The sequence below is a fragment of the Malaclemys terrapin genome, chromosome 12 (genome assembly GCF_027887155.1).
Source record: "Malaclemys terrapin pileata isolate rMalTer1 chromosome 12, rMalTer1.hap1, whole genome shotgun sequence".
Taxonomy (NCBI): domain Eukaryota; kingdom Metazoa; phylum Chordata; order Testudines; family Emydidae; genus Malaclemys; species Malaclemys terrapin.
This window is the reverse complement of record NC_071516.1, coordinates 20,793,447-20,936,268: the sequence shown is the minus strand read 5'-3', so window position 1 is coordinate 20,936,268 and position 142,822 is coordinate 20,793,447. Positions and strand designations below refer to the sequence as shown.

General features: G+C 48.4%; 3 protein-coding genes across 7 annotated transcripts in view; 2 read left to right on the top strand and 1 right to left on the bottom strand.

The window, feature by feature from the left end:
• Nucleotides 1–17,986, top strand: part of SDC4 (syndecan 4) — a 24,265-nt gene extending 6,279 nt beyond the window's left edge. Inside the window, exons 2-5 of the mRNA XM_054045425.1 lie at nt 12,685–12,835; nt 14,102–14,145; nt 14,412–14,601; nt 15,044–17,986. Of these exons, the coding sequence (XP_053901400.1) occupies nt 12,685–12,835; nt 14,102–14,145; nt 14,412–14,601; nt 15,044–15,195 (537 nt within the window). The 3' untranslated portion in view covers nt 15,196–17,986. The remainder of the gene's footprint in view (nt 1–12,684; nt 12,836–14,101; nt 14,146–14,411; nt 14,602–15,043) is intronic.
• A 45,809-nt stretch (nt 17,987–63,795) lies between these two features.
• On the bottom strand, nt 63,796–132,432 carry RBPJL (recombination signal binding protein for immunoglobulin kappa J region like). 5 transcript variants are annotated; one of them, XM_054046081.1, is made up of 12 exons: nt 100,533–100,792; nt 91,700–91,814; nt 80,735–80,860; nt 78,131–78,201; nt 74,448–74,563; nt 71,011–71,185; nt 69,563–69,700; nt 67,982–68,091; nt 66,855–66,995; nt 66,011–66,166; nt 65,213–65,316; nt 63,796–64,337 (listed from the first exon to the last, which is right to left on the bottom strand). In XM_054046081.1, the coding sequence occupies exons 1-12, from the start codon at nt 100,552–100,554 to the stop codon at nt 64,064–64,066; spliced, it is 1,548 nt and encodes a 515-aa protein (XP_053902056.1). In that variant the 5' UTR covers nt 100,555–100,792; the 3' UTR covers nt 63,796–64,063. The 5 variants fall into 5 exon arrangements, with proteins under 5 accessions (XP_053902056.1, XP_053902058.1, XP_053902060.1 ...); XM_054046083.1 differs by lacking the exons at nt 91,700–91,814; nt 100,533–100,792 and adding an exon at nt 132,079–132,432; XM_054046085.1 differs by lacking the exons at nt 91,700–91,814; nt 100,533–100,792 and adding an exon at nt 132,097–132,432.
• MATN4 (matrilin 4) lies at nt 91,428–122,036 on the top strand. The gene is made up of 11 exons (XM_054046080.1): nt 91,428–91,782; nt 105,635–105,752; nt 109,192–109,761; nt 112,574–112,696; nt 113,544–113,666; nt 114,349–114,471; nt 115,109–115,231; nt 116,585–116,998; nt 117,538–117,690; nt 119,066–119,170; nt 119,927–122,036. Exons 2-11 carry the CDS (start codon nt 105,677–105,679, stop codon nt 119,983–119,985), a joined length of 1,869 nt encoding a protein of 622 aa, XP_053902055.1. The 5' UTR covers nt 91,428–91,782; nt 105,635–105,676; the 3' UTR covers nt 119,986–122,036.
• Nucleotides 132,433–142,822: the final 10,390 nt, after the last annotated feature.

The window sequence follows — 142,822 nt, the reverse complement described above, 5'->3', positions numbered from 1 at the left end:
TGCTGCTAGAATCCACTTGGCTGACTCTGAATCCTCACTTGGTTTGATTCTCTCCTGCTTTTTAAAAAATAAAAATAAAAAGTCCTAAAGTGGGAGAATCTTGTTGCTCTATACATGGTGCTCGCTAAATGCCTGGTGTGATTTGGGCTGGAACTGCATCTCTGGGAATAGTGTGGTATAGTGGGTGCTAGTATCGGTAAAATAAGTAACCTCTGTTGTCAAAGTAGCCCCTGTTTCACACTGAGATGAGTAGAATTAAATTTGTGTAGTGATTGACAGCTGGGCAATTCTCTGGTGCATAACCCTGCATATAATGGACTCCCTCAAACTGGAAAATATCTTCACAGCAGTGTAGAGGTGTGTGACTTCATGTTAGCTTTATCCTGTCCCTACAGGAGGCTTGCTCTCCTGGCTGATCTGAAAAGGGGTTTTATTCCTTTTGGGTGCCACTTTAACCATGTTGGTTTAGCAATGGATTGTAGTTAGGGAAGTAGAATCCCCTATGTTGACACAGTTATACCTGTATACAGGTGCTGACAGAAATAAGCTACATGGTAGACCTTTTTTCTGTCATCACCCTTCTACTGCTATAACTGTCAAACGACAGAGAGTTAGGGAAGTGTACAACCACAATATAGTTAAAGCAGTCAAAAATTGTGTAGACCAGCTGTGAGTATATCTGACCTCTAAACTGTTTCTATCAGTGAGCAAGTGGATGCTTGCTGAAACCTGGTAGAATGCAGACCCTTTAGATTAAGGCATGAAATGATTTGCACTAGAATGGAGCTGTTGTGGTAAGGCAGGGCTGAGTTCATTACTAGGGAATGGGATGGGGGCAGTGTGTTAAATATTTCACACTTTAGATGTGGTAAGTTACTGCATTGCTGGGCCATAAAAGATCCTACTTGAATGTGGCCGCCTTGGCTTTTTATTGGATTAAATACTTCAGACTCCCATTTCCAGTTAGGACTGAGTGGGTGAGAATTTTCACTTAGTGTTGGATACATAGCTTAAGTTACATATTTAGAACCTAATGCCTCTTCGTCATACAGATGAGTTGCTGAAGCATTAAAGCCACAGCTGCCTCTGTTCAGAACTTCTCCAAGAACTTCTTATTAATAATAATAGAGAGATTACATTCTGATTTGGACTTGTGGAAGTCACACTTCTAAAACAGAAGCTTGTTGGAGTCTGAAAATTACTTTTTTTAAGGCAGAAGTTTGCTGTGGTTCTGTAAACCTCTTGTCAGCACTTGAGTAATAGTTTTTTCTCTTCTGAGAATCAGTGACTCAAACTTTCCTTGATGTTGCAGTTCTGGAGTGTGAGGCGGGGTTGAATTTTCTGGAGGGTAGCAATTCTTTAATTAACAAAACCACCCCCACCCTCTTTTTTGGTGCAGTGAAGACACCCTGTATCTGAGGCTATTCCAGCTGGACAGATGTATTATGAGGTTTTTTTTTTTTTTTTTTCAGTCTATCACATCAGGTTCTGGCTACTTCTGATGACCAGAGACTGAATTATTGGACCAATGGCCTGATGTAGTGTGGTGGGAGGAAGTTGTACCTAGAATGATGGACCATTGTTCAAATTTGATAAGGCTAAACTGCAACTCCTAAATGGGATTTCTTCTCCCTGTCTGGCATTATGAAATTAGGAATTTGGTCAGTACAGCAAGCCCTCCTGGCACTGTGATTAGAGTCACCTGTTCTAACGAGACTGGGATCTTTTCTTAAAGTGGTAAGGATTCCAATTTTATTTCTGAGTCCATTTAAAAAGACTGCTTCTACTTGTGAGGGTAGGTGGGGGAGACTTCATTTACTAGAATTCATTTATATGAGGATTTTTCCCAAGAAAATAAATATTTATTACAAATTGAAATGCATACTGGATACAGAATATTCTCTCTCATGCTCTGAAGCCTCTTATATAGGAGGCTGTTTATACATTCTGTCTTGGCACTAATTCTAACTAAAGGTCAAGCATCAGAAAAACTGTCCTATAAACATGAACAGTAATAATGTGCCTTGTCATTGCATGCTGGTAACTAAATGCCTTGTTAGTGCTGTGAGGTCCATGGATTCCAGAAGCCAAAGAAGGGGTGAACAACAAAATGTTCTGGTCTTCTAGATTACTAGCATGCATTTAGAAAGATTTCCTCTCTCTCCTCCCCCCTCCCCCCCGCCCAAACACGCAAATGATTGGAAGTCAAGGAGGGAGAGTGTATGTGTGTAAAGCTGAAATATTCCTTTGTCGGAGGGGGGGGGGGAAACCAAGCCCTAGAATGCTGGGGTGCTGTAAGCATGTTTAACTTTAGTATGTGACTTGCATGATTCTGGGAAAGTGTGAGTACCTGGAAATAGTAAAGACGTGGGCATTAGCTTTCTGGGCCTGGACAAGACCTTAGTGGCGCCTTTCTTAGCTACGCTTAAAGGCTTTTCTGGTTTAACTACACTCTTAATTAAAAATAAATAAAGTCACATCTATGCCAGCAAAACCTTCCTAAACTAACATAGCTAAGTGTAAATCAAATCTAAATCTCTAGTCTCTTGATATGATTAAACTTAAATAGATTGTGGGGGAATTGAAACACTTTCAAGGTGCAGTATCAAGATCTCAACTGTACAAACAAGCCTAGATTAGTGGCATGTCAGGCCATTTTAGCTCTGTATTGGGCCAGCTAGGAAAGGCACCAAACTTCTGCTGTGTGCCTTATTTTCTTTGAAGTCTGATCTTGCTAACACTGTTATAAAGGTGCAAGACACATGAGCTAGTAATGTAATACACACGTAAAAGTTTTTAAAAAAACAACCCCAAAACATAACAGCCCTGCAAAATAACTTGTGGGATTGAGTTATGCTCTAGGAAGGTTCTCCAGATGTTTCCCTCAGGTGAGGGAAGGAGAAGACTAAACTTTGGAAAACAGGTAAATTACATTGCATTCTTTGACTCTGGCCTTTTATATACCAAACTTTGATGTTTGAATGAAAATCCCCTGATAAGAGGATCATCTCCCTGGGAGAACAGGCAGAATGGACTCTTCCCACCCATACCCTGAATTTGGACACTGTGGCTGTCAGTGGCTGGCTTTATTTATCCTGCCTTGAGCTGCTTATCTGAATCTCTCTTTAAAACATGAGTAGATCCCTGTGGTGAAGATGCTGAAATTAGACTTGGTAACCAATAGATACTTAAGATTCCAAACACCTATAGCTGGTTCATCAGAAAAGGTTATGATGCTACTTAATGAGTCCCCTTGCTTTTAAATAGATCCCTGCATGTGCCCATCTGTCATGGGAACTGTACAACCTCTTTTATGGCTCTGTTTGCTAATTATCAGACTATTAAAACAAGAAATCCCTCCCAGTCAATTATTTCTCCTCCTCTTTGCATCTTCTGGAGGGTGTGTGGTTTTTTTTTTTTTTTTTTTTTTTTTAAGTAACACGGACACCTAGTCTTAAATAAGTGTGGGCTCTGTTAGGCAAACGCACATGGGTCAAAAGATAACAGAGCCCAGAGAGCATGAAACTCAGAATACAATGTTACCAAGAGCTTGCTCTGGATTACATATTGGAACTCGCTCTCCTTGGGTTCTGGCTACAGTAAAGCCCTCTTGCTGAATTGGTGATGGCAAATTGACTTCTCTGCTTAGTACATTATAATCTATTGCTACGGGATTATCCTTTCAATGCAGGGTTGGCTGATGGCGGGGGTAGGGGTAAGCCCCTCATTGCCACAGTATTTAAAACATCACAATAGGAATGTATAGGAAGAATAACAAGTGATTCTATTCTTACTGCTATCCACCGGCTAAGGTTCTTGGTAGGGAACCTGAGGTGGAAATGCAGAAGGACTGCACTGTAATTGAAAGTGAGTCTCCCAGTCTCCGACAGCTAGAATATGCCTGCCTACGAACTTGTTCTTGCTCCAGTCTCATTGCCACCCAGACAGCTGGACGGTAACTGTCTGCAGAAGTCCTGGCCTGCCGTTCTGTCTCTTGCCACTTCCTACTCAGCACACGCTTCAGGATCTAACCTAAAGGTCTGGGTTTATTTTGGCAGTTTGTTGACCTGAGGACACCCTAGCCAAGAAGTTATGTGATAGTTTGGGTGTAAAGGTAGTTTTTGCCTAGTGAGAGCTGCTGCTGCTTTAAGTATATTGGAGGAAATGCACACTGGCACTTTCTGTCTCCGAAAGCTCCTTGAACAATTGGCTCAGCAGGCTCCAGCCTATTTAAGTGCATGCACGTGCAGGGAAACCTTGATTAAACTCTTCCTTGGCACTAAAGCCAGAAGGGGCCATCTATCCTGTGAATAATGTGGAGCAAGCTGACTAGCAAACAGTCACCAAAGATGATCAGAGGGCACAGTGAGCCAGCTAATGTGGATTTGTTACAGTACTTACTATGCAGAGGAACGCTGATATAAGATGTGACCTGGATTGAAATAAGGTTATTTGCTGTGCTCCCAGGCATAGACAAGATTTCTTCAGTGTCTCTGCTAAGGAGTTTATGTATCTAAAGAGGAGGAGTTTTGGAGTGAGGAAAAGAAGCAACCCACTTTCTGCTGGTGAGATTTGGGGCTTGTCTACTCTCTGGGAACTACAGTGGCACAGCAACAATGCTGAAGTGTAGATGCTTTCTACAGTGATAGAAGTGTTTTTTTCCATCATAGTAGGTAACCCACTCCCCTGAGCAACAGTAGCTAGGTCAGCAGAAGCATTCTTCCATCAACCTACCCACATCTACACCAGGTGCTAGACTGGCATAGATACAGCACTCAGAGGTGTGAATTTTGCACACCCCCGAGCAACATAAATGTCAATCTAAAGTTTAAGGGTAGACCAGGTCTTTGTGCTCACCACATACAGAAATGCTTGTTAACATGGGAATAACTCTACTACCGCAGCATGCAGGACCCCTCAAAGTTAGAGTTCAGTCACATGTGACTTTTTCCACAGTAGCAAGCAGTCACACAAGACGGAAGTCTCTAGAAACTCTTGCTTCTGAAGCGGTGATTTCCTTCTAACAGAGCTCTTAATGGGAGAGGAGGATATTGTCTGTGCTTTAAAGGGGCAGATGGATGGTAGCATACCCCATGGCGCTACAGTGCATCTGTTGGAGAAGCTGGAAGGGAACAACAAGTAGCTCTTGTTTTGGAGGTGTTTTGAGCCTGATGTTACTCCAAAACATCTCTTTAGGAGAGAGCAGTCTGGTGGATATTGTAAAATATGCTAAAATGGTCTGAGGTTCGGTATCTGAAGATCACTGAATTCTCTGGAAGGTTCTTCTTGAGGGCTTGTTAAAGTAACTGTCTACTACTCTCCCTCCCAGCAAGAGAGAGACTAGGCAAGCCTGGGCACAGCGGTGCCATGTCGTGAGTAGGGGGCAGAGGGGAGTGCCAGTATGTAAGCATGTGAGTTAAGCTCTGTCTGCACTGCTTTGTCACTCCTGCCCCTTACAACTTCCCCTCAGGTTGCTCCCAGATCATTAGTGTAGACAATTTGCATTTTAAATTTTAACTATGGTGTCCTTTACATCTGCTCAAACTGACCAGCTCTAGCCAATGTGGTGGTTAAAATGCTCGCAACTGTCAGTTTGTGGTCTACACTAGCACTCCCACCATTGTTACCTATGGTAAGAAAGTGTAGTGGAAAAAACATGTAGTAGACAAGGCTTTCAGGGAAGAGATTAAGGAAAGGAGAGAAGGAAACTGGAGGAAAATCATGCAAATTATAATGATGCAAATCAGACCGCACATACTGTAGAAGAGTCGAAAAACTGGAATGAAGGAATAAAGGGGAAAGGTGGAGGGGGGGGGAAAGCAAGGCATTCTAGCATTAAAATACATTAAAAATAACAAGACAAGTATAATACACAAAGTTTAAAATCTTTTCCAACAGATTGGAGTAGAGAGGAGCCCCATGTAAGTAAATCGGATAGAACAAAGGGCTGTGGGTGGAAAATTCCCTCCTGTCCCAGGCTTAGCTCCTTTGTTTTTAGGAACATGGTTTTTGTTCTTTTGCCTACCTTGTCTTCACGGCTCTTTTAGCACATGCGCGCTGCAGCTTGCTGGCCTCAGCACTTCCATGACCGTATCAGATTTCCAGTGGTTTACACTTAGTTTGACAAGCTGGATCCCAGCCATGTGTCATGGTAGGACAAATCCATTTTGGCCAAGATTACTTCAACAATGGCTTAGTTTCTGGGATTTCCTGATAGAAGAATAGCAACTCTGTGGTGGCCTGGAACTAAGGGCGAAGGGGCAGAAGTGAAGTATTTAAGTGAATTCAGTGCTAATGTCAGGACAGCCATGGAGATTTCAGTCAGTCACATCACAAGCATCAGCAGTGAAGCGACAAGTATGTACTCTACCAGTGTGCCACGTGTCCCTGCCCTTGAGGGGTTACATCTGGTGCTGACACAGTTCACTTTCCATGGTCTAGGTCCTTGGCCTCTCTGCTGACACATCCAGCAAGAGGGCTAATTAGTGTCAGTTGTGATGGCTTTTGTGTAGGCATGCTTCTTTTAAACGCAGATTCTTAGAGTACCGGCTCTAGGGCTGGCTTCAGTATTGTGTAAGCCCCATTTTGAGAATCCTTTAACTTGAAATCTAGATGTGCATTTTAGTAATATGACTTCTGCTGCATGGGACATTATGGGTGTCTGGGGAGAATGGGAGTACGCTCTGGTGTCATAAGATAAACAACGCATGCCACTCCTTTCTAAAGGCTCCTATTGAAACCTCTGAAGTGAAGCCAAGAGCAAACACACTAAATGATTCAGTTTTAGGTCAGCTATGTTGTAAGGGCTCTTGTTTCTATCCTGAATTCCCAACTAATATGTTAGCCTATAATGACTCTGTTCTAGTCCCTAAATCCACAAGCTTTAGCATATTCTCGAAACCATTCCAGTCTGTCTGGGTAATTGGGGATCCAACAATCCTCCCGACAACTAAGTTGTGTGAGTAGTTTTCCTTGAGTGGTTACAGTTTAAAAGCCCTAGGCCTCACTGTGGACAGCTCAATGGAAAATTTCTGCTCAGTGTGCAGCAGAACTACAAGAAGCAAGGAATTGGCTGGAGAAGAATACTGAAAAGATTCAATACTATCCTATAAATCCATGGTATACCCTCACTTAGAGTACTGTGTTCAAACCTCAGAACACAGTGTATTCAGAGATAGCAATGGAAATGACTAGAGGAACACAGTCTTGCATTAAGAGACTGAAAAGGTCAGGACTACTGAGTTTAGTGAGAGGGACAAGATGGTTCTCACTATAAAATGGTGTATAGAGAAGGTAGATCAGGAACTTCTAACTTCCCCCATGTCTTGTAACACAAGAACAAAGAGACGTTCAATGAAACTGAAAGGTGGCAAATGGAAAACTAAGAAATATTTTCACACAATGCACCATTAGTGTGGAACTTACTGCTTGAAGATATTGAGACAAAGATCAAAGTAGAATTCAAAAGGATTAGATATCTATTGTGATCTGGCTGTACTGAGCAGGATAATTGCTTTAGAGCACAAATCAACTACTGACAAGATTAGGAAGAAACTTCCCATCTGGGCAGGCTAACCAGTATGGAACGTCTCACATCTTCCTCTGTCAGACCAGGATACTGGACCAGATGCATCCCTAGTCTGATCCTGTATGACTCGTTCTCAAATTCACTGGGTGAGGAGCAGGGGGGACTTGCAGCAGGACTTGTCTGGGTTGGAGTCACTTTCCAGTGGTCATATGAATGTATGTGAGACACACATTCTGTTGAGCAATCTGATGAAAATCAGTTCTTGATTTCCTAGGTGTTAAAATTAAGAATAGAATTCTTTTACTATCAGTAAACATGATTATCGGCAAAGGAGCCATCAGACCAACTCCCCATACCTCTGACTTTGCAGGGTGCAAATAGTTAACTAAGTGCTGATTTGCCTCTCTTGTCACTTCCCGCCCTCTCAAATTTGGCCCAGGTCCATGTTCTTTTGTCCATGTTCTTTTGACTTTCAACTCACTCCTGTTTACTCCTGGGCTTGTGTACACAGTGCTGGGAAACAGAGACCGCTGAAGCAAGTTTTAGGGCTCCATTATCTGGGTTGTTGGAAACGCTGGAAAGCGCTCCCTGCACTTCAGATGCCTGGGACTCTGCATGTGCAACCCCCATCCAGCTCACTTTCTACCAGCCTTCAAAGAAGCATGGAGTGAATTCAAACATTGGTGTGTTTGATCAGAGACAATGGCCAGCACTAAAAGTTGATCATGTGCATTTCATGCCCTTGCCCTAGAGAATGTTACTCATTTTCTGCTCCTGTGAAAGGGCACGTAAGCTATGGCAGTGGTGTGTGGGCTGGAGGAGGCAGGCTTGGTTAGAGTTTACTGTTTTTCCTTCTCAGAACTAGTCAGTGGCGGAGGAAAGTTACATGTTAGATGGGAATTTTGTGGGCGGCAGTGTGAGCAGACTTCACTGTGAGAAGCAGCTAGTGCTGATCTGGGTTTCTGAAATCAAGCCAAAGCCACTCTGAAATTGGACTCCTCATCCGGAGAGGGGATCAGGTATCACAGCCCTGCCAGCTCCTCAGCCTTGAAGCCTTAGGCTTCTTCTACATGAATGATCCATGCAGAGGTAGGGGCCTCCTGTGCATCTTGGCACGTCTAGTGTGATAATCTTTGTAGTACCTAAACATTCACTTCCCCTGCGTGGATCCTACTGAAGCAGCATGTGAAGGTAAAGGCAGAGTGCATGCATACCTGCACACGCTCTGGCTGGCAGCTAAGAAGTAAACCTCTTTTTGCTAGGCAGGGAAAGCTCCTGCCCTTTCTCCTTCCTTCTATTCCCCTCCCCCAATGATGTTTGTTAATCTTACTTGGCACTCACGTCACTGTGTGAGTAAAAGCTGCTTAACATCCAGAAGAAATCCTGGAACTGGACTTTGGCAGAAGCAACATCCTTCTGTAGTTAAAGGATTCTATTTGCTAAAGCATATTGGCAGTAAGGCTTGACTTCAGCTGCCAGAAGTAGGTGAGGCTGTGCAGTCGTTTAGTCATTCTCTCATCATAAGGGTGGCTGAACTTAGTTCCAGCGCAGTAATAGCAGGTGGCAGAACAACTGGCCACAAGCCATTTCGATCCAATGCCAGCCTCCAGCTGGTGACTGCCGCAAGTGTTAGGCCGAATGTGGCTGTGGGGGACATTCGGCAAGTGCCAGATGCTTTTGAAAAGGGGAAGTGGTTCTCAACCTGTTTACCAATGTGTTGTGTGCTGCATCCAGTACTACCCATATGGCCCTGAGGATGTACTATGGGCCGCAGGTTGAGAACCACTGGGTTATTAACTCTGTACCCCCATGGGCTGCAAATTCCCATTTGGGAGGGAGTCTGAATACCTGGAAACTGCCTCCTAGGGCAGCCTGTAGAATATATATATGGGGAAGCAGGGAGACTTTCCTCCAGCTTTAGAAATGCAATGTCCCTATTAGACAATGTTAAAAGAAACAGTAACATTGCACTAAGCCTCTCCCTGAGCCCACAAACCCCATTGGGGTCTCTCTGAACTGCTCCTGTGTGCCCTTTGCAGGTGTGTATGTGAGGAATGTCACTGTTCCAGATCCACCCTGCAAAGAGCACAGACACTTCACTGTTAACTCTTTCCATTCAGAGTCCTCTGCAAGGTGGGATTTGCACCTAGCTCCAGGGAGGTGCCTGCTTGTTGTGGGTATGTTTTGAGTTTGTGTAGGGAGAAACCTGGAATGAACTTCACCACATTTACCCACACAGGAAGGAAGTGAGATGCCCAACAGCACCCCAGGACCTCAAATAATCTCAACTCCAAGCCCCTAAGAATACTCAATTAATCTTCTATGGGTAAATGTGTAGAAGTGTAGGTCCCTCTGCTACTGCTCACCTCCCCCAGTGTAGCTGTCTGGATGTTTTCCAGGAAGTTACTGTAGATGGAGCATGAGCTTCCCACTTGCATTCTCCTGGGCCCAGGGCCAAATGAGCAACGGCATAAAACACTCCATAGAATCTTATTGACTGCTGTGAGTCAGTAACTTCGTTAGTATTGGACCTCACTCACTTGTACACACAGACAGTGTGTATTTTGATGAATAAGTTCCTGTGATATCTGAACTTGGTGCATTCCAAAGTACCCACTAATAACAAATGTCTACCATTCTTACTCATTGTTGGCTTGATCTAATAAGGCAGGTTACTCAGTTGCTTCAGACTCTCTGATCCAGCCTAGTTATCGCTTGAGCCTCCCTTGTTAGGCGTTTGCTTTCTGTCTGCCTGATGGCTCTGATTCACCAGTTGTGAGTACAGTCTGGGTGAGCTGACACAAAGATGTAACCTAGCACACTTGCCAATATTTTGCATGCTCTGCAAGGGAAAACCTCCATCTATTGCCATTGTACCTAGTTGGTAAGACAACTCCCACCTGTTCATGCTCTCTGTATGTGTGTATGTGTGTGTGTGTGTGTGTATGTATATAATATATATATATATATATATATCCTCAATATTTATTCCACTCTATATGCATCCGAAGAAGTGGGCTGTAGTCCACGAAAGCTTATGCTATAATAAATGTATTAGTCTCTAAGGTGCCACAAGTACTCCTGTTCTATTATCTGGGGGGACACCCTGACTTACTGAATAGTGGCCAATGGGAATCAAACCCTTTCTGTATCTTAATAAAACATCCGCAGTCTGGGATGAGAAGCAGCTTCATCATTCCAGCTGTGGCTTGTGCTGAAGTACCATTTTAGGGAGCCCTGGTGTCTTGGCTAGCTTCAGATGCCTCCTTTCTAACTAAGGTTGGCATAAAAGTTGTCCTATAAATGACCAGTGATGCTGGGAATGTTTGTTCCAGGCTGTATTTCTAGCAGTCTTCGTTGGGGCATAATGGGAGATGAGGAGTCTGGCAGCATCAGACTCTTCTTGGTTTTTCAGGATGCTCAGTTGAGCGTTCTGGTCCCTTTTGACTCTGAAGAGGTGGAATGAACCAGAGCTGCCTGAAAAGCTATTGCATCACTGTTCTAGCCCCTGGAATTCAGGATATGAGGAGAAGCTTCTCATACCCTGACTGCAGAGCCTGGTGGCTGGGGCAACCCCAGTATCTACAGATGTGGAAGTGGATTGTTGGTGTGAGGGGGAAAAGACCACTTGTATCTGGCACTGTAATAAAGCTTTTATGGATATACCTATACTACAGTTTTAAGCTCTGCAGCCTGTGCCCCACAAGTTGAGCAGGGCTAGCTGCAGCCATGCCCCAGGTCTCTTATTGCAGTGGGACCATGCCTGGGGCAAGGCAGCAGACAGGCTGCTTTCTGACCCCCCCTCCCCCTCCCACTCTGCCTTGAAGCACTGAGAGTACTTAACACTGATGATGAAATGGTTCCAGTAGCTACCAGATAAGGCAGCATTCCATCTGGAGGAAGGGAGGGTGAGCTGCTTTGGTGGAGAACCAACATTTTGTGTTCCCCTCCCCACCCCCCAGTCTCCACTTCCCCCCTCTCCATTTAACCCTGCATCTCCATGCTTGTAACAAGTGGCGCCCCTAGCCACACTAGTGCTCCCAGTATTTCTATCACCAGTGGAGCAGAACTGGTGATAGCAATGGGAATCATTAGCAAAATAAGGCTAGTGAAACGAGTGGTGGTGGCAGCAGCTGTCCGTTCAGTTTGCATTGTACTTCCAACTGTAAGGAAAGGGTTAAATTCCTTAACAAGCAAATGACTTAATGGCTGTGGAATTGTGAATTGCTGCTGGAATTCCACAGCAAATGCTGGATTCTGCCAGTTTGGAAGTGTGGACAGTCCATGATCTCAGTTATGGAATTCTCTCCTGGACTGGCCCTAAAGGGTCACTAGAATTATACAGAATAGTTATGGGAACTTGTATAATCTTGGTCTAAATCTTCTACCTTCACCCCCTATGCCCTGCAGACTGGCTTCAATGTGCTGCTGCTACCACGTTAATGCACATATGTCTGTTAGTCAGATCCCAGTATCATGGTTTTAGTTTCAGATGGGAACTGCTGAGCGATTTGCTTTTTGAATTGTGTGTTGTTGAGGGGACACTTTATACAAATGAGTTCCTGTTTGTAATGCCTTTGATCTTGTCGTATTGTTCCCCAGAATATACAGATGTGAGGAGCAAACAAATTTCTGTTTTAACCTTTGTATGATAAAGTATCTGAATTGTAAATGAAATAATGATGCTATTAAACATACTGGCTTTGGGGTTTTAATGCTACAGGGAGAACCCAATCTAGCTCTTGACACAGGCTTGGAAAAGATTCTCTAGGTATAGGTCCCACTACTCCTCCTCCTGCCTGTCACACTAAACTTATTCCTCCCTTCTACCTCAAGGGGTTTTGCCATGAGCTCTTGCCCAGAAAGCTGTTTTCAGTAAATTCAGACCCTGGTCACTTCATGGGAACCTTCTGAACAGTCTTTCTGGAAATCCCCACCCTGGCTGATCTTTGTTCCTGGCCTCAGAGAACTAGGGGAATTCAGCTGTTTTCAAGCTAGTAAAGGTGGTGCTTTTAGCTGGGCTGAATTGAACTTCACCAGTTAAATGGTGAAATATTACTGTGCTGGCTCAACTGATCTGGGTGCAGATGGCTGCTGGCAGCCTGAGAACTGTCTGGGTTTCTGCATAATGTCTAATGCTGGTTTTCCCTTCTCAGGTGAGAGAAACTGAGACCATGGACCCAGAGAGGTATGGAGAGGACTATTTCTCTTCTGGAGCCTTGCCAGATGATGAAGATATCAGTGACCTCAGGCCTGACTTGACCGAAGAGAGTGACTGGTTTTCTGGTTCTGGAGATGATGATGATGGTATGTAGGCAAGAAATAGTCTTTACATTGGAGTCTTCCTCTGACTATTGCATCTTCATATCTCTGACCTGGAAAAACTACATAGTCCCCTGAGTCTCACAGGCTCTCTAATCCAGTGGCTCTCAAACTTTTTTTTACTGGTGACCTCTTTCACATAGCAAGCCTGAGTGTGACGACCCCCCCCCCTTATAATTAAAAACACTTTTTTATATAGTTAACACCATTATAAATGCTGGAGGTAAAACAGGGTTTGGGGTGGAGGTTGACAGCTTGTGACCCCCCCCCATATAATTTCATGACCCCCTGAGGGGTCGTCCTCCCCTCCCTCCCCCCCCCCCTGGTTTGGGGACCCCTGCTCTAATGGGACTTCCAATGGGCTACACAGTCTGTAAAGCTAAGCTTAGCAAGTCATTGAGAGGGATCAACAGAGCAGCCTAATCAAATACCTCCCATATGGAGGCTTCCTTGGGTGCAGTACACTGATAGGAACGGCAAAAGGGCACCGTGCCATGATGTGGGACTCCTTCTGTCTTCCCTCTCTATGGGGGCATCCAAGTAAGTCACCCCTGTAATGAGATTACATGCTATCTTCAATGGGTAGACAGACAATGCATTACTTAAATCCTTTCCCCCTCTTAATATGAAGGGGCTGTAAAGTTTAAATAGTTTTGTTAAATCTCATCTTCCTCCAGCCCCAACGTTTCTGAATCTTCCCACTTTGCCCCTAAAACCAGTGTAGTAGTGAAAGCTAGTTAAGTCAGTGTTTTCAGAGAACTCTTTATGGCTTTCAAAACTCCTAGTATAAACTAGTTTAAACAGCTCTTTGTTGCCCTTTTTATGTGCACATTGTGTTCTCAAAAGGTAAAGAACAAGCTCTGAAATTAGTACCAGGCATGTTCAGGCAGATCTGATGGTTAGTACCTTAGGGATGGGTGTTCAAAAGAGTGCCCTCCTGAAGCCAGCCTAGCACACAAGAGCATATTCGCTTTCTGAGCAAATCCTGGTACCCTGCAGCAAGAGCCACTTGATGGAACTGAAGATTTCTTCTCTGAATGAGCTAATCTTGAGCTTGCATCATGTGGCTTTGTGTAATCAAAATTATATTTAACTGGTGAAAGTACTTACAGATAAGAGGGAACTTTAATCAAAGTAGAGCCCTAGTTAGACAATAGCAGCTAGTGCTGCTATATAGTGTGTGCCTGGGCTTTGGGAAAACACTCTGAAAGCAAAGGGAAACTAATTCTGTATTGTTTGCATGTTATTTAGATGCTGAAGATGACATGACTTCAACCACTGAAGAGAGTCCTATGGTAGGTGGTGGTGTTTGAGCACACTCAGAAAAACCTAGCCCAACAGCCCCTCTGTGTAGTATCTGGCCGGCCTGCCTGCCTACTCCTCCTCTTCCTCCCACACCCCCCAAAGCAGCTGGCTTCCACGTCCAGTCCACTGAAATAAGGTGCTCACAATGCACTGAACTCTTAAATGACCTCACCTGTCCTGCCCCTCCTGTCTCTCCTGTTTTGAAGTGTTTTGTAGCTGCTCATGACAGGGTGTGGTTTGTCTCTGCTTTATTCAGCTCTCGAGTGACAACTATATCCCTGAAGATACTGGTAAGGGGACAAAGGATGCGGATGAAAACTTGGTGGTAGAGAATGAACTAACTCCACGTAAAGTCTTGCCCCCTGAGGAACTGAACCCGTCCAACAAGATTTCCATGGCCAGCACAGCTAACAGCAGCCTCTTTGAGAGAACAGAAGTTCTTGCAGGTAACTTCAGTCCCCGAAGTCTATTGACTCATTAGCCACACTGTAAATTTGGGAGGAAGGGGAAATGGGGATGCCAAAAATGGGGTTTGATTGTTCCCACTACTTTAGAGGGCAAGAATGCTGACCAAAAGCACACAACCCAACTGGCTTTGTTCTAGTAAGCTGGGAGGCACTGAGTATTAGGGAAGCTTCTGTCCTGCTTTAATCAGAAGAAACTTTTTTTATTCAACTCTGTTTTTTAATTATGGATAAACTGGGTGGAAAGTGACTTCTGGTCTCTAGATGCCATTTGGACTGAATGTCACTTTCAGCAAGATGGAAGCTGCCAGTAGAAAGCTCCAAAATGCTGGAACTCTAGGATAGATTTCATGGGTTTGAGGCAGCTTCTCACAGGGTAGCAGTTTCCTCCTAAATGCTATATTCATTCCATACTCTCTTCCAGCTCTTATTGCAGGTGGGGCAGTGGGGCTGCTGTTTGCTGTCTTCCTGATCCTCCTGTTGGTTTATCGCATGAAGAAAAAGGATGAGGGGAGTTATGATCTTGGCAAAAAACCAATCTACAAGAAAGCCCCTACAAATGAATTCTACGCTTAAAGCCACCAGCACCTTGTGCCCCTCTGGGGAGAAAAACTGACTGTTAAAGCATTTGGACCTCAGCTGAGATGCTCCAAATCAATGCTCTCTTGGATCTAATTTCAAAGTGATTTTTTTAAAAAAATATTTCTGTGCGACCCTTCCATCCTGCTAAACTAACAAGGGCACAACAAAATGCAAAGCGTCTGGGGGGAAACCTTGTCATGGCTATATTGGGGGGGCAAGGGAAGGAGTGCAAAAGATTGCCAAATTCTGTATTTTTGGTTGAGTGGAGGGTGTATATAATGCAGCTTATATGGAAGCCAATTGTGTGTGTTTGCATCTGGTGTGCATCTCTCCAATTTGCCTTGTTTTGTAGAAGGTTTTTTATTCTATTTCCCCTGTAGTATTTGGCCTGCTGCAGGACCGCCACATGTAAAACATTTTCTAGAGAATATCTATGAATCCCTTACACTACACTGTACCATTGCCTTATCTGGGAGGAGCTGTGCCCTTGGGAGAAATAACTTTGTGGCCTAAATGGCTCTTAGGGAGAAGTTTCCTCTTCCTTTTTGGCCCTTGGTAGGGTCACAATCCGCAAAAATCAGGAAAGCCTCTTGGCTTGCTTGACTCTGAGACTAACCTTTCCCTGTACCAAGTCTCTTACAGGTGGAGAAATATTACCTTTTAATGTAGGATTTTATAAAAAAAATGTTGTTAGGAAAAATAGCCTAATGTTTTATGTTTTGTAGAAATGGTTCTGAAATTTAAAAAAATCTAGTGTTTAAAAAAAAAAAAAAAAAATTCCTAAATTTTTTTTTTTTTTTTTTTAATCCTTTTAGTTTCCTTTGGCTGGGCATTTCTCTAGATGTGTATATATATTGTGTTTTATACAATTCATATTCTGAACTGAAGCAGCATTGACTACAGTATGTTACAGGTTTCTCTTTCTATATAGCAGCTACTGTATGCAATTGATATTTATGGGGATTTTCCATAATTTTTGGATTTGATTTTTATAGGATTATTTATGGTTCTTCTCATGTTTTGTTTTTTATTTTTTTTTCATTTTTATATATAAAACACTAATATAATGAATCTCTTATGATTGTCAAAACTATTTAAGCTTTATTCTGTGAATTTTTTAATTATAAACTGAAGGCAATAACTTCTGCAAGAATTACTCTGTATGCAAAATTGGATTCTTAAAACATGATTAAAGTATATTGTAGGGAAAGATGGGGAATTTTTTAGCCTGTAATATATTGTAATCAGTCCTATAGAGCTATATATTTTATATATATATATTTTCCAGCAAAGTGTACAAATGTTAAGAATAAAAAGGCTAGAGATTTTTGGGCTTGTGCAGCCTTACTATGTGTAAGGGAGGGCGTATTGGTCTAGTTTATATGCTGCTCTTTGTGCAATGTCTTGTTTATGTTGAATGCAGTAATATTTTCCTTTTTTGTTCATAAACAGCTGGGGGTCAGGCTAATGGTTGCTGAACTAGCCAGGTCACTAACACTCCGCGTGCCCTGAATGCAGTGGCCATCCGATTAACTTCCATGAATTGGAAACAGTTGCTGTGTTTGAAAATGTCAGCCTTGCTCCTTCATAGCCAGGTGGTGGAGCGGAGATCCCTTGCCCCTCATTTCAAAGTGACACTTCTAATTTATGGGATGGGATGCGAACAAAAGTTGGAAGCTCACTGTGCAAAGGAAGTAACCTTTACCTTTTCTCTAGCAAAATTGCTGTTCAGTTTATAGGCTAAGCTATTTTTAAGAGTTTGAACTAGTCTCCTTTATTCCCTTTTCCCTTCAGAAGGATGGCTTTCAGTATTTAGAATATTGTTTGTTCGTGTCTCCTGCTAAGGTGGCTCTCTGGGAACACTGACTTCCTCAAGCCATTTGCAGTTAACTTTTTTTTTTTTTTTAAAGATGTTCTAGTGTATCATTTTAAGCAGATCCTACCTCTGAGTTGGTCCAGTTCCACAAAACATTTTTAGGACAGGCATGCATCTTCTACTCACTACAGGGTTTTCTGGCAGTCTTTGGCTAGTTCCAGAATTGGTGTATAAAACACCCACTTATCTTGGTCCTGTTGCATCAGTCTTATTTGCTAGATCTGAGTCGCTGCCTTTCCAGATAACAATGAAGATTACAACATAGCTGACTGTAGGGTGGCTTTTTGTGTATGTGGGGAGAGTGGGGGCAACTGCATACAACGTAGCCCATAGTGGTCTGATGTCCTCTTGCACAAGACTGCTTGAAATCCTGCTGGTTCTGAAGGCCCTGGAGAATGACCTTAGACCTGATTCTCTTTCCATTTGTAGTTCTGCACCTGTATAATTTAACTGGAATCAGTGCAGTTGCACCTGATTCTAGTGGTGTAAAGGAGAGGACAAGTGGATCTCTTCTATGTTCTATAGCTATGGGGCAAGGGGTCCTCCTCTCTGTGGACTCCCTGCTAAGGTTTGATCCTGTAGCTTGAGAACCCCTGCAACAAAGTCTCTAGCAGGAGTTGCCCCTTTTATTTTTATTTTTAAATGGGTTCCTTTCAATTCAAAGACTAGCCTGTCCCAGGGCCTAGCTCTGGAATGAATGAATATGTGGAAACTTTATTTTTTTTTCCATTCTGCTGTTATGGAAGTAACCCATTTGCAACTCTTGTCTACAGACAGCGCCACCTGTGAAGCATGAATATTTTTTTTTTTAATGTGTGAAAGAGATTCTCTCATGTAATTGTGCTTTTTTTGTTTTGTTTGGGGTTTTTCCCACTGGTACTTGATCAAATAAACTGGTACTTTCTAAAACTTTTTGTTGTGGTTTTTTTTTAACATAAACAATACCTGGCACTTAGGCCTTACCTGATTCAAATTTGTGTGTAATCTAGTTAAATCCATGCAAACTGTTGTGTGGAGATGCACATTGGTTTAAAACTGGTTATTTGGGTTTAATGCCTGCAAGTCTACTGCCCAGCTAATTGAATAGGTTTAAAACCACACTTCTAGAGCTTGTCTACATGAGGAGTCATTCCTGAATAGCTGCTCCTGATTAACTCCATGTGTGGATGCTCTTATTCCAGAACGAGCACTTTAGTCCAAATTATCTTAATCCAAATTAGTTCACTTTAAATTCACACTTTACCTTATTCCAGATTAACTAAGGGTTTATCTACACATAGAAATTAAACTGGTGCAACTCCAAGAACCTTAGAGCTACTGTTGCCTTTAGGATCCAATGCACCTAGTCAGCCTCTTAGAACCTCATTGCCTGTTCTCTAATAGTGTGAGGCTGCTTAAACACAGCCACTCCATAACCATACGGTAAGGGAAGGCTGCAAAACTGCCTGGCCTAGGGGCTACAGCAAGACTGCTCCCTAGGAGAAGTGATGCACCTTCTACAAGGTGCTATATTTAACTGGATTAGAGCCCCTGTGAAGTTTCCAGCATAGACATACCCTAAAACTCCCAAAGTGCTGCTGTGGGAACGCTCCCACGGCAGCACTTTGAAGTGTGAATGTGGTCATGCTGGAGAGAGCTCTCCCAGTGCTCCTGGTAATCCATCTCCACAAGGGGATTAGCTCTGAGCCCCAGCACTCTGAGCCTGTCTATACTGGTGCTTTAAAGTGCTCAGACTTGCTGTGCTCAGGGGGGGTGATTTTTCACCTCCCTGAGCCAGCAAGTTAGAGCGCTATAAAATGTAAGGTGTAGACAAGCCCTTATTCCCTTCTAGATGCCCCAGGTGCTTAGTGGGCAGCATTAGCAGATGTCTAGGGAAATGGGATGGGGCTCTCCCATTCAGACTCCTACGTGGTTGTAGGAGAAATGTTTATTTCATTCCTCATTGTTTGCTAATGTTTTATGTCCTGTCTACTAGGCTCTTGAGCAATCTGCTTCTTCTATAAGGCCAATATATCCGCCAACTTCTCTGAATCGTGTGTGATGTTTACTCCTCTGGGACTTGCTGTTTGCCGAGGGAACTGAGGCTGATTTATTCCTAGGTTCTCCATGTTCACATGCCTCTTGCTACAGTCATGAGGGGTGGGTGGATTTACTTTTCTGAATAAGCTCTTCTGCCCAGACTTCCTCTTTTTTGAGCTGAGGAAATGGCCTGAACTTTCCAAAGCTTCCACCACAATAGTACCACAGATGAAACAAATAATAATGCAAAAACTTTGTTGTTTTGTAAAGGGAGCGTGGTGGCTTTTGCCCACATCAGTAACCTGGGCCCTGCTCCATTTTCCCCAGTCTCTGGGGAAAGGGCTTTCTCAGACACTGGGTTGAATTTGCAACATCTTGTGGTTGGAGCAAAGTAGCAGAACTCAACTGTTCAGTTCCAGCAGTCACTGCCCTCCAGAGTTTACAGCACAGGGACTCTGTGCATAACAGACTTTAGAAAAAAGGCTGATTATACTACACCTATGACCCATGAGATGTAACTGAATCATTTCACCTGCTGGAACATGAGTGGTATAAACCTGCTGCACTTCTTAAAAATAAGTCTATAAAGTCCCACTTCACCCAGCTACTAGTAACTCCAAACCCTCCCAGATTCCAGTCCAGCCAAGTCACATGGCTTTGGGCAGCTCTTTCTTACATAAAAACAAAGCTGGCAGGACAAAGTTCAGAGGCAGGCCCCACCACTTGGAATCAACATAACAATTTTTATCCTCTTAATGAGCTCTCTGGTACTCTGAGCTAAAGGTAACCTATGTTTTAATCAAAAAGAAAAATCTGTTCATGTGCTTCCCCAGATGGCCTTAAATAAACCCCAAAGTGAAATGAATGTATATCTCATGGGGGGGGGGGGAGGGGTGTCCCACTTTCAAAAATGTTTCTATTTTGGCATCTAAAAGGGCTTGTCTACACACCAGTTGTGCCAGTGTAACTTTAGTTAAATCAGTACTCTATTTTGACTGTCATAAGTACTTATGAGCCCCCATTACCATGTGTTGTAGCAAGTTTTTATCCTTGCAATGCTGCTGGTGAATTGTGCCCCACTGCTAAAGCAGGGAAAACAGAGGGTAAGGCCCACCTTTTTTTTTTTTTTTTTAAAAAAAGGTATGTAGGCACCTAACTCCCATTGACATGGTGTTGGTGTATTGCATGCAGCAGGACTGGCTGTGCCCATGGGCCACTTCAAGGCCAAAAAAAAAAGGGGGCACCCAAAATTTGTTTAAAATCTCATTTTTATGTAATCATGATTTTGGAGGGTGGGGTGTCGGACTCATGATTTTTGATGATGCAGGGTAGGCTAGGCTCTGTGTAAGCTAATGGGGCAGTAGTGTAGCTAGGGGGGTTCAGGGGAAGCAGCCACTTCCCCTCAGTACATTTTTCAAAAGTGGTACCTGCCGGGCCACTGCTGGGGTCCTGCAGGCAAGTGGGGGGGGCAGCACGGTCAGACTCCAGAGGAGCCATTGGGGGGGGGGTGCCTCGGCCATCGCGCCCCATGTTTGGCATGGCCCCAACATCGCTGCCGCGGCCGCCTCCTGCAGTGGCTCAGGGCTTGGCATCCCAGCGCTCCATAGCTGGCGGGCAGATTCCCCCCTCTCCCCGGCAGCTTCCTGCTTCCGGGCCGAGGGAAGCAGGAAGCTGCCGAGGAGAGGGGATCTGCCCGCCAGCTGCTGAGCGCTGGGCCAGCAAGCCCTGAGCCGCCGCAGGAGTTGGCCATGCTGAGCGTGGGGCACGAGGGCTGAGGAGCCCGGCCACTTCGCTCCTCCGGCCATGCCCGCAGCCCCCGCAAATGGCTCCTCTGGAGTCTGGCCGTGCTGCCCCCCCTTGCCTGCAGGAGCCCAGTGGTGGCCTGGCAGGCTCCGCTTTTGAAAAAATTGCTGGGCTGCCCAGGTGAGGGAACTAGGAAGCTGCCGGGGAGAGGGGATCTGCCCGCCAGCTGCTGCCTGCCCCACTGCTCTGCTCCCCCCAGCTCTCGGGAGAAGTGAGCAGTGCCCGCCTGCCACTCCTTCCCCCGTGCTGAGCCCCTCCCAAAGGGGGGGGGCGCAGCATGGCCAGAGGAGCTGGGGGGGAGGGCAGAGCGGCCGGAGGAGGAGCCAAGGTGGGGTGGGGCTTTTTGATGGTTGCTCCCCCCTGCACCAAGAAGCTGGCTACGCCACTGGGTGGGATACTCACACCTGCCCCCACTGAAGCCTGATCTATGCTAGAAAATTAGGTCAGTTTAACGTCATCAGTGTGAAAAATCCACATTCCTGAGCAGTGTAGCTAACAGGACCTAAGTCCCTGTGTAGACAGCACTAGGTGGTTAGATATTGGCAGAGTTCTGAGAGACCCTATGCAGAACTGTCCTTTTGCTCCCAATTGCTGCTTCCATGAGTACAGTCACTGCACTCTGCCAGTCCCTTCTCTTGGGCTGAGCAGTTTTTCAAAAGCCAGTGTTATCGGGATGAAATCTGAAAAGGTTGGGGTGGGAAGCCAGTGCCATCCCTGGGAGACAGATGAAACTGGCTGCCATGCTACCTTAAGGGAGTGAGCCGCTCCCTCAGGGAGCTGCAGGGACATTCCACAGAGGGAGGAGACAGATTGCTTGACCAGGCCCGAAGAGTAGCTAGGAGACTTTTTGTAGCAAAGTTCAAGTGAAAACAAAAAGTCCCTACCGGTCAAAAGAAAACCTGGCAGAGAGACTCCAGGGGTGTGCTGCTGATCACAGCAGAGAGAGAATTCCTGCTCCAGGCAGATGATTTACCAGGGCCCTGCTAACAGAGTGATCTTAGTGCTCAAGAGAGGAGCAGTGAGTTTTCCCTGCCCCTGGGCCCAAAGAGAACCCAGGCTGGGCTTACCCCTCCAGAGAAGGAAGGTAGTAGCTATGTCTACACTTCGGCAGCACGTAGAGTATAGGCACTACATGTATAGCCAAACGCTGGAGGGACAGGTCAGCTGGGTCCACACTTGGATGTGTAGCTATACATTGCATCGGAAAGCTTCGGCCATGGGGAAAGGCTCCAACAGTTGCAGGGAGATGCCAGAGTGTGGTTTCCCTGCTGCCAGAGTCTTTCCCACTGCTGGAACCTTTCACTGTAGTGGGGACAGGCTCCTTGCAGTGGGGCGGGAGCGGGCCACTGTACTTCTAAAGAGAGCAGAGTAGCTGTGGGAGGCACTGCTTGGGCATGTAGAGAGCCCTGTGGAGTATATACACTCGCCTAAGCCACGCCTCACCATCTACACTGCTGTTTATGTCCATGTTAGCTGGGCATACAGTGTCTGTACATGCCGCAGTAAGTGTAGATGGACTCAGAGATGGCAAAGAGGGAGGAGGTGCTGGAGGCTAAATATGTGACCTCTGAACAGCCCCAAGGCCAGAGGGACTCTAACCTCCCAGGGCTCTAGTGTAGATGTCACCATGGCACTGGCTATGCAGCTGAAGGGCCTGTGCTGAATGCCCCTGCTGGGGATCTCTGACTGCTACCACTGCCAACACAATTCCCATGTGCTCAGCCTCAGTGCCAGCCGGGGGCTTTGCAAACCAGAGTCACACCAGCCAACCCAATACACATCCTCCTCCTCCACAGCTCAGAAACAACCCTCTGCCCTGGCTGGCTAAAGCACAGAGCTACTGATCTCTTCCTTATCTAGGCCTGTAATTCTATAGCAGGAAAGAGACCCCACACGCACCAACAGCTGTCTGGCTTTGGGGATAGAGTGTGAGGCAGGGCCAGCTCTAAGTTTTTTGCCACCCCAAGCAAACCTCCAAGAGCGCAACTGCCGAAGCAAAAAACAAAAAAAACCCTCCGAGAGCGCCCGGAATGCCACCCTTGAAATTGTGCCGCCCCAAGCACGTGCTTGGTTTGCTGGTGCCTAGAGCCAGTCCTGGTGTGAGGGGAATGGCCTCCACAGTCTCTGGACTTTTGGCTACCCTCTGGCCACAGCATCTCGGCAGGGAGAGGCACAGGGTCATGAGAGGAGCAGAGTAGGGCCTTGTGGGGGCACTGCATCCGTCCTGCAATCCCACAGTCAGCTGGAGGGAGGGAATGGTATTTTCCTGAATTGAGAAACAATGTATTTTCCTGTCAGCACTTCCCCCACAAACAGCAGAGGGACCAGCTCTGAGGCAGGAGGGGAGGCTCATGCGTAGCTTTCTAATTGCAGGCAGGCAGGCAGGGCTGGGAAGGGATAAGGGAAGCAGCAAGCAAAGGGAATCAAGAGCTCTTGGCCATACCCCGTGCGTGCTCACGCATCCTCTCCCTACCTCCACTGTCACCTAAAGGGAAGAGGGCAATATGGTAAGGCACTGGACTGGGACTCAGGATACTTGGCTCTGTCACTGGCCTGCTGGGTAACCTTGAGCAAGTCACTTGCTTCTCTCTCTGCCCGTTTCTCCTCCCACCCTTGGTCTGTCTTGCCTATTTTGATGGTAAGCTCCTTGGAACAGGGACCATCTCTCACTGTTTGTACCACACCTAGCACAATGGGTCCTTGAGCTCTTCTGGGGCCTCTCCGTGCTACCATAATACAAATGATAACCGATGTGCTGAGTTCTGGGATGGGCAGCAGCAGCCCTGCTCGGACCATGCCAGGAATCCTGCATGTAATTCTGGGCCCTCCCAGTGTAAGAGAGATGTCAACACATTCAGGGTAGATCATCAGAAGGGACAGGGCACTTGGAGAGGCACAGGGACCAGAGTGTGGGCAGCTTGGTTAACAGGAAGTGGAGCTGGAGATTAGCTGTTTATATCTGGAGCATTCACCACACAATGCTTTGGGTCAGTGGGAGCCTGCCCTAGGCCATGCAGTCCACTCCCCAGTATCACAGCAGGGCTGGCTTCATTATCCCTGTTAGCTGGTGACTAGCCTGAGCCGTGGGCATCTGTAATGATGGGGATTAGGCGAATCCTAGGGCTCTGAGGGAGGAAATCAGGCAGGTTGCCTTTGGGCATGAGACAGCCATCAATTAAAAGCCTTTGTTCTTGGTGTTCTCTGTCATCCCAGGGTGCACATGGCCCTTCTTGTCAGAACATTTTTTTCCTGGAATCCAGCCTAAAAACTTCCCTTTGCCCGTTTGGAACCCGTCCTTTTGAGTTGCGCCTCTCTAAACCGCCCTGGATACCTGCCGCCTCCTTGCAGATGGTGAATTGAATGTGAATCAACAGGAGGCTGTTGCCAGAAGGGCAAATGCTCTATTGAGCCGTATTAAGAGGAGCATCGTTTGTACACCACACCAGGTAGTTTTTCTGCTCTACTTGGCACAGGGGAGGTGTCAGTCATTGCGCTGTTGAAAATAAGCCAGAGACAAACCGGTGCATTCAAAGAAGCAGGACCAAAAGGAGAGAAGGTTTGGGACCTTTACAGACACATTGGCATTCAGAGCTATTAACTGCACCAAATATAAAACAGAGTCCAAGCCACCAAGAGAGAGAGAGAGAGTGCTGTTAGTAGAACCATAATTAACCTGCGGAACTCACTGTTGCATGATAAAATATCATATTTAAACACCTAGATTAGTAGGATTTAAAAAGGGAGCAGCTCTTATGTCTAAATCACATCTGCAGTGACTCACTGTCATAAGGGCTCTAGAGTTTCCTGCTTAGGTCAGTAGTTGATCAGCAGCGGGGGAGGAGTGTTAGTAAGAATACTCCCTTCCCCCATGCCATCTGAGTGTTGCACAAATAAGTGCATGATGGAGGTTTAAATCTCTGTACGGGTCCCTGTCTGACAGATGGATTGCTGAGTTGTTTGAAAGCAGTGATGTTTCTGTTTTTGATGGAGCTGGGCCTGAGACACAAAGTTTGGACCTGGATCCTAAAGTCTGGGATTTGGATCTGGATTTCGGGCTTGGGCCTGTCTATAGTTCCCTTATAAGAGGGGACCTAGGAGGAAAGGTGACGAGACCCAGTCAGAAAGAAAGCGAGTGGGCTCGGAAAGGCTGGGAATGTAATGAGTTTGCAAATCTGGAATGGAAAAGAGGGCAGAGGGACAAGCCATGGCTCCAGTTGCAGCACGTTAACGCTGGCGAAGTGTCAGTAAAATGTGGATGATGAATTGCTGCATGCACCTAGCTAAACGCCTGAACCAAGGATAATATTTAAAATCCCCTGTACATAAATAACACCCCATTCATTTTGTATGCACTGCCATCTGCTGGGCTAACCCGCGCCCTACGTCCCTGGGCTCTCAAGCCACCAAGTGCCCCAAGCTGCTCTGGGAACGGTTTCGTTCCATGTCCATGATGTCATGGTGAAAAGGAAATCAGCAGGGAGCTTTTTCCAGCTGTGGAACGGGTACACCCCATTGACTCTGGAGCGTGCATGATGGGCGAGATAAGCACTCGGTGTGCGGCCTACGCCTGCCGCCACATTCAGAGCGCTCACTTCTGCGTGCTTTGCAAGTTAGTGGTGCTGATTTTCCACCCTGGGTAAAATGGAAAAGGGCAGGCGGAAGGGGAGTAGTTTCCATACACCTGCAGCTCACCAGCTCAGCTCGCCTTGGCAAAGGGCCTACTCCTCTAGACCAATTCACTGGGTGGCAAGAGAATCAGCCGCTGAACGGACACTCACCTCAACCCCTCCCCAGCCACTCTGATTCCCCCCTCTCCTTCCCATCTCACTGCTTCACTTGATCCCAGCTGTTCGTGTGCTGAGGCCAGGGCACCCCCTAATTGCTTCTGCTACCATCATTTCATCAAAAGCTGCAGTTCCGTAAGGAAGCCTGGGGACTTGTCTAGGCAAACGATTTGTCCTCATTGCAGTCATCGGTGGCCATCTTTGAAACCAGGGTCTGCCAGTGCAATTGAGGGGCTTTGCCTGGCTACACGATGGGTTTACATGTGTGTAGCCATACTAATGGTGGGAGTCAGAGCAAATGCCCAGTCTCGGCAAGCTTTGTGTCTGCACAGATCATGCTCCAGGTAGGCCACATCACCTTGCCTGAACAAGGACGGGTGCTGGAGACTGTCCCAGACATGGCCGCTTAGGGGCAGGACCGAGGGCCATTCTTGGGATTAGCAGCATTATATGCCGCAGGGCATATTATTCCTTCTCGTGTATATTCTCAGTAAAGCCCGGAGTACCAGCAGCTGGTGATAATCTCATGTCATTCAATGTGGCTTCCTCTTGCATCAGCAGAGAGCAGTGGAAGTGGTGGTGTTACCAAGACTTGGTAGTCTAACTATTTTGCAGGTACATAGTGCCACTAATCAATGACCAGCTGGCAAATGGAATTTTAAAGAGCCTCAGTACTTAGATGTCACAGCACCGTGGTGCAGAGACAACCTGTAACTCTTGATGGTGTTGGTGGGGGGGGTCGCAATTTAAAGATTCAGGGGTGGTGGGGTATGTGACCGCCCCATGTGTTGCCTCTGGCCCCTTTCCCACTCCCTCTGCACCTCCCACACCTGCTCCAAGCCGGCACCACCTTGTTCCCACCCCCCTCACAGCTCCTTCCCCACTTACATCGTCTCCCTGCTGTGGGCATGCTGCGGGCCAGAGCAGGCTCCGGACACCTACTGCTGAGCAGGTAACTGCAGCTGTGGGCGAGGACGGGTCCGGACTCAGCGGGCTTCCTCATGCCCCCCTGGCAGAGCTGTACTGCTAGCCCCATGTATCTTCCCTGCCTCCGGGTGCCTCCTAGCAGGGTTTAGTAGGAGTGCTAGGTGCCGATGCCTTTCCCAGGCACGTCCCTCTCAGTAACATTCAGACTGACTCCCACCCTGGCAGAAATCGGGGGGGAGAGGCACGTGACCCTGTGTGCCCCCCCCCCCAATGCATTGCCTGTGCAGTGATGGGTGCTGATCTAGAGGCACTGGAAAGGGGCGGGGGAGAGGAGATTTGTGGTGTGGAAGTCCAGGGGGCTACCAAAATCCAAATTTTTAGCAGCCCTGGTAACCCAGATCATTTTCACAGTGAAAAGACTCCAGAGAAGATGAATAACACTCAGTAGAACCAGGAGGCTAAACTTCAGCCAGCAAAACAGGCCAATGGACAGGATGGTTGAAGAGGGAGGGGGATTTTAAGGGATTCTAGAAAGGAGGTACAAAGAACATCCCACTACAGAAAGGAATTAAAGGAGCCTGTGTGATGCCTGTGGAATGGGGAGGCATAGGATCCTCCCAGAGACAGCCTCATGTTCAGATAATGCTCAAGAATATTTCAAGATGCATGTTCTAGACTTGCTAAATCGATGCCTTCCATAGCAGTGAGTTGGAGCGAATGCTGGGCCTGTCCTGATCTGTATTTGATCCGGGAGTGGAGCAGCTCCCAAGATTTAGCCTCCAAATTCCACAGCCCAATAACCAGATTGAGCAGGGTCGAGAATCCAGGCTCGTTCTCTGACAAGCCAGAGTCGCTGTTTTATGGCTTGTTGGCTGTGATTGGTCAAAAAAGGTGGAGTTACTTCCCAGGGAGAGATTCTGCTTTGAAAAGGACAATTCCCTGCCTCCACCAACCTCTGAAAGGAGGAGGCCATCAGTAAAGCAGGGAATTCTCTCTTCTTCCTGATGCCGAAGCCTAGAGAGTGGAGGAAACTACACGTTTCCTGTCTGTGGATGCTCAGCAAGCCCTTCACAAGAGCGTAGGAAAGTAAAAAAACTGTACGCTCCCAAATTATGATCTTATGATTTTTACAGCACCCAAAAACACATTGGGCATTTCACAGGGCCGTGCCCCCAAGAGCTTACAGTCTCACGCGTGAATGAGATGATGGATAAATTGAAATGGAAAGGGCTGTTCCCTCCCAGGATGACCTTAGAGGCCAATGCCAGGGAGTTTAGGAATCATTCAACTTAAGCAGATGCCTATTGATTGAGGTGTATTTTGCTTGAATTCAAAGGTATCCTGCCCCGAGTGGAACCAAACCTTCCAATGTTGTGCTAATATCTGAGACCACAAAGGGGCATGGCTTGGTCTTTTTCCTCCTTCCAGGCTGAGTGAAAGGCAAAAAGAGGAACAAACAGCAGAAGTAGACCGAAGCCCACATTCGATTTTCAAAAATCTCTCGGTTTTAGTAACCTCTGGCGGCAGTAACTTGGGGGAGGAAACTGCATTTTAAAGCCACATCATTTGTTCTCAAATGGAGCATTCCAGCCGTTGCTATGGAACCAAATGGGGCACAATAGTTCTGTGAGGTGCCATGTGTTTGCAAAAACCATTACGGAGGTCTTATGAAGGAAGCGTCTAATTGGCTGATGCCAGTTAGACCCAGGCCTGAAAGAAGTTAAACTGTATCTGATTGAGCGACTGGGTATTAGTTGTAAAAAAAGTAATCAACATGTTATAAAAGTCACTTTGTGCATCCAGAAATCCCTCCGTGAGGATCTGCTGCTGTTGACCAGCTCTGCAAATGACAGAACATTTGAGGGTTAGCATGCTTCTGCCTCTGCACAGGGGGATGGACTGGATGACCTCTCAAAGTCCCTTCCAGCCCTACATTTCTATGATTCGATGCTTTGTGCACTGAAATATTAACTGGGAGAGTTACAGTTAAACATTAGTGACACGGAGAAATAGAGTATGGGAAGTGTTTCAAATGGGCAAAGATGACAGACTTATACCAGGAACAAGTCGGTTTTATAATATATGGTTACCAAAATCAGTGCACAAATAATGAGAAGTGGATGACCACAGACAAATGTGTCTTTTAAAAGTAAAAGTACAGGTTATGAAAAAGATTTGTTACTACTCCTATGGAAAGTCCATAGATATTAATGATCAAATAAAAAAGTTTTTAAAAACTCCCAGAAAACAATTCACTCTTTATAATAGCGTGGTACTGCAATGGGACTTTGTGCTGCACTATATTTCCCTAGACTGTGCATACATTCTCTGGTTTGTTATTGTAGGGTTACTGCTGAGCCCTGGGCGGCACACACTGGTTTGTCACTGAAGATCAATCCTGAGTACTGGGGCTGCACCCTGCTTTCTTATTATAGGGTTCCTCTCAAGCGTGGAGCCATTTGTGAGCTGTGTGCTGTGTGCATGCTCTGGCTTGTTACTGATGACAAGCACTGAGGATGTTCTTGGTGCAGTAGGAGACACAAACAAAGCTAGACCCTGCCCTGAGGATCCCACGCTCTTGGAGGCAGTTTATTGCAGGGCTGTTGCTGGGCTCAGTGGTGTGAACTGGAGAAAAATGTTTGTTTGTTAAAGAAGGCTGTTCCGCCTTGCCTTTCCCTGTGATGCTGGGAGCACCTTTCCCAGCCCTTAAGGGGAGCTCTGTGTGGCTCAAAAGCTTGTCTCTCTCACCAACAGAAGTTGGTCCAATAAAAGATGTTACCTCGCCCACCTTGTCTCTCTAATATCCTGGGACCGACATGGCTACAGCTACACTGCATACAAAGATGGCACCAGTCATGTATAAAGGACAGCCCAGATTCTGGAAGCAGGTGCCTGGGACTAGTTTGGGCCTTTTCGCCTCCACCAGGCCCTCGTAGTGCATCCAGTCTGTGGATTTCCTGCCTGTAGTGATGTGACTTTTTTAGCACCAGCCAGCTCTCCGGAAGCCTCCAGAGGGTTTACCTAGGAAACCAGAGCACTTTTCTTATACTAAGGCTAGAAAGCCCAGCCAGTCCCTGGGCTCCTTATTCAAACAAGGAGGCCATTTTCCTGCTCACTTTCACCCAGCCCAGCTTTCAGTTGAGATACCTGGTGTCCCCAGCTCAGGGATGCAGCAGCTAGTCCAGTGAATCGCACGTGTCACGAATCTGACTCCTGATCCCTGCTGGCACCATTGTTCATTGGCTCTGGAGGGTCCTGGTGTCCTCCCTCCACCCCACTGCAGGCCTTTGTCTGATCCAGAAGGACTGAGTATCCGCCTTTGGAGAGGGCATGAGAACCTCTGTTTAAATCAATGAGAGTGTCTCTCATGTCCAGTGGGACCCGGAAAGCCCCTTTCGCTCAGGAGATTGTCCCAGTCTCCATATGTGGGATGAGCTGGTGGGTCTCAGTCCAGTTCCAGGTGGACACGTCTCAAAAACAACCTGCCACCACAACCTGCGCCAAGTGGACCCGTTGCTGGGGGGTTCTGCTCGGGGAAGGATTGAATGGACCTTGCCCTTGGCAGGCAGGGCTGAGCGATCTGGCAGAGGCTGGTCTGCCACTCTCTGTGTTGTCCCTGCTCTGTGGATTAAACTGGACCTTTTAGCCTATGGGACTCTCAAGCTGCCCCTTTTCACCTTCTTCCAAATTGGGAGGGACCCGTCCCCCCACACAAATAGGACTGGTCTCTCTAACCTCCTGCCCCTTCGTCCTGCTGAGCCAGCAGGGCCCATCTCTGCCTGCTCAAGGGCAGGCGTTTGCTTTTCCCCTTCCCCTCTCTCTCAGGCCCTTCCATAGTCCCTGCAGCTGCCAGCTGGCCTGCCGCCAGCCCTCCTTGCAGAGCCGCCTTGTACACAACTTAATCAATTGGACACGGCAGGAGCACCCAGGCAGGTAAACACAGCAGCAGGGGTGTGTCAGGGCTATTAATTTTTTTCCAGTTACAATCATCTAACAATACAGAAATTTATTCTGTGAGGTTTTAAAATATGATTTAACCTGACAGTGATTTTTTTAAAAAGTCACAGGGCCAGATTTGATTTCTGTCAGCAGGAGTGACAGGATCCAGGGCTGTGTCTGGTGTGAGCCTGGGGGCAGGAGTGGGAGGGTGTTTTATGGCCAGAGCAGATTTTTTAAGAAATCCTGTTCTATCATGACTGCCTCTTTGGCCCCAGGTTCAATAGAGGGATCTCTGGGGTAAGGACACTGTATTAACACAAGACAGTCTGGTCCATTTCATTAAGTGCCCTGTGCCACCCTGGTGCTACCTAAATAATGGTGGTGACTGAGCCACCCTTGTCCTGGCAAACCCTGCCCCAAGCAGCAGCTACTCGCCTTCCCCAGTAAGAAGAGGAGCCTGAACAGAAGAATCCTGAGCCAAGTCTCTTCCTGTCCTTTCTGTAGCAGCTTTTCTGAGCCCTCAGCAGCAAAGATGCCTGGCAATGGCCCAGCCAGAGTCCTGGTCAATGGGGATGCTGAAGTTAACAAAATCCATAGCCACAGTGTGCAGCAGCAGCTCCCCTGCCCCTCTTCCGATCCTGCCTCAGCTGACGTGACATCGTCACCCCTGGTTCTAGCTCTGTGATCATGGCGAATGGTTGGGGTTAGGCCCTGAGCATTTTGGGCAAAGCTTTGATTTGACTGGACACAAGCTTCTTCTAGTTATGTTTCATGGCATACATACAAGGAAACTGGATGAAAATATAAATACACTGGCTGGGAGGTTACAATGTAACACTACTTAGAATTCAGAACACGCAAGAACCCCAAAACAGAGAGAAACAAAGCAGGCTGCTCCCTAAAACAGAGAAGCACAACTCACTCTACCTTATTGTAGGCTGGCTGGCTGCCGCTAACATACTTCCCTACTGGGACTCCTAGCCTACCAGAATACCCTCCACTGTTAAATCTTGATGGGGACCTTCAGAGAGATGCCTTGTGGCTACTCCTGGGCCGGTTGCTCCTGGTACTTCCCAAAGCTCAGTCTTACTCTTCTGGCACCTTAGAGACTAACAAATTTATTTGGGCATAAGCTTTCGTGCGCTAGAATTTGTTAGTCTCTAAGGTGCCACAAGGACTTCTTGTTGTTTTTGCTGATACAGACTAACACGGCTACCAGTCTGAAATACGGTGTCATTACAGTTGGTCAGTCCATGGAAAGGAAATAAAATTTTGCAGGTATGGCAGCACTGTGGGGAAGATTTTGATTGTAGGCCTCCCAGAACACAGTTCCCACCTCCTCCCAATGTTTCCAGTTTCCAAGGGGAGTTCCTGCCTGATAGTGAGTGGAATTCCATACTGGCTGCTCCTAGATCTCCACAGTCCTTGGGGCAGATTGGAAGAGTCTGCCCAGATCCCTGCTGTGTGTGCGCACATGCATGTCTCCCTGTCTCCCCCTTTCATCTTGCCCATGCCCTCCCTATGGCTCTGTGCCCCTCATTCGTGTTTTCACTATCTCTTCTGGCACCTCTCCCTTTCTCTCGATTCTCCTGTCACTGGTCAGGGCTCTTTGAAAGCTGCTTGAAATGTTTACCCTGCAAACCTCGCTGAGGTTTTGGGTCTAGACAGCAGAGGAGGGAACGAGTTCCTGCTCAGAAATGTGGCAGTCTCATAAATACTAGCTTGCAATGACTGCTTCGTGGTTATACTTTGACCAAGGTGCCAAAGAGCTAAGAAAGAAAGAAGAGTGTCAGGCGAGATTTGTCCATGTGCTTAGAGCCCTGCGCGGATACAAAATTTGTATCTGCATCCGATCCGCAATCTGCAAAAACTGTCCGCGGATATCTGTGGATTTGTAGGGCTCAACATGTGATGCCTCTGCACCAAAGAGATTCTGGCTCTTGTAGAGGCTTCTGGAAAGACCAGCCGTTCTCAGAAGCTGGGAAAATCCAGAAATGCAGCCTGGCAGCAGGGAAGAGCAATTGTTTTGCATGAACTGGGCTCCCAGGGCACTGAGGCCTAATCCTGCTCTGTCTTAAACTTTCCCCCAGCACTGTGTCATTTCCTCACTGAGAAGTCTTGTTGTGCTGTGTTCACAGTCTGGTGCTCCTTGTATCAGACACCACAGGAGGAGCATGGTGTGAAACCAGAGCGCCAGTGGCTAGATCTCTGGGAGGTTCCCTGCCTCAGGGATGTGTGTTTACAAAGTGCTTTGCAGAGGGACATGCTAGCTGGAGGGGCTGATTTTACTTTACAATGCATTTACACAGTGGTGATTAAAAGAACAGAAGTACTTGTGGCACCTTAGAGACTAACACATTTATTTGAGCATAAGCTTTGGTGATTGGCTCCATTTGGAGGCAAAGACCTCCTGCAGAGGCACAGCAACGTTTGCTCAGGGAATTGCGCCCCCCCTTTCCCCCATTAGAGTATGTGTTAAGAGCCACTACACTTGGGGGATGGGCTTGGTCAGCAGCAGTAAATGAACCAGGGAGAGGCCAGCAGTGAGCAAAAGGCTGCATGGCCAGATATTCATGCTGGCAAACACCAGTTCATACCTAGGAACCAACAGGCCTTATAGTTTGCAGAGAGTCCCTGGTCTGCCATTGATCAGGAAGCCATTTGCCCATGAAACACATGGCACAGTGAGAGAGGAAGTCATTCCCTCTGTAAAGCATAGCAGGGTCCAATTCTTTTGCACGTAACCTAGCAGAAGAGACTATATGACTATGATTCGCCTTGAGCTGGGTTCTTTGGGATCGACACAGCCCTAGGCTGGCCTATTGGTTTGATTATATATATAGCCAAATATGCTATAGTAGCCTCACTGTTGGTTGGCTGGTGCTGTGTGATCCATGCTATTTGGATCTCTCCCCCCTACAGATCAATGGGGTTGAGATGGACAGACTAGACACTTATGAACATGAGTTCAAATCTTCATGGGGCCAGAGTTCCAAAAGAGCTCAGCACCCACCCTAGACACCTCCTGAAAACCTGGCCATGTGCTTTGGTACCCAAGCGGGAGCTGTTCTCTCTGGAAAATCGAGGCCAGCGTCAAAAAGTCTCTTAGGATTGAATGTTTAGACCCAGATTCACAGGGAATGAACCAATCATCTCCCTGCTCCCCCCCCATCTGCATGCACAGGGCTGTTCAGTGGTGTGGCAGGGGCATCAGGCATTGGATGGGGAGCTCATCATGTACAGGATTGTTTGTATCTGAACACTGCGCATAATAAAGGACCGTGGTGGATATTCCCCATGGGCAGTGGCTGAGCTAAGAGCCCAGATCACCAGCCTTGGGGCCAAAATTCTTCCTCATTCCCAAACTTGCTTCACCCTCCATCTTTCCACTGGTTATAAACCGCTGTTACGTTCCACCTCGCTCCTTGCTGGGCTAGCCATTCCCCAGTGGGGCTGGCTCCCAGGAGCGTAAGTGCTGCTGGATGAAGGAGAAACTTTCAAGGTGCTCTCTGCCCAATATTGACTTTAGCTAAGTGAAAGGCCCGTTTTATCACCGGCTGATTATCCCAGGCTAACATACGAAATGGGGAGTGGGGAGCGTGAGCCCCCACCAGCCTGGCGCTGCTGGGAACAATGGGCTCACTGTTTGTTTGAACTGTGTTATTCCTTTCGAAAGCCTCCAGTGAGGAGTTTTCAGCACATTTCTATTCCATCACTCAGGTAAAATTACACAGGATAACAAAGAGCCCTTCAAACCCACTGCCGAGCGCCGGCTTCCTTCTGGCAGAGCTGGACTGAGGGGCCAAGGAATTCCTGCCAGGGGTCGGGGGTGTGTGTGATGGAGTGCAGGGTGGATGGCTGCTCTACAGGCTACTGCTGCAGTGTTAGTTGTATCCAATAGGTTATAGCGAATGGTGAATGGAACCCATTGGGCAAGTGCAGCACCTTTACAGTTAATAAAGACCCTGAATATTGTGTTGCAGGGAGAAGTCAGGGCGTGCATAAAACCCACACTGGGGGCACTCCCTCTTCCCCCCCCATCCCCTTTATAAGGCTGCCTATCATCTTCAGAGTGCCCTAGAGAGTCCCACAGAGAGTGGACAAGATCCTCAGCTGGTGTAAGTCACTGTAGGGAGTGGTGTCAAAATCAGAAACTACACTGATTTACACCACTTGGCCCCTTGGCTACAGTTCTGCTGCACCCTTTTGTCAGTCCCTGGAGTGGTCACTTAATAAGGGATTAGCTGTATTTATTACCTGTTCCTTTCAACCCCTTTTATTGGATATGGGTCTGACTTTCACATTCTGCACGATGTGTGTGCACACGCCCCCTATTGGACAGGAGCTGCACTGCAGCCTGCTGTCAGGTGAGTATCTACTTCTGGCTGAGCTAACAGCAGGAGATGCAGCCTGCCTCGGTTCCAGCTGGGTACCACCTAGGGTTGCCAACAGTCCCTTATTACACGGGACGACCCTTACTTTTTGAGCTCCCTACAAGATCGGGAGTTCCTGAATGCTGCAAAAAGCAGCAAGAAATACCCCTGGCGAATGTAGGAGAGCACTGCTTATTTATTATTATTATTAATGATTGAGATGGTCCCAATTTTATCAGGACGTCTGGTCACACTAAAGCAGGTAAACATGCACACACAAAAGAGTTACAGTCTCACGTTTCAGAGGTAATGGAAGCATCTATAATGAGCAAGTTCTATATGTCCCTTAGGGCTACCCAGGCTAAACACCGGAGATCTCTTGCTTATGCTTAGAAAATCTTACTCTCGAGAGTCCAAGCAGCTTAGAGATACTGAAGAAGTGGGTTTTTTACCCACGAAAGTTTATGCCCAAATAAATGTTAGTCTTTAAGGTGCCACCGGACTCCTTGTTGTTGTTGTTTTTCTTAGAGATACTGTTTCTCCTTGTCACAGGGATTTTTATTTCCTTTCCTCTTCTGTGAGCTGCCAGCTCAGCTGACGGGAGGAATTCACTCGCATGTCTCCACTTGGGGGTGGGGGTAGGTTGGGAGGAGCAATCAACAAAGTCTTTTGTCATCTTATGTTCCACAATAGTTTGTCTGGTATTGATGGCCCTTCTTTGTCAGGCAGGAGATAACCCCTCCTGTTGGAGATTAGTATTTCACAGTAGTTAATGCTTCTCTCCCACCTGCTGATTTACAGTTACAGAGGCTTACAATGCAAACACTTAAATGTTATCTTCTGAGACGGGATACAGATGCTATGGCCTGGTCTACACTGGTGTGTGTGTGTGTGTGGGGGATCGATCTAAGCTATGCAACTTCAGCTATGTGAATAACATAGCTGAAGTCGACGTACTTAAACCTACTCACTGCAGTGTCTTCACTGCGGTGAGTCGACTGCTGCCGCTCCCCCGTCGACTCTGCCTGTGCCTCTCGCAGCAGTGGAGTACCGGAGTTGATGGGAGAGCGCTCGGGGGGTTAATTTATCGCATCTAGACTAGATGTGATAAATTGACCCCTGCTGGATCGATCGCTGCCCGCCGATCCGGCAGATAGTGTAGACATACGCTAAAAGTGGCAATTTACAAGCATTTCAATAAAGTCTAAACACTAAGCACATTTTTATAACACTAAGACCTATTTAACAATACTACTGCACAGGTGAGCCAGACTGGTTCCAGCTATTTGTTTGTCAGTGTTTGGTTGAGACGTGGGGGCCTTGGCATGAGCTGGCACCTGGTCTGCCAGCATTACAACCTCTGCTCAGCAGCTATTGTCTCAGTCAGTCTGGCAGTGATTTCTTGCCTGACCTGGCTTGACAGCTTCTGACCAGCAGCCTCCCAACCAAGTGGCTCAGTCAGGGCCGATAACTGCTGCTTCCGGGCTGTGACATGGCGTGACATTGCATCCCTCTGCACTGGAAGCTGCATCAGCTGCTCTGGCATCGGCCTGTTGGGATGATTTCTTCGCCCTTCAGTCCCTCCCCACCTCTGTCTGCAGCAGCATGTTGGCTGGGAGCTTTGTCCTGGGGCCAAGTTCCCATTTCTGCAGCAGGTGAGGCAGGAAGATCAAATGCCTTCCTGCTCCTGGGTGTCGATTCTTCTTTTTGTTAATCCAGTTGTTAACTGGAGCTGGTTTAAACAAGCGCCGTTTCTACTGCCCCTGGGGTGGCTGGTCTCACGGTTGGGAGCCTCTGGCTGCTCCTTGCCTCTGACTGCGGAATGCTTTCAGCTCCCCTCCACAGAGCTCAGTGTATGTCTATAGAACCCGCTCTGTTCACTACCATTCAGGCAGGTGGCTCCTGGCAGCCCCTGTGCACAGGGCTGTCTATGTACTAGCTAGTCAGTGCCCAGGGAGCTAAGGGAAGAGGAAATTACCACTCAGCACAGATGAGCGGGGGGAGGGGTGCAGTACAGAGCACCAGGGACTGCCCATTGAAAATGATGATAGTAGGAGCTGTGGTCCTGAGAGACAAGGAAGGTGCAGGCTGTGGGGTCCAGCTGCAATCAGGTCAGGATTTTCTCTCCAAGGTCAGCTGATTACATTTCTGATTCTGCTCCAGACTGGCTCCCACGTGCTACCCTTGGAAAATAACCTGACACCTAATAGATCCAATCTCTTCTCCCTGCCACATACCACCCAGACTGGCCGGTACTGCCCTTTGGGCGACAGGGGCTGCGCTCCTGGGCAGGGCACTTGCCTCTGTGTGCAAGAGCATTAGCCCCAGGAAGCAGGAAGGACACAAGGACGCCCCTGGGCAGGAGGGAGCAGCCACCTGCAGCTCGTGCAGCAACAGGAGAAAGTTTGGCCAAGGACAAACATGACGTAATGTCCTGATTCACTCCTTAGGCCTGTGCCAGGAGCAGTGTTTTGGGCCAGGCTTTCAAAAGAGTTCGGTGCCTGATGTGCCACGCACCTTTGAAAATGGCCTCAAGTTCGTTCATGGGAGCTGCCGCTCGGAAACCTGACCTCTTCTGCGGATTGCCCTGCAGGCCAGAGGGCCTGGCCCTAACACAGAAGGTGCATTTATAAACATGAGTGCATCACCCTCTGCCATCCCGCAGCGCTTTGTTTCTCCTCTGGAGCATTGTCTGGCTGCCAGTGCCATTCTGTATTCTCCACTTACTGCTGCACTGGCTGAAGTGCAAATGGGCCCTCGGCGTGTTTGCCCATCGGTGGGTCTGTCCATCCGGGCGTCTCAGACAACAGAGCAGGTCTCCTTTAAACAAGAAAGCTGATGGACCCATTCGGTTTAAGATTTTTATCTTGTTTCTGACTTACACCCGTTTTACCCTAGTGTAACTCCACTGACTGCAGTGTCATTCCTGATTTACAGCCATATGAAGTCATTAGCATTTTGCATGGTGGCTGTTGACATGATTGGAATTCACAACCTCTCCACTTTCCCCTCACTGAATATGCAGGCCCTTAAAGCTCTCTGGGGACCATGGCACATGTGGTATCTGTAACAGCTCCAGTTCCAGGCTGGGGCATGGGGCATAATCCTGGCCCAGGGCTGGGAAACATCACTGCTCCCTGCTGTGCCAGTGCTGGGTACCGACACCCCGAAGGAAGGTGAGATGCTCGATGCTGACTGTTGACAATGCTTGTTTGCTCCCTGTGATTTCACAGCAGCCTCTGGCCTAGGGTGTTGCTGGTGGATGCCTGGTCATTTGCTGTGTCCTGAAAGATGCTGCCAGCATCCAGCATGAGAGGGAGGAAGGCTCTTGGGCCCAGCATCAGCTGGAGTCACATGACTCACCACACACAGGATTCTGAGCTAGGTGGGGAGTCTCTGTCTATGTTTGGGGAGGAAATGCAGGACTAAAGCTATGGAAACCCTTGGGCAGTGGTGTATGCTGCCACCTTACCCCAGCCACGGTAGGAGAAGGCCAAGTGCTCCAAAGCCAGCTTTGCCCTGGATTCTCGCAAGGCTGGTTCTAGTTTGCGTGCTGCTGAATGGGGGCTCTCGGCGCTACCCCTCTGCAGGGAGAACTGACTCCGACTCACAATTATTGTCACCAAAGCCCTCGCTCCACAGTGACTCCATTAACCCCTTTGGTGCGTCTCTGGCCCTGGCCACACCTGGCCTATGTCCCTCTCTGGACTTGTACTGCCTGAAGAATCATTCGTTTCCTGACCGTTTCTCCTTTTCTCTCACTGGGGCTTGTGCCGCTGCAGTGACTTCAACACAAAGACATCCCCAGCGAGTGAAGCACTGGAAAGGGCAATTTCTGGGAATGGGAGCTGCCTTTAGCACCTCTCTTCCTGGAGCTGGTTCCCCTGAGCAAGTCAAGCATCTCATTCCTTTCCCATCCACACTGGGCTCTTGTTAGCCAGGCCCAGGTGGCAGCCCTCCTCCTCAGGGATCCATTTCGGAAGGGCTCAGGGATGGACCAGAACAGGCCCCCAAGAACCAACGTGTAAAACATGCACATCAGGAAACAGGACAAGGCTCTGAAAAGGAGTTCAGTGCTGAGCCTGACCTACGGTATGCTTTGCTGGCCGCGTACCCCAGGATCATACAGCCATGTTCTCTGCTCCTGGCCTAATGCTCCCCGGGGGCTCCCAGGGCCAACCTCACATATTTGCATTTGACTGAACTCTGCCCACATATCAGAGTCTAGGGGTTTTCTTATCAATTTCCCTGTCAGCCATGCCCTGAAGTTCCCAGAACTGCCAAATGCCACAGACTCACTCACTCTGATTCGCAGAGTCACAAGGCCCCAGCTAGGCACCCAAAACACCAGGGGATGTCCACGGGAATTGGCGATGTTCAGCTTCTCTGAAAATCAAGCCCATACTGCACTAGTTTGTGAGCATCCTGGTGATTTCAGATGTTCCCTTTCTTCTCTCTAATCACAGATGGGGGAGGGGAGGGAGTAGGGTCTAGTACAGGGATCGGCAACCTTTGGCACGCGGCTCGCGAGGGTAAGCACCCTGGTGGGCCGGGCTGGTTTGTTTACCTGCCGTGTCCGCAGGTTCGGCAGATCACGGCTCCCACTGGCTGTGGTTCGCCGTCTCAGGCCAATGGGGGCTGCGGGAAGCGGTGCAGGCCGAGGGATGTGCTGGTCACCGCTTCCTGCTGCCCCTATTGGCTTGGAGCGGCGAACCGCGGCCAGTGGGAGCCACGATCAGCCGAACCTGCGGACGCGGCAGGTAAACAAACAGGCCCGGCCTGCCAGGGTGCTTACCCTGGCAAGCTGCGTGCCAAAGGTTGCCGACCCCTGGTCTAGTAGTTAAAGTAGGGAGGGCTCTTGGGTTCTTGGGTTCTCTTCTTGGTTCTGTGAGGGGTGTGTATATTAGGGATGGGAGTGGGGGACAGGGATAGGAGTCAGGACTCCTGGGTTCTGCTCTGATCTTTGAGAAGGAGTGTAGTATATGGGCTAGCACAAGACAGCTAACAATCAAGATTCCTGGGTTCTATTTCTATGGTAGTTCTGTGATTATCTACTGTACCTTTGGGGCTCTATGCCTCAGTTTCCTAATCTGGTAAATGGAGATATTGTGAGGCTTAATGTAGATGCTTGTAAAGCGCTTTGAAATCCTTGGATGGCAGGTGCTAGAGAATGAATTGTGATTGTTTAACAACACATGTAACATAGTTGTGTTCTCCTGCCCCAGGACACTCGCACAACAGACAGACATATGCATGTCCTCCTGTCGGACAGATTTAGCCTTTCTGAACCCGGAGATCTCTCAATATTTCTTTAACAATAGTATCTGCTGCAACCGCCTTTTCTGTGGGTGGAATCAAAACTACTCCTCCCCCCACCCTGCTGAACTGCTACAAAGACTTTTTCTGTTCTCCATGATGACACAATAGGGCAAATTCCTTCCCAGTGTAATTAGTGAAATCAGATGAGCTACACCAGGGAGCTGCTATCTCAAAGCACCTCCTCAAAACCTGGAATAAGCCTCAAAATGGGACTCAGGCATTTATCTTGGAAGCGGAATAAATAACTCCATCCGAACCAAGTCACGTGGCAAGGAAGCCACATTAGAGAAGGGTTGGCTGCTGTTTAATCGGTCAAATTAAACAAGATGCAGTTAGGGCTAATTTATTCCTTCAACTGTTAGGTTTATAATCCCACCCCCCCACGGGAGCCAGGATTTGGCATGTGGACCAGTTAGCCCGAACCCTGTCTTGTTTACCTTGGCTAACACTATTCTGAGTTAGTTGTTTCATAGATCTCACCGCTTCATATTCATCCAGCTGGACTGTGCACTTTCTAACGTGGCTTATTTTAACTTAAGTGTTTTGGATCAGAAACAATTTATACAAGGCTCCGTGTGTGTGTGTGTTCACGTGAGCCAGCGTGTATGTGTAGCGTACAACTTTCTCTTTAAAGTGGTGTTCGTTCCTCTGGAGAGGAGAAGAGTTTTATTTGTTCAGACTTTGCCCTGGTGTACATTACAAAATGTATGTTGGTATAATTACGTCGCTCGTGGGTGGGGAAAATCCACACCCCAGCGCAATGCGGTTATACTGACCAATCTCCGGGTGTAAACAGTGCTGTGTTGACGGGAGGGCTTCTCCGGTGGAGCACCCATGCTGAGGAGAGAAGCTCTCCCACTGCTGTAGGTAGTGTCTTCACTGCGCTATCAGTGTAGACAAGCCCTTTGTTTTTAAATTGAACCCAGCCTCCTGCAGGCTGTGCAGTGTTAAGAACACTCTGCTTCCCTGTCCCCTCTAGGCTTCCTTCCTTATTGCAGTTGACCATGACTGAGGATGTTGTGTGTGTAAAAAAACCCAGATACCTCCCTTTCTTCCAACGTGCTTCCTCCTGCCTGATTCATCTAGTGAGGTCACTAACTCATAGGCATGACACCACAGCCAAGTTGCTGATGAGGAATTAGGACGGCTCTCACGTAGGACTGTAAGCACGTTACAATGCATCTGTCAGGAGGAGGAGGCTGGCTAGAAAAGGGGAAGTTTCCTTAACATTCAAACCTTTTGTTAGCAGCACTACCAGAGAGGCAATCAGAGAAGCAGGGACGGAGGGCTGAAGGGGTTCTAGTATTTTATCTTAAGCCACTGGAATGTGTTGGTGGCTCTTTAATAGTTTTAATTTACTTTGGTCTTTGTTCTCACTATTAAAAATTGCAAATACCACTTGGCTTCATGAAATCTAATGAAGGGCTGGCTGTCTACCCCTTATCCAGACTTCGAAATGGGGAAATGGGCTAAGTACTGGATGTTTATGGCCATCTGAATTTTAATAGCACCAAATTCGATTCCATTTCTCTTGAAGGGTTTAGTAACAATGTCATCACCCTAGTACCTGGGCACTTACCGCAATCAATACTCAGTCCCATTTATCAGCCACAGATCCCAAAACACATAGCAAAGATGGGTCAGTGTCATTATCCTCATTTTACAGATGGGGACACAGAAGCATAAAGAGCGGAAGTGACTCTCACAAGCTCACACAGCAAGTCGGGGTGGAGGTAGGAAAAGAGCAGATTTGGAAAGGCAGCCCCCTCAACATGGAACCACCAAAAAGTCCCTGCTAGGTGTCAGCTTGGACACCAATGGGCGTTCACACCGCCTTTCTGGATGTTGTGCATTTGGGGCTTGATGCAGGGAAAGCTGCCGTTGAATTTAATAGTACAGAACCAGGGCTCTGATCGCTGACTGTTTTTGGAGCGAGTGTGTTAAGTCCAAGCCCAGTTAGGAAAATGGAGACTTATTGAGAGACACACTCCACTGCTCAAGCAGAGAAGAGGAGCATTCCTTCTAGTCCAGAACTCCAACCACACAACAGGCTAGTATGAACGACCAGGTCTTCAGTGGCCGCTGATGGGGAGGACCTCCGAGCAGAATCCCTGCTACACAATCCACACCTTAGTGTGCAGGTGGAGGATGTTGCCTGGCTAGTACTACTAGGCTCAGAGACCTCCTGGATTATGATCAGGACTGGGTTGACACCATGGTGCCCGGCCAGTGCCTGGGGCTGCCCACCCTGTGTATCCCCAGCCAGGTGCTCCAGGAGATGACGGCAGCCTTGCCTCCTGCTTCTCTTAATTTCCTCAAGCAGGTCCTGCAAGAGGGTGCTCCCCACCCACCAGGCACCCCTGTCCCTCTGGAACTTATTATTGGGCCCCTGTCCCATAAGCCTCCCTGGCTGCCCCCAACATGCCACAATACCCAGCCGCTCTGCCTCTGAACCGCACCCACAGAACATCTGTATAGGCTCATGCTTCATGCCATCCACTTCCTTACTCTTGTGTCCCGCCCCAATCCCAAGTGGTGAGACCTGTTGCCACCTATGAGGGTGAGGAACCCCAGGGGGCCAGCCTGTACTCCACTCTGGTTCTATGGCCCATGGGGGATATTAGTTGGCAGTTCCTCCATGGGGCCGTGAGCAAGGCCACATACCTGGAGCAGCTCACGAACTCCCCTGACAGCGGTTCCTTTTGTGGTGAGAGGAAGATCCTAGCCCACCTCTATGTAAGTGTGTCAGACTGCAGCCCCCCTTCCAGCTCCTCCTACTGAGGTTCTCGCTCCAATTCTTCCTACACCTCCTCCTTTATGCACACTGCATCCATGGCCCCACAAAGTCACAAGACCACCTTGTCAAGGAGGAGGAAGCTAGGGTAGGGTTACCATATTTCAGCGAGCAAAAAAGAGGACGGGAGAAGCCCCGCCCTAGCCCCGCCCCTGCCCCTCCCACTTCCCGCCCCCCCTGACCTCCCAACCCTCCCCCCGTTCCTTGTCCCCTGACTACCCCCTCCTGGGACCCCTGCCCCTAACTGCCCCCCAGGACTATCTAAGCCTCCCTGCCTCTTGTCCCCTGACTGCCCCAACCTTTATCCACACCCCCACCCCCAGACAGACCCCTGGGACTCCCACGCCCCATCCAACCACTCCCCACCCCCTGACAGCCCCCCCCAGAACTCCCAACCCATCTAAACCCCTCTGTTCCCTGTCCCGACTGCTCCGATCCCTCTCCCCACTCCTGCCCCCTGACAGCCCCCCCAGAACTCCCAACCCATCTAAACCCCTCTGCTCCCTGTCCCCTGACTGCTCCGATCCCTCTCCGCACTCCTGCCCCCTGACAGCCCCCCCCAGAACTCCCAACCCATCTAAACCCCTCTGCTCCCTGTCCCCTGACTGCTCCGATCCCTCTCCCCACTCCTGCCCCCTGACAGCTCCCCCCCAGAACTCCCAGCCCCCTACCCCCCCGCTCCTTGTCCCCTGACTGCCCCCTCCTGGGACCCCTGCTCCTAACTTCCCTCCAGAACCCCACCCCCTACCTAAGACTCCCTGTTCCTTGTCCCCTAACTGCCCCCTCCTAAGACCCCCCCCAACTGCCCACCAGGACCCTACCCCCTACCTGTACCCTGACTGCCCAAAACTTTCTCCACTCCCCCCAAAAAGCCCCCCCCCGTTTCTTGACTGCCCCCTCCAGAACCTCCCTGCCCCTTCTCCTGCCCCCCTTACCCTGCTGCTCAGAACAGGGTGTTGGGCTCTGCGCGAGCCGGACACGTGGCTAAGCTCCCCAGCACAACAAAACCCGGTCCCTGGCCCTGCACAACAAAACCCGGTCCCTGGCCCGGACCGGGTTGCAGGGGAGAGCTGCCCTTGTATCAGCACAAAGTGCTCTCGCTCCCGTTTTGCTACGCTGCATGGCAGTAACCGCTCCCAGTTGCAAAAGGGGAGGGCTGCACTTTGTGCTGAGACACTTGCTCAGAATGCAGGGCGGAGCTCCTCTCCAGCTGCTCCGGAGTCCAGCCCGGGACTTTCCTGCAGCCCTCCCAGCCGCTCCGGGGGAGGGGGAAATCCCGGACATTGTGAGTGCTTTACAAATTCCCCCCGGACGCTATTTTTAGCACAAAAAGGAGGACATGTCCGGGTAAATCCGGACGAATGGTAACCCTAAGCTAGGGTGGTGGTGGTGAGGGGGGTGTTCTGTGAGTGTGGAGCCTATTTCTGGTCCCTTATCCCCTCACGTCTCCAGGCAGAGTTCCTCTGGGCAGTGTCCATTGACTCCCCAAATGCCTTTGAGGAGCAGTGGGCACTGTCTGGGTTCTCTGATTAGTGTCCCCCCTCTGGATCCCTCATTTTCAGCCCTTGCCTTGACCTCATTCTCTTTCCTATTTTTTCATTTGTTGTCCCAGTAATCAACTGTAGCCTAGGCTTAGTGATTCCTCCCCCTAAATTAAGGGAGAAGGGTCTTTAGTTTTGGGTAGGCCTAGACCTACTTGCCTCAGTGCTGCAACTAGAACAGGCTAGTGACACAACACACTCCACCAAGGAAACACAAGACAAGCATTACATCACCGGAAACACTCACTGGCTAATTGTACCTTCAGGGCACAGTTATTTAGCAATGTAAAGGGTTTAGCCACCTCCTAAGTGCCTATTCATGGCTTGAGGTGGCTCTGCAGGCTCCCTGCCTCAATTTCCCTCTTCTTTAGCTCAGCCCCCCAAAAATCAAACTGCCCAAACAAACTCTTCCTGGCTCAGCCACACCACGCTTTGGCACTGGATTTATTAAAATAACAAAATCAATCACAAAATAATGTTCTCAAAATCCCCATATACCCAGTGTTTCCTGCTAGGAGTCTGCCTGAAGCCCTCTCCTCAAAGACTCAGGGTCTCTGCTGGAGCCACCTCACTCCCAGCAGTCCCTATAGTCTTCCCCACTTCACTCTAGTTGTCTGTCTCCCCAACTATCACCAGCTCTGCACCTTCCTGCTGCTCTTTATAGGGGAACCAGTTCATCCATGGGCAGCTTGTTCCACTAAAGGTGTGGCTGGGAGCTAATTGGATGGGGCTGGGCAGCTCCAGGTCTCCAGCCCTTAAAGGAGCAGGGCCTCACCGTTACAAGCAAATCCTGATTCACTTGTCTGTGGTTGTTTCATCCCATATGCCGGCTGCTTGTGGCAGGAAGTCTACAATCTCACTTGGACTAATCTGAGGGTATAATTGAGGTGGCTAAGGCAGGTTATGTGATGTAACAGAGAGAGAACTTCAGCCAGTTTCAGTGGCACTGAACAGTCCAGTAAGTGGAGGGAGTTGGCAGCAAACAGCGGCCAATTGAGACTGAGTGGACTCACTAGCCTGATCTGGCTGCCCCGCTGTGTGTTCAGCTGAGCAGCCATCAGAGGGCAGTAGGGATGGATACAAAGTGAGAGGTGATTTTCTCTGTCCCGGAACACAGGCCTGCTTCGGGGTTAATAGGATAGTTGGAGGATGCTCATGGCCATTAGTGAGGGCTCCTAGTCCAGGCAGCCCATTGCTGCCACGCAGACAGAAATGAGGTGCCCCCAGGGTCCTAGGAAAGTACCAGTGTGAATGAAAGCAAACAGGCTGAGGCTGAGGCTGGCCAGCCGGCCTGCCACCACCGGTGTTTGCTCACTGTTGCTGCTCTGTGTGGTTACTGAGCAAAGAGCAGCTAGAGAGACTGATGGTCCTGACAGCTATGGCTCCCTGAGTCCAGGGCAAGAGACGTACGACTCAGAAGGGCTTTAAATGCACCCAGATGTCTCCTGGAGGCTGGTCAGAGGTTGCCTTGTGCAACATGGGGCCCCAAGAACATAATACTTCTGTTAGTCTTAAAGGTGCCACAGGACCCTCTGTTGCTTTTTACTAGGGTTACCATACGTCCGTTTTTTCCCGGACATGTCCGGCTTTTCGGCACTCAAACCCCCGTCCGGGGGGAATTGCCAAAAAGCCGAACATGTCCAGGAAAATGGCGGCTCTGCTCCTCCCCTGACTCTTCGGCTCTGTTTAAGAGCCGGGCTGCCCGAGCGCTACCGGCTTTGGGCAGCCCCCATGCCTCCAAACCCTGCGCCGCTGGAGCCCTGGAGGGGAAGTGCCCGGACGGGGGCGCAAGGTCCGGAGGCCTGGGGGCTGCCCGAAGCCCAAACGCTACCGGCTTCACGGTTTGCCGGGCAGCCTCCAGACCCTGCGCCCCCGGCTGGGCGCTTCCCCTCCTGGGCTCCAGCTGTGCTGGGGAAGCGCCGGCCGGGGGCGCAGGGTCTGGGGGCTGCCCGGCAAACCGTGAAGCCGGTAGCGCTCGGGCAGCCCTTTCCCCCTGGCTGGGAGTGGGAGGGAGGAGGGGGCGGAGTCGGGGCTGGGGCGGAGTCGGGGCGGGGCTGGGGTGGGGAAATGGGCGGGGCCAGGGCCCGTGGAGAGTCCTCTTTTTTTATTTATTAGATATGGTAACCCTATTTTTACAGATTCAGACTAACATGGCTACCCCTCTGATACATGGGGCCCCAGAGCAGTCTTGCAGGTGCAGTGAGGTACCTCAATTGTCCAAGAGTCTGAGATAGGACTTGGTGGGCGGACTTGGTGCCAGTGAGGTAAATCCAGCATTCCTAGGGCAGAGTTAGCTCCCTCCCCTCTCCGCTGGGTCACTTTGGGGCAGTAGCAGCCGAGAAAAATGACCGCTGAATGGCTTCATGATCTCCTGCACATCCGGCAAGATAACCACACTGAGCAGCACAGGGAGGGGAGCCGGCTGGGCTAGCGTGCGGGGTTGGGGTGGGACACTGGGTAGTGCCAACAGCATAGACCCTACATGCCCTCCTGTTACAGCCACATGCAGGTGGTAAAAGGAGGAGGGTGTCTGGGGATACCCAGGCTGCTCCAATGCCCCATGAGATCACATTCACCAGGAAGAAGGCTCCGGTCTCAACAGAACCTTTCCCAAAGCACTTGGGATTTGACCCATCATTTCTGGAGCCTGCTGAGGGCTTTGCCAACCACCAGGGCTCCTCCTTCCTTGCATACATGTGTCCCACCCCATGGGGGGATTGGATTGGATGGGAGATGCGACCCCACTGGGTTGTTGGAGGGACAGTTGGGACCCAGTCATTGCTTTCTAAATCCTGAACCAGTTTGTTAAACACATTAGAGATGGAATTGCTTGCCTAATTTGCAGGTATAAATAATGACAGTGACCATGCATGGAAATTAGGTCTGCATTTGCCATACCCTATTGTTTATCTGAGCTGTTTAAAAATTCACCTCCCTGCTCTAGTGAACTCTGAGAAAAAACATCCGTGTGTTTCTTCTGAAACAGAGTTAAACAATATTGCCAGCAAACTGCACATGCTGCTCCCCAGCACTGCCTCCCCCCCCCGGCTCCCCTTCCAGGACCCCCTTTCCGCCACCTCCCTTTAGCACACTATTGACTCTGCAGCCTGCAAACTGCTTAGGAAGAGTCCTTGTTCGGTTTGTGCTCCTGTTTTTATGTATGAATGAATAGTACCTAGGGCTAGAGCTCCAGATACCTGTGTCCGGCCAGTTTTTCACTAGTCTGCCTCAATGGACATAACTAGCCAATCCAGACGAGACCAATGACCCAGTCTAGCCTCCTTCGCTGCCTTCAGCAGGGATGTCATGCTTTGGAAACAGCTGTAAAAGCCCAGGGCCAATGAGGGGGAGGGGGAAGGGGAATTCCTACCTGGCCCTAGCCAGCCGTCAACCTAAGACCTCCAGCGTGAGGACTGAGAGCGCTTGTTGGAGCAGAGCCTATGCAATAGTCTGCCATGTCCCCTTTATAGACATTGCACAGGAGTCTGGAGCAAGGTGTCGCTGTTCTCCCACGATTTCACCTCAGCTATTTCCGGTCACAGCGTCCAGGAGACTTTGTGTCATTTATCCCCTGCCCCTTGGATGGTGGACTCTGTCCTGCTGGCTCTTGGGGAAATGGGGATGTTTGGTGCTTCCAAGGGAATTTTAAAAACGGGTTTCTGTAAAAGCGTTCTGGGGGGCCAGGAAGGACCTGCTGGACCTCATGGCTCATGGGCTGGGGAGGGAGCAGCAGGGATATGCCCTGTAGTCACAGCAGTGTGGATCTCTGGCTTTGGGACAGTAGCCAATAATACCAGAGCCTAGTGGCTTGAGCCATCTGGTGTAATTTTAGTCCTGGCTGGTGTCTGACCCACTCTATGTTTAATGCTCGTTATGTTTGATTCTGATCAGCACGCACATATGCATAGGCTGTTCTGGGAGTCCTTTGAGCAAGTAATTGAAATTCCTAAGCAACCAAATTCAGCTTGGGTTTGGCCAATGGACCGTTTTGCATCCCCGCTGCCTCAGGCAGCACATTTATAGTCCTGACAGAAAACAGAAAGTCAGCAGATATTTTATGGGCTCTGCTGCTACCCAACGCTCCTGCAGTGCATACAGGGTCAGGGGAGAATAGCTGAGGTGAGGAGACCTCAAACAAATGCTCAGCCAAGCTGAGCAGGACATTCCATTTGAGGGGCCTGCTGTGTAGTCCAGGGGAGGCTTTTCAGGAAAGTGGTGCATGTTCTCTCCTAATTCACCCCACACCTTGCTTGTAGAGTAGAGTCATCTCCCACCTTCATGGCTCCAACACATAATCCCGGGGTAGCAGGCTGTGGGGGCTCCAGCATAGAACTGTCTAATACATTAGCATGGAGGATTGTTCCCAGAAGAGGACTGCTTGGACACACTTGCCTTTGTACGTCTGCCAGACTGAGGCCCAGGGTTCAGAGTCAGTGATCTCTAGGGGCTATTAGCTATTGGCACTAGAAAGTGGTCAGACACACTGAGACTGACTGCCTCCTTTAAATCAAAGTTCCCTTTTCCAAGACCTAGTTTATGGTGGCCTGCATGCCTTGGGTTGAACCTGAGGAAGCATCATAAGCATCTCCATGTCCATTTTGGGGGTTCATCTATCACTGTCACTGTATGTGAGTTCCTGTTCCGACTCTTGCCTGCTGCTGTGTCTTACGTGGGCAGTGGTCGGACATGGAAATTTCCACCCCAGTGTCTGGGAGAAGCCTCAAGGCTTGGCTGCCCTTGTCAAGTGCCCTTTTCAGTCCCCAGCAGCGAGCTGTGCCCCTGTGATCCCTGCCACCCAAGCAACTGCTTTGTTTTGATTGTAGGTCTTTGGGAGGGCTCTCAGCCAATGCACAACTTCAGGCAGCTGCCCCAGGCTCCTCTTGCCAATGCATAAGCAATGAGAGTAAAGCTGGGAAACCAGATTAAGGACAGGAGACCAGCCCCATGGCGAGGCCTGTCTGTGCCAAGCTGCAGATGAGGAGAGGCCCTGGCCCCTGCAGAGTTAAGCTTCTGTTACACTTCCTCCATCAACCTCCCATACTTCTTCCCCATCACTATGCAAACACCCCCCTCCTTCATCCTTTTCACGGCTTGGAGCTCACTTGCAAAAGTTCCCTCCAGTTTGGAGTTTCCCAGGAGTTTCTGTATGTTGGGATTAAAAATACTGGGTCCAGTTCTGGTGTCCACAAGTCAAGAAGGATGTTGAAAAATTGGAGAGGGTTCAGAGGAGAGCCATGAGAACAACTAAACAATTGGAAAACCTGCCTTATAGTGACAGACTCAAGGGGCTAAATCCATGTAGCTTAACGAAGAGATGGTTAAGGGGTTAGTTGATCACAGTCTATAAATGCCTACACAGGGAAAATATGTGTGATAATAGAGGCCTCTTCAATTGAGCATACAAAGGTATAACAAGATCTAATGGTTGGACGTTGAATCTAGACAAATTCAGACTCTAAATAAGGTACAATTTTTAACAGTGAGGATAATTAACCATTGGACCAATATACCAAGGATGGTGGTGGATTCTCCATCACCGGCAATTTTAAAATCGAGATTGGAGGTTTTCCTAAAAGATCTGCACTAGTTTAAAGATGAATTAACTCAGGGAAGTTTATGGCCTGTATTATACAGGTGATTAGACTAAATGATCACAGTGGTCTGTTCTGGCCTTAAAATCTATGAAAAACCCCAGCAGCCTCATTTAAACAAACTAACCCGTTGGCCATTTGGACTGGAGAACAAGCTCCCCAGGTTGGATTTTTAAGGGTTCTTCTTGCACTTGGATAACACTGAGTTTCCCACTGATGTGCAGAAATTACTTTGCCTAATGAACAAGGAGTGAAGGAGCAGTATGGTCCTTGTGTGGGCACAGCACTGGGAGTCTGGAATGTGACCAGCATGTGCGCTTGGACTCCACAGTGATAACCTGGACTGTGCAGGGGTGTTTCTGGACTCAGGGAGGTCCCCGGCTGTATTTGGGGATTTCTGGACTGCAGCAAAGTTTGGGAGCCGTCCGGGGGTTCTGGAATGCGCTGGGGCATGAGGACTGTTTCTGGTTTCTGTTCAGGCATCTGGACAGAATGTCAGTTCATGCAATAAATTCTCTGCCACTACCTGGTCCCCTGGTCCCCAAACTACATGCCGATCTCTCCAGATGCACTTTAATCACTGCATTTAACTATTGTCTACAGAATCAAATCAGTTCACAGATTATCTAAAAAATGGTAAATGACCTCACTAAAAACTCTGCTAAAGGGAAGGTCAGAGTAACTGAATGGCTGACGAGCTCTCAGCAAGACAGACATGATGAACCATCTTGTGACACACCAACACACGATGGGATAAGGACAAAAAACAGCCCTTGGGCTGGGAAGAGCTGGTTCAGGGTTACGTCTGGGTCTTTGGCGGCAATTCGGTGGCAGGTCCCTCAGTCCCTCTCTTCCTCTTTGAGCTGCCGCCGAAGTGCCGCCGAAGAGGAAGAGAGGGAGCGAAGGACCTGCCACCAAATTGCCGCAGAAGAATGAAGCGGCGGGATTGAGCTACCGCCAAAGTGCCGCCGATCGGCTTTATCTTTTTTTTTTTTTTTTTTGCTTCGCCGCTTGGGGCGGCAAAAAAGCTGGAGCCGGCCCTGCTCATGGTCACATTTGGGTGGCAGTTTGCTCATCACAAGTTCCAGGATGCACCCCAAGCCTCACCCCAATTTCAATCTGATCCTGTCATCTGGCCACAGGAACAAACCCAACAGCATAGGTGTGCAATGCCCGGGCAGTGGTAATTGATTATGAGGAGACGCTGCTGTACATGTTCTTGTGCACTAGATGGCAGCAGCTGTTTACACAAATAAACTGGAGGCTGAGCATTGCCAGAACTCAGCCACTAAAAGGAATCTGGGAGCCAGGCACATGGGCTGGTACAACATGAGTGCGGGGCTGAGGGGATTTCTCACTGACCATATGTACTGGAGACAAAAGAAAGTAGTGTGGTGGGGCTGCGTTGTCCTCCATGATGGAATGGGGGATGCTGCCCAGTAGCAGGATTTCCCCCCACCCCAATTCAACTAAACAGGGTTTTTTTAGTGTTTGTGGTAAAGGGGTGCTGGATCTGCAGAAGTAGGCATGAGCTGGGGATGGATGGTACCTGCAGCTCACTTGGTAGGTTGGCTGCAAACAAACACTATGTATTTTAATACAGCTCAGTGTAAACGTATACGTGTAGACATACGCGTGTGCAGCACATTTCATTAGGGTGTGCACCCAGGGAGCCCTGCCCTAGCCCTGCCCCTGCCATGCCCTATCCCTGTCCCCACCCTGCCCCATCCACTCCCTCCTACTTCCTGCCCCCTCAGAACCCCCAACCCCCCCACTCCTTGTCCCCTGACTACCCTCTCCTGGGACCCCACCCCCTATCTAAGCCTCCCTGCTCCTTGTCCCCTGACTGCCCCCCTAGGACCCTACCCCCTACCTGTCCCCTGACTACCCCGACCCTTATCCACACCCCTGCCCCCCAGCCAGAGCCCCGGGACTCCCATGCCTATCCAACCGCTCCCCGCCCCCTGACAGACCCTGGGACTCCCATGCCCCATCCAACCCCCCCCTGCTCTCTGACTGCCCCCTCCAGAAACCCCCCCCACCCCTAACCACCCCCCCCGGATCCCACCCCATATCCAACGCACCCTGCTCCCTGTCCCCTGACTGCCTCCACCCCTTAGCTACCCCTCCCGGCCCCGGACCCCTTACCATGAGGATCCTAGCAGCATGTTCTGCTCCACGCAGAGCCAGACATGCTGCCCCGCGGGAGCGCGCAGCCCCGGCCTCCAGAGCGCTGCGCATGCGGCGGCATGGCTCCAGGGGAGGGGGAAGGCAGGGGAGGGGCCAGCAGCTTGCTGCGCTCAGCTGGGCGCTCCAGCCCGGGAGCACAGACCTCGCGGCTTGCTGCGCCGGGAGAGTGGGGCCATTTTCCCACCCCTGTATTAGGGTGTGCCTGGGCACACCCTGCACACCCCGTGCGCACGCTTATGTGTGTAGGAGCAAAGAATGTCGGCCATACTGACAGTGTGGGGAATTCTATTCGGGGAAGCCATGACTCTGAAAAGGATTGGGGGGCAGGGGGTCATGTGGATAATCAGCTGAATATGCGCTCCTGGTGTGATGCTGTAGCCAAAAGGGCCAGAGAAATCATTAGATGCATCAACAGGGGAGTTTCAGGTAGGAGTAGAGAGGTTATTTTACCTTTGTATTTGGCACTGGTGCAACCACTGCTGGAATCCTGGGTCCAGTTCTGGTGTCCACCATACAAATATGTTGATAAATTGGAGAGGGTTCAGAGAAGAGCCACAAGACTTATTAAAAGATTAGAAAACCTGCCCAATAATGATAGACTCAAGGAGCTCAATCTATTTAGATTAACAAAGAGAAGGCTAAGGGGTGATTTGATTAGTCTGTAAGTACATACATGGGGAACAAATATTTAATAATGGGCTCTTCATTCTAGCAGAGCAAGGTCTAACGTGACCCAATGGCTGGAAGTTGAAGCTAGACAAATTCAGGCTGGAAATAAGACGTACATTTTTAACAGTGAGAGTAATTAACCATTGGAACAATTTACCAGGGTTGTGGTGGATTCTCCATCACTGACAATTTTTAAATCAAGATCAGATGTTTTCCTAAAAGCTCTGCTCTGGGAATTATTTTGTGGGAAGTTCTATGGCCTGTGTTAGACTAGATGACCCCATGGCCCCTTCTGGCCTTGAAATCTCTAAACCCTGGAAGTTTAGAGGTTGCCAGCTAAGAAGATTGCAGCTGGCCACTCAGAGCTTAGCCTTCTTGCAATACATTGTTACCCTCAGCCTGAAAATTCATGAAGGCCAAAGTCACAGCCCAACCCCACAGGCCAATAGCTGAGCCCATAATACAGAATTTGGGAATTTCAGAGGCCACAACCTCTTCCCACATGTACTGTGAGATCAAATTAACTTCAAAACCCATCTAGCTCCTTATAATGTTCTTACTAAATCTAAGGACTTGTCTCAGGAGCCAGCATTTTCACTCTTACCCCATTGTAAACTCTACTGACCTCAATGGACTCGCTCCTGATTTACAGCCAGTGTAAGTCAGAGCAGAATCAGGCCCCAAATATAAAAGGAGTTAAAAGGTGATCGAGAAGCGTTGAGCTCCCTGGGCTGAGTTTGCTGCTGATGTCACAATGTGTCAGATATGTGAATCCCCTAGGGCCAGGAAGCCCCTCAGATACCTGCACTGCTGGGAAGAGCAGCTTCCAGCCTTGCACCCCTCCTCCTGTTTATTCTTTTACCTCAAACCCTCAGGGCCTCCTTTTCAGAGGCAAGTGAGGCATATTAGACAATTTGCTGAGGCTATGTCTACACTACAAGCGCTACAGTGCTGCAGTTACCTGCTGTAGACACTTGCTACAGCCCTGGAAGGGTTTTTTTCCATCGCTTTTAGAAATCCAACCCCTTGAGAGGTGGTACCTAGATCAACGGAAGAATTCTTCCATTGTCCTAGCTGTGTCTATAGCAGGGCTTAGGTTGGCTTAACTGTGTCTCTCATAGCTAGGTCGACCTAAGTTTTAGGTGTAGACCAGGCCTGAGTGTGAGCCAGGTGATTATGGGCAGGATACCCCCATAGAATCCATGTGGAAACCCAATGCCCTGGTTTCCACATGGATTCTATGGGGGTATCCTGCCCATAATCACCCGTCTCATGGGATGGGATGTTCAGACATGCTTGGGGATCCCAGGGAACTGACTGCCCAGACATACAAGGGGGTTTAACAAGACTTCACTAAAGACAATGGGGAAAACTCTAGTGACTCTCAGCTGCTAGTGTTGTAAGTTCAGGGTGGATGGGACCTGCACTACTCAAGCCAGGGTAGATGCTGCTGTGCCCATCAACACCATTCCTGGCTCATTGGGAGGAAGCAGGGCATGGGGGAAGTCCTGGTGCTGCCTGTCCAGGTTGGTTAGGACAAACTCAGCTCCCCCAGGTGGCCAGCGTTGCCTTAGTGATTTTCCTTTGTGTAAAAGCCTCATCACTGGGACAGCCAGGTGGCAGCATTTGCTGACTCTCTTGATTTTATCACGAGTCTCATGGTAGCTGATTACTTTTAAGCTTCAGCTCCTGGAGTCATGTGATTAGGTGAGGATCCCAGCTTTCATTTTTAATAAAAGTGAGTTTTTAGCCTTCGTTGTTGTGGAGAAAAGCTTAAAATACATCCTGGGTACGACACAACGGCTCAGGCACACCAAGATGAATACAAGGAGCCTCAGCAAGTTTCTTGGTCTTAAAAAAACCCTCATGATTGTTAAGCCAATCAGATGATTTTCGAAGCCTGAGGCGTGATTCTTTATGAATGTGCGGGGCTGGCAATACTGGGGGCAGCATGTGCAAGATAGGCCATGGGCATCCGCAGTGCAGGCCTGAGAGGAAGAGTTTGCTTTGAGCTTTCAATGCCTGCCATGGGATTAGCCGCCCCCCCCCCCCCCAGCTCGCACTGCAGAACGTACAGTGCTGGCTTCAGCGGCAGGAGTCCTGAGAGCTGCAGAGAGGGGGTGGGGGTGGGCTGAGACCTAGGGAAGCCAGACGGGCACACTCTGTGCTCATGCTACCTAACACTTGCAGCTTTATGTTACATTCCAGCAGGAAACAGGGGGCTGCTGATTTACAGTTTGGGAGTGAGACTTTATGACTCGAGGGCAGGCATCCACCAGAACTGTCTGTGTTCATCAGCAGGTATGCACATAAACAGTGCACACAGCCCTGCCAGTGCCTCCGCTGACAGGCCGAGCACACAGCCCCCCAGTGGCAGGGAAGAAGCCGCCCCTTTAAGAGTGGGGGGGACTTCTGTTTACAAACTGCTTGCAGGGCTTGGCAGGAAAAGCAGAGGGCAAAAATGCACCCAGGCTGTTGGCTGGTTTAAGGGAGGATGAAATCGATCCTGCCACGATGCAGGAGGACAGGCTGGGCAACCCATTCTAGGTTCCGTCCAACCCGAAGGAGCTGCTGAGTTTTCCATTTCGCCATGTGATTAAATTACTGCAGCTGTTTGCTTAATCCATTAGGGTTTAAGAATGTGCCCTTTTGCTACTTTTCTGACTGCTCCAGCAAAGTGCTTTGCAGTAAACAAAACTAAACAAAACTCTCTATTGTTGAAATCCCTTGATGTCTAGTAAAAAGTGTCACTTCTCCCCTACAGAACACAAAATACTGCTAAATATAGTGGCGGGCTCTTTCCATTCACAAAATCTGAATGGCACACCATTCTGTCGGGAAGCTTCAAAGGGAAGGGGGAAGTGGCTCCAGCAGATTGTTTATTTCATCTGTCCCACTGATAGAACCGGAGAATTAAGACATCAACTTAAAAGAATCTCCAGTCCTTTCATGCAATTCCAGCTCTTCTCATAGCAGATCTGGGTAGGAAATAGTTTCAGGAGGGGATTACAGGGAGGATCCTTAAAGCAGAGACTTTGTCGTGTGGTCATCAATTTAAGGGGTTGTCTTGGGCCTGATGCCGGTTTACATTAAGGCCCCTTTTCACCACTCTGGTGCTCTGTAAAGCACCCTTAAGGTGGGTATAAATAGAACTCTAATATCAGTGAAGCTCCGCTGGTTTACACCAGCTGAGAATCTGGCCCGGATATCCCCTGAAGAATAGGTCCAGTACCCATATGGAAAAGCCCTACATAATTTACAGGGGATTAAAGCAATAGGGCTCTATGGAAATGTAACTGGGTTCCACCATAGTTACATTAAACACCTAAAGAAATTAAGGGGACTCTCATTCTCTTTCTACAGACGTTTTCTTTCTCTAAACCAGTGACACTCAGACCTCAGTGGTTGAGGAGCCAAATTAGCAATCAACATTACCCAAAAGCGCCACTGTAGTGTGAATTTATTGTCATTTACTCTAGTACTATTCATGTTCAAACAATATGGCAGGGGAAATATTTAGTATATGGATAATAAGTGTTATTATTTTATCAACCACAATTGTAGGGACAGAACTCTTAATGCTTATTCAGAATCATGTTATCCAAACTTCAACTGCTGATCCTTACCTGTGTGGCTGTCACTGTGGCACTCCTCTGAAAGCAGCGCTGTGAAGTTGGGCTCTATGCTGGAGACAGCAGTTCAAAGGCACTCTTTTGTGTGTTGGAGACTGATTAATTGGTTAATAACACAGTAAAAGCATCCCGATTGGTTAAGAATTAAATCACACACTGTCTTAATATCATGTGCTGCAAAGAGCGGCAGGAGACACATAAACGCGCCACTGGCAGCTCCCCACTTCGGTCTGAGTATCACTGGTCTAAATCATCCTGTACAATTCCTCAACAGGGCTATTATTATCTCTTAAAGTCTATAGGATGGTTCCAAAAAATCTACAGAAAAGTATCGTTTTCTATGATCCTGGCTAGGGCTTTTCCACCAGGCTGCCATACCATTGGCAGTGCAAGTGAAGGTGCCCGCTTGCCCCTGCCAACAGGCCTTAGCTCCGCCCCGGAAGGAACCTTTCTTTGGGTGAGACGGGCATTTCAGCTCCACAATGCTCTGCTGGTGGCTAGGCAAGTAGTTCTAGTGTGGTCTAGTAGCTGGAGCACTGGGTTAGGATTCAGGAGACCTAAGTAAGGGTTTATCCCTGATTCTACTACTAAGCTGCTGTGTGACTGTGGACCAGTCATTTCACCGCTTTGTGCCTCAGTTTCCTTATCTGTAAAATACAGGTAAAGATCCTGCCATTTCTTTATACATAGATTTGTCTTCTGATGAAAAGTGCTGTATAAATGCTAGGTATTATTATTACGCTGGAATCTCCACAAGCTCATTCCAATTATTTTGCAGTGCCAGCAGAGCCTGGAAATCCTGGAGAACTAAGCTCCTTTGTGTTATCATTTTGTTTCCATCTGTTTTCTTCTTTAAAAAAGAAGAAGAAAAGAAACTAGGCAACGCCACACCCAAACGATGTTAACAGAAAGTTAAAGTTACATCATTAAACACTCAAAAGTTAGGAAATGCTAAACTCTCTGCCTCCTTCTGCATGGCTATCACAAGTCAGGCCTTAATGAGGAAAAGCACATACTATTTCTAAAACAGTACAATAGAATATCACACCATATTTCCCCAATTACCTGAAAAGAAGATTTGTAGTATTTATTTTTGTCATTCTTTTCTATTTATGTTAATTTCAGTGACAGAGTAACCCAGTACATCTTCATCACATTCTCTCTAGGTCTGTATTGGAATAATTTTGTCAGCATCCATGTACTACGTATTTTATTTTCAACCAGCAACACACCTGCAGTTAACTTATCTGTGCAGCTAGGAGGCCGAGAGTAGGGCTGCCAGAAAGGTTTCACTATTACTCTGTTGTGTACTTACTCTGGGGTATGTTGTGCAATTACCTAGCTCTTTTCGTCACTAGATCTCAAAGCGCTTTACAAAGGAGTTTCATTACCCCCATTTTACAGATGGGGAAACTGAGGCAGGGAGCAATGATGTGACTTGCCTGTGGTCACCCACAAAGTTGGGGCAGAGCTGGGAAAAGGATCTAGGTCCCCTGAGTACCAAATCCAGTGCTCTATGCACTAGGCCACACTGCTTCATAGCTAATAAGGTTTACAGTTTACTTTTCATAAGAATTCCAGGGAATTTCTTTGTCTGGCTTATCATGTACTGTTTTGTGCAGCACAAGCAAGGCTAACAGAATATAAGAATGGCCCTACTGAGTCAAACCAATGGTCCATCTAGCCCAGGATCCTGTCTTCCAACAGTGAACAGTGCCAGATGCTTCAGAGAGAATGAACAGAACAGGGCAGTTAGCTAGAGTGATACACTCACTTTTGTCCAATCCCAGCATCTGGCAGTCAGCGACTTAGGGACACCCAGGCTAACATGATAGAAAAAAGCCCTATGCTATAGTGTATTTGAGAGCTAGTATGTGATCATGTAATTAAGGAGTGTTCTGTAACGCAACTGCACAAGGGACAACTAGATTGAACAGGAAACCTTAATGTTGGCATTTCCTGGCTTCTCTCTGCTGAATTGTGCAATCTTAATGTTCCCATAACATAGTTTATTAAGGGAATATATATATATATATATATATATATTCAAATGTCATAAAGATTTCTTTAGCTCTCTTTGGCATTAGAGTTTATCTCTGAAGCTTCTTTTTTAACTTGGCGCTTCCTGGAACCCTGGGAAACTTCACCGCTACTGTCTCTCTCTCCAAAAACCTTTCTCATATTGTTTACGGACGCCACACACCGGGTGCAGACACTGTGGAAAAGATTCTCAGCTGGTATAAATGGTTGTAGCACTATTGGAGGGTGCTAAGGAAGGGCAATTTCCACCATTCACACATTGGTGCTGTGCGAGCTACACCAGTTGAGGATCTGCCCCTGTATTATTGCATTAAAAACACAGGTTATAAGTATTTCCTTCTGCAGCTAGCCCTGGGATGTATTTTTAGCCTCTGTGCATTGCTCTGCCCTGCCTGTAAAAATCAATTCCTGCAGCGCTGCCAGCGCAGAACCGGTCTCCATAAAGTAGAAATTGACTCGACCCCAAGTCAGTTCAGCACGGCTGTTGGCCTCACCTGCCGGCAACTGGAGCCAGCAGAGCCAATCAAACGTATTTTTCTTCTCACCACTCTTGCTGGAATGGTCTAGGGCTACACATTGTGCCATTCATGCCTAATGCCCTGGGGACCCCGAAGCTGCCAGAGCTGCCCGGAGTTCTACTGTGCAATATATCTGCCCCGAGTCAACAGAGAGCTCTGTTGAATCGATGGCGAGTTGCCGTCTTGTAAATAGAATGGCGCTTTTTTTCTTTATGTGCTAAAATTAGAATTAACTGACTAGCTGAGCAGAATACAGGAAACTATACCATGGGGAGCAGGCTCTTGACTCATGCCCTGCTGGGACCACAGATGCTGCTCTCTTCTGATCTATCCGCTGGACACTAGAGGTGGGGGGCCAGCCGGGGTGGAAGGGCAGGACAGTGTCGCTAAGTGGGGGGTTTAATAGCCTTTTGCCCTTCCTTAGCCACCTTCCCCCTTCTCCAGGTGCTTTGCAAACTGTAATGAATCCGCATGAGCCAGTAGGCAAGTCAGAATCATTAATTTCAGGATTCTAAGGCCTGGTCTACACTGGGGGGATCGATCTAAGTTACGCAACTTCAGCTACGTGAATAACGTAGCTGAAGTCAACGTACTTAGATCGACTTACTGTGATGTCTTCACTGCAGTGAGTCGACTGCTACCACGCCCCCATCGACTCTGCCTGCGCCTCTCGCAGTGGTGGAGTACAGGAGTCGACGGGAGAGCGCTCGGGGGTCGATTTATCACGTCTAGACACGATAAATCAACCCCCACTGGATCGATCGCTGCCCGCCGATCCAGCGGGTAGTGTAGAAATACCCTAAGGAAAGGAAGGAGTGAGAGCTGCAGCATAAGGACAATGAACTTCAAACAAGCAGACTTTAACAAACCCAGAGAACTGGTGGTAAGGTCCCATGTTATTAAAGGCACAACTGCAAACTAGCCTGATGGGAAGGAAGAATAAGAGGCCATCGGGATAGCTGGCAGTTGTGCCTATAACATTCTCTCCTTAAGAAACTACCATCTCTTCTGAACTCCTTTATCCATTAGATTTTCTTCCCGTACTTTACCTACCAGTTCTCTGGAACAAAAGCAGAAAGGCTAAGGCACACAGTGAGTTACACCTATCAGGGGACATAAAAGGCAATAAGAAGAGGTTTTTTAAATACAGTAGGAACAAGAGAAAGACGAAGAAAAGTTACATCTTCTGCTCAGCAGGGAAGGAGAGTTAATAACTGATGACATCAAGAAGGCTGAGGTGTTTAATGCTTATTTTGCTTCAGTCTTCACTAAAAAGGCCAATGATGACCAGATACTCAACACAATTAATATTAATAACAAGGAGGAAGGAAGGCAAGCCAAAATAGGGAAAGAACAGGTTAAAGAATATTGAGATAAGGTAAATGTATTCAAGTTGGCAGGGCCTGATGAAAATCATTGTTGGGTACTTAAGGAACTAGCTGATACAATCTTGGAACTGTTAGCAATTATCTTTGAGAACTCATATGGGTCCCAGAGGACTGGAGAAAGGCGAACATAGTAGCTACCTTTAAAAATGGGAACAAAGAGGAATTATAGACCAGTCAGCCTAGCTTCCAAACCTGGAAAGACAGGGGAACAAATTATTAAGTGATCAGTTTGTAAGCACCTAGATGATAATAGGATTTTAAGGAATAGCCAGCATGGATTTGTCAAGAACAAATTATATGAAACTAACTTAACTTCCTTCTTTGACACGTGTGTGTGTGTGTGTGTGTGTGTGTGTGTGTGTAGATGCCGGTATAACTTGATTTTAGTAAGGCTTTTGACACAATCCCACATGACATTCTCATAAACAAACTAGGGATATATGGTCTAGATGAAATGACTATAGGGTGGGTGCACAACAAGTTGAAAGACTGTATTCAAAGAGTAGTTTTCAATGATTCATCATCAAACTGGTAGGAAGTATTTAGTGGGGTCCTGCAGGGATCAATCCTGTGTCCAATACTATTCAATATTTTCGTTAATGACTTGGATAATGGAGTGGAGAGTATGTTTGTTTATAAATGTTGCAGATGACACCAAGCCGGGAGCGGTTGGTAGCACTTTGGAGGACAGGATTGAAATTCTTACCAACCTTGACAAATTAGAGAATTGGTCTGAAATCAACAGGATGAAATTCAATAATGATAAGTGTAAAGTGCTACACTTAGGAAAGAAAAATCAAATGCACAACTTAAAAATGGGGAATAACTGGCCACACGGTACTACTGCTGAAAAGGATCTGGGGGTTAGAGTGGATCACAAATTGAATCAGTCAACAATGTGATGCAGTTGCGAAAAAGGCTAATATCAATCTGGGGTGTGTTAACAGGAGTGTCGTATGTAAGACACGGGAGGTAATTGTCAGGCTCTACTCGGCCCTGATGAGGCCTCAGCTGGAGCACTGTGTCCAACTCTGGGCACCACACTTTAGGAGAGATGTGGACAAACTGGAGAGAGGGTTCAGAGGAGAGCAACAAAAATGCTAACAGGTTTAGAAAACCTGACCTATGAAGAAAGGTTAAAAAAACTGGGCATGTTTAGCCTTGAGAAAAGAAGACTGAGGGGATGGGAACCTGACAAAAGTCTTCAAATATGTTAAGGACTGTTATAAAGAGGACGGTGATCAATTGTTCTCCACGTCCACAGAAGGTAGGACAAGAAGTAATGGGCTTAATCTGCAGCACAGGAGATTTAGGTTAGGTATTAGGAAAAACTTTAGTTACGCTCTGGAATAGGCTTCCAAAGGAGTTTTTGGAATCCCCGTCACTGGAGGTTTTTAAGAACAAGGTGGACCAACACCTGTCAGCGATGATCTAGGTTTACTTGGTCCTGCCTCAGTTCAGGGGCTGGACTTGCCCCCTGAAGGTCCCTCCCAGCCCTACAATACTACAATTCCATGACTAACCCCACTTTAACAGTGGGGAAACTGAGGCCCAGAGAGGTTGCAACTTGTCCATGCAGTGAGCTGTGAATAGAACCCAGCTAGCCCTGCCTCTCAGCCCTTGCTCTGATCTCTAGGCAACGCTAGTACTGAAGTCCCCAAGGGACAGTTTTTTAAAGGAATTTAGGCACCTAAAGACGCAGGTAGGCACCTAGTAGGATTTTCAAGAGCACTGAAGAACCTAACTCCAATTGATTTCAATGGGACTCCACTAGGTGCCTACCTGCCTCTTTAGGCACCTAAATTCATTTAAAAAGCTGTCCCTAAATGAGTCTTGCTGCTGCTGATCCAACCTCTCCCCTGCTTGTTGTCTCATCAGAGCCATTTCTAGGCATAGGAGGAGGCGGGAGAATGAGATGTACTGGTGATAGTGATGGGGATGGGACAAAGAGCGTCCCTCATCCCTCTTCCCCAGCAGGTTAGTTTGAGCCAGTTCCAGCAGAACAGCTGGATTTGGGGTTCTCTCACCCCATGGCACACTGCATGGATACCATGATCACAGATTTGTCCAGAGGTGGGGCAAAAACTATGCCAAGCCAAGCAAGTCTTTCAGTGACTACGACTATAGCATCTATCGACAGGGCGAAGGTCTCCAGTGTGTTTGCTGCATGGTGCCGGGATGAGCTCTGCTGGCAGTGCGCTTGCTGCATGAGGTGAGGATGGGCTACAGAACCAAAGCATGGAGCAGGGCTGGGGCTCCCGTGGAGTTAGCCGGGGTTGTGCAGGTCTGGACAAGAGCAGGATTTGGTCCAGTATCTTGAAAAACAAACAAAAAAAGAGCTGCCCTGAGACAGGCATGGAACTTGGACCTTGAGAAACCTGAAAATCCATCTCCCAAACCACTGGAAATAAAGTAACCTGTGTAGCATAATCCAAAACACGCCAGCCACAAGACTGCACGTGCCCGCAAAACACAGGCGTAAACGGGAGGATCCTCCAGGAGCAGCGCCGCAATTAGACGAGCGAAAGAAAGAGCCATCTGTTGCAAAGCCCGCCCAGGAGTCTGAAGTTCACTAGGCAGCATCATGTTTCTTCCAGGCCTCCTGGTATACCCCCAAGAGTTCAGTGTAGGGTAAAAGCCAGTGTGGCTTTGGCAATTAAGTCACTTGTAAATCAGCCTCAACTGCCAAAACAGCGTGTTTCAAAATATACCATAGGCCTTTTGATGCCCTGGTGATCTGAAGACTCTAAATAGAGCTTTAAAGCCCACTTGTGTGTAGCACTCAGCGCTCCAGTTCCATGAAACATGGATTCTTCTTACGGCAACTTTAACTCAGCAACTTGCTCCTGAAGGCATAGATTGCAGTGTGTGTGAGATGACAGGGCTAGTAATGGCAGCTCCGACTGTGCAACTTTTAAAGAAATAACCCCATTAGGGGCCGCAAATAAAGGCACATTTGGGCTCAGATTCTCAGCTGCCATAAATCAATATCGCTCCACTGAAATCAATGGCCTCAGTGCAGGAATTACTGGGTGAAAAGCTCTTTGAGGTCAGACTAGGTGATCACAATGGACCTTCCTGGCATTAATATCTATGAATCCATGAAATCAATGGCACCACTTTACACTGGCGTGTAAAGAACCAAACCGTGACATCTGCAAAATGTCTAGTAAAAAGATCATTTGAACCAGTTAAACACTCCTTGAGGCATGGATTTATTGTCCCTTTTGTTAGTAAATTTCACAGCGGGGTGTTGCTTCCTTCTGAAACAATTATCAACAAATCTAAAAAGAACAGACTGGGTATTTTATGCACAGTAGAGCACTTGGCTAACCCCAGATCCTACAGACCACAGGGATGTTGGTACCCATCTCTCAGTGTTAATGTCAGTTTCAGGGATGCGGGCAGACCTTGTTCCAAGTCCTGTTTCTGTGAAGATCCTCCACCATTCCAGGCTTGCTAGCTCTGCATGAAGAGGTGAAAATTGGTCCTAGTGAATTCCTGATGGATGCTGTTGAGTAAGGTATCGGAGTCCTGCGTCAGCTCTGGAAGGACCTGCAGGGCAGGGAGGAAGCTCTGCTCTGGGGTGTACGTAAATGTGAACGAGCTGGAGTAGATCAGCCCATCGTTCCTTATGAGCGAGAGTGGGACGGTGATGGGGTATCTCAGCCATCGCCAGTCGCTGCCAAATGCCGAGACGTCAGGGACAACACACACTAAGGACTTGGGGGTCCTGGGAACAGTGTGCAAAAGAAAAAGAAACCACATATATTACTGTAGCCTTTCTGGAGAGGAGACTCCGCCCTGTCCCACTCACAACCCTAATGCAGCCTTTCTCCCCTAGTGCCTTTGAATAAAGCAAATTCTATTTTGCCATCTGGTGGCAGTCATTTAGTCTTGGGATTAATCATAGAATACCAGGGCTGGAAGGGACCTCAGGAGGTCATCTAGTCCAACCCCCTGCTCAAAGCAGGACCAATCCCCAGACAGATTTTTGCCCCAGATCCCTAAAAGGCCCCCTCAAGGATTGAACTCACAACGCTCAAACCACTGAGCTATCTATGGCAGCTCCTGATTTGTCCAGTCTCCTTCCTTCTCTCTTTTGTCTCTTTCTCCCTTTCCCCTCTGTTTTGGTGGGGTTCCCGTTCCAAGGTTTGGCCCTTTGGGCCCAGACTCTCACCCTGTTTTATTTTTGCCTCATGCCCATGCTGCAGATGGAGCAGCCACGTACCTCCTGAAGTGGCCTCACGGAGGACCCATTCTCCCAGCCTGAGATCCCTTGCCGTAAATGCTGGCGTACTAGTCAATGTCCATCGAGCGCAATCCCAAGCTGGCCCAGGCATGGATCAGATGCCCTAGGAAGCCTTTTCCATCTCTAATTACAATGCTTGTGTACGTGTGTGTTATTTCCAGACTCGTCTTGTTTTGTCCTGTGGGCTACCCTACACAAAATTCCCACCTAAAGCAAAGCTCCTTGGGACCACAATAATGAGAAAAAAGACCTGCCAGATGTAGCCTTTAGGGACGGTGCCATTTATGCCATCCACCACCACCTCCATCTCCACCTGTGTCTAAACACCAGCTCATCAGACTGGTTCGCTGCTTTACCTGTACATAGTCTCAGCTTCCACATCTCCAAACCAGACCTTCAGATCTGCATGGAAATACTCGCCCTGCACCTCCAGCATCGCCACGTCCCCTCCGCCAGTCAGCTGTCACAACCAGAGCACATGGGAGGGGGTTATACACCTTGCACCATGACGTGCTGCCGCCCCAATATGTTCCTGCAGGTGGTGACGTTCCCAGCTGGAGGGCTTGCTGTCCGCCCTGCAGAAGAGTGGGCAGTGCACAGTGCCCTACCCCAGGGGAAGAGAGCAGGGCGCTGAACCGTGGGTGGGCATAAGGAGAGGGAGTTGAGGAGACAATAGGACCAGTTATTGAGCAGAGGGGAAAAGATCAAAACTTATTGATTCCTCAAATTATCTGTGAAAAATCTGGCCAACCTGAGCCTGAAAAGGAGCCAGAATTTACTAATGTACATTGCCAAAGAGCCATGGTAATACGTCAGCAGCCCCGCCGATCAGTGCCTCCCCCTCCCTCCCTGCACCTCCTGATCAGCAGTTTCGTGGCATGCAGGAGGCTCTGGGGGAGAAGGGGAGGAGCGAGGGCATGGCTGGCTCAGGGGTGGAGTGGGGGCAGGGCCTGTGGCAGAGCCTGAGCTGTGAGCACCCCCCGGCACACTGGAGAGTTGGCACCTGTAGCTCCAGCCCTGGAGTCGATGCCTATACAAGGAGCCGCATATTAACTTCTGGAGCCGCATGTGGCTCCGGAGCCACAGGTTGGCCACTCCTGAGCTAGGTTAACAAAAGCCGCGCACAGGATGACGAGATGGAAAACCCTCCGTACCTCCAGCATGGTTATAAGTGGGACTGGGCTCACAGGATCCTGAATACAGGCCAGGCTGTCACTGAACGTGTACTCCACAGTCTCCGTTCCAATTATCGTCCAGCAGGAGCCATCGTTCAGCAGCTCACGGTTCGCTTCCTTTGGGCACGGAGACGCCTGCATGGAAGTTTAATGTCATGGAGGCCACGTGCCATAGTGGTGCGAGCCGGGGACTGATAGCCAGGACTCCTGGGTTCTAGTCCTGACTCTGCCATAGGCTGCTTGACTTTTGGCAAGTCACTCCACCTCTCTGTGCCACTGTCTCACCGTCAAAGGGGGATAATAATCTCTCTCGACCTTTGTAAAAGGATCTGAGAGCCCTGAATGGAAGGTGCTGGACCGGCATGTTGCTATTATTATTATTATCCAGCTGCTGCAGCTCCTTGTTCAGGGATAGGGATATGTCTATGCTAACCCAAAGGAGCGGTCAGGATCAGTGACTTCATCCTGAAATGCTTCTGGCTTAACAAAATCACATGGAAGTTTGGCTATGTGACACTGTGGGAGGTGGCCAGAGGGGCAGAGCCAAGTGGGGAGGGAGAGAGGTCTGTGTTGCTCTGGAGTGACAGGTAAAATTAGAGCAAGGCCCAGCATGGGCAGGTGAAGTTGGAGTGGGGTGTGTGTCTCCATGCCTGGGTTCTGTCCCTATTCCCACATCACATAAAGGACTGAATTTCAGTTGGGGATTGCCGGGGGCTTTAAGGTAAAGACCACTCAAGTGATGGACTCAGCAGAAAGTAACAGGAGGGAGGAGCTGGAGGGAGTTTGCTCTTGCTAGCATCTTTCCCAGTTTGTGCTGCATTACCTGGAACTGGATCACTTTCTCTGTCGAGAGACACAGGTACATCCCGTCGCTGCCCTGGAACTGGAAAGCGCACTTGTGGAGCTGGGAGATGGGCTCATCCACATCCAGCATGGCGTACTGCTTGGTGACTTTCCGAATGACCTGTGGGGAATGACAGACAGGCGGGCTGACCGGCCGCGGAAGGGAGCAGCTCAGTGGCTGGAGAGACCCGTCAGCTCCAGAAAGTTCAGCGTTTTTATCCCTCAGAGATTTTCTCAGCCTGAAACCTCCTCTGGGGCCGGTTGTGGGAATTCCCTGCTCCCTCCCCTGCTGTCTGACATGGAGCAAAATCAGCCCACATCATTCTAGCCTGTCTCCTGCCACTGCCCTCCCATTTGCCCTGTCCCCTGTTCACTTCATCCCCTCTCCCTCTGTTGCTTGCTCTCCCTCACCCTCGCTCACTCGCTCATTTTCACCAGGTTGGGGCAGGAGGGTGGGGTGCAGGAGGAGGTGAAGGCTCCAGCTGGGGGTGCAGGCTCTGGGGTGGGGCCAGGGATAAGGGGTTTGGGGTGCAGGAGAGGGCTACGGCTGGGGCCAAGGGGTTCGGAGTGCAGGAGGGGGCTCAGGACTGGGGAAGGGGGTTGAGGTGTGGGAGTGGCTGTGGGGTACAGACTCCGGGAGGAAGTCTGCATGTGGGACGGGGTTCTGAGCTGGGGCAGAGGGTTGGGGCACAGGCTCCAGGTGGCGCTGACCTCAGGCGGCTCCCGGGAAGCGGCGACATGTCCCTCCAGCTCCTAGGTGGGAGGAAGGGGGTGGCCAGAGGGCTCCGTGTGCTGCAGGCACCGCCTCCAGGCACTGCCCCTGCAGCTCCCATTGGCTCCATAGGAGCCGCGGAGCCAGCCTAGGAGCCAGAGGGACATACTGGCACTGGCTGCTTCCCAGGAGCTGCGTGGAGCCAGGCATGGAGCCTGCCCTGCTGGCTGGCACTGCGGCCAACTGGACTTTTAGTGCCGGGTCAGCTGTGCTGACCAGAGCTGCCAGGGTCCCTGTTCGACCGGCGAAAACTGGGCGGCTGGCAACCCTACATGGAGCTGAAGCCGGAAGCATTCCCCATCCTATCCGGTGTCTGAGTTTCCCGGGATCCTTACCAGGGGCGGCAGGGTAACGCCGGTGGCTGTGCAGATGAGCTGGACTACAGAGCCGTAGCGAATGTACCCTTCCCGCAGTGGGAACTCCCCCCGGGTGCAGTGCTCATCAGCTTCCCATGGAAAGGAAAAGAGATGGAGAGTTATCAACCTGGAGCAAGAAGGAGGGAACAGCTCCCTCTGGCTTTAGCTGCAGGACCGGGGTAGAGGAGAACTCTCTCTCATCACGGAGCCTGGCAGCACGGTGGATAAGGTGTTCCCTGGACACTCTCCAGACAACTGGTACCCTGAAACTCTCCAATTTGTGCATCTTCAAGACGCCGGGTAAATGCAGCCTGCAGAGGGCAGTGCTCCCCGCAGGCAGTTCTCCACTGCGATTGGAGCAGGCGGGCTGGCACACTGGGATCTGTAAGCTCTGCAGGTGACACCTCCAGATTCACAACGGGGAGGGAGGCAGCTGAGATCTCTTACATTTCATACAAAGCGCGCCTGGCCATCAGGGTCCAGGCGCATGCTAACGTGGCCTTTGGATAGGCACCTCCTGAGCTGCCCTTGCTCAAGACCAGCAGGCTTTTAGGGCCTGATCCAACACCTACTGCAGTCAATGGGAGTCTTTCCACTGATTTCAAAGGGCACTGGATCAGGCCCTTAGTGAGGAAAGGGTGCTGGGAACCAGGGATGAATTTAGACTGCTCCCAGCCCTTTCCCCCGCTGTCTCCTTCCTGGAGAACGACATACCAGCGCAGGAGAAGGGAATCGGATTGTTACTGAGTCTGGGCAACACCCTGGGACTCCAAGAGGCAAACGTGGTGGCAAAGGGAAGTTAAGGTAGGTAGGAGACCAAAGCCACTGAGGGTGGGGCGGAGTGGGGGTGGGTGGCAGGGACATTTACAGGGAGGATAATTTCACAGTGCCTGGGAGTGCTGGTAGCAGGTATCAAAGAAACCAGTGGGGTCAAAATAGGTACCATCGCCTATCTATTCTTGGCCCCATCCTTGAAGTATCAGAACGCCTGCTGCTCTTTAATGTAGTTATTCTCACAACCCCCCTGGGAGGCAGGGCAGGGCTAGTACTGATTGGGGCTGAGGCCAAGACCCTCAATGTACGTAGGCTTCTAACTTCTGTTGACATCTGAGCATCTGGGCCTAAGTGACTTACTGAAGGTCATGTAGGAAGCCAGCACTGGAGTAGAGAATTGAATCCAGGTGTCTGAAATCTCGGATTAGCTGCCTAATCAATGGACCATCCTTCCTCCCCCCTCAGAGCTCTGTCTGCAGGCAGGCAGGGGCAATGTGCTGCAAAGAGACACAGGCCTCCTGCTGGAAGCTGGCCTCAGGGGTTCCTGACATTTTTTAGAAAGATACTTCTGTTGACCTGTGATTATGACTTGTGAAAATCAGTAAGCACCATTGTTCAGATTGGATTTGAACGCTCTGTTTGTCTTTCACTATTGCTATGCTTGGGTGGCCAAATCTACCCCTACCGTTAATGGACACAGCTCTACTGACTTCACCAATGGTTTACCAGCAGTGAATTTGGCCCCGTGTGGACTGCTGGAGTTTGCTGAACATGTAAGGTCCTCACCCAGATGCAGTGTGAATGCTGCCCATTGCCTTGCACTAGCGATGAAGGTGCCACCCTCTACGGACAGATAACGGGTGCTGACCGTCTGGGAGCGGAGGCGGTTAAAGAGGGAAACCTTGGACCCAGATGAGATGCACACTGCAAAAGACAGACAGACGCTGGCATTAGCACTGATGGAAACTCACTGTTATCAGTATCAGCTTGCCCGAATACCGGAGCATGGCTGAGCGATTTGGTAGCCACAGAGACCAGTTATTGCTTTGCATAGAGTTAGGATAAAGAATGCAGTGAACCATCATGTTACAAAATCTTGTTCTTCTGAGTCTTTGTTCACGTGGATCCCACGGGTGGTGTGCAGACACCTCCAGGTGCGTGAGTGGGATCCAGGCAGACAAAACACCTCGAAGAACCTGTGACTGTGAGGTGAGTAACCATTCTTCTGCGCTGCCAACACTTCAGAATAGCTTCAAAATCTGTGACTGAAAAGACCTATTAAGTCATATCTTGTGCAGATCGGGGTTGCTTTCCCCTGCTCTACAGGTCATTAGCTAATGCTCCATGCGTTCTCGTTTCCGTATCAGCGTGTGGTTTGAAAGCACTGCTCTGCCTTTCTCAGACTCCCCAGGGCTAGGCTGGTGTACACAGCATAATGAACACGAGCCCTTTGTGGCTGGCTTTCCCTTTAGCGGAGTACCAGCTGAGATGGCCTTTTATAAAGGGTGGGTGATGCCTTTGTCTGTATGTGGAGATCTCTGAACAGAAACCCTGACGAAGGTTCTGCATTAGATCTTTACACAGCGTGGTAGGATACATTTTCGAGAACGTGTTCGTAAATGCGCCCTGATCCATTCTTCCTTCTGTTGACTTCACCGGGCTTTGGATCAGGCAGCCTACAGCGCAGGGGTCGGCAGCCTTTCAGAAGTGTTGTGCCGAGTCTTCATTTATTCACTCTAATGTAAGGTTTCGCGTGCCAGTAATACATTTTAACGTTTTTAGAAGGGCTCTTTCTATAAGTCTATAATATATAACGAAACTATTGTTGTATGTAAAGTCCATAAGGTTTTTAAAATGTTTAAGAAGCTTCATTTAAAATTAAATTAAAATGCAGAGCCCCCCGGACCGGTGGCCAGGATCCGGGCAGTGTGAGTGCACTGAAAATCAGCTCACGTGCCATAGGTTGCCTACCCCTGCTATAGCGCATAAGCCTGTCTCGTGTAAGGACTTGGCGGATATTCAATCTGCCATCTGTGATAGTTTCTTGTTTGCTTTATATCAGTGCCCCATTCTGATAAAGCCTCTGAGAAACCTGTTCAGGTATTAGCTACTCAGACGGCTGAAAGGGCGCGTGCTACTGAAGCACCGGAGAACAGAGAGTATCACCAAGATTGCTGTTAAAAACCCTTCAGCGCTCAGCTCCCATTGACGAGGCTGGCTCCCCTGCTACTTACAGTCTGTGTTCTTCAGGGACTGCTTCTTCTGTGAGGGTTTGGAAATCACTTTGATCAGCTTGCTGTGGAAAGTGCCGATCTCCTGCCCATTGCTGAAGAAGAGCTTCAGAACCAGCCGGAAATGCTTCCTCTTCTCCGTGTCGGAGATGTAGAGTGCTTTGGCACAGCTGAACTCCTGTCAGTAACAAGGGGCTATTGTCATAGGCTGGAGATTGTGTCTGGAGTCTTTGGGTGCATCTTCCCTGAAGATACACCAGTGAGGGGTGACACCGATATCTGCCTACCTAGATACCTAGAGCGATACCTGCTCATGTCTTCATTTCCTTTGCAGCTGGGGGGCTTTATCTGCTGAGAGAGTGAGAGGCTGGCCAACAGCATTGGTTAATGATCGCTTAGTGCAGGCAAGGTCCCCTGATAAACTCACCTCTGCTCATACACTGTGGTCCCTAGGCAGGAGACTTGACTGAGCAGAGAGTGATAAGCATTGAAGGGTCCCTGAGGTCCCTTCCAACCCTGATATTCTATGATTCTATGATAAAGGGACAAATGGCCATGGAGACTGGGGAACTCCTAACTATCACAATGATGGGGCACTACTGTTGCCAAGGTTTATTATTTGTATTGCGGGAGGACCTAGGAGCCCCAGTCAGGGGCCAGGACCCCCTTGTGCACCAACTCTGAACCAAGACAGACCAAAAAGACAATCCCTGCCCCCAGATGCTTACAGTCGGTGTAAAGATGCTCACGGTGCTTTCCAGACAACAAACAAAAGACATAGGCCAAAGGAGCTTGTCTTTTAGTATAGATTGCATGAACGAGTAAACAACAAGAAGCCAGGAGCCCCTAGAAGCTGGGACCCTGGCCCCACCAGCCCTTCGACCATATTAAGTTTTGCCTAATTAGTTGGTCAGGTATTTTAGGCAAAAGAACTTTTAAGCTAATGTATGTATGAAAAAGGGAAAAAAAATCACTGCCGGATTTTGCATGAAAATTTTCACTCTTTTGTTACAAATTAATTTTGTTTCCTGGAATTTTTTGCTTTTCCTTGAAATGTTGATGATGTGACATTTTGGGTCCACAAAATGTCATGGGAAAACCCAGAAATCAACGTCCTCATGAAACTTCCCACTGAAGCGGGACTGCTGGAAAATGGAAGTGGCTATTTTTGAAACTCTTCCTGCGTGGGAAGAGAGAGACTGAGAGCTGACAGACACTTTTCCATGTGTGTTTGTTTCTATCTACCCACCTATCGCAGATGGTTAGCGCAGGCCCTGATCCTGAAAACGCTTACTCACATGCTGAACTTTACACACAATTGGTCCCACTTGGCTCAATGTAAATGAGCATGGCCAGGTTAGTAGGGTGGGACCTTAGACTCTAAGCTCTTTGGGGCAAGAACTATATCTTCATATGTGTTTGCAATGCACCCAGTCCAAGGAGGCCCTGATCCTGGCTGGGGCCTCTGAGTACTATCATAAGGAGTACTGCAGAAAGGGATCTGGGGGTCATAGTGAACCACAAGCTAAATATGAGTCAACGGTGTAACGCAGTTGCAAAAAAAGGTAACATCATTCTGGGATGTATTAACAGGTGTGTTGTAAGCAAGACACAAGAAGTAATTTTTCTGCTCTACTCTATGCTGATTAGGCCTCAACTGGAGTATTGTGTCCAGTTCTGGGCACCACATGTCAGGAAAGATGTGGGCAAATTGGAAAATGTCCAGAGAAGAGCAACAAAAACGATTAAAGGTCTAGCAAACATGACCTATGAGGGAAGATTGAAAAAACTGGGTTTGTTTAGTCTGGGAAAGAGAAGACTGAGAGAGGACATAACAGTTTTCAAGTATATAAAAGGCTGTTACAAGGAGGAGGGAGAAAAATTGTTATTCTTAACCTCTGAGGATAGGACAAGAAGCAATGGGCTTAAATTGCAGCAAGGGCAGTTTAGGTTGGACATTGGGAAAATCTTCCTGTCAGGGTGATTAAGCACTGGAATTAATTGCCTAGGGAAGTTGTGGAATCTCCATCACTGGAGATTTCTAAGAGCAGGTTAGACAAACACCTGTCAGGGATGGTCTAGATAATACTTAGTCCTGCCACGAGTGCAGGGGACTGGACTAGATGACCTCTCAAGGTCCCTTCCAGTCCTATGATTTTATGATAAACAGTAATACAGAGAGGGAGAGAGCAACAACAAGGCTTGTGACACTAGGCAAGGGTGTAAGACAATCAGTTAACCCAGCAACTCAGCCTGCACCGGATTCCTGCCCAACCTGAGCACGATGACATGTGCAGAAGTGAATCACTGCACCATCAGTGCACAGCATGGTGCTATAAACTGGCTCCTGTTAGTCATGTGGCTGAACATACAGCTCTCCAAACCACGATGCCTGGGCCCCCCCAGAAGGGGTATCTTCAATAATCTTCACTCTAAATAGTTTCAATGTCCACCTTGTAACAACAAAGACTTCAGTGAAAAGATGCCCTTCATGCTGGTGTGGGGATGGGAGACCCGCAGGGGGCTGCAGGAGCCAGATGGCTGTTCTTCTCTGTCCTTCCTTATGTGCTTTGGGTTTTCAGAAAGGAAACTGCCCACCTTGCACTGTGCTGTGTGTATTAATGATGATTCTTAAGCACCACCCCGTGAAGGGCCCAGAAGTCAAGACCCCCCTTCACCAGAGCCACCATCACTTCACTCAATACACCCAAGAAAATGCACTGCAGAACAAAGCAGCTCCCACTAGGACATGATGGGGTCCATTCAGAGGAGCTATAGGTTCATTTAAAGGGGGAAATGATTAGAGATGTTATTTCAGGTGGAGTGAAGAGCTGAGGAACGGCAGAGGCTTTATTTACACTGGGGCTAGAGAATTCCAAATGGAAATTAATGTTCACATGTGATTTACTCAACATAACACAAGAAATCTCCCTAGGTTTACAGTTTCCCAGTCACCTTGGCGCTTCGGCTGCACTGATATGCTGTAAGGGAAGCACTGCAAACACAAAGGTCCTTTTTGTTATATTTCTGGCCAACCCCAGATCCCACATTCTTCAGAGCCCCAAGATAATACTTAATAGATTTCTTTCCCTATAGGAAGATGCCAAGTTATAGCTCTAGCCCACAACGTTTGTGACAGGTCGGTGTTTTCGTTAGCAGTTTATCTGTAAATGAAAGACCGCACTCTCATTTTGTGATGAGTGGCATTGCCATTTGTCAGGAGAATACTATGGGCTGGGGAAACTGCGTAATCCCTGGCCATCCTCCAGCCACAAGGGCCAGGAAGTTGAAAAGATGGTGACAAAGAAAGATCGGTTTCCTGGCAAACCGTGAGTGAAGAGCACTCCCAGTGCTGCAGGGAGATGCCTGGTCATACGTGACTAGGGGGCAGGAGAGCCAAGAGAGTTGTTGTGTCAGGGGAGTCATTTTACTCAGCTTACCTTGGAGTCTGGCTGCTCCTCAAAGTTGAGTTTCTGGGTCTCCATGTGGCCGCTGTCCATGCTGTCCAGCCCCATGTACCCGCACACCCTGAAACCAGCCTCTCCCAAATCCCTCGCTGGAAAAGAGAAGAAACATTTCCCAGACACACAAACCTGGACACCAGCTGAGACCAATGCAGCTGGGACCATGGAGCTTGAAGTGAGAGGGTCGGGGCTGCTGCTGCCCAGACTGCTGGTGGCAATGTAGAGAGAGGGAGGGCTGAGCTGTTGTCGCCCTCCCATGCCCTCACTAGAGAGAGGAAGAGGGGACTGGGTAGCTACTGCCTCCCCCGCCCCCCCGAGAGGGCTCAGGTAGGTGAACCTCCCCAGAAGCATCTTTGGGACACTTGGACACTTCTGGTCTCCAGCCGCACTGATGTGAGATGCTGCTTTCCTGCATCTCACCCTCCCTATCCTGCACCCCTAGACACCTTCGACAACAGGCTCGGCAGCTTCTCCCGACTGCCCTGCTTCACCAGCCCCTCTCCTCCTCTCCCTGTCTCCATCCCCCTTCTGTTCCTCCTGGCTCTGATCTTCCTGCTTCCCTTCTCCCACGTCCCTGTCTCTCCACCCCTCCAACCTTTTACCTTCCCGTATCCTCCCCCACCTGGGCTGCATGCTCCCCTCCCTAGAGCGCATTCCAGAAGCCCCTTGTTCTGCAAAGTATGTAGGATGTCTTCACCTGTGCACATACACAACACCGAGCAGGGATGGATGGGGGCACGTGTCCAGAGATTGAGAGCTACACCAACCTGTGACTGTAACGACCTTAAATACCCACGACGGGACATTTGTCACCCTTGTCCTCCCCCCTGCTACCCCCAATCCAGTGTTTGCTGCTACCACTTGTGGCATCTTTGTCTGTCATTTAGGTTGTAAGCTCTTTGGGACAGGGACCTGGGGTGAAAGCCTTACTCCATTGAAATCAATGGCAAAACTCCCCTTGACCTCAGTGGGGCCAGGATTTCACTGTGTCTTTATTTATTCACTTGCATGGTGCCTTGAATGCTTTGGGGCACTCAGTGAGTGAATAATGAAAATAATGGGGTGCTGCTGTTTCCCCCCAGGGCAGAGCTGCATGGGGGCAATGGGAAACATTTTGCTTTTCCGGGGACCCAGGGAAGTGAAATTTTCTGGATGTTTTACCAGCAGTGAGAACCTGTTCACCCTGTTCTGCTGGCCACCAAGTGCAGCATTTCCTACCCTTACGGGCACCCACACTCCTCAGATGCTAATTACGTCGGTACTGTTTATGCAGTAATTGTTTCACAGTGATCATAACTAACGGCTGAAGCAATGAAGCCCCTGGACTATCTGAAATGAGTGTGCACACTGCCATCCCGGCATGACCCTGCACTCAGCACCCCTTTCAGCACAGCCAGGTTTTGCCTGACCACCGCTCTGAGCCCCTGCTGTGTCAATGAATCTGGAGGCTGTCAAACCCTCTCTGTGGTCCGGACACATTTCCTGCAGCTGGCAGCATGACCTAGAGCACTGATGCTGCAGGCGTGGTGGTGTTTTCTCAGGCTCTCGGCTGTCTGGCGGGTGGGCCGGCCCCTAGAATCCCTCACAATGATTAATTCCCTGGTCTGTGGCTCTTAGGACATGTCTACACTGCAGTCGGAGGTGTGATGGCAGCTCATGTAGGCATATCCACACTAGCTTGAATCTAATTAGCATGGCTAAAAATAGCAGTGAAGACACAGGGGCATGGACCCTGGTGCAGACTGTACAAGCCCACCTGGAACCCTGGCCAGGGCTGCCCAGAGGATTCAGGGGGTCTGGGGCAAAGCAATTTCGGGGGCCCCTTCCATAAAAAAAAGTTGCAGTACTATAGAATACTATATTCTCGTGGGGCCCCTGCAGGGCCCGGGGCCTGGGGCAAATTGCCCCACTTGCCCCCCCCTCTGGGCGACCCTGACCCTGGCTATGTATTTGCATTGCTAGCACATGCTTGGATTGACTTCACTGCTATTTGAGCCTTGCTAGCTAGATTCAAGCTAGCACAGGTATGGCTATGAGCTGCAATCACTCCTCCACCTGCACTATAGATCCATCCTTAATTTTGTTTGGATACCTTAGGCCAAACGCAGTCCTGACAAAAGGGGAAATCTCTCCTCTTGATTTCTGTGGGAGGGACTCAGGCTCAGAACTTCTCAGGTTCTGGTCCAGAGCTAGGAACTGGCTGTGGTGTTTGGATCACCTTCATTGTGGGGGATGGTTGGCTAGAAAGTTTTGTGTAGGGCTCAAGTCAAGGGCTTGATAACTCCATCCACACAGAGAGCTAGGAAATTACTCCCTGGCAAATGCCTTGATTCACCAGCATTCACGGAGGGTAAAATCCTCGGACTAAATACAGAAGTTCTTACTCAGTTGACAGTCCCATTGTCTTTCAATGAACCTAGGAGAGGAGAGCAACATCTAATTCCCTCCTGATGCCTCAAGCTGTGAAGCCGCCATTATAGGAGTGTACCCATTGTTAACAGGTATGTCTACACTGCAATGAAAAACCCGCAGCAGCAAGTCTCAGAGCCCAGGTCAATTGACTTGGGCTCAGGCAGTGGGGCTAAAAGTAGCAGTGTGGACATTCCCATTCAGGTGAGTGGGAATGTCTACATTGCTATTTTTAGCCCCTCATCCTGATCCCAATGCAATTGACCTGGGCTCTGAGACTTGCTGCTGCGGGTTTTTCATTGCAGTGTAGACATACCCTAAATGGTCTCACGGTCAAGAATTTTCCTCCAAACTCTCCCTTTTCTATCTTCAGTCCTCGCTCCTGACTGGAGCTGGTCAGGAAATGGTTTCTTTTCCCGCCCCCCACAAAATTTTTTCATGTGACTGAACATTTTTCATTATCATCAAAAGTTTTCTTTGGAATTTTTCAGGTTTTTGCTGAAAACTGAAAAATGTCAAGTTTTTGGTTGCGGAAAACAAAATAAATAATTTGTTAAAAATGCAGTTTTTGAACTTTTTGTTATTGTGGCTGAAACCTGAACATTTTGACGAAAATGGAATTTTTTTCGTGAAAATTTCCATTTTATAGAAAATGGATTTTCATGAAAAATTTTAGACCAGCTCCTGGTCCCAACCCCCTTTGCCTCCCTGCATAATCCCCTCCCCTCAGGTCCTGATCCCCAGTTCTTGTCCCCATTCTCCTCAGCAGATCACATGTGGTGCCTTCAGACTCTCCTTAGAGGAAGTCCCCTCTGATCTTAGGCACTTTTAATGGCCTCTTTGTAGAGTCTCTCCAATGTATCAGTCCTGTAGATGGAACATGCCCTGCTTCTTCCCATCAGCTCAAGCCTAATTCCATCGCTTCCTTCGCTGCTTTTCATCACCCCCACTCCGCCCTTTCCTGTGAACTTGCTAATAGAGCTGAACAAATATATAATTTGATGAATTTAACCTTGTGATCTGTTTGAGTACATGAACTATGTATTCATTTCTCATGGGTATTCACTCTGTTAAAGCTCAAGAACTCGAACACTAACAGGTCAAATATACACTCAAACCGAAAGTCACTTTCATGTCTGAATGAATATTTGCAGACAGCTTTTCCCACTATGCTCAGTTCTTCTTATCAGGAGTGGCTGAGCGGCAGGACTTCTGCTCTCCAGGCATACGGGGCTTTCTTCTGCTCTTACCTTTTATCTGTTCCTGCTTCAATTTCCAACCTGGTCCAGTCAGATAAACACAAGGTGGGGGGCAGAAAAACCTAACAAAACAAAACAGCATCTTTGTTAAGTGAACACTAGGGTAAGGGACTTCACCAAAAAGGGTTGTTTCTTTGTTTGATTGTGAATCCAGAGTCTTCTTCATTGCTTAACCAAGTGAAAGATGCTTAGACATGACCTACTTTGGGATCACTAATGCCAGCATATACTTGGAGCAGGTCTGGGTACAGATCAAGTACTCTGAATGGTTTGCTATCTCTGTAGTGACAGGTGGATGGAGCCCAGTGCTGCAGGGTATTAGTCTGGCAAGCAGCTTAGATTGAAAACACTGGTAAGACAGTTATAAAATTAAAAGAGCTACATAGCTAGGGCAAAAATCATAAGGGTTAGCTCATCTGCTGTTTTACCACCCCAGGGCATGTTTTCACAGGAGATGCACCCACAAAAATGTGGATGCCTGCACCGCACCCGTATTTGCATGCGCAGATATGTGCTAAGTGCACAGTCATGCCATCTGCATGACCAATGGTGGGTCTTTGCAGGCACAGAATCATAGAAATGTAGGGCTGGAAGGTGCCTCAAGAGGTCCCCTGTCCATTTCCCGGCACCAAGGCAGGATGACATATACCTACACCATCCTGGACAGGTGTTGAGGCCACGATGGGAGGGAGCTCAGTGCATTCGTTGTTCCTGTCTCTCTTTGGCCTAAACAGTCTGCCGTGTTGTGAACATCTCCCCATCTGTTCTCGTGTGAGCCTCCCCTGGGTTCCTCCAGCAGGGGATGGATGCGGTTGCACAATTAAACCTGTTTCTGGCTTTAAGACTCTGGTGACATGCAAACCTATCAGACTGTAATGGCTTTACATGTCTCGGTGTGTGAAGACCCAGAGCATGTCCCTAACTTGAAGCACCTGAGGAGGATGTGAAGGCAGCAGCTGTTCAACCATGTAGAGTTAGCAAGAGGTCAGCATGACCTAACTCTTTTAGCTTCTCCTCCTGGCACGACAAACCAACCACATCCAGTGCCCTGCGCAGCACTGGAGAGATGAGATTGCCTCTTGCCGCAATGTCCAGCCCCCTGCCCGAGACTCCTGCATGCGCAGCCACATCTATCAGGTGCTGTGTTAGTGGAACATGCCAGCCCTACCCAAGGGCAGATGGCTGAGAGGGCGCATAGGGAAAGCTGACTTCAGATCTTCCCTCCTTGAGTCAAGGGAGAATTTGTCACAGAGACTTTTTCAGCTTGGAATGTGGAAGTTTCAGCAGGTTGAGAACACAGGTTGTATTCACAGCCAGCTCCTGAGATCAGTGCAAACAAATCTATAGCCAAAGTTTTGGAAACACATTTTCCTGTGTTTTATTTGAGTTTCCACTGTCTTTGCATTCATGTGAATGGTGCAGATTCATCCCATATTGATACTGTGTAAAATGTTAGCAGTGAAAACACCAGTCTGGGCTGGTTCCATATTTCTGGGTCCTATTCTCCTTGGATATGTGTTTATTTAAACAAGTTAGCAACAGTGTAGGACCCTGAATCCCCATATCCAGGAAAAATAGCACTAGCTTATTTAAACTTTAACCTAGAAGCGGTGCCAGCTCGTAATCACTTTTTAGATTTCACTTCATTTTTTCTTGCCAAACCCACAAAACCTGCTTCCCAGCATCCTTTGCACCACGCCTCAACCAGGGTGTGCCAGAGCTATGTCTTTGGTTAGCCCCAGTGACGCAGCAGCTCCACTCGCTGGCTCAGCGCCCCAAGAGGATAACAATCTCAGAGCTGTTTGAAATGGGCCTGAACCAAAATCCCAGATCCAGACACCCGTAAACTCTGAAGGCTGGATCTGGATCTGCATTTTGCAGCTGGCCGCAATCTCTACAATGGATCAAACTCAGAGCTCACAGCCGTCCTCTAGGGAAGGTTGGATCTCAACTCTACAGCCAGGGCCCACCTCTGTGAAAATTATCTTCCATTGATCCAGTGACGGGAGAGGGAGTAAAAAAACCAAAACCCCACCCTTAGTACAATAGGGCCTCTCTCAACCTCCTATGGAGAAAGAGATGACTAGAGGGGAGAGAAAAGCATGAGAGAGACGAGCAGAGGAAAGGAGAAAATGGCAAAGAGGGAAGATGGAAGGAATTTAACTGACTTGGACAATGACTGTTAAACAGAGTGAGGATGGGCTGCAGCAAAGACTGATTGCCGAGGGCACTCCAGCTATCTGCGTGGGGGAGGTGAAATGGCCAGTGGTGTCCCACAGGGGTCAGTGTTCAGCCCTTCCCACCATTTCATTAATCCAGGATAGAGTGTTCGGGGCAGGGACTGACTTTTTGTTATCTGTTTGGGCAGCGCAGGGGGCCCTGATCGGGAGGCTTAGGTACGACTATCATAATCATCATGAATGACTGTATTATTCTGAGGCTGTGTGAAAGCTGAAAGGTGAATACAATGGGGTTATGTTAGCTCATCTGCTTCATCAGACTAGTTAATGAAACCCTAGGGAGTTGTAAGAGTCTGTTTTTTGGAAGGGGATATCTAAAGGCAGGGCTGTATAAGAAGCCAGGCAAATCTCCTACCTTTTTTCACTGCCGTATGATTTCTGTGCGACTTTTGCATGCAGTATAAGCACAGTCTGGTCAGCTGGGAGCTGCAGATATCTACGCACTCCATCCCGGAGATGGTCAAGTTGATCTGGATTGGATCTAAAAGAGAGTCCTGAGTAGTACCCTAGTAAAGGGGACACAACGCTTGCCTTCCTACCATCCCCCTACTGCTTGATACCGCCCCGGAGCCACCCTAAGGGGTATTTAACATGGAGGTAGCCAGCACAGGCACCTTACCTGTAGGTGATAGCCTTCTGTCCCTCATTCCCCTGCACTCTAATTTGCCTGCTGTGCACCGGACCTTGACAACAGAACTAATTCTAGCCAGGTGCTGTAAACCCCACTCTGCTCACTGCACTGGTATAATATTGCATATAACACCACCAGGAACAGTCACAGTTTCGAGATATCCCCCTTCCTTACATCAGTATCTGCAATCGAGGCATCTGGTGTCTCTCTCTGTAAGAACTACTGTTTTAATAATACTCCCCAGCAGGGGCCCAGTTTAATGATGCAAACGAGGACAAGAGGAATCCCGTTAGAACGCATTGGGAATGGGAAGTTTCAAAGCTGCTGGAAGACAAGTGCTCTCATTAAAATTGTTTGGTTAGTTTACCCGCTATTTTCTCCAGCCTTCAGTAAAAGACAGCTAGGGAAAGCTTACCTTACAGCTTGGAAACATTCCCACTGCTTCCTAATGGGAAAGCGCCTCCTTTCACTCCTCCTCTCAGTCCCATGTTATGAAGATAGTGACATTCTGATTGTTCATGACGTTCTTTTCTTGTCTACATGGCCCTTAAAAACACCTGGGCCAGCTTCTCAGATGCCCTGCATCTTATGCAGTCACATGCTACCAAATTGGAGTGGTGGCATTTTACACCCAATCTCCATTCTCCGTGCACTGGTGTAAATGAATGCATACGGTGCTGGGCAATAGGAAATCAGGTAATGTTATCTTTAGTGATCCCCTCCTCCTTGTAACGGACGATAATAATTACAGTCTCATTTATACCATACTGGAGTTTTCCCCCATCTAACGGGATAGCTTTACATGCGTTCTGTTTAACCTGGATTCATTTTTATATCTCCCCTCAGTACATTATGAATGTTTATGGAAGGTAATAATGAGCATGGCTGGGGAGTTATTATTCTTGGGATCGGGAGCTGTTATTTTGTTACTGCCGGTGATTGTTCTGTGGAAATGTCCCCATTTTGCTTCACGGTGAACTAAAAAAACAAGGGCCAGATTCTCACCTGCTGGAAATGGGCATAGCTCCATTGACTTCAGTGGAATTACCCAAGCTGAGGATCTGGCCCTTAGACTTTGTTAACGTGGTAGGTTATGTTTCCACTGATTGTAGGCAGATAAGCCCAGTTTAAATCACACAGGGCCTTTGTTGTGTTGTGCTGGAACCTGAACACAGGCTGCTTGTTTTAAAGGGAAGTCAGGCACAGAGAAGCTGGAATGGCGGAGATGTACTGTACTGCTGTCTCACCTTTGCAGGAAGTGAAATTCACCCTGTGCAGAGCACTAGCCCAGCGCCTGCAAAACGTTCCACAAAACCATCAAAGTGTGGTGTAGGTGGGTGCATGAGCCTTGTGCTTCAATAGGGCAATGTGCTACTTCCTTAATGGAAGGAAACCTGAGAGGGAGGAAGTAGGAGCTGTTTGGACAGGCCTCTTCTCATTTCCACACTTAGGGAAGACACTTCCTTGGCGTACGGCAGTTCAGTGAAGCCAATGAAAATGTACCCAGCAGCTCAGGGCCACGCTAGCCAAATACGGCAAGGACATTACTTAAACCAAGCTCACTTGTTTCTTGGTCCCATGTCCAGTGACACACACACACGGAGGGTGTTCATACACACAGGGACAGGCACAACCTGGACATCTTTGGCTTGCTCATGATTGATAAACCCATATGAAAACTTGATGGAAATTGGTTTCCAGCCTCTGGCATGGGGCCCCCTGTCACTGTTGGGGTCATTCATGATGTTAGTTCCCTCAGAGAAATGGTGGCCTCAGGATGGAGGCTCAGAACTGCCAGCTGTGATTAAAAACATTGGTTTCAGATACGTCTCCCCAGTGGCTTCCTAGCGCAAAGAGCTTCTTCTCACTGCTCAAACTTTCAAGCCGCACAGCTGTGAAAAATGGGGAAGTTTGCCTTTAAAAACCCAAAAGAACCTTAGATGTAAAAGGGACGAGCGGAAGCTAGAAGCCCCAAATCGCAGCTGCATACACAGTGCTGTACCACTGGTAAGCCAATGCCAGGTCATGGGTAGCCCTTGGTGATTTGCTCAAAAGACAAGCTGGCTATTGGAGATAGGGCTGCATCTGCTACAGCACAGGGAAAATCCTGCAACATAGGCCTGGTCTACACTTGGGGAGAGGGGGCGTGGAGAAATCGATCTAAGATACACAACTTCAGCTATGAGAATAGCATAGCTGAAGTCGAAGTATCTTAGATCGAATTAAAAATTATTTACTTTCGTGTCCTCGCGGCGCTGGATCGACAGCCGCGGCTCCCCCGTCGACTTTGCTTCTGCCTCTCACACTGCTGGCGTTTAGCAGTCGACGGGAGAACGATCGGGGATCGATTTATCACGTCTACACTACACGCGATAAATCGATCCCCGATAGATCGCTACCCGCCGATCCGGCAGGTAGTGCAGACATACCCAGAGACTCAACTGAGTTTTCATTGAAAAAATAATCATCCCAGCTCTCAAATACACATCACACTAGCCAGAAACTACAAGTAGCAAAGAACATAAAATACCAAAGGTTTGGGAGCAACTACAAATCTGATCCCGTCCCAGGATTCCCGGACAGCTTATACTGATCTCCCGAGGAACTCAAAATAACGTGGCACCTGGACTTCTTAGAAAAACTGAAAGAGAAACAGCAGCAGATAATCTTCACCTCAGTGACAACCTGAGGAACCCTTTAAGACGTTTCACTGGCCAACGCTTCACTTTTCAGTACAGTGCAAACCTGCTGGAAAAGAGCAGTGTCCTTTACAGATTCTAGTAACAATCCTGTGCGACAGCTCCTCAAGCTTGGGGCCCCTCGTACAAAGATTCATTGTCTGGTACCACGTTGCTGATGGCTCCGTCTTCAGAGTATCCTGGAGACTAGAACAGGCAACGGCGTTGACATAGCAGATGTGTCCAGCACAAGAACGTAACAATCTGGAATTTTCTTTATCTGCAGCTGTCCTCCCAAAATTGTTGGCTGCATTTTCACCGCACAATCTTTTCCGCCACTGTTTTCCCTGGTTTTTAGATGGATGATCTTGATCCCCTGCTCTCCTTGTTCCCAGGGTCTTCCGTACAGACACTAAGTTCTCCAATGTGTGACTCAGATCCTCAGCTGGTGTAAACTGGCACAGCTCCATTGAAGTCAATATGGCGACGCTGGATTATAGAGCTGATGATCTGGCCTTGGGTCACCTGATAACATTAGCTGCTGCTTTGTATCTGAGAAGTGAGGGGTTTATGTCTGCTGAGCCTATTCATAAGTGCCGTGTACGAACTGTAACTGATATTCACTGGCAACCAGATGTGTTGTTTTTACTGATGAGACCGATACATGGGCTGCAATTGTTAGCGCAGAGGCAGTGGGTGCTTTATTTTGTGATCACAGTGACAGTTCTCCGTAGACAACTTCACTTCATTATTTACTGTCGGTCGCCAATTAGCTTCTTTGCCAGAGCCCAGTGTCAGTACTATTCATCAGATGTTCTTCAAAACATTTACAGATGTTTGCTTCTGATCCAGTTGTAGAACTTTGTCCACAACTTTATCCCTGGCTACCAATCAACACACTCCATTACACCAATATTAGTTATTTAATCCTGGCACGTGACTTTAATTCAATCTTTTCTATCTATTTAATGGTTTATACCCAGGCATGGCCAAAGCTAACTAATATGGAAGCGAGCTAGCGATTGACATAACATTGGCATCCAGTCCATGTCATCATATGCCTCATATGTAATGCTGAAAAACCATACTGCAATGTGCAGTTTGAGCTTCAATTTGCCTTTGCAAGTTTTGTCCTCATTTAACCCTGCACTGGGGGCAGGCCTGGGAGAGAACTACACCCAGTTATGGTTAGGAAACATCTTAAAATGTACAGCACACCGAGGGTCTGTATCATAGGCCAGTGGCTCTCAACCTTTCCAAACTACTGTACCCCTTTCAGGAGTCTGATTTCTCCTGCATACCCCCAAGTTTCACCTCACTTAAAAACTACTTGTTTACAGAATCAGACATAAAAATACAAAAGTGTCACAGCCACCATTGCTGAAAAATTGCTGACTCTCATATATAATAAAATAAATCATAAAATTATAAATTATAAAATAAATTGGAATACAAATATTATACTTACATTTCATGTATAGTATATAGAGCAGTATAAAGAAGTCATTATCTGTATGAAATTTTAGTTTGCACTGACTGCTCTAGTGATTTTTATGTAAAACTAGGCAAATATCTAGATGAGTTGATGTACCCCCTGGAAGACCTCTGCGTACCTCCAGGGGTACGTGTATCCCTAGTTGAGAACCACTGTCATACGGCATGACCACCCTGTAGTGCCTCCTGCTGGCCAAACATGGTGCTGATGGCACTTCCTGACTCCGTTTCTTTCCTCAAGGTGAGTCTCCTCAGCTCTCCATACACTGTGCTGGAGATGCATCTTAGCTCTCTGGCTAAGTTGCAAACAAAACTTACACCCTCTTTGGGTGGCACAAACACAAACTAAAAAGGTTCTTCCACTTTTCATGGGCTTCTCTTTGGCTCACCCTCTGGGCCCTGTTCCCGCCCCTTTTTTGGCTACCTTTCAGAATCTTTCTGGCTCTGGGATAAAGCACTTGGCTCCCAGGCTGGTTCCCCTGGAGTCCCCAGTCTCCTACAGACCTTGGCTCAGGGCCTTCCAGAGGAGTCTGACCATTCTCTGCAGTTCCACTCACAGACTGATCTCTCACTGACTTTCTATAAGGTCCAGGCATCAATGAAGCTATCACCTGATCCTTCTTAGTTCCACCACCTCAGGCTGGGAAGCAGCTAATTAATTATGGTACAAGTATGATTGGTTCCCCATTGCCCTGCACCTTGTATATCCATTTAAGCCAGTGCAAATGAGTGAAGAGTGGATGAAATCATTGCTATTTCCATTGGAGAGCATTATATGCTCACTTTACACTGGTGCAAATAAAAACACAAGGAGAATTAGGCCCAAAGGCTCTGACTTTTTTTTTTTTTGGCAGTCTCAGCCTGGCCTTCAGTAATGTAGATGCAAAATTGTGGGTCCCAATTCAACTCTCAGCTGTGACAATGTGCATGGTTCATTCACAGAGAGTCTAGCCCCAGATGAAGGACTCTGCTGATGGGTTCAGCCAGCTCTAGTGTCGGGCCACCAGCATCGAAGCTCTTCAAGTTTTCTATCCACGTGGTCCTGTGTCTGCCTAATAAGCTTTGATCAGTGACCAACTTCAGAGATACACATTCCTCCTTGATTAAGGTAAAAAAGGATTGTCTGGACATGGAGTCAAATGCTGAAGCAACAACAACAAAGGGGAGTATTATTCTCTGGAGCTGTCGTGATTTAAGAGGAAGGAGCTGCTTCAGAGACAAAGGCTAGATTTGTGCAGCAGAAATCAGTGGGGAAAAACATGCTGCTCTGATTTCTGCTTAGCCCTTTTTACTCTTCTGTCTCAAAACACTTCAGCAGCAGAAGAGGCAAAGGTCCCATCAGCCATCCCCTCCCCTCCAGAGCTGCAGGATTCTATTTTCATACAGTTCTCAGTCACCTGCACAGGGATCAGATTGCTCCAGATTCGCAGAATAGTTAGGGATTCCCCAGCACTGTGAAACCGGATCATTGCCAGAGCTTGTTGGGAGGTAAGGAACTGGGGTGAGGTCTGTAAACCCTCTGTAAAGGTGGATTCTGCTTTGGGAGAGTTCCTGAAATGCCAATGGCAGGTGGAGGCAGAAAGGAAGTCTGTGATCAAGACCAACTGCTAACTAATAATAACCAGGGCAGTTACAGAGTAGGGAACTGCTACAAGATGAGTAGGAGGCAGCAGCAGGGAGTACTGTTTAGGTGGAATTAACCACAAGGTTTGCAGTCAGACATATTGAGCTGATCATCATGGAATGATTCCTGCTGCACAGGTTTTCATGTGAGGATATTTGTGCATAGGGATATTAATGTGCATTCAGGGGGCTATTGAATGTGATGTTATTTAACATTTGCAAATAGAACCGCGCATCTCTGGGGATTGCACAGGGCTTACTGAAGTGCATAGTGGGATAACTGTCCATGTGTGGTTATTTATTGCGTAGGACTGGCAAAGCAGATCCAGACAAGCAGACTTTCTCCAACTGTGCAGATGTGATATCTGACAATGGAGTCTGAGAATCAGCTACAATGAGCACTTGGGAAATTGAGGTGCTGTCCCCCTGTCCTTTCTCTGCAGCTATTGCTGGCTAAATATTTGAACTAAATTGTTTCAGTGATGCACTTTTAAATAGTGTTCACCATTCTGAATGGCGAGGCGACCACCCAGAGTTCATCATCTGGTTTAAATTTACCTCGTGAAAGTCAAAAGGGCCTTTGCTAGAGGAGCTTAACCAACCTGCTCTGCAGTTTTCTGGCATCTACTAACTGTTATGGGTTATAGGGAATTATTCACACTGTATGACATGTATTCTATGGACTTCTTAAAATGCCTTGATTACAGTATTGTGTTATTACAGCATCATGTTTGCAGTGCTGCAAGGACTGGGTTCTTGGAGCTCTTTCTAAAAACCCCTTTTCGGTGCCTGAATTTCTAGCTGGGAATCAAATGTCTTTGCACAGAGTGAAGTATTGTTTGGAAGCAAAATAATGTAGAGGGTTTCTCCCCCAAAGACCTGTTTTGGTTGGCTGATTTTTGTAACCCCCACCTCCCAAATATAGCATGTACTGTACTCAGGGTAGCACTGCTTGCCCCTTGAAATAGATACCATCTTTTTCAAAACGACTCAGGAAAGGGTTAAATTATAGTTTATTATCAGATGTGGTTTGAGCTGGGACAAGGAACTAGAGTTGTCAACATTGTATTTCAAAAATAAGGGTCTGTTTTCTTAGTATCCCTGCCTTACCCCATCTCCTGATATTGATTATCATTATTAAGAATAATTAATGATACACAGCACTCACCTACATTCACCAGTGCTTTTTGCAGCACTCAGCAACTCCTGATCTTCTTGCACAGAGATGAAAAATAAGGGACTGTCGGCAACCCTACTAGGAACTGAAGTTTATAGGTAGCAATAAACTATTGGGTAACCAGCGATCTGCTCCATGAGACCAAATCATTCAATACTTTATATTGGTTCCACAGTTCAAATGGGCCTTTCTTCCTTTCCTTCTCCCACCTCTCCCCACTGTATAAGGTGATGCACCATACGTTTGGTACGCACATGCTACCTTGAAGCTTACCTTCCATTTTATTCTTACATGCAAGCGGGTTCTTGTGCTAGCTGTTCCCATCACAGACATGACTCCTAGGTTTATATTGTGCAAATAAAGGTTGTATTTTTTTAAATTAAACAAAACAAAGGTGCACATTCAGCTCAGGGGTCACTCCTGGTGCCGAGCCTTCTCTGCCATTTAATCACATGCCCCTTAGTGATTCAGCAAGAATTGCAATGTATTGTTTAATAAGCGTTCCCATCAGGACTGCGTTTCAGCTGTGCCCCAGCCTACCCTTCCATTTGAGGGGGCAAATCAGGTATCTGTCCTACAAACCATATTTGTGCCCACAATTGATGGCAGGTGCAGAAAAATATGGGTGCAGTTTTACAGGCACAAATTGTACTTTTTTAGAAATTGTTATGCTGTGTCTGTAACCATAGCAGTAATATTTATATGTGCTATGTACATTAGCAGATTTAACATTCACTCATTTCTGCGAAGATAATGATCCAGCTATTCTGGTCTCTCTGTAACTAAAGAAGAAGTCTATGAAGATCAAAATATGTTCTACACGTTTGGGGCATGATCCTTCAAATCTTTAGTCATGTAATACTTTACTCACGTGAATACACCTCTCATGAACAAGAACTACTTGTCAGAAAGATTTGCAGGGCTGGGTCCTTAGATTATATTTTCACCTTCTCCCAGTTGAAGGAATTGATTGTTTTGCCTCTCTGCCTTCTGAATCCAGCTGCATTGCAGCTTGCCTGGGAGTCACCGTTACAGTGAGTTATTATAGTTTCATACAGTTATGGAAACTGGACGACTCAGTAAAAAGAAACCCATTTTACATGTCTGTGTTACGCCTTTTACTGAGTGTTTGCAATAGCTGCTGACTGCACTGCTCCTTTGTATGGCATCAATGCTATATTTTGTGTGAACGGAAAAGTTATTAGAAATCACATTGATGGGAAACCTGCAGTAACTGGGAGCCCTAACTTTTCAATACCTCTTTTAATCCAGAAGAACCAGACCTTGATGTGTTGTGTGTGCATGTGTATTTATAAATGATATATTTTGGTTGCTTCACCCACAAATAAAATTACAGCCTTTTCCAAGGTTGAGGAATGTACTGCCCAGGTTCAGCGGCACCAACATTACACAACAGTTAAGAATAGGGAGTGAAAAAAAATGTGGCCATTTGAAATTCACCAGGGAACTTAGGTCAGCCAGGGGGTTAATTACCCAAGGCAGAATGTAGCCAGTTACTTAAGTCATATATCACCTGCCCGGTGCTGAGGGGCTCATGAAATCTACCATAATACATTATTAACCTGTTTCCCTGAGCAGTGGAGGGAGGAACTGATCTAGTGAATTAGGCCAGATTCTCCTCTGTCCTGCACCTCAGGCAGTCATTTATAGCAGTTCAAAGTGTGTATAAAACGCAGCTAAATTGGAATGGTAATGGTTCACACCCCCTTTGCACTGGTGCAAATAACTGCATAAGGTGCAGGGCAATGGAGAATCTGGCCGAATCTGTTTTACTGGTCAATGCCTAATTTCTCCATAGCCAGAGGTCACAATATTGTATGTGAATTGACCTGTGCTGTGTTATGCAGAAGGTCAGGCCAGATGTTTGTAATGGTCAATTCTGTCCTTAAAATCTATGACTCTATGACCGCCAAAACACTCTCTAATTCGCAAACATTGCCCACGGGGATCCCCAAACCGTCAAGTCAATGCAATTTGTATATTTGGACAGGCACACTCACTCATTCTCCTCTGGGACCTTCACAGTTAAAGGGTTTTCCAAACACATGCCAGTGATGGAATAGGGAAGAAAAACAAAACCACTCCCACGCTGTTTAAGCTAAATGCAGATAAAGGCTGAACAGGTGTGAATAATTTTTCAATTATATAAAATTCAAATATGATGGACATTTTTTCTGATTGAAATTTCCACTAGCACACACCTTTGCTTGCCACCCTATTCTGTACATGCATGAACATGAAAAACTCAAGACAAATCAAATGGATATGATTATGACCTGTCAAGAAAATTCCATACAATTAACCACATCACTACATAAAGTAGTGAAACTCTATAGCTATTAAAGTCCAGTTCATGTACCGGGCAACAAAGTACTCTCAGAACCTTACACTTTAACTTGTGCCAACAAGTTTATTCCTGTTTAGATTTGTAGGAATCATGTGTACTTCAACATGCTCTGGGAACTGAGACCCCTCTTGTTTATCCTCACGTAGCTTCATTAACTTCAGTGGAGTCACTCCTGATTTATCTCAGCATGAATAAGAAGGAAGTCAGACTCAAATCTGGATCAGATCCTGCGATAGTCTAAATTCATTCCATGTAGCTATGCTGTTGTAAATCAGGAGTAACTCTTTAAACCAATGGAGTTAGAGCCATTTACAGTAGGGGGCCGGGGGTCTGTTGATATGGACCTGAATGCTGCACATTTAAACAGGCACAAAAAACTCAGCGCATTAGAGTAGTGGTATTTATACCAGCTGAGGCTTGGTGTCTATTTACAAATACAGAGAATTTAAATGTGCCTCACACTACCGGATGGTTAATTGTATGCAATACATTTTATCTTTGAAATGACAACTACAATTAAAATCCAAAGAAATCTTATTAATATTTTGTACATTTCCCACAGAAATAAATCAATGCTCTGAAGACAAGGAATAATTCTAAATCTGAACTATCAATGGGCTAATAATACATAACAGTAGGTGCACCATATGTGTGTGCATGTGGGTCCAAGCAGAGATGTGTATTGGTGTCTCTATGTTTAGACCTGCACGTGCTCTGTGTGTGTGTGTGTGTATTCTATGAGTGTTAGCTCCAAAGCCCGGCGTATGGCAGAGTTAGACGCTGCACTCTGTAGCATTTTGTACGAGACGAGGGGAAACAAACCCCAGTTTGTTTAGGCAGCAGAGGTGAGAGTGTTTTTAATGAGTGCTCGATGGGCACCCAGTGCAGTTCCCTCTTCTCTCCAGCCTCTGACATTCACTTTTCCGCTCCCAGCTTTTCGCTGTCACGTTCATGTGGACTCTGGCTTCACCCGCAGCTCTGCGAGCTGGCAGGTGCGTGGGTGGATCTGGGCATCTATTTCGCATCACGCTCTGTCTCTGTCAGACAGCGCCCGGCCACGCTGGAAAGCCGTTGATGAGACCCTGCTCCAGGAGCCCGATGCCCGTGTGGGTGTGACCTGCCCGGCTGGCCCCCTGCCCTGCGCCGGCCCCTGGGGGTGGGTGGGGCGCCGCCTGCCCCCTCTCCCCGCAGCAGCCCCGCTCGCTGCAGTGTCAAAGGGGGAGGGGTCGGCTCCTTCCCCCGGGCCCCGCGCCCGCGATGCCGGGTTAAATGGGGCTGCCGCTGCCCCAGCCCCTCTCAGTCCAGGACAGGCCAGCGGCTGGAGCGGGGTCCCCGGGCGCAGCACCCACCTGTACCAGCAGCACGGGGGTGTCCTCCGCCCGCCTTCCGCTCGGCTCCGCAGCCGCCCCTCCGCGCTCTCCAGCCGGCCGAGGTGAGTGAGGGGCTCCGGGGGCAGCAGGGCACCTGCAGGGCAATGCGCAGCGGTGGGCGCACGGGCGCGAGGCTGCCCCTCGCCGGACCCGCGAACCCCATCCCCGCGGGGCGATGGGTCACTCCCGTGTCGTGCGCTCTGTGCCCCAGCGGAGAGTGGGGGGCGATCCCCGGTCCCTCGGGGCTCCCCACCCCAGTGCCCTCCGCCAGCCAGAGGGGAGCGAACCCCCTTGGGGGCTCCCTACCCCAGTGCCCCCCGCCAGCCAGAGGGGAGCGAACCCCCCTGGGGGCTACACACCCCAGTGCCCTCCGCCAGCCAGAGGGGAGCGAACCCCCTTGGGGGCTCCCTACCCCAGTGCCCTCTGCCAGCCAGAGGGGAGCGAACCCCCTGGGGCTACACACCCCACTGCCCCCCACCAGACAGGGAAATGATGCCCAACCCCCTGCGTCTCTCCAATGCAGTGTCCCCTGAATGATCCTGAACCCCCTCGGAGCTCCCCACCCCAATGCCCCTTGCCAGCCAGAGGGGAGCAATCCTACTAGGGGCTCCCTGTGCCCAAAGGTCCCCACGCCTTTGGCCCCTTCCAGTGCAAAACCCTTCTTGCCCGCTAGGAGCTGCCCACTCCAAGTGGCTCTGCCTCCTTCTCCAGCCAGAAGGAAACAACTAGACTGTAAGTTCTTTGGGCAGCAACTGTATTTTTGTTCTGTGTTTGTACAGCACCTAGCACAAAAGGGGTCCTGTTCCATGTCTGGGACTCGTAAGCACTACCACAAGGGTTCCCCATCCAGCATGTTCCCTACTACCCCACTTCCCAGCTAACTGCTTGTCAGGGTACATGAGCTGTCCATGTCTTTGTCTTGTTGGTAGGTGTTGGATGTAATGGACTGGGCTAAGAAACAAGCCGGACACAGAGAGGATGGTGTGATGATGAGTTGTTTGTATAGCACCAGCAGCATAGTGGGCACTTGTGCATGGTGTCAGGGGAATGGTATGGGGGAGGTGATAGAGATGTATGTCTTAGGAAGAAAATTCCCTTTTAGCTCAGTCCTCTCCACTCCCCCACGTGCCTGCAAAATGTAGGAGCTGCTGTCTGCTTGATCAGAGACCCCAGCCGTTGCAACCTCTCTGCTCAGTCTGACACCCAGGAAAGCTGGGAAGTTTATAAAGAGTTAGTCCAAATAATTCTCAGGGGAGCTGAGCCCCAGAATGGTGCTTGGTGGAGCAGAAGCTCTCAGGAGCCAAGACATGGAATGGTGCTCGCAGACAGCTGAGCCTGGGCATGGTGCTTAGAGGCAGTGGGAGCTCACAGGGGCTGAGACCTGGCATGCCACTTGGAGCGTGCAGGAGCCCACGGGAGCCAAGCTCAAGGAGAGGCTCATAGGAAGCTGGTGCTCCCAGGTGTTCAGAGGTAGAAGGAGCTCATGGGATCTGAGATCTAACACCATGGTCAAAGGGAGCAGGAGCTCCCAAGGGCCAGGTCTGGAGGCATCACTGAGAAGAGGTGAGAGGTGAGTCTCCCAGAAGCCAAGTCCTGGGCCCCAGAGCTCAGAAGGAGCGGAGTCCCAGCATCTCTCCTGCATTAAAAACTGCCTGAGTGAGAAGAAAGAAAGGATGCAAAGATCCGAAGAATGAAGTACCTGGTCAGTGGGAATACTGTGTGAAGGAAAACCAGAGAGAAGGAAGGAAGGGACATGCCCTGCACAGCTTTTGCCTGTTTCCCCTGAGACCCTGGCATGCCAAGAATCAACTTTCTTCTCTGCCTGCCCACCCTATGCTCTCCACCCAGGTTCAGATCTAAACTGCAGCAATCCAGGCCCCCCCACTCTTTCCTTCCTATGTGGAGTGCTCTGCGCTGGGGATGTGGTACTGGGAATAGGGGGACCCACTCTGTCTCTGGAATACTTTTCAGCTCTCTTTATATTCACATTGGAGATTATGCTCCAGTAAGCTGTTCCCAATTGTGTGGGTGACTGATTTTACACGGCATGTTCACCATCTGCCTGTATTAGGAAAGTTCCTGCAGATACTATCCAGAATCTGATTTGACAATGAGGTATACAAACTCATATACATGCCGTGATGTAGCATACCAAGCATTAGAATGTCTGGATTGTCTAACAAGATATGCACATAATTGTGCTCTTAATTTGTTTGCACTGTTACTGCACTCATACATGCAAACTGGATAATTGCAAAGGCAGATGGTAATTATATATATTTGCATAAGCATGCAATCATGATAATTACGCAGGAGAATTAGGTATTCAGTTATGTGTACATTTCACAAGAGCAATTATGCAGCTAATTCGTTTGGAAAATTAGACTGTTATACATTCGTAGTATCTGTGCTAATATGCAATAATCTGAACTAAACCAAATTAAGCAGATGTAGAACATGAAGTTATTTGCTTTTTCCCATTGTGCAGCATGGAGCAAGGGCAGCATTTGTGATGGTGCAGAAATCATTGGGGATTCATTAGGAGGCTAGCGTGCAAAGGAACACTGTAATTTGAAAGGAGCCTACCACATATATAAAGTGACATGGGGGACGAGCTCCTGAGACTAATACAGGTTTACTTGGGCCACAGCTGCCAGGAAATGTATCAGTTTAATATTGAGAATGCAGGACCTATTCACGCAGTAAGAAAGCCAGTGGGACTTCTGCCTCATTTGAGCCCCAGTTGTATGTGGACTAAAGTTGTTACACTAAAGTTCCCTGCATAGGGGGACCAGACAGCAAATGTGAAAAATCGGAACAGGGGATGGGGGGGTAATAGGAACCTATATAAGAAAAAGACCCCAAAATCAGGACTGTCCCTATAAAATCGGGACATCTGGTCACCCTATCCCTGCAGAAGCTTCTCCTTCCCTTATAGAGGAGCCTTTGATAATGAACAGATTTTGTAATAATAAGAAGAATTAAGAATAGGCACTGAACATGTAGTTCAGAACTACCGTTACAAACTGAGTTTCAGAAGCGGGTCCGAACGGTCCATTCTGGGATGTCATTAGATTTGCCTTTGATCTGTGCAGAAACCCAGAGCAAAATCCTGCTCTCAGATCTACCTGGTAACTCTCAACGCTGATATTCTTCTCTCAGAGCTTGGCTCAGTGAAGTGAATGGATCTTCTGCATCCGGAAGGCATGCAGAAGATTTTGGTAATTTTGGTAAAACGACACTTTGTGTCTAAGCAGACAGGCCATTACTGCATTCCGCTGGAAATGTTATTCAAACACTTTCATAAACTCCACGAAAAGGAAGAATTAAAAAACACGTAATGAGATTAGACAGGCTGGAGCTTGGGAGTTGCCTTTAAAGATGCTTTTGTTGGCGCTAGCTAGTCTGCACTTGCAGGCAGTTTGTGGTCCTAGACGGGCCTAGTGCTGTGATTGCTCCTAATACAGTATTTCCCTGGAGGTTTCCAGCAGGAGTTGGAGGTTTTCAAGGGAAATCTTTGCTTAAATCGTTTAAAAGTTTCCAAGAGGGACCCCTTTGTTAGATTTCTGAACAATGCCTCTCCCTTGTTAAAACCCGGAAAAAGCATAAAATGAAATTTACAAATGTTTGAAAGAACAGGGCTGAAATGTATGAAGGATGAGGTGCAATGTCGTGCATGTGTGAGTGAATGATGGCCAGATGCTAGTCTGAGTAATGAAGAGGGAAAAAATGTTTGTGAAAATAATTCAGTTGTGTTTTTAGAGAAACTTGTTGGAAATCTGCTGTTTCCAGAGAAACTGACTAACCTCTTTATACCGAAAGTCAAACACAAGCATCACCTGGGAGTGGTACAGGGCTGAGCTGCCCATTTGACTTGTTGACAGTAATAATTATCTAATGTAATAACTTTATCTCCACCTCTGGCCATATGGTAGCAGCTGGAACATCTGGGTTCAATCCACTTAATGTGAACTCGCCCAGATTTTAATCAGAGCTGGCATAAGGATTTCATTCAGAGGTCAGTCACTGAAATCCAGCATTCACACTTCTTTGTTACCTGCTGCTGGCGCTGGAAGAATTGGCCCTCTGTAGATATTTGCAACACAGACATAGCTTTCAGTGTCATGTAACATTTTTAGCGGTTAGAAGGGTTCTTTTCCCTTTCCAGTCTTGGCAAGATAAGGTTCTAAAAATAGCCTGGTTAAAACAGGGAATGGTATAGAAATGTGCATAAAATATGCTACACAGGCTACATGTTCGGGGGTTTTTTTTGGTCAGGATAAAATTCTAGAGCATCTTGTTTCAGTTTTAACTTTAATAAGCTCACAGTAAAATGACAGAATATTGTATTCCATCTCTAAATGCAATATTGTAGGAGCAGGCAAAAATAATGCTCCTGTTCTTGGGTTTCTATTTCCCTGGGGTCTGGTGAGCCTCTTCTGTCAAGCAGAGGTGTGTGTGTGTGTGTGTGATGGGAGAAAATTGCTAAAATGCCCCTATAAGTAGATACTTATATGGACCACTCTTTCCACAATAAATTTAAGCATCTTATTATCTTGAATGCTTTTATCCTCGTAACACCTCTTGCGAGATGGAGAAGTGCTATTACTACAATTTACAGATGGTAAACTGAGGCATAGAGCTGCTACGTGACTTGCCCAAGCTCACATGGGAAGTCTGTGACAGAGCAGGGAATTGAATGCTGGTCTTCCAAGACTCAGGCTACTACTGGACTATCACTGGACTACCATAGGACTATCTTTCCCCTCTTCAGTGGTGGGATTTTGGTGTGCTTGATGAGCTGTCTAAATCCATTAGTGGAGTATGTTGGGCTTTCTTCCCCACGCAGAATATATTTGTAGAATCTATCTATCATATCGTAAGGCACCTTATATCTTAATGTCTAAGCTTCTTTCTCTTTTTTTGATGCAGCAGAAAAGTTTGCATGCAGCTCTGATGAGAACTTTGTGAACACAAGCCGAGTTAGCACAAAGTACAGCTGGTTCACACATGCAGATCAGAGTCAAACCAGGGCTGATTTCAAATTTGTCTGAGGTTCAAGTCAACTGCTTCTCAGCAGGGATCTAAATCCTGCTTTGTGGAATTGTAGAGACATCTGCTGAGTGTTTCCATTATGTGCCTCTGAGGGCACATCTACCCTACAGCTGGGAGTATGCTTCACAGCTTGAGTAGACAAACCTGTTCTAGTTAGATGGAGCAGTAATGCAGGCTACAAGAGTGTGGTTTCTAAAGTGAACTAAGGTGTTACACATAAATTGGTCCATATAGCTCCTGCTGGTGTGCACTAAAGGTTCCCAAGTGCGTTGTTTGAAACAGTACTACATTAAAGTGCTCTAGGGAGCATTGCAAAGAGATTATGCATGACGTTATATACTACCATACTGAGTAATGTATGGTATATACATTATTCATTACAGCATATACAAAGAGAGCCTTGAAACTCCCAATTTTTGGATACCTACATAAAAAGCAAAAATTGCTAAAAATAAACCCGAAAAATGAAATTAATAATCTAGCAAAACAGAAGCAGATTATGTGAATGTTAATATGCTATATTACATTTAACATTATATTTAATATTATATTACACTATTTTGACATCATCAGAATGAAATGATTTAACATGATTGAAATGAAACATTTGGAGGTTTCCAGACTGATATGTTTCAGAATTTCAGTTCTGTGCTAAGTTCAGAATTTTGCCATTTTGTTCCTAATTCGGAATGAAAACAGCTTTGAAATGTTGGAATTTCCTGCAGGACAGAAATTCCCTTTTCCAGCCAGCTCTAGTGTTCAGTTTCTTCCTTGTCTGAAGGTACCAGGGGAAGTTGCGAATGTTGCACTGCAGGGCAGGCCCGTTTGTATGTACAAACAGGAAGCGTCCAACCCTTTGGTTGCTGGTCGTCCTCTTTAGATGCCAGTATTATGTCAGGAAGTACCTGGAATGTCTGGCCACAGGGCAAGTGCAGTCTCTATAGATATACCTGGAATGCCTGGCAGCACTTCTTACTAGAAAGAGTCCTTTGCAGAGACTTGCCTGGTTTGGGATGGGGTGTCCAGCCAGAGGATATGGAAGAATAATCACCGACCTAATGAGAACCATTTGCTGATCTCATCTTTGCTCTCAGACACCCACAGCACAACAGAGAGGAGCAGACACCTGCTGTAGCTACTATTCTGTCTTTTTCTTTCTCTTGGTTTACGTAAGTCTCCAGCTGTGTGAACTAAGCACAGCTGGTGGGGAAGGCAACATTAAACCCCATCCTCTTTTACCATGCTACTGAAAAGGAGTCCTGCAAAGCTGTGAGTTACTGTTACACATAAGATGCGTGTGTGTGTAGAATTTGGGTCTTGGAGGATAAAAATGAGTCCCAAAACATTAGAAAGAACTGGGATTTTGTTTCCCCACTAGTGAAAAGAACAGGAATTTAATGCAACATAGAAAAGCGTCACCCCTCCATTAAACCAGGACTGGCCCATTATTATTGTATTATGGTAGCATCTTGGGGCCTCAGTCACAGACCAGGGTCCCATGACGCCAGGTGCTGTACAAACACAGAACAAAAAGAAGTCACTGCCCCGAGGAGTCTACAGTCCCAGCGCATTCGTGGGGAGTTAGCATTGCCAAAGAAACAGTACAATGGTGCTGTGCTCCTCCTGCCCAGCAGTTCTACCCAATGCGTAACTGATCTCTTGTCATGAGGATGTTCACCCCTCAGCCAGCTGCTTAAATTGCCTCTCGCCTGCCTCCTTCCAGGATCCTCAGGAATGGAGGAGCTGCCCCTTTTAGTTTCGCACATGGCACGTATTTGTGTATAGGGTTATTAGGCCAGAGTGGGAAGGAAATAGCTGAATAATAGTGCGTTTTTCAGGGGGCAGAGCACTAATTTCCACTAAGAAAGGGGTTAACCCTTTGCTCACGCTCATGCAAGGGCTCAGGGGAAATGATGAAGCAGGGCTGGGGAGACATGGCTCCATCAAACTTGGGGGATGAGGGGGAGAGGCAGGGAACGCTATAAGAACAGCTTCTTGCAAAGCAGAAGGAGAATCTGCTTGAGGAAGGCCAGGTGTCTGCACCCAGGGAGTACAGGGTTTTCCCTGTGGGAAGGGTACTGTGTGACTGTTCGGTTTTCCCTTTTCTTTGTGCCGTGAGCACACCTGAAAGCCACTGAAGAATGAAGATGCTTGTGACTTGTTTTGGTTGGTCCCTACGCCAGCTTCCATGCTCAGTGTGCTGTTAGTGTTGCTAAGTGTGGGCATAATGTAGCCAACCAGGGAGGAGTATGGATACAAAGCCCACCCTGGCATGAGTCAAAAATCAGCTGAGTAGTTTGCACACCCCGGCTCTGCAGCCTGACTGATCTAATGACGCCTCAACTAGAGGGAACCGGGAGACCTGGCGTCCAGGCTTTGCCACGGACCTGCTGTGTGACCTTGGCAAATCACCTCTGTGGTGTAGCTTCCCTCTCTGTGCAATGGGGGGAATGATTACCGACCCACCCTGCTTTCAGATCTGTGGTACAGTGCTTTGTAAAAGACCACAGTATTATTATGTCTACTAGAGCTGGGTGCAGACAGGCAGTTCCCTCGCACGGAGCATTTGGATAGGCCACAAGTTGGTTTTGTTCTGATTAGGAACGAAAACCAAATACTTCAAAATTCTTCACCAAGGGAATGGAATCCCGGCTCTGGGGCAGTCCACTTGGTGGATTGCTATGGACCACAGGAGACCCTCCCCAGCCCTGTGACTGTCCACAGAGCTGGCTGCCCCAGAGCTGCAGACCTTAGAAGCTTGGACTCCCCAGCAAAACCTGCCTTCAAAACCTGCCTGGCAGCCAGGCCTCCATTGGAACCCTGCCTGGGTTCCATCAGAACTTCGGCAAAATCAGACGGTGTCTGTGGCACGTTTCAGTTTCTCCAAATGGGCAAATTCTGACAAAACGATGTTTAGTTGGAATTTTTCCAACCAGCTCTAATTATTATTCTTGTCCCCTGTGTACATACCAGGCGGAACTGGAGCAGCTCATGAAACTTTCTGGCTATTGTCCTTCCTTGTCCTCCACCAACTTTCCAAAAAGTCTTTCTCATGTGTACTTTAAGACTGACTGGCACCCAATCACAGACCCTTGGGGATATGCCCCACTCTCCTCTGGCCCTTGATCTCAATCTGGTCATCTTTGCTATTGCCATTTTAGCAGGTGGAACACGCCGTTCTGAGTCTGAGACTTGTTTGCTCCTGGGGTTGTTGAGTAAAGCAGCAGAAATCCCAAAAATGCAGACAAGCTGTGTGAGTCACAGGAACACCATGGCAAGTCCAAGTGAAATGGCTGTGATTCCCGGGGTCTAATCCAGAATCCATTTCTCTGCCTAAGACACCGGGGTCAGAGATTTTTCTCAGTCTGCGAAAGTGCTTCAGCCCCCTGCGACTTCCATCCCCTCTCTCATCCACCCACTCACTCTCACATAGAGTCCAATAGGCAAAACCCTCCCAGCCTATGATAGCAACTGGAATACAGAGCTGATCTGCATCCCCAGGGCTTTCAGATCCCTGACCTGTGATTATGGGTCAGAAGTGGAATATTCCAAGCGTTTCTATTAACCTGTAGCTAGGAAACAAATTGCCAAGGAGGCCACACTGAAATCTGAAGCTGCTGTTTTTCCTGAGAGTCAGGATTTGGCAGATAATCCAGACAGACAGATGGAGGCAATCTGAGCAGAGAGCAATGCAAGAGAGCTGGCACTGTGCTCGGATGTGCCAGCGTGTGTGGAAGCAGCAGCTGAGCTGACATACCTGTTTGCCCTGGGGGATCCATCGTGAAGTGGGGGAGGCCTCCTAGCCTGTGATCGCTCTGTGAGTTGAGAGGAGTCTGGAGTCACCATCTACATTTCTGTTGCGTACTTTTCCTGTGTTGCCCTCTTTTGCTCACGTATCAACCACCAGGTTGAGGCATCCTTCTGCCCAGTGCAAAGCAGCTGATTATTTATGTCCTTGTGCCGCTCTGAAAGTCAAAGAACTTCTATCTTGGCACCCCGCTTGTTTTGGAAACCTTTTTGTCTCCTTAGCCTGAGCCGAGGTCCCTATCAACCTGTGGTGCTGGAACAGCTCCCAGCAGCCTTTACCTTGAACAATCACACCCTGCCTGTATCTCTTTCACTTTATAACTGAGTCGTTATCGCCAAGGTCTCCTGATTATTTCCTAATTTTTCAGTCCTGCCCACTATTTGCTCTTCCTTTCAGCACCTGTTTCCCAGCTGTGTGCTTCCCACACGTCTCCCACCTCTGCCAGACAAACAGCAGTGGTGGCAGAGGGAGACGGGGCAAAACAGAGAAGGGAGAGAGAGTCAAACAGGCACAGCCCAGTGGGCAAATCCCACCTCTCCCATGAGAAGGAGGGATGAAGAAATGACCGGGGTCACCCTGTGGGCTGTCATGGGTGCATGGCATGGCATGTCAACAGCTGGGACAGATACGCCGTCTCTGAGCTGATGCTGCTATCCTAATCATGGCATCAGGCATATAAGCTGTGCTGCAGGACCAGTATGCAGTAATGCCTGATGTCATGACTGGGATGCGGCATGCATTATTGTTACACAGACCCACCCCAAGCAGACATTAACCTCCTCCAGCCCAGTGGAACTTTAAGAATTATTAAAGAATTAAGAGGATATAAAAAAATCCCCAACTGTTTTTTGTTAGTTTCTCTCCCTTACAGTTCGTTCTTCTGTCTGTGCTGGCTTTGAAGTTACCCGGACACCGACAAACCTAGGCTCCATGCCAGCCTGCCACTGGAGTAAGGCGTGGACTCTAGAAACCTACAGTAATGTTATGCATGGCACAGCTGCCTAGAAATATTTTGTGGTTAGCAACTGCTTTTTCCCAGAAAAATACCTCTGGAAAACAAATCTGTTAAAAAGGGGTGAAATGAAACAGATTTTGTTGGGGAGCAAGTGTTTCCTGCAGACTATTTCACTTGCAGATGTTTAGCTGCATCAGAGCAAGTGCCACTAAATTGTGTCAACCTGTGTCAAGGAAGGCGGGTGACTAGTGTGATGTGATAATTTAATACCTTCATACTGCACATTTCAGGAATATGCATTCCAAGCTGCAAGCAAACTTGCATTGTTCAGAAAGATTCATCACATCCTAGCTTTTAAGGGCAGGAGGGATTATTATGATCTTCTAATCTCATGTCTTGCATAACACAAGCCAGAGAACCTCACTAAGTAATTCCTCCACCAAGCCCATAACTTCTGGTTGATCTATAGCATCTCTTTTAGAAAGGTATCTAATCTTGATTTAGAGACTTCAAGTGATGGAGAATCCACTACATCCCTAGGTACGTTGTTCGAGTGCTTAATTATGCTCACTGCTAAAAACTTGTGCCTTGTTTCTAGTCTGAATTTGTCTAGCTTTAGCTTCCAACCATTGGATCTCATTGTGCCCTTTTTGATAGATTAAAGTGCCTGCTACTATCAGAACACTCTTTCCTGTGTAGGTGCTTACAGACCGTGATCAAGTCAACTCAACAGTTTCTTGGTTAAACTAAACAGATTGAGCCTTTTAAGTCTCTCACTTCACAGTATATTTTCCAGATCTCAAATCATTCTTGTCGCTTTTTTCTGACTTTCAGTCCTTTCCAGTTTTTCAACATTCTTTCTGAAGTGTGGACACCAGAATTGGAGACAGTGTTAAGGATACAGCTTTAAACCTACCAACTGGGCCTGCTTCCTTACAAGAGATTGATTCAGGGATTGTATATTGCCAGTTGGTGGTTAAATGAACACTCAAGTGATTAGTTATGACTGCAACCTTAGAGCGCTAAATAAATATTTATTGATGATTATTCTTAAAATGACTTACTGAAAAAATTGCTTTTTTATAATCTTGACTCCGTAAATGGTGCTGCCTCTCTCACAGGGAGATAGCTTATTAATGATATTTTCCAGCTTGGGGCCATAAATCTAAATTGCCCTACAACAATTTGAAGAGACTGATTTCCAAGGTGTAGGAGAATAGGAACTGCCCTACAGAATGAAATCAATGTACCATCTATTCTGATACCCTGTTTCCAACAGAGGCCAGAGCCAAATGATTCAGAGGAAGGTATAAAACAGTAAAAAGTGTCCTCATAAACAAGAATTATGAAGTATCAGAGGGGTAGCCGTGTTAGTCTGGATCTGTAAAAGCAGCAAAGAGTCCTGTGGCACCTTATAGACTAACAGAGGTATTGGAGCATGAGCTTTCGTGGGTGAATACCCACGAAGAAGTGCATCCGAAGGAGTGGGTATTCACCCACGAAAGCTCATGCTCCAATACGTCTGTTAGTCTATAAGGTGCCACAGGACTCTTTGCAAGAATTATGAAGTAACATAAGTAGGAAGAATCTTCTTAGCTGCAGGAAGTTTGTGGTTGGTTTTTGTCCTGGAGGTATGGACTGGTATAGGAACCATGAGGGCTCTAAAGGGAAAGACAGCTCTCTCAGTCCTACTCTTCACAGGTTGACTCTAAGAATATTTGCATGGCCAGTTATTGCAACTGCAATTATGATCGAGGTAAATATCTGCAGAAATTAGGGCATGCAAATACGCACCTATTTTGCATACTTGAAAGTATGCCGGCATTCCTGAAAATCTAGGCCCTAAATATTTTTGTAGTGATTTTGTTTTCTTGGTAATTAGATGAAGAGAATAGAATCTCACCCTCACCGTAATGAAGTTTTCCTTTAATCATAAGGCAGGGAGATCATCTTCCAGATAATGGCTTCATCGCCTGATTTACAGATTGACCTAGACCAACACCACCTTTGGCATGGTCCATGTCTTTGGAAACCTGTCATTTCTGAAGTGCCTTAGTTCAATACCATGTTGTAGCTTAACATTCTGTGACTCCAGATGACACCAGTCTTGGAGTGTGATCCTCTGGCGTCCTGGCTGTAACTCCAAGCAATGCCAGTGACATATCTGCCTCCGCTGGCAACGAATTACAGGTCTAAATGATCTTTAAAACTTATTCTGACCGACCTTCCTCTCTCTAAAGCAATTGCATAATAAGGATTTATCCCAAATCTGAGCAAAAGACAGAGAGACTGCTGGTTCAACTTCAGGGGCTGAAGTGACTTACACAATCAATTTGTTTGTATTCCAAAGAGATGGTGCCTTAAAACCTCTATTTTATCTCCTTAAGGTGATATTTCCGGAGACGTGCCTGTTATTTCCTTCCCCTGGCTCCGAATCAGATAACATGCAAACAAACCGCACCAGACCTGGCACAGTCCAGACCCTTTGCTGTGGTACCTTTCACCCTCCCTCCCGTTGCTTTGCTCTGGCTGCATTCCTTGCTTTGGGTTGTGCTGCAATTTGAATTTTAATGGCCATTTGCAGCACTCCTGTGGACATGTCTGGGCTATGAGCTGCTCTCCCATATTGGCCTGTGTGTTTGGGAATGTGGGGTCTCCTCGCCTCCTCTTGGATGGAATGTCCTGCCCGCAGAGACCTCAGCACAAAGAGCTCCATTGTGCATTTAAAGATTCAGGGCTAGAGCAGAGTTTGAGTTTCACTGTGCAAATCCATAAAGGGGGAGGGGGAGAATCAAGTTATTCTGAGGGTATCTATATAATTGCTCCCTATTTAGCTTTCACCCAGCATAAAGCACTATTGTTTGGCGGTGGCCATTAGTAGTATTAATTTATTTTACTCATACTGCACCATGATTGGTACCTAATCATTGGTTGGTGCATTAATAAAAGCAAACAAATAAGTAAGGATCCCCAAAGGGAGACAGGCAAATACAGTGAAGAACTCATAACCAGGGAGGGGAGAAGTGGGGGTGGACGTGACATCCTGAGGTTTTGAAAAAACAAACTAAATGTCTTTCCCTCTAAGAACCCAAACACGCAGCTATCTACATCAGACAAATAAAATAAATATTGGAGCACAGAGGATGCAACCAAGGAATTATCTCGGGAAGAAACAGCTGCAAAACACTGGAGGTTCAATAAGGTAACATCTCTCTGCAGACAGGTCGCTGGATTCTGTGGGGAAGGATTGTAGGCACAAACTGATGGCCATTGCTCTTCAAGGCAGGGAGTGTGATTTACTCTGTTTGTACAGCACCTAGCACGTGGGGCCCTGTCCTGACTGGGCTGGCATTTCATTCATGAGTGCTCAGTACATAGCCAGTGTCCCTCAGTCCAGTCTGGTGATCTATGGCAAGAGAAGGTGACTAGATAACTACTGTCTCACTTTCCCTGATACAGGCATCCTGCTCCTCTGTGTGCTAAAGAGGGCTGTGGTGCAACCGGGTATGAGAGTGTTTGGCTATAAATCAGATCTGCCCAGTTTATACAATAAGGCTTGTCTGACTGCCAGCTTAGCCCACTGTTTGCAAATCAAACTGAGCTCTTTCTGTTTGATGCGTCATCACCAACTGTAATGAAATTTAACTACAATGATGTTGCTAAACCACAAAAGGGAAAACTCACTCATGTATCAAGAGGAATTTAGGGTGCTGGTTTGCAACTACTGGTGCTCTAGGCTGAAGTATTCAAAGCTGACCAAGGGATTTGGGCATCCAGTTCCCGTTTAAAATGAACTGGAATTGGGTGTCTGAATCACCTAGTCTTTGGAAATCTCATCCTTAACTTTTGTTGTTGGTCTTTGGCTGGCTCTCCCTTCCCTATTCCTGTCACTGGCTTGAATTCTCCCATAACTGCCATTCAGAGATCTTTTTGAAATGCTGGTGCATCCATTTAGACCCCTGTGGGTTGGTATTTTGGATCATTCACCCTGGACCAGGACAGTGACTATTGCTGACTTTCTGGTTCCCAGATATGTTCATATTTGCCTTATAAACATCCCAGAATAGCATTGTGATTTCCTGTCTTCCCCTTGCAGTGAACCTTCTAATCTCCAGAGGCTGCGTGCTCTTGGAGCTGAATGATGAAGCTGCTACTTGCTGTTCCTCTCCTCCTGCTCATCTTAACGACCTTAGAAGCCAGACCAAAGCCTGCAGGTGAGCAGCTGGCCAAAGCTGTGCAAATTACAAGCAAGGAGCTAAAGCCCTGGCTGATGTGCAAGTGTGTAAGTCAGAGTAATAGATACCCCCTACAGTTAGCTAGAGTCTGTGGTCAGGGCTGCCCAGAGGATTCAGGGGGCCTGGAGTAAAGCAATTTCGGGGGCCCCTGTGGGGCCTGGGGCAAATTGCCCCACTTGCCCCCCCCCAGGCGGCCCTGTCTATGGTTACTGTAAATCGTTAGCTCTTGCTTCCAAACCCATCAGCCAACAGAATCTGACTACAAATGAGCTGAGCACTAGGAGAAAAACCATGAAGAACTCTTTTGATTCCTCAGTCTTTGACCCCACAGTTCCTAATAGAGTAGCAGTAGTTAAAGGAGACAAACAAACTCCAAGAGCAAGGCCTAGGTGAGTGCGGAACTCCTTGCCAGCCCACTGCAGCATGTGCCCGAGGTGTGAAAACTCCATCCTGAGCTCTCAGTAGGCCGAGGTTGCTAAATTAGTTCCAGTTTTAGGAGTAGAAAAGACGCCAAATGGAGAGACCAGATGGGCACATATTAAGATGTCCAGGCACTTAAAGATTGCACTGTTGATTCTGGGCAGCAGACATGGGGACTTCATGTGTTTGTTTAATATTTAGGGTCAGATTCTCCAAGGCTTGTGTAACAGGCAAACCAAACACACACTCACCGCCGTTGTATGTGCAAAACACCCTGCTCCTGTTTGCAGGCACAGATTAGGTGCAAAAGGGGACTTGAGACCATTTGACATGGCTCCTCCATTGTGGGCTTCTTCTTAAGAAGTCTGTCTCATTTTATGCCTGAAAAACAGGAGCCTGCAAAACAGGATAAAAATCCAGGCAATGTTGGATTTAGAGGGGAATAAAAGAATTACCCACAGTGGTACTATTTAATGCTATTATTATTTAATGTTTGCTCTAGAAGGAACCATGAAGCCTGCTTGTGGAGCCTTTTATTGTATGTGAACTGCAGCTGCTAAAGGGCAAGGCCATCTTATACACACACATGAACTGCTCCGAGGCGGTGGCCTTGTAGAGGGTTGTGATGCCTCATCCGTTGTGAGAGCACAGATAGACAAGTGTCGTAATATACTTTTATATACCATGACTCCATGAGCGGGTGCAGAGATCTCAGGGCCTCTCCCTAACATGACCTCTCACAGCAGGGAGTCAGGAAAGACTGGACTGGTTTGATTTCCCCCCAAAATATTATAAAATGCTTGGGCACAAGCAGATAGATAGATAGACAGGAGAGTCTGCAGCCAAATTATAGCCTCCTTGGAACAGAATAGGGTTAATAACTGGTAGCCTGACAGAGGTTAACCTCTACTTGAAGTTGACAGGGAGGGAGGGCTCTTGCTTGGAATCCTCACTACATGACTGTTCTGGCAGCACCACCCTAAAGGGAAAAGCAGCAGACCCAGAGGACTCAACCGGGAGGGAGTTGAAATTTGAAGGCGGGGGGGGGGGGGGGGAGGCGAGTTCTGTGCGACCCAGAGGGACCCTAGTGGCTGCAGATTGGTCTTCCTGTTTCCGACTATCTCTGGAATAGGCAGGGCTTGGGTTTTAGGAGAGGGCCTGGGAGCATCTTCTGTACGTGTAAGTCCCATGTGCCCCGACTGGCGCCTCATGGGTGCCAGTCCATCTGGGCTGCCCAGGCCTGTGCCCTTGTGTTGGCTCTGCCGGGCCTGTCTTATTTACATTCCTCCGCTAGCCCAAATCACAGCCCTCAGACTGTTGGCTGCAAATGCTGGGAGGAGAGTTTGGGGCCTCAGATGAAGGGACAGAAACTTCCCTGCAAGCTCAGCCAGGAAAGCTTAGAACAGGGGTTGGCAACCTTTCAGAAGTGGTGTGCCGAGTCTTCATTTATTCACTCTAATTTAAGGTTTCGCGTGCCAGTAATACATTTTAACGTTTTTAGAAGGTCTCTTTCTATAAGTCTATAATATATAACTAAACTATGGTTGTATGTAAAGTAAATAAGGTTTTTAAAATGTTTAAGAAGCTTCATTTAAAATTAAATTAAAATGCAGAGCCCCCCCGGACCGGTGGCCAGGACCCGGGCAGTGTGAGTGCCACTGAAAATCAGCTTGCATGATGCCTTTGGCACGCGTGCCATAGGTTGCCTACCCCTGGCTTAGAACTTCCTTCAGAAATGAGGGTCTGTCCCAGAGGGCTGCACTGGGGAGACCCCCAGCCATCAGGAGAGAGTGAAACAGTGAGCGGAAGGATTTCAGGTGTCTCTGAAGCATGAGCCAATATTGTGGCCCCCGCCCACCCGCCATGCTGTCATGAGCAATGGGGGCTGTTGTTAACACCTGAATGTCCATTCTGTTCAGGATGCAGCAAGAAAGCCGCTGCTGGGAATCCATCATTCCCTGAGCTCATTCAGGGCCCCCCATGGCATTGAGGCAGTCGAGAACTCTATATCATTCCTAGGCTGGGGGGCTCAGTGAGCCAAAGGCAAGTTTGAACCTTCCCAGGGCCCCAGATAATGGGACTGACGGCATGTCTTGCCCTCTTTTTTCTCCCAGTCTGGCACATCCATCTCCAACCTCTGCCGAGGTTCCCTCTCACCCAGCTCTGTGGTAATGGAGCTCACAGGAGCTCCAGACTCGGTCTGTATTTTGATCCAGGTCTTCTGTGACTCCTGCTATCAGGGCCGGCTCTGGCTTTTTTGACGCCCTAGGCAAAAAAGCCACCCGCCCCCCCCCCAGCGCAGCACGGGAGGGCGCCGAGCCCGGCCGCGGGCCTGCAATTCCCGATCGGCCAGAACGCCGGGGGGAGGGCGGCGAGCCCGTCGTGGCTCCGCTCTCCCTGGTGGGCCAGAGCGCCGGGAGCAGGGCGGAGAGCCCGGCCGGGGCTCTCCGATCTTCCCAGCGGCCACAGTGCTGTGGGGGAGGGCGGCGAGCCTGCTGCGGCTCTCCACTCTCCCCGACCGGCCGGAGCACTGGGGGGAGGGTGGCGAGCCCGGCAGGGGCTCTCCGCTCTCCCTGGCGGCCAGAGTGCCTCGGGGAGGGCAGAGAGCCCCCTGCGGCCGGAGCGCCGCGGGGAGGGCGGCGAGCCCAGTCGTGGCCCCGCTCTCGGGCCGGAGCGCCCCGCCACGCCGCCCCCCTCCAGGCGCCGTCCCAAGCACATGCTTGGTGGGCTGGTGCCTGGAGCCGGCCCTGCCTGCTATCTGCATGGAACTGTTACCCCCACCCAAAGATAAGAGGGGCTGCACCAGGCCTGATCTTTCACCCCCTCCCCTCGTCACACCTGCTGGGACTCTTGCTATGCAGCCTGGCCCAGTTGGGGGGACTGTAAAGTTGCCCGAAGGAAAAGGAAAAATTCCTGTTCCCCCCACCTCTATCTCCCACTCCCCCAAACACAGAAAGGCAGGGAGATCCAACCAGCTCTTTGCTTTCTCCTCCTCCAGCGGTGAAATGTAAGACCGGCCCCCTGGACATTGTGTTTGTGATCGACAGCTCGCGCAGCGTGCGCCCCTTCGAGTTCGAGACCATGCGGCGGTTCCTGATCGACATCATCCAGAACCTGGAGGTGGGGCCCAACGCCACACGGGTGGGGGTAATCCAGTACTCCAGCCAGGTGCAGAACATCTTCTCCCTCAAGACCTTCTTCAAGCGGGCTGACATGGAGAAGGCCATCAACAGCATTGTGCCACTGGCCCAGGGCACCATGACGGGGCTAGCCATCCAGTATGCCATGAACCTGGCCTTCACCGTCCAGGAGGGAGCACGCCCGCTGCACAAGAAGATCCCCCGTGTGGCCGTCATCGTGACAGATGGGCGGCCCCAGGACCGCGTGACGGAGGTGGCGGCACAGGCACGGGGTGCTGGCATTGAGATCTACGCCGTGGGCGTCCAGCGGGCAGACATGAACTCCTTGAGGGCCATGGCCTCCCATCCTCTGGAGGAGCACGTCTTCCTGGTGGAGTCTTTCGATCTCATCCAGCAGTTCGGCAAACAGTTCCAGGACAAGCTGTGTGGTGAGTGAAGGGGACAGAACCCTAGCCACAGCCTGCTGTGGGACCAGACCACCCAGATGTGGAGGGTCAGAATGAAACATGAGCTGGGCGGTGGTTGGGAGTGGCAGCTGATCCTGCCTTTCACCTCTGGAGCCTTGCTGAGATCATGGGTGCAGTGAGCCTGGGGTGTCTCCCCCACCTCACAAAACCCCGGCGCAATTCAGAGCAGCTGTTATTCTGTGCTCAGGAGAATCTACTTCTGGAGAAGCAGAGAGAACTCTCAGGGTGGGGTTAAAGAACTGAGTGTTGGTCCCTAGGACTGGAATAGCTGGAGGCGCTGCAGTGTCAGGACTAAGGTGCATTGCCCATGCAGTTGAGGGGAACAGGACAGGAAGAGCAGGCACTGATGCAGGATCAGGACTGAGGTGCATTGGCTGATCTGTGCGCAGGAAGCTCACAGCGCATCTGTCTGCACGATACCTGTTCATAAAAAGGCTTGAGTGAAGACCTGTGTCTTTCAGGTGTGCACAGAGCTGGACCCTGGCTGCTAGCACACCTGTGTCAGCATCCTGGGCTCCTTCTGTTGACTTCAGTGGCCTTCAAACCATGCCCTAAGAGAACAAAACCAGCCCATTGCTAAGTCAGCTTCTGCTGTATAAGAACTGAGCTGTCAGGGAGCAACATTTGCCAAGGGTAGTGCAGAAGGGGAAATGTTGTGATGGTGATGCTCCTGAGAAGTTGCTACAGACAATGAGGAGATAACACTCATGCCAGACTCCTTGACAGTGACTCTTTAAGGGGAGTCTCCCTTTTTCTCGCCCTTTCCCTTAATTGTTTCCAAACAGTTCATAAGCCAGCACATTTGCTTACCTCGATCTGCCCTATGTAGTATTTCTGAGTTGCATTTGCTGAGGCTGGGGGGAAGTGGCACAAGTGACAGTATGGACGTGAGATCACAGAAACATAGAGCTGGCTTCCCCCAAATTGAAGGGATGAACGGGGTCATAGAGCTCAGAAATGTGAGAGGCCTTTGGCAAGGTTTGGAATCTTGTTTGCCTCATGTTGTTCTGGATGGGCAGATTTCCTGTCCAGCTACCCAGTGGACTACATGCGCAGTGCAGTAACTCTGAGCAGTTGCCATATGCCATTGTCTGTGCATCTGTATTTAATAAAGCCTGGCTTGGTATCACTTCTTTGCAATCACTTTGTTGGCCTTGGCCTGAAGAGGGGAGGCCTGTTTCCACCGCAAGCTGCTTTGCACTGCATCAGCTCAGTAATTGTAAAGGCTGGTGCCTGGTTGCCCCTCCTGTGCCGACAGACAATACTGAGCCTTGGGGACTTTGCCCAGGAGTTTGTGTTGCAGCCAGTTGCTGTGACCTTGGTTGCAACTTCTAAGGTGACTGTTCAGTGAAAGGACAAAAGGACACAGTCAGCTTTTCTTTGTGGGAAACTCGAAGCCTCTGTGAACTAGTGTCTGGCCCCCACAGCTTGCTGTCCCATCCGTGGCCAAATCTGAAGCCTTGTCTATGCACAACCATGCACTGGTTAAGTTAAACCGGGGGAAATGCTCATGTCAACACTTATTTTGAATGAACAGGAGTACTTGTGGCACCTTAGAGACTAACAAATTTATTTCAGCATAAGCTTTTGTTTGAATGAAGAGTGGCATATTGCAGTTAGCTGGAGCCGTTATCTACTCAGCTTAAACCGCTACTGCTAATAATACCCAGCTCTTACACATCCCTACCAGCAGCATATCTCAAAGCACTTGACAAAGAAGGTGACTTGCCCATGGTCATCTAGCAGGCCAGTGGCAGAGTCAGGAATAGAAGCCAGTCTTCTGAGTCACTGGTGCTTTATCTGCTAGGCCACACTGCCTCCCTAAACCAAAGTAAGCCTGGTTTAAGGAAGTACTTCTTCTCACAAGGCACAGTCAACCTGTGGAACTCATTGCTAGGGGATGTTGTGAAGGCCAAAACTATTACTGGATTCAAAAAAGAATTAGATATGCTCATGGCGGATAGGTCCATTGATGACTATTAGCCAAGATGGTCAGGGATGCAACCCCAGCTCTGGGTGTCCCCAGGCCTCTGATTGCCAGATGCTGCCATTGGCAGGATGACAGGGGATGGATCACTTGATGATTGCCCTGTTTTGTTCATTCCCTTTGAAGCATCTGGCATTGGCTATTGTTGGAAGACAAGATACTGGGCTAGATGGACCATTGGTCTGACCCAGTATGGCCGTTCTTATGTTCTTAAACCGAAATTAAGGCATTCACCCAGACTTTTGCACTGGTTTAACTATATCAGTGTAAAGTCACACTGTTAGTTAAGCTGGGGTAAATCTCCATGTAGACAAGTCCTGAATCTTATTAGGTCTGTGGGTTTTCCCGGCTCCGGGATGTGAGCTGAGATTAGAACATTTCTTCGATCCTTTATCGCAAGATCCAGAGACCCAAGACCGTGTTTAGCTGAAGAAATCCTAAACAACTAGCACTGTGCAGCGTCAGGAACATGGAGAACTCTGGCAAGAAATAATCACTAACTTGTGGGGCTATTAAGGACCCAGAGGAGTTTCAGCAGTGTGCTGGTAGCAGCTGTCATGTTGCCCCTGTGGTGGGCGAGTGGTCTCTATGTGTACATAGGCTGGAATTCAATCTGAGATGCTTTGGGGGATGAAAACCTTGGAGAATGTAAGTTATAACAACCGATAGCAGTGACCTGAACACCATCAGCAGACACCGCAGTGATGCAGGCAATATAAGAACTTAGATCACCTGACACATGCTCTGAGTCAATGAATCCCCAACATAGCCAACTGTGTCTTTCAGGTGTGGATATGTGCACAGAGATGGACCATGGCTGCCAGCACACCTGTGTCAGTGTCCCAGGCTCCTTCTATTGTGAATGTAACCCTGGATACAAGCTCAACACAGATGGAAAGACATGTTCCCGTAAGAGCATATTTTATTTGATCTACGTTTATATCTTAGATCTCAAAGCGTTTTACAAAGGAGACTAGTATCATTATCCTTGCTTTACAAATGGGGAATCTGAGACACGGGGTTAGAGAGACTTGCCTAAGGTCACCATGCAGACCAGGGGCAGAGCAGGGAATAGAATCCAGGTCTCCTGAGTCCCAGTTTAACGTTCTCCCCACGAGGCCACATTGCCCCCCATTTTGACTAGCTTGCTGGTGTTGTGCTGGACGTAGGTACTAGAGCTAATTAGTTATTAGTACTTTTTGACCATAGGCCTAGGTCTGCGTTAAGAACCCTTGCAGAGAGCAATAGGAACGGCCGGCAGACTGGATTTCATTCTATTGCGAAGTGATAATCGTGTTGCTGAGATGGGAATGACTCATCTGAAACATAACCACCCACAGCTGCAGCATCTTTTCATTTGGGGTCCACGCAGAGCAAGAGTAAATGGGGACACAGACCCTTGTCAGAAATACCCTTGAACTCTGTACGTGGTTCCTGCACAGTGTCACCAGACCGAGTGCTGGCAGGGGGGGAATGTGCCTTCAAATGAGCAAAAGACAAAATACCTAGGCTCTGTGCTTTGGAAATGGGCTGTAATTGCATGGGCCCACAATGGCCATCAGGTCCCCTCTTTCTGCCCCTATGTCAGTGTGTTTGTGCGACACGCTTCCCCACCCTCGTTTCAGACATGTCCTGTCTGTGCTGTGTCTTCTTTCTGAGGCCAGGAGGGCAGAGGTGAGGGTGGCCCCCCTCTGGGGGCACCGAGGAGTGAGGTGGTGAAGGAATGGGTAAGAAGGTGGTTCCTTTTTCTCTGTAGCCATTGATGCCTGTGCTGATGGGAAGCATGGCTGTGAGCACCAGTGTGTCAGCTCTCGTGGGTCCTACACCTGCCACTGCCGGACGGGTTACAATCTCAACCAGGACAAAAAGACCTGTACCGGTACGTGACTGTCTCCTCTATGCCTCCTCCTCTTGTTTCTCATTCTCTGTCCTTTGCCCCTCATCACCCCAGACATTCCCCTCCTTCTCACCATGCCCTCTGTCTATGTTCCCCTGCCCTCAGCCCTTGTGGAGAGCCCAGCCATCGCTCTCTCCAGCATCTCTTACTTCTCCCAGACCCACGGGACTCTGCTCCCTTAGGCTCCTTCATGACAGGAGATGGGCAGGAGAGAGTCTGGAACCTGGAACAGGCCTCTAGTCTCAACATTGCCCACCCGCTCCTAGCAGCCACCGTCCACGAGGAGAGATTTAACTCAGAGTGGTGGCCCACATATGCTTTATCCAGATTGAAAGGCCAGCAGATGCCCCATTAGTGATGAGCAGGGAGCTCCATGGCCCCTGTGTGCTATCAATAGACCCCTGTCCTGTCCCAACTGTGCTCTGAGCTAATTCACCATCCTGAGGCAGGGCCTTGGCATCGAGCCATATGCGGGAGCCCTGTATTTCCAGAGCCTTGTAGGGCCTGAGGACAAGTGGCAGCAAAGAGCTGATAAAAGACCAGTGCAGCTCATCTCGGGAACAGGCCCAGCTGGTCAATTAGCCCTCGAGCTCTTGGCAAGGGTCATGGGTGAGCTGTGAATGGCTGATGTCCCTCACGCCTGTGTGTCTCCTTCTCTTTCCAGTGATTAATTACTGCAACTTTGGAAACCACAGCTGCCAGCACAAGTGCGTGAGCATCCCGAACGGATACTATTGCCGCTGTAACGACGGCTTCACTTTGCAGGCCGACGGCAAGGCGTGCCAGGGTGAGTGCTGCGTCAGCCTCTCTGCTGCAGAGGGCGCCATCACTCCAGAGAGCACAGGCAGGCCACCGTATACTATACAGCCTCCGGGTTTGGCTGCTAGCCTTCGAATCCAAGCAAGTCTCACCATAATGATGTCCTTTTGGTTGATGTGCTCATTTGCATGTCAGGACCCAGAATGCCCTGCCAGCACATTAGAGAGCGCACAGGGAAAATTGGGGAGAGTTTACCAGGGTGTGCCCTGAGGTCACACCAGGAGCTATAGATGTGTTGCTGGTGGCACTTCTGATTCCTTTACAGCCCTAAGAGGAATTAATTCCTGCAAACTTGGGTCCCACTTCAGAACACCCCAAGGTGTGGGGTGCACGAACCCGAGTTCCACTGGGATGAACGAGTGCTGTCAGTGCAGACCATTCAGCTGAACAGCCCAGGATCTGCAGAGGGACAGATCTCATGGCAAGTTAGCGATTGCTCGTGCATCTCCCATTGGCGCATGTGGGTGTATCAGCCTCATCTCTACAGCTCCACTGAGTTCCCATCTGAGAAAGAGATGTTCTGTGCCTGGCACTTCCTTGGTAATCACAAAGGAAATGACATGTCCTGTAACATGGTGTGTTTGTCCCTTTGGTTTGTGTTTTAGCCAGTGACATTTGCAATGGGATAGATCACGGCTGTGAGTTTAAATGTGTCAGCACCCCTGGCTCTTACCACTGCGTTTGCCCAGAGGGACAGCAGCTCCATGCTGATGGAAAGACATGCAATAGTGAGTATTTGGGACACAGCCTGCGGGCAGTGTCCTTAATGTATGGCCTTCGGTCTGTAGCAACTGGCACGTAGATTCAAGGTGCTCCCAGTGAGAGCTGGGCAGCTTGAGATGTGAAATTGAATCTGGATTTAGGTGGGAATTTCAAACCACCCTAAGGTTCAGGAGTGTTTGATCTTGGGATTTTGCTCCAGACCCATCTCGGCTACTGACACATCCAAAACCCAAACAGAGACAGGAATTCCAGGGGGTTCTCTGGTTAGAAAATACAGTAAGAAGCTCACCACTAAGTAAACTGCTGTGTAACAATACAGCCCTGTGGCTGGCAGGATTGGCCATGGACCAGGAGAGGACTGGGGGATGTGAGGCACAAGGGCGTGAATGTTCTGGGGAAGCTGACATGGACCTCTGGAAGGAGAGAAGGCAGTCCTGCTGCACTCGGTTGAGTGGCCTCTGGCTGATTAAGGAGAGGTGATGACCAGCTCTGAATGGAAGTGTTAAGGTACCATTTGGTCCTCCTTGGCCAGAGGGACGGAAGCAACAGTGCAAGGTGTGTGTGTGAGACTGGCAAGGGAAGCACAGGGCCCTCAGAGGGAGTTCTTGGGGGAGTGGGAATTTGGAGGGCTTTGAGAAGGGTGCCCAAGAATCTCTGGGGTCAGAGCGGAGGGTCGAAGTGGAATTCTCAGGGCTGTGTGCAGTGTTGTAGCTGTCGCAGGATATTAGAGAGACAAGGGGGGGGGCGAGGCGATATCTTTTACTGGGCCAACTTTCTGGTGGTTAGAGAGTCAAACTTTCCAGCTTACACAGACCTGAAGAGAGCTCTCTCTAAGCTCGGAAGATTGTCTCTCTCACTAACAGAAGTGGTCCAATAAAAGATATCGCCTCACCCACCTGGTTTCTCAGGGCTGTGACATTGTAGCCACATTTTTACTGTGTCCTGTTTTCCTGCATCAGCTACAGCCAGCACATTTAGTTCAGCAGTGAATCCAGGGGGAAGAATCCCTATTGAGTCCCAGAGCCCATTGGCTCTGCTCCCCCCGCCCCTGGTATCTGCTCGCTCTAAGCTCTCCCTTTGTGCCCTTGGGAGCAGGGCTGGCTCCAGCTTTTTTGCCGCCCCAAGCGGCGAAGTGAAAAAAAACAAAAAAGATAAAGCCGATTGGCGGCACTTCAGCGGCAGCTCAATTGCGCCGCGATTGAGGGACCCGCCGCCAAATTGTCGCCGAAGACCCAGATGTGCCACCCCTTTCCATTGGCCGCCCCAAGCACCTGCTTCCTTGGCTGGTGCCTGGAGCTGGCCCTGCTCGGGAGGCAGGGCTGGTGCCATCTAACCTTTCACCTCTTCCTTTGGTGCAGAGTGCAAGAGCAGCCATGTCGACCTGGTGCTGGTGATTGACGGCTCCAAGAGTGTCCGGCCTCAGAACTTTGAGCTGGTGAAGCAGTTTGTGAACCAGATTGTGGATTTCCTGGATGTGTCGCCCCACGGCACGCGGGTGGGGCTGGTCCAGTACTCCAGTCGTGTGCGCACCGAGTTCCCACTCAACCAGTATAAGACGGCAGAAGACATCAAGAAGGCAGTGTTGAAGGTGGAGTATATGGAGAAGGGCACCATGACCGGCCTGGCCCTCAAGCACATGCTAGAGCACAGCTTCTCAGAGGCCGAAGGTGCCAGGCCCCTCTCCCAGAACATTCCCAGAATTGGGCTGGTCTTCACCGATGGGCGCTCCCAGGACGATATCGCTGAATGGGCCAGGAAAGCAAAAGAATCAGGTGAGGGGAAATGGGAAAAGGATGACGAACCCCAGCGGCTTCACAGCTCATTGGGCTCTGAGTGGGTGGGACTCAGGGCATGCTCTTCATGCACCCAACATGCCAGGCAAATTTTCCGCTTGCCCCTCGCTGCACACAGCTGGTGGTCCCTGGGTGCCTGCAGCATGGAGAAGCTCATGGCCTCTCAGTGTCTGGCACACTGACCCTCCCAGTCCCTGGTACGTGTAGCTGCTGACTCTCAACAGGATAATACACATATTAGCTTATAACTGAGGCAGAGAAAGTGAGGGGCTGGCCACCCTGACCAAGCCCTTGCATTTAGCCCCAGCTACCTGGCCTATCCATGTGGCTGCCACATTCAAAGGATGCTCTCAGAAGCACCCAGGGCACTATGGTCACTAGCACTGTGGCAGCATTGGCCCAGCTGATGTCATTCTAGGAGGATCCCGCCTTGTGGGCATGTTCTGGGGCGATGGAGTCCAGGATGCCCATCGAGCAGGTTCAGCTTGTACAGAACCACCCTTCGCTCCATTGTGCAGGGATCACCATGTTTGCAGTTGGGGTTGGAAAAGCTGTTGAAGAGGAGCTGAGAGAAATTGCCTCTGAGCCGGTGGAACAGCATTTCTCGTACTCTGCGGATTTTAGCACCATGACTCATATAGTCGACAACCTCAAAGTTAACATCTGCCCAGGTAGGTGCTGGCAGGGCCTGTGTGGTGGCTTCACCCAGGCTGGGCCTAGAGTTGCCACCTTTCTAATGGCTGGTAATGGGAACCACGAAGCCCCGCTCCTTCTCCACTTCTTCCCTCGAGACCCAGCCCCTTCTTTGCCTCTTCCCCCAAGGTCCTGCCCCTGTTCTCCCTCTTCGCCCCCAGATCAAAAAAACTGGACATCAGGACTTGTCAAATGGTACCTGGACGCACAAGCTGAAACCCGGATTGTCTGGGTGAAAACCAGACAGGTGGCAACTCCAGCTGGGCCAGGCCCTTCAGCCTTGATTTCCTGTGTGTTCTTGATTATTACTTAATATTTATATTGCAGAAGAGCTTAGACACTCCTCCTCTGCCACGTCTAGTTTGGATAAAGAGAAACAACTCAGTTTATTCTGTACAGACCTTTCTGTAGCCAAGCAACAAAATATGCGGATGATTGAGTTAGGGAGGCTGCATGAAAGTGCCTGTAGCATACGGTGTCTCTCCCTATTGCAAAGCACTTCCAGGAGGAATTCAGAGGCAGAACGGTGGCGTCTGTGACATTCAGGATCCAAGCCTTCCCTAGTTAGCAACAGAGCAATGTGCCCCGGCCGGTGCGTTTTTATGTTAATCAGCTGCAGATGCTCTGCCCGGAAGCTCGCTTGGCAAATATGGGGAATCTGAAAATAGGAGTGTGTTGTACAGAACTGTTTGGCGTTACGTGTTTCCTATGATAAGCATGTCGGGTTTTTATTAGATAAGCAGAGATACAGTGTTAGGAGAATAATCTGGGAGTCAGAAATGCCTGGCTCGAGAGCTTACTGAAGAGAGTGACCTGATAAAATCACAGGGCAGAAGGGCAGTGAGGGGCTCTGCTGGTCATTTTAAAAGAAGAGTGAACTGTGATGTCAAAACCAAAGGGATCTATTCCCTCATCACCGCACATGTGTAGTCCTTGTTAACATGCCCTGTTCCCTTCCCTGAGCCAGCGTAGCCCCCATCAATGTGCATGGGAGGTGTACATGGGGATCAGCGAGAATAACACCCCCACAGCGGTTGGTGTTTTCTCCCGATATGGAATATTCCATCCAAACTGATTGGTCTGAGGAAAGCGGAAGGCTGGCTTAGTGGGTAAAGCATAGGGCTGAGAGTCAGGACTCCTGGGTTCTGCTACATTTTCTCTCCTATTCCTGGCCCTGTAGCTGATCGCCTGCATATCTTTGGGCAAGTCACTTCCAAACTCCCGCATCTATAACACGGGGAGAGTAGCTGCCTACCTCCTGGAAGAGCTGGGGGTAATGCTCATCAAGGACTTTCAGAAGATGCCATAGAAGGACAGAGGGTTCCTGATATTGTTTAAACTCTTGTTTTTCAGAGGAGGGCAAAGGGGAGATTGAGATCCGGAGCCCGTGTGAGTGTGAGGCCCTTGTGCAGTTCCAGTCTAACACCGTGGCCATCCTGGAAAGCCTGACAGAGAAACATATCCTTTTGGGTCACCAGCAAGGGCCTGATTGAGCGACAGTCGGTGCAGGATCCAAATGGAGCTGGGTTTGTTCCAGCTCCTCTAAGGACGGTGTCTGCCTTGATTTTTCCTCTGCGTAATTCAGCCAGTGGGGTTTCGTGGGCTGCACTGCCTGCCATGGAAGAGTTGGCCCATGGCGTTTATGATGTTGACCAGGCAGTGACGGCTGGCAGAGCTGAGTTCCAGTTCACTTGTGCTCCCTGGTACCCTTTTGGAAGAGCAAGGGGCTCCCAAGTGCCTTAGCAATTGAATAGTAATGAGTGTGAAATGCTTGCCCTAAATGGCAGTTGTGTCTGTGTCAATGGGATTACCAGAGCTGTATCCAGCTTTCTCCTGCTGGAGGGACAGGTTACTGCAACACAGGGTGAGCAGAAGAGTAAAGGGGATCTTTGGGTCTGTTTGGTGCCTACAGGAAGGGGGAAAAGAGTGCAAAGTGGGGGCAGGCTCATGTTTGTGGATGTCCAAAAGCTGTTCTGGGGAAGACTATCACAGCTCTCTGTGTCAGGGTGCAGGCCTCCCAGGAAAGCGGTGTCTCCAGCAGACACAAAGGGGACTCTCTTTATTTAGTGTGGGTGAAATGTTCGCACAATTAATTTATTAGCCATATGTTGTTGGGCTGACGCCCTCGTAACCTGATGTTAAGCCCCCCCAGCCCTCTTCTCACCAGCAGGCCACGTTGTCTCGTTTCTGCGTCAGCTTCCTTAACACGACCACTCGCTCAGATGACGGCCCGACTCGAAGACTTGGAAAACCAGATCGCCAACAAGAAATGATCCCTGCAGATGGCCAGGTGGCACTTGGACTCGGGGGGCGGAAACGTACCGTAGCTACACGTCATTGTTATTCCTAGAGTATTGTAAAGGGTCGTTGTTTGTTCTTATATTGCAAAATCTTGACGGGGACTCAGAGGGTAAAAAAACCCTGTTCCGAAAATGAGTGGATTCAGCCTTTGAGGCTGTTCCATTCCTCTGGACTAACGGGGTCGGGCTGAGGTGTGACGAATGGGGTCAGTTTGGACCTTAAGAAAGGAGATGGGCACTGGGACAATCAGCATCTTCTAACCCACCTGCCATTAATCGACAGCAGCTGGCCACCGGTTTCTCCAATGAAGCCCAAGTGCACAGCCGAGAGCTTCCATCAGGCAGCAAGATGCTTTGCAAAGCAGGTGATTCCATCCTGAATGCTTCAAGTAGCTCAGCTCTTGCTCAGCTGTAACTAGACTCTGTGTAATTGGGGGGAGAAACTCTGGCAACTTCCAATATACTTTCTACCCTGTACCCCATGTGAGAAACTCCCTCGGCTGCCCTGCTAATCTTGACTGTGAAATGAGAGCACCTGCAGCAACCTCTTTGTCTCTGAAGTTTTTTGCTTTAATTGCACAGGAATTTAAATGTAATCTTTGATTTCAATTAGAGGGGAGGGGAAAAAAGGCCGGAATAAATCATCAGACAGAAAAGAGGATCGAACATAACTGGGATATTCCTCATCAAACCCCCTTTCACCCTGATTTTGGCAGAACTGTTGCAGAATTTGTCATTATCCTTTTTTTATCAAATAGCAAAAAAAAATCTATAAATATATATGTGTATATATCTTTAATTCTGAAAGCAGGATAGTACTATTTTTAAACACCTTTATACATATATATATATCCTGATAATAAACACGCTGAAGATTTTTATGACATTTCTCTCTCCTCTTCACTGGGAACCTTGGAAAATAAAGTCTGCATCAAGTCACATTCAATTCATGTGACTCCAGCTTTCACAAAGCCAGGACAACCTGCTCCTAGCCAACCAGTCATTGGGCCATTATTACTACTCTCCCAGGAGAAAGAACTGGCCGGTGTAAATTCTCTGCTTTAAAGGTTACACGTGATGTGTTGCAGAAAGTGCCTCAAGTGATGGCAGCTCCATTTGATGGGAAATCACTATGGGATTGTGACAGTGCCATTATCCCCGACTCCTTTCTTTTTGATGCCTGTCCCCTCCTTGAAATGGACTCCTCCGTCCGTTAATATTGCATAATGGATCCAGGCCCTCAAGGACAGCTCATCACCCATGTTATATGTCACCAGAGTCAGCTGGTATAAATCAGCAAAGTCCATGGAGCTATGCCAGTTGACCCCCAGCTGAAACCTGGTCCATGGGCTCTTACCTCTGGGGCCAGTGAATAATAATTGGGGTGCAGCCTTGCAAGCGGAAAAGTCGTGCTACGAAGTGTGTGCAGGAATGCGCCACAGATGTAACAGCATTAAAGATTCTTCCTTATTAGACTGTCCTGTGGTAGCTCCTTGCGATGAGATGGGTGATCTAATAGGTCTTTTCCATTTCCAACTGCTGTGACAGCCAGGGATTGTTGTGCTTGAAGTGTGTTATAATGAAGGCTGCATTTTATATGGGGGTCAGAGAGGAAAATCTGCCCTTCATTAGTCCCTGTCCATTGTGATGCAATGAAAGCCACATTTATGTGTGACAAGGGGTGTGACCCTGTTCTCCCAAACCCTAGCCCCATCACACACTTTCAGCACTGCTGGGGGGAAGGGGAGTGTGCGCTGCCAGTCGAACAGTGGGGTGTTGTCAGTGGAGGGCCGTGCATGAAAATGGGCCTGAGCCCTCCCATTCCTGATTGAGCCTCTTTTAAATGACCACCACATACCAAGGCACTCATGCTCCCAGAGCACCTGTGCGGTCATCTGTTCTGTAGAGTGAGTGCAAAGCTGTGCATCAAAGCCTCCTCTTCCTCGGGGGAGCTGAATCTGTTACGGAGGCTACTGTTACCTGGCACTGATTCCCATCAATAAAGAGACATTTTCCAGACACCATCTGGCTTTGAATGTTGTCTTAGTCTCATGATCGTTTTATTACAAGTGTCGGCCCCATGACCTGACACTAAATGCACAGGTGGAGCAACACAGGGTGCAAATCCCAGCACAAAGCATGACGCCAACCTTCAGCCGCTTTCTCCCCAGATGTCAGACTTTGTCCTGATGTGTACACAGCTCCAGACACTGTGCGTGTGAGAGAGGGTTCTGCTGTGCTGTCAGCATCCCTCCGTGCTGCTGACACACAAGGGCTTGGGAAGGGCGTGTTCATGATACAGCAGTATATGCACTTCCAGGGGAAGGACTGCGTGGGGCTGGAGTTCATGTGCCGAACAGCCAGGAGTTTCCCCACAGAAGGATACAGCCCTGGCAGTGATGGGGTGAGCTGCCCACATGCTGCCCTGCCTCCCAGCCAGTCCTGCAGGGACCCCCAGCTGGAATGAGTGGACACAAGAATCAAAGCTGGGTCACTAGCGCAGACGATAGCCAGTCCTCAGAAGGAAGGCTGTAGCTGTGCAAAGTTGCCTTACTTATTATTAAAATAATAACCAGTGCTCTGCACTCATGGGGAGTGTTTCTGCTGCACCCAGCACTGTGCTAGTGACTTCATGGAACAAGCTGAAGGACACAGACCCTGCCCTGAAGATCTTATCCAGGCCAGGCCCGGCGGAGTAACAAACAGGGAGGGAGAACTCGACACAGCAATACCAGTGACTCCGGTTAAGCACACGTGTACATTGCAGGGCTCCTCTCCCCCAGCTATAACAACACTGCTGATCGACTCACCACAATGGGCACAGGGGAAGATGGAGCTTTCCTTGGCCATCAATGCTACTTGCAGCAGTTTGAGCTCCTCAGGAGAAATAAATGGTGAGAGTGTCACTGCCGCCCTGACTCAGACTGAGTTAGTGGCTCCTTACTGCGGAGAGATCAAAGGGACAACTTATGGAGTAAGTCTGTGTGAGCAAGACTGGCAGCATCTAGCCCCCGCTCATCAGCAGTGATGGACTGTAACTGGTAAAGGGCCTGATTCGGATATGCTCACGCCGAGCAGTACCTTACTCCAGAAGGAGTGTAAGATACACTGCCATCAGAGGGGTGATTGCACCATGGGCAGGCATACCCGCGCTGGCTTTTATCTAATGAGTGTGGTTAAAAAGAGCAGTGAAAACATGGTGGCATGGGCTTTGGCACAGGCCGCACAAACCCACTTAGGACCCTGAGTGTGGCCTTACATTACTAGCCTATGCTGAAGTCTATGCCACTATGTCTTCCCCACTCTTTTTAGCCATGCTAGATTAAAGCTGTAGTAGAGAGGGAGCCTGGAGCACTGGGCCTGGTGCAAGGCCTGAACTAAAGTCCTCAAGAGCCATGCTATGAACCAAAGTCAGGCCCTGTCATAAAGCAGATGCTTGCTTACAAGTTCACTGACCGGTACAGGAACTTGGCAGAAAACAGCTAGCATTGGTAAACCACAGGCACTCCTAGGTACTGGCTGTTCATGTAAACACATTTCTGGGAGATGGTACAGGAACACATCGACCCCGAGTCAGGATAGGGATGGAAGGACAGGCTGATGGAGGGAGGTGTTTTGTTCGAACCAGCAGGTACAAGGGGTAGGCTCGGTCACTAACCAGCCAAGGGGGCACCAGAGAGTCCCATGGTTGACTGAGCTGAGTCCATTGTAACGAGCAGACGTGTTCGTGGATGGAGCCATCCTTCATTGACAATAAACCTGGCTGAGCACCTTCGCCCTGAACCGAGGCTATAGTCTTTCTGGGTAATTCTATCCAGGTCTGCTGGGCCAGCTATCTGCACACATCTTTTCATGTGCTGTGTATTTATACCCGCCTCTGTATTTTCAACTCCATGCATCTGATGAAGTGGGTTTTAGCCCACAAAAGCTTATGCCCAAATAAATTTGTTAGTCTCTAAGGTGCCACAAGGACTCCTCGTTGTTTTTGCTGATACAGACTAACACGGCTGCTACTCTGAAACCGCTACAGAGTTACAGACACAAAGAGAAGGGGATGGGTCCTGTGTTCATGGGAACTCTCATTGGTATCGAAGCTCAGAAAGCCTCGTTACTTGTCCAGCTAATCCCTGAGGGCCTGGTTTTCCCTATCCTGGCACGATGGTTGTAGCCATGTTGGCAGCGAAAGTGTAACTGCTCCCCCTCCCCCTTCTGTGCTGCCTTGAAAGCTAACATCACTCCTTGGTTCAGCTCTGTCTTCACACTGCACGGGGGGGGAGGGGGGAGGCACAGATTAAATTCAGACCCATGGCAAATTACCCTTGGACCTTCTGCTGCCCTTACTGTTTGGAAGCCACTATCATTGGTGGGTGCCAATTCCCGGGTGTAAAGATGAAAGCTGGGGCAAGTGAGCCGTCAGAAAGACACACCTGCCTTGCCAGGGAACCCAGCAGGGAACGGCCACAATGACCTCAGCTGGCCATGAACACGGGGCCTCGCTCTGGGTACCTGCATCCTAGGATCTCAAAGCACTTTGCAGCCAATATTGAATCTGTTCTCACAAGCCCGCTCTCTAGGCAGTCAGTATCATTACCCCATTTTACAGATGAGGAAACGGAGGCACAGAGAGCGGAAACGACTTCTCAATGTCATGCAGTGGGTCACTGGAGGTGTCAGGAATAGAACAAGGATCTGCTTTACCCACTAGGCTGTGCTCCAACTCAGAATCCAGCCAAATGCATATTGCGCTGTCCCCTTGCCCCTTCCCTAGCTCCTGTGTCATCTGCTATGTAACTGGGAAGCATGAACTCCTGCAGCTGGCTCTTGTCACCATAACTAAGTGTTTCTGAGTTCAGGAGACACATCCATTCTGTTCCCTGCTTAAACCCCCACAGGGCTTTGGTTTTCAGAAGAAAACCACGGATAGTCTATCAGCCAAACCAAAGACGCCTTGCAGGCGACAAAGCGAAATCTTACAAAATATGCATACTCTGAAGCAAATGCTACCAAAGTCTATAATAAATCGGAGGGTCTTATACTATGGAAATAAGGCGTACACAGATTGTTCCTCCATTTCCTGAAGGCAAAGATGGGGCAATCTATAATCTGGAAAAGTACATAGACCAACATTTAAGAAAAGTAATACAAGCTCTACTGCTCTCAGAAAAAAGACCTTATTGAGACCCAGGTCTTGAGAATTACAAGAAGAAGAAAAATGTGATAGTAACTAGCAGAGGCCTCTTGGAGTTTGCGATAAAACAACCATGTCATTAGCATACAATAACATTGGCAGAGAGCTACCCTTAATTTGCAATGGAGAAAAATTATCTTCCTTTAATACCACAACCACATCATTAATATATACGTTAAAAAGAAGAGGCACTAGGCTGGCATACACCGCTAGAAGTAGGGGAAATGGTCATACATTCTCCATTGACTTTAGTTCTTACCCAACCATATTGCCCTGCTGTAGAGCACCCGAAATATACAAAAGTCTTATATTGACATCCATCCTTCTTAATTTTGCCCAAAGTTTGTCTCAATTACTAGAATCAAATGTCATCTTTAGAGCTATGAAAGCAGCATACAATCTAGTACCCTTAACCATAGTATATTTATAAATTATATAGGATAAAATAAAACAATTATGAATTGTAGCTCTACCAGCCCTAAGGCCAGACTGATCTTCATGTAATAAATTGGCCTCTAAAGCCCTTATTTCAAGTTTATATAGTAAAAATCTGGAATAAATTTTCCCTGCCACATCTAACAAATTAATAGGTCTATATGAAACAGGATACTTACTGTCCCCCTCTTCTTCTTCTTTTTTTTTTAATAATGGGAACTATGATACTAGACTTCCAGTCAGATGGAATCCATCCAGTATGATTAATGACAGTAAATAATTTAACCAAAATTGGACACCACCAAGCAAGACTCTCCTGAAAAACTTCAGCTGAGAGAAAACCTTCCCCTGGAGCTATTTTCCATTGTTGGGCTAAGCCCCAAGTGGTAGATCAAAGACATGCTTTTTCATTGCAGCAGCTATGGTAGCATTAGATAAAAAAACTGGTTGGGGAGAATCATTAAAGCCCTGGCCAAAATGTGCTATCCAGGCTTCATCATTAATATGGGGTTCCTAATTGGAGTATATCTACCAAAGCCACAATCTTCTAAACCATGGAATAATTTTTCGCTTTTGCTACTGCTTCAAAATCCTTCCACAAGGATGTAAGGTATTCTTGGTTTTTATGCTATAATAAACTTTTGTATCTTCTTCTGGCAGCTACTAAATTCTGAAGTAAATTGGGAGAGGAATTGCATCTTACCCTATTAGCTATACATGCTAGAGGAGGCTTGTATCAAGCCAAATGCATTTATCTTTGAAAGCATTTTTTGGATAATTAAAACCAAAATCAATTTGTTTGGAGACAAGTGGTTGTACGGACTTTACCAGCAACTCATATGATTCAAAAATTTGAGAGGAATTCTCTGTCTCAATAATTACATCTCTGAGACATCTAACATCAGAGTCTTCCAATCTCTTAAATAATTTGTCACAAATGGCTGAGGTCCATTTTAGTCTTTTATAGGGTTGCCAGTTTTGGTTGGACATATTCCTGGAGATTTCATCACATGACATAATCTTTAATTGAAGACTACTCTTTAATTCCTGGTGACTCCAGGACAATCCTGGAGTGTTGGCAACCCTAGTCTTTTATAGCCATGTTCCAAAGAGATAATTAAGGCATCCTCACCCATTGGAAATAAAATTCTCTCTAAAAAGGAAACATCATTCATAATCATAGAGAGAGTTGGTGGTCACTATCTGGGAGAGAAAGTCTAGAAAAATCCCTATAGAAGGGCCAATTAATTTTAGGGTTAATTGTATAATCAGTAATACTATACCAGTTGATGAAATACAGGTAAGATGGCCTTCTCTATCCCCCACACTTCTTCAATTTACAGGTATCAGGTTAAATTTATTTAATAAAGCCTTTAATTTTTGTCCAGAGATGTTAACCACCTGGTCTTTAGAGTTTGGAAGAGAAAATTCATAAATCTCTTCAATGATTTCTTCCCCTGCTACTGACTATGTTGGAGGACTTAGTTGAGCATTAAAATCTCCCAAAATAATTAGATGAGCCATTGGGAGTTGAAGACCTACCATAACAAATTGCTTGTCCAATGCCACAATGACTCAGAATAAAATGGGGAGGATATGGAGGGGCGGGAGGGGAAATAAACATTTAATACAAAAATGTGGAGCTCAGAGAAAAAAATTAAAATATAGTCAAAGGCCCTGCCACTTTGATTCCAAAGGATTTCAGGCATAAGGAAACCAAGGTGGCAAATCCTCCTACTATACGTCCCCTTTTGACAATTGACTTCCTCCTGGAGAAAGGATTGAAAACCAGGAAAGACCATAAATTCAGACTCAGCTAACCATATTTCTTGTCAAAAAATCAAAACAAAAGTTTCCAAAATTTTTTTTAAAAAAAAGCTCCGTATCATTCATCTTATTTTTCTTCGCAGATAAATTCCAGGATAAAATACAAAAATTGTTCTGGCAAAAACTCTCCCTGGCTAGGGAAAAAGAAATCGAAAAATCTAGTTAAATATAAGAAATGGTCCCAACAGCCTCATGGTAAGAATTTGATTAGTCTCCAAATACTATGTTATTCTGATGAGTCGTCTGCATGGGAGATTGTGAACATAAAGTAAGTGTGTGTGTGTGTGTGTGTGTGTGTGTGTGAGAGAGAGAGAGAGAGAGAGAGAGAGAGGGGGATCCTCTTGGAATTCTATCTCAAGGCCCCCATAAAAATAGCACCATTTTGGGGTGGGGAATGATAAAGCTGGTGGGCCTAATAGAAGAGACCAGAGGGTCAAACTCAGGAGACCCAATTCAATCAATAGTACGAAAAGTTTTAGGTACACCTGAGGAAGAGTTGATGTAAACGTCTGAGATATATTCTGATAAGACCAGTAATAAGACCCCGCCTCTTCTTATAGACCTAAAGAATAATACCTTATGTTATTTGAGAATGTCCCATAGAATAAGGATCTCATGAGCGTGTTTTTGACTCTAGAGAAGAAGACACCTCGGCGCCTTAGCTGTTTCCTCATATTCTAAGTTCTAGGAACTGTGTGCCAGTAAGATTCCACCTCCCACCTCTCATGCACATTTCGAGAATAAAGGTGCCTTTTAATCTTAACAGAGTTAGACGGTAAATAAAAATGAACCTTATCAACCAATAACTGATTTACATCAATACCTGTAAGGGGCTGTCTGTCTGAATGTATTCCCCTTGAAAAACTAAAAAGCAACGCAGGGGCCCATTTATGTCAAGAACCAGAGGGCCAATCTTTTGGCATTTTCTGAGACTCAGCTATTTCAAAGATGTATAAGGAAGGGGGAATTATGCTTGGAAGTATTTAAATCAAGAGACAGGGTTTCTGAAACCTCAGAGATCCTGTGTCTGGTAAGCCAAGAAGAAGAGTCAATTTCTCTTCAGTTAGCCTTTGGAACATTAATAAAGCTCTGTATATTCCTATCCTGAGTCTGAGTCAAATTATCTATAACTTTAGGTGTTTTCTTTTCCAGATCAGACTTATCTGGGGGTGGGGTGGGGGGGTTGATAAGGGAATCCAGCTTGCCAGTGAAACCACTCATCCCATAATCCACCCCACAGAATTTTAAATTCAAAGAAACAATTCTTAATATTCACTAAATCCTCCATAAGACGTTTTAACGAAGATAAAACCAATGGGAACTGAAAATCATTAATTGAAGGAGCATCATAATCCACCAAGTCTGATGATATAGACTAGTAGATTTTGGTCCTACTATTCACAAATTCTAAATCTGTAAGATCCTTATCTATAAGATCCTCAGTGGATAAAGATACTTCCAAGGGTTTCCTTTCCTCAGACTTCAAAGAAGCAGGTAAAAAAGAACTAGTGTGTGCCAAATTCCTTGTGGTGACTAGGGGAGTGTGCTTCTTGGAGAAGAAATCAGTTCAGATTGCAGTGGATGAGGATACATAGAATGAGCTTGGAGGAGCAAACAGTCTCCAAGTCAAAGACTTGGACCTCTCATAACTGAGAGGAGGGTGGAATAAGGTTCTCAACCTTCAAATTAGGACCATCCCACTATTCCCAGAAGAGTGGGAGAAAGGGCTCCTTCCCAGTTCACTCCAGCTTGTTCACTACTAAGCAATCATCTTTGTGATATTGCAACTCCATACAAAGGGGAGAGGGTGAGCTCCTCTCCAAATCAATCAATGCCAACCAACTCTCAACTTAAAAGTTTTATTTAAGCTTCACAAACTGCTGCCATGGAGGAGAGACTCCACACCAATCAGGCCTCAGGCCAGCACAGATACTACCGCCCTCAGAGCAGGGTTGGCTCTAAGTTTTTTGCTGCCCCAAGCAAAACAATTTGGCCCCCCCTTTTTTTGGGGGGGGGGGGGCTTTTACACATGTTTGCACTTTGCAATGTTGTTGTTTTGTTTTTTTTGACTGGGTGCGGTACTGATGCAGCATTGGGCAATGACTGCATCTGAATCTGCTTGAGCCGGGTGTATCTGCCTGAATTTCTTATTGAGACAAAGGAGCTGAAAACCCCATAGGCCACTAGAGTGCCTGAGAGAGTCCTGTGGCACCTTTAAGACTAACAGATGTATTGGAGCATAAGCTTTCCTGGGTGAATGCCCACTTCTTCGGATGCATGTAATGGAAATTTTCAGAGGCAGGTATAAATATGCTGGCAAGAATCAGTCTGGAGATAACGAGGTTAGTTCAATCAGGGAGGGTGAGGTCCTCTGCTAGCAGTTGAAGTGTGAACACCAAGGGAGAAGAAACTGCTTTTGTAGTTGGCTAGCCATTCACAGTCTTTGTTTAATCCTGATCTGATGGTGTCAAATTTGCAAATAAGGAAACAAATCAACAGAGCCAGACGTGTACCCAGAAGCCTCCTGCTACAAGATAAGCCCAAGAAAGAAACCAACAGAACTCCACTGGCCATCACCTACAGTCCTCAGCTTAAACCTCTCCAACGCATCATCAGTGATCTACAACCCATCCTGGACAATGATCCCTCGCTTTCACAGACCTTGGAAGGCAGGCCAGTCCTCACCCACAGACAACCTGCCAACCTTAAGCATATTCTCACCAGCAACCACACACCGCACCATAACAACTTCAACTCAGGAACCAATCCATGCAACAAACCTCGATGCCAACTCTGCCCACATATCTACACCAGCAACACCATCACAGGACCTAACCAGATCAGCTACAACATCACCGGTTCATTCACCTGCATGCCCACCAATGTTATATATGCCGTCATGTGCCAGCAATGCCCCTCTGCTATGTACATTGGCCAAACTGGACAATCACTACGTAAGAGGATAAATGGACACAAGTCAGATATCAGGAATGGCAATATACAAAAACCTGTAGGAAAACACTTCAACCTCCCTGGCCACACAATAGCAGATGTAAAGGTAGCCATCTTACAGCAAAAAAACTTCAGGTCCAGACTCCAAAGAGAAACTGCTGAGCTTCAGTTCATTTGCAAATTTGACACCATCAGATCAGGATTAAACAAAGACTGCGAATGGCTAGCCAACTACAAAAGCAGTTTCTCCTCCCTTGGTGTTCACCCTTCAACTGCTAGCAGAGGACCTCACCCTCCATGACTGAACTAACCTCATTATCTCCAGACTGATTCTTGCCAGCATATTTATACCTGCCTCTGAAAATTTCCATTACATGCCTCCGAAGAAGTGGGCATTCACCCACGAAAGCTTATGCTCCAATACATCTGTTAGTCTTAAAGGTGCCACAGGACTCTCTGTTGCTTTTTACAGATCCAGACTAACATGGCTACCCCTCTGATACTAGAGTGCCTGAGTAACTCGTGCCGCCTGTAATATGTGCGGAGGGGAAATACAGACTAGAGAGTGACATTTCAAGAGGCTTAAATCACCGCATACTTTGCCACCCCGGTGTTTAGGGTTACCATATTTTAATTTAAAAAAAGGAGGACACTCCAAGGGGCCCCGGCCCCGCCCCAACTCTGCCCCTTCCCCGCCCCGCCCCAACTCCACCCCTTCCCCACCCCCAAGTCCCTGCCCCAACTCTGCCCCCTCCCCTGAACACTCCGCCCCCCTGCTCCTCCCCCTCCCCTACTTCCTGCAAATCAAATGTTCGCAGGAAGCCTGAAACAGGGAGGCAGCAGGTAAACTGGGGCTGGGGCTGGGGCGGGGTGCAGCGTGGCCCCCTCGGCCGAGCGGCTCCCTTTGGCGGCTGGCCGGCCCAGGCCAAGAGGCTCTGGCCTGGTGGCCTCAGCGGCCCCAGCCCCCAGCCGAGCACCACCAGCCCCAGCAGCTCCGGCCCCCGGCCGAGCACCGCCGGCCCCAGCGGCTCTGGCCCGGACCCAAGACCCACGACCCCTCCCTCCCTATTTTCCCGGACATGTCTGGCTTTTTGGGATTTCCTCCCGGACGGGGATTTGAGGCCCAAAAAGCCAGACATGTCCGGGAAAATCCAGACGTATGGTAACCCTACCGGTCTTACGTCTGGGTCTCTTGAAGGAAGGCTACGGGGTTGTGCAGCCACAATCAGAGGCTAAGCGAGAGCCCTCAAAAGGGGACAGTTATCTCTTGAGACAGCCCTTGGCTTTCCTGGGCACGCTCCGTATTTCAGTCTTACTAGGAGCTGGGCTGCTGCTTCTGAGCACTTTCTGCTACTTTCGCTCATTTAAAATGAGCCTGACGTTCCCCAAATCATTAACTGACATGGGTAAGGAGCGCGCTGGAGAATTGCCTGCTGTCCAACGGGTGCTAATTCCGACACTGCCACTTAAAGGGTTGGGTCATTATCTTTAAAAAGTTGTGCCTGAATGAAAGGCTTTCTCCCGGCTCACATTCGTTTCCAAGGGGGCGGGGGAGGGAGAGAAGAAGGGGGAAAGCCGGGTCAACCCTTGAAGGGGTATTTCATGGCACTCTCTTCCGGTGCGTCCCACTGAGCCCCACCAGCTGTACTGCAGCGCAGGGTTACCTGGCTGGCGGCACTGACCGTGTTATTGGCCGCTCAGGGCTTCCTTCCTGGTCCCGGTAAGTTCTCGGCAGCTTTCTCATTGTTCCTCGGGGGACTCGGGCTGTAGGGCTTTATGAACATGAAGTCACCCTTGGCGGACTCCGGGGTCAGTCAGACTTTGTAGCAGTAGCCCAGAGGGCCGCTGCCCGCCACATCCAGGCAGTTGGTGGGCACTTTGTTGCCCAAGGAGAACTCGGGCTTGATGTTAGAATTTTTGAAGAGGTTGGCGGGAATGCCGCCCCTGGAAATGTGCCGCCCCAAGCACCTGCTTGTTTTGCTGGTGCCTAGAGCCGGTCCTGCCTCAGAGCTCCCTGGGAAGGAGACTCCCTACTAAAACTCTCACCTCCACAATCTTCACCTCCTCCAGTAGACCCAGGCTCCGAGGTTCACTACATCTGGCACTTATTCCAAATCTCCACTTTTCTCCAAGGTTAGAGAGCAATATTGCTACACAGAGGAAGCTGCTGCTGGTTCACATCAACTACTCCCTGGCCAGGTGCGCTGCGCCCTCAGGCGCTGCTCTCCCTGCACCCCTCCCTCCAGACAGCTCCTCCTTCCTGGTGCTGAGCTCACCAGTAAGGGGTGGGTTAGCTTCTGCTGTCCCGTAGCAGCTAACTCTTCAGGCATTCAGAATACCACAAGGCAACCATGTGACCAATTATCAGGCCATATGCACCCATCTATGTACACCCCTTGGTATCATACTGCCCCCCATTTCAATCAGAGTCCAGCAGAATCCCATTGCCATAGTAAGTGACCATTTCACAAATGTATTGATCCAACAACAACCCTGAGAGGTAGGGAAGTACTAATATCACCAGGAGGAACTGAGGCACAGAGAGACTAAAGGGCAGGGCTGGATTAATCCATAGGCTAATAAGGCTATAGCCTTAGGCCCTCCTATTTTTTAGGCCCTACTGGTCAGGCAGGGGGCGCGGCCGGGGACGGGTGGAGGGGGCAATGAGCTTGCTCACACAGCCCTGCTGGAGCGCTCCTGCCAGCAGGAAAGGCAAAGCAGCCCCCTGTGACTTGGCAGGAGCTCACCTGGTAGCCTGCTGCATCTCCCCGCGCTGCAGGAACACACTGCCAGGGATCTGGTTAACACTGGTGACCGGACACTACAAATCCAGTTACCACTGGAACCCGTGCCAGCTGTGGGTGTAGTTTGAGCAGGCATTGTCCCCCCCCAGCACTCCCCAACCCCAAGTTCTTTGGAGCTCTGCTTAGCTGTCAGGGAGGGAAGAAGCTCCCTCTGTCCCTCTCCTTGGCTGAGGCTGGCAGGCAGCTCCAGGATCCTGAGTCCTAGTGCCCATCATTCTCATCTTCTATGTGTGCTGGGTCCTGTTTCTGGACAACTGGTGAGTGCCTAGTGGGGGCAGGGCAACGGGGTAGTGTGTGTGTGTGGGGGGGAAGAGGCAGTACCAGAGCGGTAGGGTGGGAAGCTTGCACAGAACCTGCACACACATTATCCAGCTCCAGCCAGAACTATTGCCCTCCCATGTATAAGGAATGAATTCCCTCTCACACATTTGTAGGAAAAACAAAACAAAACATCCCACTCTGGATACCAGCACTTTAACTTTTACAGAACCTTTCATCGAGGGGCTTCAGAGGTATGATGCACTGTGTTCAATACTGTATTGAACTGTACTAAAAATCAAAGAAATCCAATGTTTTTAATGTATTTTTCTGTACTGTGATGCCCAGGCAACCAAGATCTTTCCTTATGCTCAGCCTAGTTCCACAGGCCAACACATCTCTGTACTTGTAAGGGGTTGCAAAAGCACTGGAGGAAGCTCAATACACAATGTTGTAGGCTTCTCCCTCCCCTCTCCCTCAAGGATTTTAAATCCACTTCTTAGCAGGCTATGATAGACTGGCTGAATAGGCTAAAGGCAGATTCTGTCCATTTGCTGGTTCTCAAGCTGTTCAATCCATCATAAACCTCACATTTGATTTGAGTTTCATTCCAAAAACTTAAAGCTAACTATACCTGAAGTTAGTCCTCATTTTTCTGCCCCAACTCAAACTAACTTCTTTCCCAAGTGGAAAATGTTGGGTAAGCATGGAATGTGTGTGATTCAAGAAGGGAATGAGAACACAGGCCAATTCCTGTGAACAGTTACACTGTGTAGCCTTATTGACTTCAGGGAGAACAGATTTTTGCACAAGAATAGATTTTGGTCCCTTCTGCTTTTTCACATCTGGTATAAGCTGAATCTCATTCACTTTCCTCCCCTAAACTCGGAGCACTTTAAGGGGGGTGGGGAAAAAAACAAGGTCTGCTTGATTTGCACATGCAAACGAAACAGGAAGCTCTCCCTTCATTCTACACCAGCCTTAAACAAACACCTGATATGACGTAACTAAGGTGTCACTACAGCAGTCTTGGTCGGACTGTTCTTTTGAAAGATCCTTAATGGTTCTTTTAAGATGCTGATTTTCAATGAAGTCTTTTTGTTCAGGGGGGCAGAGAACACAACAGGAAATAGCTCTGTTTTGTCAACTCCTAGTCATTCAAAAGCTGAAAAGCTTTAGATTAAGTTTGTTTAACGTTTGTACAGTGATTTTGAAGAGCTAACAGCACAGAAGTGCTAAATATCATGACTTGGGCAACCATCTAAAGATCTGTGTCACTTCTAGCTGTTACCTTTTTCTTACAGAAAGCTTAAAACAAACAAATGCAAACTGTAAGGGGCGGGTACACACAGAACTCATGCTTAAAAAACCTCAGGTCAGAGCTGCTGATCACACATTCTAGAATAGATAATTCTTAGTCCTGCCATGAGTGCAGGGGCCTGGACTAGATGACTTCTTGAGGTCCCCTCCAGTCCTATGATTCTAATTGTGAAAGAACGTGGTGACAGAATGGCTTGATGTGGTGAATCACTGGAGATTAACTACACGAACTGGTATCATCCCACAAATAATATTTGGGTTCAATGGGAAAACAGTAATTCATTGTCCTCAGCCAGTGCAACACTGGGAGGCAGCTTTCAGAGCAAGACAGCCTAAAATACAATGCCACCCAATGTAATTTTCCCACTACTACTTCCTCTACTTCAGTGGATTTTACACCTGAGTGGCAGGGCCAGCTCCAGGCACCAGCTTGCCAAGCAGGTGCTTGGGGTGGCCCCTCCGGACGGGGGCGGCATGTCCAGCTATTTGGCGGCAATTCGGCAGACGGTCCCTCACTCCCGCTTGGAGCGAAGGACCTCCTGTAGAATTGCCGCTGCCGATCGTGATCGCGGCTTTTTTTTTTTTTTTTTTTTTTTGCGCCGCTTGGGGCGGCAAAAACCCTGGAGCCAGCCCTGCTGAGTGGTTTTCTTTTACATAATAAAAGCTGGCTGCCTCCCAGACTGCAGTCAGAGTGAGATAGGGTATGCGGTGTAGAGTCCATAGCTTGTGGGAAGCACCTTGGCTTTGCACTGTGCCATGTGGAGAGCTGAGGGAAGCACAAGGTTGAAAGAGGTGAGCAGGATGGGGAATGTTGCAGTGTTCATCCTCATGGAGATGAGCCCCCCACTACCTAGGAGGAAGGAGGCCTAAGAGAAGGACAGTGTAGCATCCCACGTGCTACCTCTTACTCTGCAGTATCTGTTTGAAGAATGGAGTGTAGTGAGAGTAGAATAAACTTGTTAATTTTACATAAATAAATAATATGTAAATATGTATGCAGAGAAATGTTTGATGACTTCATAATGGTTTTTGCAACATGTAATTCATACTTAGGCCCTTTCCTCCCATTAGCCTTAGATGCCTCATAACCTTAATCCGGCCCTGCTAAAGGGCCAGATTTTTAAAGTCTATGGGAGATAGGCACCTAAATATATTTAAAAATCAGGTCCAAAGTGACGTATCTAAGGTCACACAGGAATTGTGTAGCAGACCAGGTCTCATTGGCACATGTATATTCTAACCACTGTACCATCCTTCATCTGCTTAGAATCATAAGTCCATTGTCAGGTACCTAAATAAGTGACCTTGTTTTAAAAATGCTGAGCTCCTGTTGTCTGCCACTTTTGAAAATCAGACTACTGACTAAGGTGTCTAACTCTGGATTTACAGGGAGCCTAACTTTAGGCACCCATTTTTCAAAATCCTGCCCAATACCTTGAAGACTTGATAACTAAAATAGGATAATTAAAAGACATATATCCAAAGATGGAACTTATTTGTGTGGTGATACAGTGAAGGGCTTTTTCATCTGGAGCCTTGTTTGGGTTTCCCTGCTATGGTGACAAGGGCAACGGATGACTTTCTGATTGCTCAGGGCACAAAAGAAGGATTTGTCACTGTGGAGTGTTGCACAGATTTAAGCAACTCTGGCAGGTTATTCGGAGACAAATTTTATGTGCTGGAAAAGTTTTCCTCCCTCCTTGGACCTGCCCAGGAAGGTGTTAATGACAGGAACGGATTGTGGTCTTGCCTGATGTGGAACCCTTGGGACCATTTGTTGCGGGAGTAACCTGAATTTCAGGTTTCAGCTTTTCACATAAGACTGGAGATGGAGAAAACTAAAACAATAAAGACCCTGATAATGGATGAAGGAACCCTGTCGACACTTCCATGCCAGCTGGGAAATCTGACACACACAGAGCTCCTTGTAATTTACTCTTGAAGCGTTTAAATGGGATTTTGCAATGCTATGATCTACTTAGTGTCTTGAAGCATAGAAACTAGAAAGGAAGACAAATTTGGCCCATTATAGCCCCTTGGCACCTACGGAGTGCCACTAAGGAGCTGGAAAGCTGCCCTAAATGGGCAGCTGAGAAATGCCCCCTGCGCAGAGGACTCCCTGGCTGTCATAACAGACCTTTGGGGGTTACTGCAGCCAACATTAATTAGGGCAGCTCTGAGGCTGCTCTAACTTTTGTCAGGAGCTGAACCAGTCCCCAGCTTTCCTGGGAATCAGGGGAGAGCAAGGATGGCATATAGGCACTTTTGCTTCCACGCTGAACAGAGCTCAGCTGTACCCAAGAATCAGGGCCAGTGCGTCTGCCCAGCTCAAATGCTTAAAACGATTAATGCCAACAACAGCCAAGACCTCGACTGAAATCAGGGAGCCAGCAGACGCTAAGCAGATAAAACGAACAGCACCGTCCAAACAGGTCTGCAAGTGTGTGTTGCGCATGCAAACGCACACAGAGCTAACTCTGTGAGCAAAGCCACTCAGACAGCAACTAGAAACCAGCCACAAAATTTATCCTGCTAGTTTCTCCAGGGAATTTCTAAGGGGAAAGAAAACCAGTTTTTCTTCCTTGAGTGCACAGAAGAACTAAACAATTGGGCTGTTTGACTGTGCGGATGAATGGGGGGCCTGTGAAAGGCGACGGCCCTCTGCAAGGAAATCCAGGTATCGACCTTTTACCCACTCCTAAGAACAATCCTTGTTTTCACAGGCGAAACACTGAACGGAGCATTAAACTCGAACTCCCATTCAGGCAGACGGTCCCTGTTAATCCATTAAAGGCCTGACTCCCACCACACACTGAGCTGCCCGCCTGGCTCAGGGCAGGGGGGCACTGCTCAGCACAGCAGGAATCCACAGGCAAAGCTGTGCAGATTAGTAGCTCTGTGTATCTCTGAGCTGACACCAAATTCAAATATTAATTTTTCCTCTTTGGTGGTGCATAGAAGAGTCCAACTCCCATAGGTATTTCAATCCCAAATAGGCCATTCATTCCCCAGGATATGACAACTGCTCCTCTGATTGGTCAGGATTAAGGCAAGGACTTCAGACCTCCCTGATTGCATCCACACGCCCTCCACCCAGGCCTGTCCCCTCCATGGGCAGAATCAAAAGATGCCCTGTTGAATACAAACAAAAAAGATAGTCTGTGTTCATGTTGCTCTGAGCTAGTTAGAAAATGCTGCATCTCTGAAATGCCAGGCAAGCGGCCTGTCCCAGAGAGAGCGGCTTTGAGAGAGGGTACAGACGGCTCGTTGAGCTAAGGGGAGGTTATTCAGAGATGGTGCTAGCCACAAAGGGAACGTGGGCTTGGCTTGCTGGGCGGGAGGCTCTGCCAGAGACGTGTGTGTGGTAGGGAGGATGGCAGGGGCAGGGCTGGGGCTTCCATTTAGGCGACCTAGGCGGTCACCTAGGGCGCCAGGATTTGGGGGGGCGCCATTTTGCCACCCTCTGCGGCAATTCGGCGGCGGGGGGGGGGTCCTTCTGCGCTCCGGGTCTTCAGCGGCAATTCTGCGGCGGGTACTTCACTCGCTCCGGGACCCGCCGCCGAAGTGCCCCGAAGACCGGGAGCGCAGAAGGACCCCCCGCCCCCCGCCGCAGAATTGCCGACGACGACCGGGAGCGCGGAAGGACCCCCGCCTAGGGCGCCAAAAACCCTGGCGCCGCTCCTGGGCAGGGGGGTGAACTGAGGTACATCATTTACCTCAGCCAGGTCTGCCTGGGAATTTCCCTTTATGTAGCTGTTCAGGGGGAATTCAGAGCCATCCATGACCCCCTGGGCAGGGACCCCGATAGGAGGGTGATGGTCACATTAGAAACGCCTATGTAGGAAGAAAAAATAGGTAAATTAAAGCCAATTGGGACCATAGCCCGGCAAAATATCAGATGAGAACAGAGAGCCTGACTCTGAGCTGCCTTAAAGAATAACATGAGGCCAGTGAGCAAGGGACGGATGTGCCATCGCAATGCTGGAGAGCACAGTCCTCTCTCAAAGGGACGGGCAGTGGCCTGGCAGGCTTCTCCACACTTCTCTGCCAACATGCCTTGCCCCGACCTGGAAGAGCCACCTCCACATGCAAGAAGGGCTTAATCTCCCCAGCCCATGTAGCGCCTGGGCTCCTAGACAGACAAGCGAAGTGGAGCGTAGGCCAGAGGGAAGGATCCGGCCAAAGCAAGTTTCAGGGATTGGCCTTTTAAAGATATTTTGAAACTTTTAGGACGTTGGGTAAGTGAAATGAGCCCGGAGGCAGCATTACACAGCAGGGCTGGCACTTCAGCCAGGTCAGCCCCGCTGACGTGCAGGGAGAGCAACGGGGCAGCGGCAGCATAACAGGTGTCATGCGACAAGGATGCCGATGGATTTGGAGCCCTAATGATTAATCAGTGTGGCTGGCAGAAAGGTGACCTCATTCGCCCTCCATCCCCCTCCATATGAGGAAAGGTGGGAGTTGTTGGGGGGGTGTCTAGAAGTGCTATAGCTCTAACAAGTTAGGGGCTTGATATAGACATTACTGGGTGAGGTTCTCTGGCCTGGGCTATGAAGGAGGTCTGACTCAGATGATCAGAATGCTCCCATCTGGTCTTAAAATCTATGGCTCTATGAATCTCATTATCAGACTTATAATCAGGCAGGGGCAGCGTCCCATTCTCAAAGCCAGAAGCTTGTCAAGAAAATTTGCTGTTGGTTCAGACGAATGGGCCAACCTTGAGGCCTCTGGTCTCTTGTATTCACACCAGGCACAAGTTGCCACAGATTCACCCCACCTTTGATTAACAGTCTGTAGCACACACCGCACAGAGTCACTCCAGCCCAGAGGGTCCTCAACCTTCCAGTTCGAAAGGGCTATTGTGAAGAATCGTCCTCTCCATTCCCCGGTGAGCACACGCTTCAGCCTGGCCCGTGGTTAAGTAAATACACAAACCAGGCAGGCTCCTGCTCCTGAGAGCTGCGGGGGGTTCATGTTTCTCTGGGCTCCTGTGAATTACGCTCTCCGTGTTTGGATAAAGAGACCCCCCCCCCACAGACCCGGCCCCTGATCATTTTAAGGAAAACAAATCGTTTCCTTGCTAGCCACACAGGCTGCCCCCGCAGAGCAGGCTGCCTGTCAGAGGTGTGCTGACAGCAGCCCCGCAGGGCTGTTATTAATGGAGTCCGGGAAGGAGGGGGACCAGCATGAGTGTGCAGCTCGCTCTCCTGGAATCCTATCTGCTTACCACAAACGTGGCAGTGACAAGCAGTCCAGAGCGCTGCAGACACTGGGACTGATCGGTCCATGGCATTCTCTTTCTTGTTTTCTGCAAACAAGACACAGTCGTACACCCACAGGCCCCACTGCAAGGGCAATGACAACTGGAGGGGCAGCACCCTCCGTCGTACCTGCGTCACCTGCATTGCTGGGGACTTGCCCATCCCCAGCACAACTCTGCAGGCATCAATGGATGTGACTTATAGAGCTGGACGTCAGTGGGGTTACACTAGGGATAAATCTGGTCCAATAGGTAAACAGCCTAATGAAATCCGGAGCAATAGCACATTCTCTTATGCCATCCTCTGCTCAGCCATGCTGGAGCCAGTCCTGGCCAGCCTACCCTATGCCTTAGGGTGGGGCTAGTGCTGAAGTAACTCCCAAACCCCAGCCTGTGAGACTGGCTTGTTGAATTAGCCCCTCCACAGTCTGTGGGGTAGAAAGCTGATCTCAGGCATATGACCATCTTTGCCTTGATGGTTCCTGAGACGGGGACCTGGTGAAAGGTACCATTTGTACAAACAAGCGAAGCATTTGGGGCATGACTGCGGAACTAAAAATGGACTAAATGGACTGATGTGATGTGATTTAACTGCAAACACAGAGGGAGTTGGGCAGTTAAAAGGGACCGCACTGTTTGGGGATCCTCTTACAGGGCAGCCTTCAAAAACAACTCATGTCAGACTCCAGTTTGGACCCCCAAGTACAAGCAAATGAGTCCTGAGGGGACCCTGCCTCCCCTTTGCTATTCAGGCACTGATTAGTGAGGAGCTCAGCAAAGAATTCATACTGAATAACCACATCCCAAAATGTGAAGTATGCTCCCATCCAGCACAGAAACCCTGCTCAGAATGGGTCAACCCAACTTCTCAACAGATCCTCACAGTCTCTTGCCTTGCTGGGCTGCCCTCCCTACCCTTAGTGGCTACTGGGACGAGAACAGACATGCGTTATGGATACTGCACAACGGAATGAGCTAGAGGCCAGAGCTGTTTATGGGGTGTGAGGACACATCCCGCTGTCTCCTGACCCAGCCACATACTTTCCCTCCCTCTGTCAGACAATAGTTTCACGCCTTTTTTCAGCCCAGACGCCATAGCACTGGGATCATGGAGCCCGCCCAGATCACCGCAGCAATTATGAGCACTATGAACACCACGCGCATTGTCCTGAGTATATGCAGAGCCAGAACATGCCAAAGCAAAACCAGGCAAGGAGGCGATTGCAGCGCGGCGACAAGAGTGATGAGGAAATTGACATGGACATAGACCTCTCACAAAGTACAGGCCCCAGCAATGTGCAAATCATGGTGTTACTCGGGGAGGTTCATGTCCTGGAATGCTGATTCTGGGCCCGGGAAACAAGCACGGACTGGTGGGACCGCATCGTGTTGCAGGTGTGGGACGATTCCCAGTGTCTGCAAAACTTTCGCATGCGTAAGGGCACTTTCATGGAACTTTGTGACTTGCTTTCCCCTGCCCTGAAGCGCCAGAATACCAGGATGAGAGCAGCCCTCACAGTTGAGAAGCGAGTGGCAATAGCCCTGTGGAAGTTTGCAACGCCAGACAGCTACCGGTCAGTCGGGAATCAATTTGGAGTGGGCAAATCTACTGTGGGGACTGCTGTGATCCAAGTAGCCAACGCAATCAAAGACCTGCTGATATCAAGGGTAGTGACTCTGGGAAACATGCAGGTCATAGTGGATGGCTTTGCTGCAATGGGATTCCCAAACTGTGGTGGGGCGATAGACGGAACCCATATCCCTATCTTGTCACCGGAGCACCAAGCCACCGAGTACATAAACCGCAAGGAGTACTTTCAATGCTGCTGCAAGCCCTTGTGGATCACAAGGGACGTTTCACTAACATCAACGTGGGATGGCCGGGAAAGGTACATGATGCTCGCGTCTTCAGTAACTCTGGTCTGTTTCAAAAGCTGGAGGAAGGGACGTTCTTCCCGGACCAGAAAATAAACATTGGGGATGTTGAAATGCCTATCGTTATCCTTCGGGACCCAGCCTACCCCTTAATGCCATGGCTCATGAAGCCATACACAGGCAGCCTGGACAGTAGTCAGGACCTGTTCAACTATAGGCTGAGCAAGTGCCGAATGGTGGTAGAATGTGCATTTGGACGTTTAAAAGCGCGCTGGTGCAGTTTACTGACTCGGATAGACCTCAGCGAAGCCAATATTCCAATTGTTATTGCTGCTTGCTGTGTGCTCCACAATACCTGTGAGAGTAAAGGGGAGACATTTATGGCGGGGTGGAAGGTTGAGGCAAATCGCATGGCCGCTGATTAAGCTCAGCCAGACACCAGGGCAGTTAGAAGAGTACAGCAGGGCGCAGTGCGCATCAGAGAAGCTTTGAAAACCAGTTTTGTGACTGGCCAGGCTACGGTGTAAAACTTCTGTTTGTTTCTCCTTGATGAACCCTTCCCCCCACCTCCCCCCGGTTCACTCTACTTCCCTGTAAACTAACCACTCTCCCCTCCCCCCTTTGAGCACTGCTTGCAGAGGCAATAAAGTCATTGTTACTTCACATTCATGCATTCTTTATTAATTCATCACACAACTAGGGGGATAACTGCCAAGGTAGCCCGGGAGGGGTGTGGAAGGAGGGAAGGAAAAGGACACACTGCAGTTTAAAACTTTAAAACTTTAACACTTATTGAAGGCTAGCCTTCTGATGCTTGGGCAATCATCTGGGGTGGAGTGGCTGGGTGGCCGGAGGCCCCCCCACCGTGTTCTTGGGCGTCTGGATGAGGAG

Bases quoted from the DNA above. Each gene is read 5' to 3' on its own strand.
- MATN4 (XM_054046080.1), top strand. From the start codon at position 105,677: ATGATGAAGCTGCTACTTGCTGTTCCTCTCCTCCTGCTCATCTTAACG. The intron at 112,697-113,543 runs GTAAGAGCATAT...TTTTCTCTGTAG, and splicing joins AGATGGAAAGACATGTTCCC to CCATTGATGCCTGTGCTGAT. The intron at 117,691-119,065 runs GTAGGTGCTGGC...CTTGTTTTTCAG, and splicing joins CAAAGTTAACATCTGCCCAG to AGGAGGGCAAAGGGGAGATT.
- RBPJL (XM_054046081.1), bottom strand. From the start codon at position 100,554: ATGGATCCCCCAGGGCAAACAG. The intron at 74,564-78,130 runs GTAAGAGCAGAA...TCTCTTTTCCAG, and splicing joins GAAGCAGGAACAGATAAAAG to CGAGGGATTTGGGAGAGGCT. The intron at 64,338-65,212 runs GTAAAGCAGCGA...CACTGTTCCCAG, and splicing joins GAAGCTGAGACTATGTACAG to GACCCCCAAGTCCTTAGTGT.